Here is a 144179-nt window from a genome sequence, read left to right on the forward strand (position 1 = left end):
AGACAAAACTCAATTGCAAAAGACGCTTTCATTAAGCTATTCACATATGCAAGAAAAAGTTTTCGTGAACTTTAGTAAATAACAACCCTTAGATTTACTGAAACTCCCTTTGAGAGAGAAGATATTCGGCCATCCAAATTGTGCAAAGACCCTTCAGGATTTTCAAATTTCGTCATTGGAGGTGGATGCCTCAAAGGCGTCTTTGTGTTCGGGAAAGGGGTTTGTACTTATGTTCGGTCCTTGTTCTGCACTTCTTCTAATCAATATTTCCCCCGCCTCGATCATTTCTTGGACTTTCTGTTTAAGTGCTCTACAATCAGTAGTTGGGTGGCCAGGTGCTCCCGAATGATAGACACAAGTGTACTGTGGATTATATCCACCAGAGATACCATGAGGGTAAGCTGGAGGGGGAATTTTGCCGATTTTACCGGCGATTTTTAATTGTTCATATAATCGGTCCAAAGGTTGGCCGAAATTGGTGAATGTTCGAGAACGATTTTGATCGTGGGTTCCAGTATGTTGGGGGTAGTTGTAGATGGGTCTGTTTGGTCGGGGAAATTGTTGATTGTAGAGAGGTCGGGGTCGAACTTGTTGGAAGTTAGGTTGGGATATTTGAAAAGGGGCCATAGGCGAGTTGTTGTAGTTAGGGCGAGGTCGAGGATGAGTGGTATTGGTATGGTAAACAGGATGAGAGCTTGAATAGTAAGGATAAGGGTTTGAGTAGGTAGGGTATTGTCGAGGTTTGGGTCTTGGAACAGGGTTTCGATTCCAGACAAAAGCAGTTTCCCCCTCTTGCTTTTTGAATTGTTGCTTCTTCCCATTACTACCTTGGTTTTGCAAGGCATCCAACTGGGATTTGAGGGCAGAGACATTAACAATCTTCCCAACTTTCACGAAGTCATCAAACTCTTCAAGTTTATTGACAATAGCGGCAAACGAGCATCCAGTCATGCGGAAAATTTCTTCAAAGTACGGCGGATCATGTGCTTTAATGAAAGTGCGTATGATTTCGTCCTCGGTCATTGGTGGCTCGACTTTTGCAGCTATTTTTCTCCACCTTTTGGCATAAGTCTTGTGATCCTCGGAGGATTTTCTCTTTATCCCTTCCAACGTGGTTCGTGTCGGAGCCAGCTTGCAATTATACTCGTATTGCCTTACAAACGCATTGGACAAGTCCAGCCAGGTCTTTGCCTCTTCGGGTTTCAGCTTGGAATACCAGTCAAGTGCATCCCCTTCCAGACTTTCTGGGAATAGCCTCAAAGGCAGATTTTCATCATCTGTTGGCCTACCCAACTTGTTGGCGAACAATCGGAGGTGTGTCTTGGGATTTCCCGTCCCATCATACTTGTTGAATTTCGGGGTTTTGAACCCCTCAGGCAACTGCACATTTGGGAAAAGGCAAAGCTCATCGTAATCCAGGACTCCTTGTTTGTTCAACCCCTGACTTTTCCTTATGAATTCGTCAAAACGGTCAAGGCGTTTGAGAAGCTTTATATCAATAGGAGCAGAAGATTCTCCTATCTCTGGCTTGTTTTGAATGGTATGGTTTGGCAAGAAAGGCTCAGCAGCAGCGTGATAAAAGGCTTGTGGATTCAGAGGCATGTTTGGATCACTTTGAGGCTGAAATCCTTGCCCATAGGGAGGATAGAACGGAGGATTTTGAGCATAGGCATACTGCGGGTTGTAAACTCCCTCAAAAGTGGTTTGAATTGGAGGAATGACAAATGGCTCGGATTCCGGTTGTTTGATGGGCGCAAGCTCGGGCTGCACTCCGCTACTAACGAGCTCGTCAATCAACTTCTTTTGTGTGGCCATTTCAGATGCCATTTCCTCAAATTTGGTGAGTAATTCAGTCAACTGAACCCCAGGACTTGTAGCTTCTGGCTGGGTGGTTGCAGCGGTCTTATCAGACGATTCTGGCCGAGTACTCATGTCTACACGATTCCTTTGGGCTTTACTACGGGATCGCGTTGTGATGGGGCTTCGACGAGAAGTTATGTTTAAATATTACCTGAGAATTTTTGAAAGATTGCCTTTAGATTTAACCCTCGCTTAGTTATTCCAATAAAATAAAGAAAAGGAAAAGAAAAAGACAAGAGTTAGTAAATATCGAAAAAATTCGGATGCATGTCCTATGGGGGAGCCCTTTTTGTGCCAAGGGTAGGCCTAGCATGAAAATGCAATCCTCTGAGGTAGGCACTATACCATACCTGATGGATCTGATCAACTCATTGAGTGAAAAATAATTTTGAAAAATTTGGTCAACTGGAGTGACGAGAGACACTTGTCAAAATGAGGTCAACGTCCGAATGGATTGATCACTTTTGATCGATACCAGAATTTGCAAAAACGCACGGGTTTGACCTTGACGAACTTCCTATCGAAGAGATTGGAATTCGTTGACAAATTTTCTCAGTGAAACACGGGTCAAAACCCCAACTGATCAAATGTCTGGATGCAATGGATGTTTTTCTCAAATAGCGACTAGGTTTCCCAATTTGAAATTCGACATTGAAACCCTGATTGGTCAAATGGGTTGAATGAAATTGACCATTTATTTAAAATCGACCGGATTACCACAAAAAGGAAAACGGGTCAAATGAATTGAGTGAAATTTAAAAAACTTACTCAAAATTGACCGAATCATCCTAAAAAAGGAACTTGATCAAATGAAATTGAGAATTTTATTCAAAATGGACTGGATCATCCTAAAAATGAAATTGGTCAAATGAATTGAATGAAATCGAGAATTTATTCAAAATTGATCAGATCGCCCTAAAAGGGTAAACTGGTCAAATGAATTAGACGGAATTGATGATTTATCGAAAATCGACAAAATTGCCCTAACTAATCAAATGACATTGGTGATTTATTCAAAAATCGACTAGATTGCCCTAAAAATGAACAAATTGATAAAATGGACCGGATGAAATTGATGAATGAAATGGTCCAATGGATTGAATGGAATTGGGAGCTTATTTAAAAATCAAGCTATCCACTGATAGTTTCAAAAATTTATTGCGATGCATTAGTTTATGAGCCTTCTAAAATCAAATTTTGGCCTTAATTCATTTATCATCTCAATAGGAGGAATTATTTGTGAATTTCTTCAAATTAATGTCCTTTGCGCAAGGGAATTTTACCAATTTTGATAAAATGGCCAAAAAGTGATTATTAGACGCTCATATTTCAAAAATCGCTCTTATGAAGACGATCGGATCCTACCTTACCTTGTGCACTACCCCTTTGGATGGTACGAAATGTAAACATGCAAGTCTCTTTGGATTAAGTATCCGAGACACAAGGTGGTTTATTCCTAACACGGGATCCCCTAAATGGCATTCCCTTCTAGGGTTTATGCATGATGCCAGTTTATTAAAACAATGTAAATATGTGACAAATATGGCCTAAAGGACATAAATAATGCATCAGGGGGAAAAGGTCTAAAAATGAAATGTACTTATTAAAAATTAAGTGCAAAGACTGAAATTTAAACATGTGAGTTATCTAGTGGGTAGGTCACTAAAAGAATGCCGAAGAGGCCTCTTATTGCTAAGGCACATGAATGCAAGCCAAGAAAACAAAAAAAAAATGGTTAGTGCAATTGATAGTACACATAACATATTGGGAGCAAATAAGAAAAGAAATACAATAAAAGCAAGTAAAAGGGGTGGAACCCCTTCCCTCGTGCCTAATGTGCTTAAAAGAGGGTGAGGCTGACTCTAACCTAGGAAAATTCTGACATGGATGCATGAGGCTGGGGTTCACTAATGCAACTAGACTCGATAAGGTTTAAAAGGTCCCCAAGCCTTCAGACCCAAAGGCCAAGGGTCATCACTCCCAAGGCCTTCGATCGGTGGCTCGAGTGATCCCTTAGGTAGCGCTATGGGCGCAGCGCACACCATCCGCCTACCCAAGGCGATCGATCCTAATCCTACAAGGTGGTGTGGGAAACGCCCACGAAAATAAAATGAAATGGAATAACAATAAATAAACGTGCACGTATGAAGTGTTCCCTATTTTGAGGGAAGGGGTCGAGAACCACGCGAGACTCTAAATGTGACACACCCCCCCAAATGCAATGCGAGCGCAAGATAAACAAGTAAACATACATCCAAACAATCAATCATACATACATGAGCGAAGGGGTAGTTTAATGCGTACATGAGACAAAAAGGTCCTAAAAATGGAAGATGCAACCCTAATATCCACATGCCATGCATAACAAGGGTAAAAAAGGGAAATGAATGGCTAAGTCAAATGCTTGGACACACTTAGGAAGTCCCCAGTGGAGTCGCCAAGTTGTCGCGCCCCACTTTTGAAATGTGTGTGTGGAAGTAGTGTGTGTAGTGTGTGTGAACGTGTGTAGAAGTGAAAGCAAAGACCGTGGGATTGTAAAATGCGACGGTTTTGGTCAAATAAAGTTCAAAAGGGTTTTATGTATGAAAAATGGAGTCGCCACTTGGTATAGAGTTAGGGTGTACCAAGTCACCCAAAAATGAATTTTGTTTTTGAATGAAAAAGTAAACAAACCCTTTTTGAAAACTTTTAGGTCTGCGTAACCAAAGAAAGGGATCGGGGGTCACGTTTGGTAAGGGAGAAGGCAAAGGCGGAGCCTAAGGCACTCCCTTACCCTAGCCAAAGCTAGTTGCATGACTTAGCCCTACTTTTCCTAATTATTCTACCCAAAGAATGTATCGCGTGTTGGATATGACTATATGAATGCAAAAACCTAGACCTAGGGGAACTTGGGGGAAATTTCTCTTCAAAGGTTGAGTGGTGCCAATCACATTAATTGTGAAGCCCAATAATGATCCTTTGGAGAGGTCACGTACAATCCTAAATGACGTAAAAATGAGTGGAATGAATGCATGCCATGTGAAAATGTGAGTTTGTGTGTAATGAAAAAGTAATAAAAATAATAGTGGGGAAGTAGAAATGTGCAAATGGATTTACAAAGTAAGGTGAGTAAAAATGACATTGTGAAAATAACATAAAGTGCATGTGTGCGAGTGATATTATAAAGTGTAAGTAGTTGAGTGAAAACGTGCAAAATTAAAGTAGTGTGAAGTGAGAATGTGGAAAAAGGGTTAGAATATAAAGTAGAAGTGTATGTGATAGCTAATGAGTAAAATGCATGAATCCTATAGGAATGCATCAAGACGGGAACGGGGAGTCCTAACTTTGTGATTTTAATTTTCCCTTTGATTAGAAAGGAGAACTAGCGTGCTAAGGCTATTTTGTAGCCACACTCGCTCGTTTCCCTTATCGAAAGGGGACTCTTCAAGCAAATGTATCCTATAACTAGCATGAGAATGCAAAAAGCCTAGAATGAGGGGAAAAGGATTGGAAGAGCATGCCAAATGATAAAAACTAAGAAAAATGCATGAAATGTTGTGAACATGCAAATATGCACTAACAAAAGGGGGACGGCCTATTGGGTCTAGCGTTGGACAAGCCCATTCTATGAATTCCTACTAGCGTTGGACTAGTGGAAACGTACATTCATCCATCACATTCATTCATGGCTATGGAAAGCGAGTAGACATGCCAAACACTCGTAAACACGTAGTACATAACACTTAGCATGTTCGACTAGATGCAAGAACCTAATAAAGCAAATTAACACATAGCAACAAAAACAAGCAATCAAGCTAATGGACCTATTACATTTGCTAGCTAGGCACACGTCTTCAATAGGTCTTCATCAAATGCTCCTCCAAGCCCTATCTATTACAAGCCAAGAGGTGTACACATACCCCATAAAAGAATAACTTAATTAAAAGCAAAAGTAAATAAAATAAATGAAAGAGATTAAGGAAAAGCAAGGAAAACAAAGTAGACATGCAATTCTCACTTAGCACATTGGATCACATAGGGGAGAGACAAAAAAGATAAAAGAAGTTATACCTCCCTTGGAATGGTGTCTCAATGAAAGAAAAATGGCTTATTTATCCTCCAAAATAAAAGAAATGGTCAAGGTACTAATTTATTTGGGAAAATTAAAGAAAATATGTAAACACGGGCTCACATGGTCATAAAACTCTTAAATTCATGCATGAAGTGCAATTTAAACAAAGCATGGTAGTTAATTGAAACAAACAAGCAATTGAGTTGAATAATGGAAGTTGCCAAGGACCAAATTTAGGACATTATTCAATTGGTTGGGTCATAGTAGCATTAGTTAGAAGCCAAGGGGTTGAAATGCAATTCTTCCTTTATTTTCATGCATGCAATCTACGTAGAAGAAGTGTTCTTTTCCTGCAATATTTCTGCCGTGAATTCCTTTCCATTTTATCATGCAAATATGTTCATCAAATGCCAGGATTTCTACTATCAATCATTGACTAAACATGCAACTTCATTGCAGGATTAAAACAAAAATTGAAGCTGACCATCAAGGGTAAAAATTAAACAGCAAAAGAAGGAAAAAGAAAAAGATGCAGCAGGGCTCTCTGCAATTCAAAGAGCCCAGCCGCAATCTTCATTTCTTAGTTGCAGGCTTTAGCCTCAAGTGCAAAATTCAGCTCCATCATCCAGCTTTCCAACTTAATATTAAAACAGCACACAATCCAAACACAACTATCACACAATCTGCCCACTTTGCATCATGAAACTTGTAAATTTAGATATCAATAGTCGGACAACATGCATGCAAAAACTGAACAGTCCAAGTGATGTTTATCAATGCAGCAAAACGAAAATGAAAGCAAGACCTTCAACTCATGTTATGAACCTCCCTCAACCACAAACATCTATTCTTAAAAGAACTAAACATAGCAGCTAGATGTAAAGTGTAGCAAAGTTCTTTGCAACTTTCATGTAATCTCGGCAAAACACAGCTTTGAAACAATTCCAAACAAAACATGGCTGAGCACCTTAAGATAATGCAATTGTTGGAAAAATTTCATACAATCTTTCATTCAAAGCTACAAACAAGCTTCTGCAACTAAGACTTTTGACATCTGATTTAAAAATTATATCACAAAGCTAGCTGCCAACTTTCATTTTCAAATGTAGATTTCGGCCTCCCATACAACTTTGAGCAGATATTTTCAAAAACCAACCCTACAACTTTAAGCTAAGCGAACTATATGACCCCCCCCCACCATCGAATCAAGCAAAAGAACTTAGAAAGGGATCATGCCAAAAATCTGGAAAAATATACAAGAATGGTTCGGCAACTTGGTTACTTATTTTTCCAGCAAGTATTTGAACCTGATTTCAATATTTCAGACTTTAAACATACAAACTCAACTCCAAACCTCCTATTTCCTTTCCCTCAAAACAGGTTAAACATGCAATTTAGGTGGAAAAACTTGTGCAGTCACAGAATAGAAAAACAAAACAGAGAATGCAACTTCTTTTTGTTTTTGCTAAGAAATTTTGCAGCTACAAAGCTCGTGTAGGTTAAAATGTCAAAACATCTCATTAAACCCACCATTTATTCACCAAATGCACACACATTTTCCAGATATCTATTTTAGCAATGAAGAAACCAAAAAATGCAGCAAGGAAAACACCAAACATTTCATTCTCGGACCATGAAGCAACCATTTCATTCTCTCGGACCTTCAAACCAAACTAGAAAACTAGTCATCCAAATCCATTAAACTCCCAAACACAACACAAAAAATGCAGGAGACAAACCATTGAAGTTCATGCGGAAAACAGAAATGATACCCTCACTTGCTCCACTTGGATAGCTCTCTCGACCTCCTCATCATTCATGCCTTATATTCACACTATGAGGCATTGCATGATTTGTACTTGAACCATGAAAGAAAGTTGAGTTTTTTTGTTAGTAATTCACTTACATGTAACCTGTTGATTGGTTTGGGCTTAGGTTACATGTGATTTCTTGAGTGCACTTTGATGGTAGTGTAAAAGCTGAAATTTTGACAAAATCATGTGTAAAATAAGAGGAAAAGTGATGGTTTCTTCTAGTATGCTTTTTAGTTGTATTTGTTTCACTTTAACCTCGAGGTTGGTTGTCTTTTTAGCTATTTGTTGCTGAAAATTACAGCCATAAATTGGAATAAGGAATTCTTTGGTTACTCATGTCCCTTGGCAAATTTACACCTTTGCACTAGTAGTTATTTGGATTTTCTTTGGTTCACCTAAGTTTTGAATGGTTGAACCATAATACTCTATCTTGGTTGTTCTTAGGGTTTGTTGGTGATCAAGGGTATAACCCGAGGGCAAACATTTGACGTTATTTTGTTTAAACTAGTGAGTATCAAGTACATGTTTCTTGATATCTTGATATGAATGATACCTCGTGTTATGTGTTGAATATTGAACTTGATAAGGCGAGAGTGTATTTTATCACACTTGTTCTCCCCTTCTTGAATGATCTTGTACTTGCTTGAACTTAATTGACATGTATGTAAACACCAAATTTTTGGTATAATTTCATTTACTTTTTATTTTCAGTTTTTTATTTTAGTTTTATTCACTTTTTAGTTTTTAGTTTTTTTTAGTTTAGTTTTTATTCTTAGCGTAGAATTTCTAGAAAAAAAAGAAAAAAAAAGGAAAAATATTCAAAAAATATGTTGAGTTGTTTTAACACAATGTTTTCTTAAAGAAAAAGAAAAAAAAAGTGAAAAATGAAAAAAATAAAAAATAATAAAAAATAATAAAAAGGAAAAATGGAAAGTTGCATTTTGTTGTTTCTAGTTTATTTATTTTTATCCAATGTTAATTAAGTTGTTTTTGTTATTATTATTATTGTTATTATTATCAATTTTGTTTAATTAATTAGTTGAAAAAAAAAAAGACGCGGCATGAAGCTGCGTATTGGCCGCAGCTTGCAAGGACAGCCACGGAGGGCTGGATGTGAAGGCAAGGGAGGTTTTGCATCCTCACCATTGGGGTGAGGGTTTAGGAACCTTGGGTTCCATATAAAAGGTAAGACAAACAGCAGCCGCAGGGAGTTTTTTTGGGTACGGGGATAGGAAGTTTAGAGAGGGGACGGTTAAAACCAGAGAAAGCGGAGAGAGTTTCTTGAGGGAGAGAAGGGTGAAGGCAGGAAAATTCTGGAAAAGAAAAGAAAGATAGAAGGGACGGTTAAAAGAGGGTTGAGAGGAGAAAGGGACGGTGATGATAGCTAAGTGAAGCAAGGTGAAAAGGGAAAAGGAAGTGGAAAGTGACGAAGAAGAAGGAGCGACTGGTTTCTGATTGAGAGAAAAAGACAGAAGGGAGGCGCGGCCGTGAGGATTGGAAAAACAGAAAGTGAAAACGAAAAGGGGGGTCGGCTAGATAGAAAAGGAAGGCAAGAATAGAAAAAAACAGAGAGTAGATTGAGAGATAGCAAGCCAGAGAGAGCAAAGGAAAACAAGGAGTGGGTGTGCTGTTGAAGAAACCAGAGGAAGAGCGTTCGGTAGCGGGAAAGATAAAACTTTTGGGCTGAGCAAGGACACCCTATTCATCATCCCAGACCCTGATTTTCCCCTTGAAAGGGATAAAGGTAACGCCTTTCATTTGTTTTGCTGTCCATAGATTATAAAAATCATGTTAGAAAGGTTGAAACTTTGCTGTGATGCTTGCATCTGTTTGCCCTCCACCCTGGATGTTTTGCTTGTGAATTTGTCGATGGGGGAAAGGAACTAGAACTATGGTTTTTATATTGTGAATTTTCCAAGTAAAAATCTGCAAGTGAGCTTAATTTGGAGTTGTTTTTTCAATCATGCGAATGTTTCATTCATTCTTCATGTCACGGGTCGGGCACCAGGAAAATTGCAGGTTTTGTATTCTAATATGTTTGTAAGTTTAGATGATAAAATCCTGCGGGTTTGTGGTTTATATCAAAGTTTTGATTGTTTGGTTGAATTTGTTTCCGTTTGAGATGGTGTTTTGAGGGTAAAATCCATGCTTGAAAAGTGAAGGTTAGCAGCTAGTTTGTTGCAGATTTTTTTTCTTTAGCAGTGGCCGAGAGTTACTGCAGAGATTTCCATCGTAACTTTGCATGAATGAATTGTAGAAATTTGTAGCAGGCATCTTCATGGATTGTGTGATGATTGTCTTGAAAACCCTTGTACAAATGTCTAATACTTTGGTTGCTTTGTGATTCAGTTTGTTAGCATGTTTTCATTGAATGTTCTGGTTTGAAGGTTTGAACAAAGGTTGAGAACCTCGGCTGTTTTGTCCTGGTTTTTTTTTTTTTTTTTTGAAGACTCTCTGTTGGGATCACTAATGATAAATAGTTATTGCTTAAAGTTGACGATTTGGAATTCATGTGAGTTGAGTTGGCTATCAATGAACTTTGTGTATTCTCTGGGTTGCTATAAGCTACGGAAGTGGCAGCAGAAAATTGCAGAAGTAAAGAAGCCTTTGGCATTCGTTTGCATGCATGCAAAATGTTATAAAAATTGCACTTTAACCCCTCTAATTCCCCTTTGTTGCACTAAGGCCCAATTATGGGCTGATTCCTTGCAATTGAGTCTTTGGCAGCATTAACGTTTCAATTCATTTGGCTTGTGTGTCTTCATTGGTTACCATGTTTTGCTAAGGTGATATTTAATGCATGGATTTGTGAACCTTGTGTCTAAATGAGCTTGTGTTCGCCTATTTTCTTGAATTTTCTGAAATAAATTGGCTTTTGGCCTTTTTCTTGCTTTCGGACTTTCAAAGTTTTCTAAAATTTTTCAATTGGCTTTGAATGGTTGATTTATACTTGCAATTGGGTCCTTGGCGGATCCCTTTATTGGAAACTATGTAGTATTTGATTTCATTTAAATTGCAATTAGGAGAGATTTGGTGACTTTGTTATACTTTACTATTTGAGGTACCGTGACCTTTTTATTGTTTTGAAGCCAATTTTCTTTCATTTGGACTCCATTCAAAAGGGGGCGGTATAATTTCTTTTATCCCTTTTTGTGTCTCTCCTATGTGATCTAATGTGCTAAGTGAAATTTGCATGTTTAATTTGCTTTCCTTGCCTCTCTTTAGTTCCTTTACTTTATTTACTCTTGCTTTTAGTAAGTTATTTTTTTAATGGGGTATGTGTACACCTCTTGGCTTGTAATAGTTTGGGATTTAATTATTTTATTCCTTTTCCCCTTTTAGATTCTAGTAGGCCTTCCCCCCTAAAAATGTAATAGTTAGGGCCTTAATTGCTTTGTGTGACTTGCATGCTTAAGTGCTACGTGTTAACTTGCTTTATTAGCCTCTTGCATCTAGTCAAGCATGCTAAGTGTTATGTGTTATGTGTTTATGAGTGTTTGGCATGTCTATTTGCTTTCTATAACCATGAATGAATGTGATGGATGAATGTACATTTCCACTAGTCCAACGCTAGCAGGGATTCATAGAATGGGCTAGTCCAACGTTAGACTCTTAGGGATTTCTCTCGTGAGTCCATGCTTGCATGTTTCACTTCATTTCATGCATTTTTCTTAGTTTTTATCATTTGGCATGCTCCTCGAACCCCTTTTCCCCTCATTTTAGGATTTTTGCATCTCATGCTAGTTATAGGGTACATTTGCCTGAGTGTCCCCTTTCGATAAGGGAAACGAGCGAGTATGGCTACAAAATAGCCTTAGCACGCTAGTTATCCTTTCTAATCAAAGGGAAAATTAAAGTCACAAAGTTAAGACTCCCCGTTCCCGTCTTGATGCATTCCTATAGGATTCATGCATTTTACTCATTCGCTATCACATACACTTCTACTTTATATTCTAACCCTTTTTCCACATTCTCACTTCACACTACCTTTGCACGTTTTCACTCAACTACTTACATTTTATACCATATCACTCGCACACATGCACTTTACATTATTTTCACATCATCATTCTTTACTCACCTTATCTTGTACATCCATTTGCACACTTCCACTTACACACTCTTGTTTTTATCACTTTTTCATTTCACACAAACTCACATTTTCACATGGCATGCATTCATTTCACTCATTTTTTACGTCATTTAGGATTATGTGTGACCTCTCCAAAGGGTCATTATTTGGCTTCACAATTAATGTGATTGGCACCACTCAACCTTTGAAGAGAAATTTTCCCCATGTCCCCTAGGTCTAGGATTTGCATTCATGTAGTACATCCAAATGTAATAAATTCTTTGGTTAAAACAAGAAAATCTTTGATTAAATCACGCAACTAGCCTTGGCTAGGTCGAAGGGGTGCCTTGAATTTTTATCCTTACCTTCCCCTTCGTCAAATGTGACTCCCGAACCTTTTTCGTTGGTTTACGTGGACTAGGAGTCGTTTAAAAGGGGTTTCTTACTACTTTTTCCTATTATTCTAAAAATTCATTTTTAGGTGACTTGGTACACCTTAACTCATTACCAAGTGGCGACTCCGATTTTTTTATTTCAAAAAACCCTTTTTAAACTATAATTTTGGGTCAAATCGTCGCATTCTCAAACCCCCATTTAGACCCATTTTTCTTTTAAATCACAATTCATTTTCCAATCACAAATTGAATCAAAAAATACATTTTTTAAACCATTTATTTATTTATTTATCAAAAAATGGGGCGCGACAGTTGGCGACTCCACTGGGGACATTTGAGAGTCCGAGCAAATTTGATTTAATCAACCTTTTTCTTCTTTTAACCTTTTCATATATCACATTTGGGTGTTTTAGGGTTGCATTTTTCCATTTTAGGATTTTGCATTTCGCGCGTATTAATTACTCCCTCACTCATGCATGTATGATTGGTTGATTGGATGTATGTTTACTTGTTTATCTCGCGCTTGCATTGCATTTGGGGGGGTGTGTGTCACCTTTAGAGCCTCGCATGGTTCTCAACCCTTTCTCTCAAAATAGGTAACACTTCATACGTGCACGTTTATTTATTGTTATCCCATTTTATTTTATTTTCGTGGGCGTTTCCCACACCGCCTTGTAGGATTAGGATCGATCGCCTTGGATAGGCGGATGGTGTGCGCTGCGCTCATAGCGCTACCTAAGGGATCACTCGAGCCACCGATCGAAGGCCTTGGGAATGATGACCCTTTGCCTTTAGGTCTGAAGGCTTGGGGACCTTTTAAACCTTATCGAGTTTAGTTGCATTAGTGAGCCCCAGCCTCATGCATCCATGTTAGAATTTTCCTAGGTTAGAGTCAACCTCACCCTCTTTTAAGCACAATTAGGCACGAGGGAAGGGGTTCCACCCCTTTTATTGGCTTTTATTGTATTTCTTTTCTTAATTGCTCCCAATATGTTATGTGTACTATCAATTGCACTAACCATTCTTTTGTTTTCTTGGATTGCATTCATGTGCCTTAGCAATAAGAGGTCTTTTTGGCACTCTTTTAGTGACTTACCCACTAGATGACTCACATGTTTAAATTTCAGTTATTACACTTGATTTTTAATAAATACATTTCATTTTTAGACCTTTTCCCCCCGATGTATCATTTATGTCCTTTAGGCCATATTGGTCACATATTTACATCGTTTTAATAAATGGCATCACGCATAAACCATAGAAAGGGAATGCCACATAGGGAATCCCGTGTTTAGGAATAAGTCACCTTGTGTCTCGGATACTTAATCCAGTGAGACTTGCACGTTTACATTTTATACCATCCAAAGGGGTAGTGCACAAGGTAAGGTAGGATCCGATCATTTTCATAGAGTGATCTTTGGAATATGAGCATCTAATAATCACTTTTTGGCCATTTTATCAAAAATTGGTAAAAATCCCTTGCGTGAAGGATATTAATTTGAAGAAATTCACAAATGATTCCTCCTATTGAGACGATAAATAAATTGAGGCCAAAATTTGATTTTTAGAAAGTCATAGACTAATGCACCTCAATAATTTTGAAATAACCAATGGCCGGACAATTCAACCAATCCATTTTTGCCTATTCATTCAATAAATCGTCAATTCATTTGACCAATTTACCCTTTTTAGGGTCATTTGACCAATTTACCCTTTTTAGGGTCATTTGACCAATTTACCTTTTTTAGGGGTCATCCGGTAAATTTTGAATAAATCGTCAATTCATTTGACCAATTTACTTTTTTTTTAGGGTCATTCGGCCGATTTTTGAATAAATCACTAATTCAATTTCATTGATTTGGCCAATTTACCCATTTTTAGGGCAACCAAGCCGATTTTGAATAAATCAAGTTTCGTTCAATCTATTTGATCAATTTACCCTTTTTAGGGTGATCTGATTAATTTTGGATAAATTAAATTTCATTCAATTCATTTGACCCGTTTCCCTTTTTAGGGTAATCTGGTCGATTTTAAATAAATTGTCAATGTCATTCAATCCATTTGACCAATTAGGGTTTCAATGACGAATTTCAATTTGGAAACCTAGTCGATTTTGAGAAAACCTTTCATTGCATCCAGACATTTGATCAGTTGGAGTTTTGACCCGTGCTTCACTGAGAAAATTTTATCAAGGAATTCCAATTTCTTCGATAGGAAGTTTGTCAAGGTCAAACCCGTGTGTTTTTGCAAATTCTTGTATCAATCAAAAGTGATCAATCCATTCGGACGTTGACCTCCTTTTGACAAGTGTCTTTCGTCTCTCCAATTGGCCAAATTTTCAAAATTATTTTTCACTCAATGAGTTGATCAGATCCATCAGATATGGTATAGTGCCTACCTCAGAGGATTGCATTTTCATGCTAAGCCTACCTTTGGCATAAAAGGGCTCCCCCGTAGGACATGCATCCGAATTTTCTGGATATCTACTAACTCTTGCCTTTTTCTTTTCTTTTTTCTTTATTGGAATAACTAAGCAAGGTTTAAATCTAAAGGCAATCTTTTCAAAAATTCTCAGGTAATATTTAAACATAGCTTCTCGTCGAAACCCCATCATAACACGATCCCGTACTCAAGCTCAGAGGAGTCGTGTAAATATGAGTTCACAACCGGAACCATCGGATAGGTCTGCTACTACCGCCCAGCCTGAGACTACGAGTTTGGGGGTTCAGCTAACCGAAATGCTTACTAAGTTTGGTGAAATGGCATCTGAGATGGCGGCCCAAAGGAAATTGATTGACGAGCTAATCAGCAGTGGAGTTCAACCCGAACCTACACCCGTCAAGCAGGCTGAGCCAGAACCGTTTGTCATCCCTTCAACTCAAGTCACCGTTACTCCATTTTTTCCTATTCCACCCGAAGGAATTTTCACATATCCCACCATACATTTGCCATACACTTACCCTCCTGATCCTTCATTTTTCCCTACTTACATGCAAGGCCCACAACCTCACATCACCTCAAATATACCCCCTGAGTTACACACTTTTTATCACGCTACTGCTGAGCCTTTCTTGCCAGACCATACCATTCAAAACAAGCCAGAGATAGGAGAATGTTCTGCTCCTGTTGATATGAAGTTGCTCAAGCGCCTTGACCGTTTTGATGAATTTATGAGGAAAAGTCAGGGTTTAAACGAGCAAGGAGTATTGGACTATGATGAGCTTTGTCTCTTTCCAAATGTGCAATTGCCTGAGGGGTTCAAAACTCCGAAGTTTAACAAGTATGATGGGACAGGCAATCCCAAGACACACCTCCGATTGTTCGCCAACAAGTTGGGTAGGCCAACAGATGATGAAAATCTGCCTTTAAGGCTATTCCCAGAAAGTCTGGAGGGGGATGCACTCGACTGGTATTCCAAGCTGAAACCTGAAGAGGCAAAGACCTGGCTGGACTTGTCCAATGCGTTTGTAAGGCAATACGAGTATAATTGCGAGCTGGCTCCGACACGAACCGCGTTGGAAGGGATAAAGAGAAAATCCTCCGAGGATCACAAGACTTATGCCAAAAGGTGGAGAAAAATAGCTGCAAAAGTCGAGCCACCAATGACCGAGGACGAAATCATACGCACTTTCATTAAAGCACATGATCCGCCGTACTTTGAAGAAATTTTCCGCATGACTGGATGCTCGTTTGCCGCTATTGTCAATAAACTTGAAGAGTTTGATGACTTCGTGAAAGTTGGGAAGATTGTTAATGTCTCTGCCCTCAAATCCCAGTTGGATGCCTTGCAAAACCAAGGTAGTAATGGGAAGAAGCAACAATTCAAAAAGCAAGAGGGGGAAACTGCTTTTGTCTGGAATCGAAACCCTGTTCCAAGACCCAAACCTCGACAATACCCTACCTACTCAAACCCTTATCCTTACTATTCAAGCTCTCATCCTGTTTACCATACCAATACCACTCATCCTCGACCTCGCCCTAACTACAACAACTCGCCTATGGCCCCTTTTCAAATATCCCAACCTAACTTCCAACAAGTTCGACCCCGACCTCTCTACAATCAACAATTTCCCCGACCAAACAGACCCATCTACAACTACCCCCAACATACTGGAACCCACGATCAAAATCGTTCTCGAACATTCACCAATTTCGGCCAACCTTTGGACCGATTATATGAACAATTAAAAATCGCCGGTAAAATCGGCAAAATTCCCCCTCCAGCTTACCCTCATGGTATCTCTGGTGGATATAATCCACAGTACACTTGTGTCTATCATTCGGGAGCACCTGGCCACCCAACTACTGATTGTAGAGCACTTAAACAGAAAGTCCAAGAAATGATCGAGGCGGGGGAAATATTGATTAGAAGAAGTGCAGAACAAGGACCGAACATAAGTACAAACCCCTTTCCCGAACACAAAGACGCCTTTGAGGCATCCACCTCCAATGACGAAATTTGAAAATCCTGAAGGGTCTTTGCACAATTTGGATGGCCGAATATCTTCTCTCTCAAAGGGAGTTTCAGTAAATCTAAGGGTTGTTATTTACTAAAGTTCACGAAAACTTTTTCTTGCATATGTGAATAGCTTAATGAAAGCGTCTTTTGCAATTGAGTTTTGTCTTTAGTTTGGAGTTTCATGAAATGCATAATTTGTTTTATTTGTTTATTTGATTATTGTCCTGAATTTTTTTTAATTCTTTAAGATGGCCAAAGATGAAATTACTTGACCCTTTGAATATCATTGTTCTGGAATCCGATGAAGCCATACATTGAAAAATCCCTTCATTGAGAAATCTCTTCTTCGAGAAAGCCTTCATTGAGAAAACCCTTCATTAAAAATTCCCTCGTTGAGAAATCCTTTCTTTGGGAAAGCCATACATTGAAAAATCCCTTCATTTGAGAAAATCCCTTTCCGGCCAGGCTGAAAGTTGATTGGTTAAAGCAGTGTCATCAACGATTGATTCAGATTGATGAAAAGCAGTTGAATGCTATGTACCATGACCAATTTTGTCAAAATTCATGGCCTGTGTTCATAATAAAAGGGACCGCCACCGATCTTCTGAAGAAGGGAACAAAGTGCTAAAGTAATGAAAGATGAAGTCGAAGGCAAGTTTGCTTCAAATTGGTAAAGCTCATTGGATGTTCAAAAGGTATTACCTGGCAGGGCATTCATGGATAGACAGACATATGTAAGAAATTCTTTATTTGATTATGCAAATTACTTCTAGGAAATCATGCAAGAGACGAGGCAAAAGTCAGGCCATCTTTCTTTCCAATCAAAACATTTCATCCCTAGTTGTCCCTTTTGAGCTATCAGAACAATAATTTTTTCGTTTGGCAGCCCCTGAGAATTGCAAACCCCACACTGGGGCAAATTCATTTTGAAAAAGATGATCAGAAAAAAAAAATCCTATACTGGGGCAAATTTATTTTGAAAGAGAAATGAAAAGGAAAAGAGAACCCCACACTGGGGCAAATTTAATTTTTGAAAGAAAAATGTAAAAAGTGAGAAGAATGCAATGAAGAAAATGCAAAGAAAGAAATATCCAATCAAACTGGGGCAAATTTCCTCGGTATCGTTCAAAATTGGAGATAATTTCAAAATGATGCAATCTCAGGTTATTTCACACTTCTCATTAAAATTTGCTTTCAAGCCTCAACTTTTATTGAAAAACCCCCACCTGACCTCATTACAAAAGCACAAAGTCCTGGCTTTAATCACTTGTTGTATTTCTATTGGAAAGTTGCTAATCAACTGACAAGTGATGTTCATGGTGCCTTCGATTAAATCTATAAGGGAAGCGCATTTTACTGATGTCAGCATTTTTTCCAACTTACATTTCTGAGGCGATTATGGTTGAACTCTTCCATTGCTTCCTTAGGTAAAAACCCGAAAGGGCACCTCAAAAGAAAGAAAAAAAAAAGAAGAACAGAGAAAAAGAAAAGGAAAAACAAAACAAAAACAAAAAAAGGTGGGGGCAACCTTGGTGAAAACCCGAAAAGGAGCCAAGGTAAGGTTTTTGCAGTAAGCGAGCACGAGGAGGAACGGCTGGCGACCTGGTTCATGTGGATTTCTCCTCATTTTTGTCATACTTCTGCCAATACTGAATCCCAGAATAAGGATACCCAGAGATTCGAATATGACATCCGTTAGCCAAAGCTGTGTCATTTTGTAAAACATTCTTTTGCAAATACATTCTTAGGAAACTCATTTTTTTCCAAAATTACTTGCATTCATGGCATTTTTGTAGAATTTAATCACAAATGGTTATGAGTGCATTCTTGTGCATATTCATTTTTACATGACATGTGAATTTTTCTTGCATACCTCATTCTTTATCATTGAATTGTGGTAAATGACAATCCCCGTGGTTTATTTCAAAAGCATACTTGGATTCAGTCATCTTTTGGGAATAGTTGAAATTCAGCCAAGCCAGCTATACGGACTTCACAATATGGCAAAGCACATGCCTGGTCGGTTTGAAAATCGGAAAAGCCTCAGGGTGAGAAATCCAACTCAATCGGCTGCCGCAGCAAAAGTTGATAAAGGCATTGAAAGACTCATGTTTACACGATTCTCGAAGGAAAACGGATCAAATGATGGTGGCAATTTCTTTGTTTTTTCTCTCTTGCAGAAAATTACATGCACAAATGAAAGCAATCACACCCCGCACTGGAACCGGTGCCGGAAAGAGTTCTCCAGGGAATAAAGGCAGATCGAAAAATATTGCAAGCAAATTCGATCAAAAGGTACAACAACACGGCAAAGCAGAATCAACTATGGACTCAGGTTGCAAAAACTCAACCCACACAGGGGCAAATTATTTCGACAAGTCTCAAAAAAATCAAAAAAATCAAAAAATCAAAAATCAAAAAATCAAAAAAATCAAAAAGTCAAAAATCAAATCAAGTTCATCACGGCAGGCTCGGGTTTGATCCCACTGTCCGATTGTCTAAACAATTCATTTTTCACCGCTGCTGGAGTATGGGTTTGTCCCGCCAGTAAGCATTTCATTTTCTTTGCTATTGGAGCTGGATTTGTCCCGCCAGTAAGCATTTCATTTTCTTTGCTATTGGAGCGTGGGTTTGTCCCGCCAGTAAGCTCTCCGTTTATCACGTTGGAACTGGATTTTATCCCGCCAACCTCGGCAGAACTGGGTTCTATCCCGCTGACCGCTTACATCACGTTGGAACTGGGTTTTATCCCGCCAACCTCGGCAGAACTGGGTTCTATCCCGCTGACCGCTTACATCACGTTGGAACTGGGTTTTATCCCGCCAAGCTCGGCAGAACTGGGTTCTATCGCACTGACCAATTCATTACACTGGGGCAAATCTTTGGATAATTTTCCAAGCAAGTCTTATACAGCTTTTTCAAACATACCAACATTTCATTTACATCGCTACTGGAGCGTGGGTTTGTCCCGCCAGTAAGCATTTCATTTTTCATTACTACTGGAGTTGGGTTTGTCCCGCCAGTAAGCATTTTCATTACTACTGGAGCTGGGTTTGTCCCGCTGGTAAGTATTTCGTTTTTATCGCCACTAGCCGTGGGTTAGTCCCACTAGTGAGCATTTTCCTTTTTATTTTTATTTTGCCACTGAACATGGGTCAGTCCCACCAGTGAGCACTTCATTTACTTTCCCGTGGGTCTATCCCATTTTACATTTCTGTCTGGGTCAATCCCATTTACATTTCTGTCTGGGTCTATCCCATTTAAATTTCTGTTCGGGTCAGTCCCGTTTAATTTCCTGTTCGGGTCAGTCCTGTTTTAAATTCATATTCGGGTCAGTCCCGTTTTAGAATTCTTGTTCATTGGAATCACTTTGCAGCCGAATAATGCAGGTAAGTATTTGGTGTCTACTTCTTTGTCTCAAGTTTTTCCAAAACTCAGACAAAGAGGGGCAAACTGTAGACACCAAATTTTTGGTGTAATTTCATTTACTTTTTATTTTCAGTTTTTTATTTTAGTTTTATTCACTTTTTAGTTTTTAGTTTTTTTTAGTTTAGTTTTTATTCTTAGCGTAGAATTTCTAGAAAAAAGAAAAAAAAAGGAAAAATATTCAAAAAATATGTTGAGTTGTTTTAATACAATGTTTTCTTAAAGAAAAAGAAAAAAAAGTGAAAAATGAGAAAAATAAAAAAATAAAAAAAAGGAAAAATGGAAAGTTGCATTTTGTTGTTTCTAGTTTATTTATTTTTATCCAATGTTAATTAAGTTGTTTTTGTTATTATTATTATTGTTATTATTATCAATTTTGTTTAATTAATTAGTTGAAAAAAAAAAAAGACGCGGCATGAAGCTGCGTATTGGCCGCAGCTTGCAAGGACAGCCACGGAGGGCTGGATGTGAAGGCAAGGGAGGTTTTGCATCCTCACCATTGGGGTGAGGGTTTAGGAACCTTGGGTTCCATATAAAAGGTAAGACAAACAGCAGCCGCAGGGAGTTTTTTTGGGTACGGGGATAGGAAGTTTAGAGAGGGGACGGTTAAAACCAGAGAAAGCGGAGAGAGTTTCTTGAGGGAGAGAAGGGTGAAGGCAGGAAAATTCTGGAAAAGAAAAGAAAGATAGAAGGGATGGTTAAAAGAGGGTTGAGAGGAGAAAGGGACGGTGATGATAGCTAAGTGAAGCAAGGTGAAAAGGGAAAAGGAAGTGGAAAGTGACGGAGAAGAAGGAGCGACTGGTTTCTGATTGAGAGAAAAAGACAGAAGGGAGGCGCGGCCGTGAGGATTGGAAAAACAGAAAGTGAAAACGAAAAGGGGGGTCGGCTAGATAGAAAAGGAAGGCAAGAATAGAAAAAAACAGAGAGTAGATTGAGAGATAGCAAGCCAGAGAGAGCAAAGGAAAACAAGGAGTGGGTGTGCTGTTGAAGAAACCAGAGGAAGAGCGTTCGGTAGCGGGAAAGATAAAACTTTTGGGCTGAGCAAGGACACCCTATTCATCATCCCAGACCCTGATTTTCCCCTTGAAAGGGATAAAGGTAACGCCTTTCATTTGTTTTGCTGTCCATAGATTATAAAAATCATGTTAGAAAGGTTGAAACTTTGCTGTGATGCTTGCATCTGTTTGCCCTCCACCCTGGATGTTTTGCTTGTGAATTTGTCGATGGGGGAAAGGAACTAGAACTATGGTTTTTATATTGTGAATTTTCCAAGTAAAAATCTGCAAGTGAGCTTAATTTGGAGTTGTTTTTTCAATCATGCGAATGTTTCATTCATTCTTCATGTCACGGGTCGGGCACCAGGAAAATTGCAGGTTTTGTATTCTAATATGTTTGTAAGTTTAGATGATAAAATCCTGCGGGTTTGTGGTTTATATCAAAGTTTTGATTGTTTGGTTGAATTTGTTTCCGTTTAAGATGGTGTTTTGAGGGTAAAATCCATGCTTGAAAAGTGAAGGTTAGCAGCTAGTTTGTTGCAGATTTTTTTTCTTTAGCAGTGGCCGAGAGTTACTGCAGAGATTTCCATCGTAACTTTGCATGAATGAATTGTAGAAATTTGTAGCAGGCATCTTCATGGATTGTGTGATGATTGTCTTGAAAACCCTTGTACAAATGTCTAATACTTTGGTTGCTTTGTGATTCAGTTTGTTAGCATGTTTTCATTGAATGTTCTGGTTTGAAGGTTTGAACAAAGGTTGAGAACCTCGGCTGTTTTGTCCTGGTTTTTTTTTTTTTTTTTGAAGACTCTCTGTTGGGATCACTAATGATAAATAGTTATTGCTTAAAGTTGACGATTTGGAATTCATGTGAGTTGAGTTGGCTATCAATGAACTTTGTGTATTCTCTGGGTTGCTATAAGCTACGGAAGTGGCAGCAGAAAATTGCAGAAGTAAAGAAGCCTTTGGCATTCGTTTGCATGCATGCAAAATGTTATAAAAATTGCACTTTAACCCCTCTAATTCCCCTTTGTTGCACTAAGGCCCAATTATGGGCTGATTCCTTGCAATTGAGTCTTTGGCAGCATTAACGTTTCAATTCATTTGGCTTGTGTGTCTTCATTGGTTACCATGTTTTGCTAAGGTGATATTTAATGCATGGATTTGTGAACCTTGTGTCTAAATGAGCTTGTGTTCGCCTATTTTCTTGAATTTTCTGAAATAAATTGGCTTTTGGCCTTTTTCTTGCTTTCGGACTTTCAAAGTTTTCTAAAATTTTTCAATTGGCTTTGAATGGTTGATTTATACTTGCAATTGAGTCCTTGGCGGATCCCTTTATTGGAAACTATGTAGTATTTGATTTCATTTAAATTGCAATTAGGAGAGATTTGGTGACTTTGTTATACTTTACTATTTGAGATACCGTGACCTTTTTATTGTTTTGAAGCCAATTTTCTTTCATTTGGACTCCATTCAAAAGGGGGCGGTATAATTTCTTTTATCCCTTTTTGTGTCTCTCCTATGTGATCTAATGTGCTAAGTGAAATTTGCATGTTTAATTTGCTTTCCTTGCCTCTCTTTAGTTCCTTTACTTTATTTACTCTTGCTTTTAGTAAGTTATTTTTTTAATGGGGTATGTGTACACCTCTTGGCTTGTAATAGTTTGGGATTTAATTATTTTATTCCTTTTCCCCTTTTAGATTCTAGTAGGCCTTCCCCCCTAAAAATGTAATAGTTAGGGCCTTAATTGCTTTGTGTGACTTGCATGCTTAAGTGCTACGTGTTAACTTGCTTTATTAGCCTCTTGCATCTAGTCAAGCATGCTAAGTGTTATGTGTTATGTGTTTATGAGTGTTTGGCATGTCTATTTGCTTTCTATAACCATGAATGAATGTGATGGATGAATGTACGTTTCCACTAGTCCAACGCTAGCAGGAATTCATAGAATGGGCTAGTCCAACGCTAGACCCTTAGGGATTTCTCTCGTGAGTCCATGCTTGCATGCTTCACTTCATTTCATGCATTTTTCTTAGTTTTTATCATTTGACATGCTCCTCGAACCCCTTTTCCCCTCATTTTAGGATTTTTGCATCTCATGCTAGTTATAGGGTACATTTGCTTGAGTGTCCCCTTTCGATAAGGGAAACGAGCGAGTATGGCTACAAAATAGCCTTAGCACGCTAGTTATCCTTTCTAATCAAAGGGAAAATTAAAGTCACAAAGTTAGGATTCCCCGTTCCCGTCTTGATGCATTCCTATAGGATTCATGCATTTTACTCATTCGCTATCACATACACTTCTACTTTATATTCTAACCCTTTTTCCACATTCTCACTTCACACTACCTTTGCACGTTTTCACTCAACTACTTACATTTTATACCATATCACTCGCACACATGCACTTTACATTATTTTCACATCATCATTCTTTACCCACCTTATCTTGTACATCCATTTGCACACTTCCACTTACACACTCTTGTTTTTATCACTTTTTCATTTCACACAAACTCACATTTTCACATGACATGCATTCGTTTCACTCATTTTTTACGTCATTTAGGATTATGTGTGACCTCTCCAAAGGGTCATTATTGGGTTTCACAATTAATGTGATTGGCACCACTCAACCTTTGAAGAGAAATTTTCCCCATGTCCCCTAGGTCTAGGATTTGCATTCATGTAGTACATCCAAATGTAATAAATTCTTTGGTTAAAACAAGAAAATTTTTGATTAAATCACGCAACTAGCCTTGGTTAGGTCGAAGGGGTGCCTTGGATTTTTATCCTTGCCTTCCCCTTCGTCAAATGTGACTCCCGAACCTTTTTCGTTGGTTTACGTGGACTAGGAGTCGTTCAAAAGGGGTTTCTTACTACTTTTTCCTATTATTCTAAAAAATTCATTTTTAGGTGACTTGGTACACCTTAACTCATTACCAAGTGGCGACTCCGATTTTTTTATTTCAAAAAACCCTTTTTAAACTATAATTTTGGGTCAAATCGTCGCATTCTCAAACCCCTATTTAGACCCATTTTTCTTTTAAATCACAATTCATTTTCCAATCACAAATTGAATCAAAAAATACATTTTTTAAACCATTTATTTATTTATATTTCAAAAAATGGGGCGCGACAATGTACTTGTATTTATACTTGTGCTTGACTTGTAAGTGTTGAGCGGCAGCATGTACCACACTCAATTCGAGTGGGAGGTGTCTCTCATTCCCGTCTCAATACTTTATCTTAATTAAATCGATTGAAGAGTTATCTCATCGATCCTAGTGTTGAGCAATAGCATGTATCACACTCAATTCGAGTAGGAGGTGCCTCTCATTCCCGTCTCAGTAGCTCTATCTTGATTAAGTCGATTGGAGAGTTATCTCATCGACCATATTTGTTCTTGCTTGGATATACTCAAGTATTCCCGCCATTGTTTCTGTTTGGTGTTCGGCTCCAGTGAGGGGTTTGTTTGGTGGACGAAAAACTGGTGTAAAATGGAAATCTACAAACATTGTTTTCTCTCTTTAAACGTTGACGGAGTGTCAACGGGTTTGGAACAAGTTAATGAAACGGGGAAATTGACTCTTAAGAACCATCTGTATCCTTTTACTTGAATGCTTTGTATGAGTTGTGGTGTTTACTTATTTCATTATTTGATACTTATATTTGATCGATTAAAAATTTAATTATGTGATTTGTGACTGTGTGACCTTTTGGCACCTCATTGTGAGAAAGCTTACCCTGTTACCCTTTGTTTTCCTTACAAGGGACAAAATTTTGAAAACGTGATTTTGGAAAAAGAGTTGAGTTAGTTTTAGTTTTATTTTGTTTAACCTCCTCTGTATTTGTATACTTCACATATGTTTGTATAAGTTTAGATACTTTGGCTTATATTTTAAGTTGAATCTTTAGCGACTCCATTGTATATAGTTTTGGTTGATGAATGGAAGTTAAATTGCGCGTTTTAGTACTTTATGTGAATTTTGATTTAGTAATTCTAGCGAGAGCTGGACAGGCAGTTCGCTAACCTTTGAGGTGATACGCCCTAAGAGAAGGTGGGATTGTTACATCAAATACGTTAGTTTTGACGATTTTCGTAATACTTTTCAATTTAGTTCAAACCACTAGGGATCGGATTATAAATTTTGAAATTACGCAAGATTTTTCTGCATGCTCGTTTAATTACAAGTAGTTGTTTTGTTTTTTACCCATGATAATATGGGTCATATTAAAAGTCTTAAAATAACCTCTAAAAGATACACTTAATAACTAAATAAATTTTAGTAATTCCCATCCTAATTTCTTTTGCCACTAAGTCCCTCATAAAACTTTTCATAAAAATTTCCCTCTACCTATTAGAAGGTAGATAAAACTAAAAAAAAAAAAAAAAAAATCACAGGCTTACAACTCTTGAAAGCCCTTGTTTGGATAGAGTATTATTTGAAATAATTATAGTAATACTTTTTGTGATATGATGTATGTAAAATAAAAAAAATGGATTGAAAGATATATTTACGATGCAACAAAATATTTTGATATCCAAACACAATCACCACAAATTAAAAAACCTTCCCAGCTCAAAAGCCACGAATCAAATTCCCTCCTAAGCCCTCGCTAATCCCCCACCAGAACCCAAATACAACAAAGAAGTTATCACTTTTGAGATTCTTCGATTGCCTCCCTTCATCTGTAATATTCAATCTATGCAATCTCTGTACAAAAGTTACTTCAATTTTTCAATTTTGTACACATCTTTCTTTTCAATTATGTATTCATATAGTTTTCGCTTAATTCAGGTGAATTTTGTCTGCTGAAAATCATGCCTGATGTGCATGCTCTCGTGAACGACTTTCTAATCAAGCTCAAAAAACGGTAATCCATATGAGATTATTCCCTCGAATTTTTCCAGAATATGAATTCTGTTTATTTATTTGTTTGTTCATTTTCTGGGTTCCATTTTGTTTGTGATTAAACTAGTAAAATTGAAGGCTCAAAGGCCACGGCGAAGGTAACCGCGGAAGTGCTGAGGTCATTCATTTCGCAGCAGAGGCTTCCCAATACAAACCAGGCCGGAGCACTAATTGACGCTGTTAAAGCTGTTGGAGAGCAGCTAATAGCTGCTAATCCTGTTGGTATGTAAAATGAAACATTATTTGTTTTCTGTTTTTCTTTCTTTTTTTTGTAATTTTTAATATAATAATTGTAGTTTGCGGCTTTTCAATTCTATGTTAGTTTAAAAACTGGTTAGGTATTTTATTTATCACTGATAAAACTGTTTAGGGTATTTTATTTATCAATGATGCAAGGATAAAGAGTAATTATTTCTGGCTGAGCTTAAACGGAAAAGGAAAAAAAGATGGTGCAAAACAGAAAAGAATTAACTGAAATGAAATGTATATGTATAAAAATCCGTTGTGCTGTGATTGTACGTTTTCATCTCGAAAATAATTGAATAGGGTGGAGAAAAGTGATACATAATTTTATACATAATTGGGGCACTTATACCATAATTTGCTTACAGTAATTTGTTGCTTGCTTTTTCACGATATTGGATATAACTGGTTGCAGAGCTTGCTGTTGGTAATGTTGTAAGGCGTGTTTTACATATCATTAGAGAGGAGGATCTCTCTCTCACTGCAGCTGCAATTGGCGGGCTGAGTCTGTCTGCTGGAAGTGACGATGAAGATGATGTTGGGCATGATGAACATCCCGCTTTATCAGCAGCAGCTGTTGCTGCTGCTGCCAGAAGCACTTTGAGGCCTCCCTCCTTGCAAACGCTTCTTGAGGATGTACCACATACAGCAGCTGTTCCTCATACATCTTCTTCAGGAGGCGATTCTGAGGGAAAAAGCAAATGTAAGTATACCATTTTCTCCATTTATATAAATAATCCCATTATTGGTTTCTAGGCGGTTGAATGTGAATTCTTGGTGATTATAGATCCAAGCACCTTGGTTTCTCTGCGGTAGCCATCATGGCTAGTGATTATTCAGTAGTTTACCTATGCTGGTCACCTTGTGTACTTACAAACCATAATTTAATATGTTGGTGTTGCTTTTAAGTGTCTCGGCATTTGACGTGTGCTGCTAATATTTGTTCTCAGCTGCTGATAAGAATTCAAGCACAAAAAGGCTAAAGCATAATGTCATTGAGGCAGTTAATGAACTGATTCAAGACATAGTCACTTGCCATGAACAGATTGCTGAGCAAGCTGTGGAGCATATACATCAAAAGTATCTTTCTTTAATGCTTTTGTGAAAGTTCTTTTATACTTCTAAATACCACTTAAGTTTGTTTTACGTCATCAATCATAGTGGGAACAGGAAATATGTGCTCATGTTATTTATCATATTCTCAAATGAATGAGTATGATCAATTAAAGTTACCTTTGTCATACTAGCATGTTTGTTTGGTTGGCTGGCTGTGGAACTAAGTTCAATACATGCTATTGCAGAAGTCCAGTTACAAGATTCTGTGGGATATGGCTGAAATATTGCCTTCATGTTGGCTACCCACACTAGCTAAAAATGCATTGTGGGAATTGGATTATATATTCTCTAGATAATTTGTTTTCCTTTTATTGGTTTGATAGAACTTCATTGAACTGAAGTTGCCTTTGCTTTTCTGAAGACAATAGGAAATTGTCACTTACATCTTTGATTAAATCCATTTTCTTTGGGAGTACTAGATTGATCTTTGCAATTTTCCTCAAGACTGCTAACTTCATTAAGTTACTATTGACAAATCTAGCTTTGAGTTCTATCTTAATTTTTGTAAAATTGGGTAAAGTATGTCACTGTAAGTTTGTCATAACTTAATGACATTTTGCTGTGAAGGAGGATAATAACAACTCAGCTTTATGAAAAAGTAGGTTGTAGTGTGCTTTTTCTCAAGAGAGTTGATGAATGTCTTACCATGTAATGTTTATAGTCATTGAACTGAGGGCTTTGTTTTTTCATTATCTTGTGTTTCTTGATTGTTTTTCATTGTGTTCATTTATTTCTTTTCCCAAAAGTTTTGTTTGGTAGTGCTTGCTTGGAATTATGGGAGCAATTGATCTTAGTTGAGTTTTAAGTGAATAAGCTTTTCTGAAGCTGAATTCAAATGATTGGACTTGATTGCCAGGGGGTTTTCACATCCTCTGTCAAGCTGGATTTGGTTAGAAAACCTTTAGAATTGATTATTTAGATGCAATATATGTAAGCTTATGTTCCTTTGGAGTTCTTTTCAGCCTTGCTAGGTCTGTTAAAATTGATTAATATGCATGAACAATTAGCCTCCATATGATTGGAAAGATATGGGAAACATTAAGGTATTGTCCCGAAAGAAGAGAATAATCAATATTAGGAATTTTCCCATGTTGTCAGAGTTGAATTTATTATCATTGAAAATGCCTACAATAAAAGGTCAACAAAGGTATTGGCGATCCCAGTGAACTCGTACAGACTTTGGACTAACTAATCTTGGCTTACCTGCTTGTTTAAGGAAAGTGTGGCAACATCCTAATTATAAAACTCAAGCGGGTAATGGTGGTGTCTTTTTAGCTGAGCTTATTATAATGATTAGTATTTTCGAACTACCAGCTCAAGGAGAAATTTACATTAGCCAGGTTATATAAATTGATGCAGCACAAAGAATCTTTAAGGTTAGAAGATAGTTTCAGCATTTTAAGCTCTCAAAATCCGAGAATAAGAGTGTAGAAGTTGGAGTTCAGGAGGAAGCAAGAGAGTGAGAGAAGGAGAAGTAAGAAGCTCTAGGAGTTCCACCTAGACTTCCTTTTGTATTAAGCATATGAGCGTAGGTTGCCTTCATCTCTGTAAGAAAGCAAAGTTGTTGTCAAAATGCTCAATAAAAGACAATTTCTTTCCATTTCAACCTTCGTAAGCTATTACAACTGACATATATAGAGAAAGAGCTAGCCTTCTGTGCAGAGACGTTTTAAGCACCAAGGGAGCATTGAAGCTAAGAAAATTTAACAACTAAGAAAGCACTCAGTGAAAAGATGTACATCCCCAATTAGATTTGCCACCCGTAGGGGGCGACCACCAAATTTGAGTTCTTATGTCCAACGCTTAGACTTCTAGAAACTCTTAATTTCAGATAATACGTATGCTACCTCTAGTTGATTAAAATAAAGGAAAGCACATGGAATCAATTAAAAAAAAGCAAGGAGCTCCAGGCTGTTGCTTTCTGGAATTGTCCAAACAGTAATAGTTTTTTTCTTCGCATTCTGCACATCAGCAGTAGAGCCTTCTTCAGCTATGACTTTATAGAAATCTCAGTGATAGCTTGTGTGCTCATAGACATGGTATGGATCTTGCTCTCAGTTAAAGGGAAAGCTAATGGCTCAGCAAATGGCCTATCAGTATGATCTTGCACTCTTGCCAAATATGGTATATTAGCTATTTCTGTATTACTGAATTGGGTGATCTAAGATCCCATATGTTTATTGCAACATGTGGTTCAACTGTATGACGGCTTGGTTAGTATCCTATGCCTAGCACACTACATTTTGAGCAAGCAGTGATTTCGGCTGCTTACCTTTCTATGGGTAACTGTTAGGTAACATTGGCCAGCTTGCCTTCATTGCTTCTCAGTATCTTCTTCACTCTTGTCTCTGTTTTTTCTTCAAGCTTACCTTGCATGTCCATTTCAATCCCTATAAATACCGAAAATTCAAACCTCCATAGAGATAATCATCTCTTACCATTGCATAAAAGTATGGTTCAGACCATTTGCTAGAGTGTATGGATATGTGATTGAAACTAGAATGAAATAGAACCAAATATGAATATAGGCAAAGGAGTGTGTTGGTTCACGTTTTTGCAGCCTGAGATCTAATTGGAAAATGTTTGTAGTAGCTTGAGCTTAAGTCTAGCTCAATAAAAGCTAGTCAAGAATTGATTCAATTGAGGTCCAGTATTTACATTTTGTTTGTCTTTCAATATGTCGAAGTTTATGTGGTGCTACCCCTTTGAACCTTTTAAGTAGTATGTTAGTGTATTTGATATGATACTAGTTGATTTTAATCTGATTATCTGTTGGTTCTTATGTATCTTTTGTTTCAGTGAGGTAATATTGACTTTGGGCAGTTCAAGGACGGTAGTGGAATTTCTGTGCGCTGCAAAAGAGAAAAAGAGATCATTTCGTGTATTTGTTGCAGAGGGTGCTCCAAGGTGAGACAAGAGGCTAATTACTTTGTCAGATACCAAAATACAGCTTCTAGTATGTTTCGGTTCCCAGTATTTCCCACTCTTTTAATTGATTCATCTTCCGCTAAAATCAGATATCAGGGACATACCCTCGCAAAAGAGCTGGTTACAAGGGGGCTTCAAACCACAGTAATTACCGATTCTGCTGTCTTTGCAATGATTTCCCGTGTGAATATGGTATGCAGTGATTGTGGCTTATTGATTATTTTCTTTTTTAAATTCCATCATGCTTTTCACTTGATTATTTTTTTTTCCTTTTTTAAGGTTATTGTTGGAGCTCATGCTGTGATGGCTAATGGTGGGGTTATAGCACCTGTTGGATTGAATATGGTGGCATTAGCAGCTCAAAGGCATGCAGTCCCTTTCGTTGTACTTGCAGGAATTCATAAGGTCTGTTGGTGTCAAAACTCAGTTCAAGCAATAAATTACAAGATCAACTTGATTAATTTGCAGAGAATGGATGTAGTTACTACAGCTTGTAGTTCGTTTCAGAGCGAATGAACTTGAAGTTTTGGATATTACTTTTGATACATGAAAAGTAATAAGGAAGAGCTTGTAGATTTTTCTTGTGACAGAATACTAATATTGAGGTCATGGAATTTAAATGAAAAAGAAGATTTGAGCTGTGATGAAGTAAGCATGTTAAGTAAATGGCTAAAAAGCTAAATTCGAAGACATGTAACGAGAGTAGTAAAAATTCAACAGGTGCTTCTTCGGGATGCCGAGAAGTCTAATTGTTTATTTACCCCAGTGGATGGAAAAGGATGAAAGAACAAATAACCTTGGACAATTATTTAGAAATGATTGTAGGTTATATGGAGTTTCCAACAACCACATCTGAAGCTCTGGAAATCCCTTCATTGGCGATTGTTCAAATGCATCTCCAGGTTGCTATAATTGAAATCTGATTGCTGCTAGTGCTTATAATCAAATTGACTCTTTGGGAATTTTAAAGGCTCTTAGTTGACATGATTTATTGATTAGATTGATAATAAGTGCTCCATCATGGAACTCGTAGAAAATCTTTTTCTGAAATATTTTAGGCGATTAATGATAGAATTCTGTTGCATGTTTGATTTTATCCAAAGTTATCATTCTCAAGCAGTTTAATATTTAGAATATGTTCTCTCACCTGAATAACAGTGTCTCTATTATGATTAATGATGTGATCCTATATATGTGTGCGTCTGTGTGTAGGTTCATCTGCAGTTAGCATTCCTATGCAGTGTAATTTACTGAATATTGTTTTTTTCCCCCCTGACCTCATCATGAAACAATTCTATTCTTGTGATTCCTGAAAGAATTCAAGCGGAAAATATGTTTACATTTAAGTGCAGTTAGCATTCTAAACTAGTGTGGCCTCACTTGTTTTGTGGATGGGATAAAGGAGTCATACCAGGATTAGTTATCCTGAGGTGACTCATTTTTCATTTGTTCATCTATGTAAAATGGTTGTTTGGAGTTTGGATAGTGTTATATTGTTCATGCATTTTTGGACGTCCAATATTATGGCTGGTAAGTATGGAAATGATTTAATATAACATGGTTGTCTGAAAATAACTTTGAAAAGTCATTTTATCACATAAAGCTGTCTTCCTACGATAAATAGTACTACCTTCCCTCTGGGATTATTAATTTAGAATAAATGGGATTGGTAAAATCATCCAAACAAAGGATGACATGAGATTAGTAATCCTATCCTTTTTTTTCCAATGAACCAAATGGACCCTGTTTTAGAGCTACAAATAAAGTAGTGAGTCAATTCAGTTAGTTTCTATGTAATGAAGAATGTTTTGCCTTTTCATCTTAAAAATACCAGCAATGAATATTTGGAATGTGCCAATGAGAATTGTTCTGATTTACTTCTTTGGATTGAAGATGTAAAATGTTAAAATGAAGTTAAAAATGTGAATGTCGAATCTGTTAGTGTGTGTTTATGATCAATGAGCTCTAATGTGCAGACTGAAGGCACTTATGAATGATATGTTTTCCTTGTCTATTAAGGATAAACCATCTCAACCATGTTTTCTTGTTTTGTGAAAAGAAGGTTGACAAAAAAATGGGTGATCCACAAAGCATATGTCAATGAGCTGAAGCTATGTCCTGAAGTATCAAACCGAATTTCGTTATCTATTGTCACATTGTCACCTATTTAAGTACTTCAGAGAACCAATTGATGGTGGAATTGTTGAAAAAGACCTTCTAGCTTCCTTTCATGTCTTGACTAATCTAAACAACCTCATAGTTGAGCTGGCATCAATTTCCTAATGGCAGAGGAGTTTAAGTGTACTAGGTAGAGTGATTTTATAGTTAAAAACTGCACCTCATGTTTCTTTCTTTGCTTCCTCATGTGTGCTTATTTGATAGAGTTCTACACTTCATGCTTAAAAATGTCTTCCAGCCCTATTATTCTAGTAATAAAGGTAGGAGGGGGTACCTATTCCCCTCTGAAGATTCTTGGCAATAACAAGATGACTTGTATGTATGTGATAAAATTGAAGTTTCTCTGGTATGCTGGTTCACTTTCTGTTATCTAGAGTTTAATGAAATAGTTATTAAGATGTCTATGATGTAGAAAGTTTCATGTTGCAAAAAATTCTTCAAGGGAAACCACATTAATTTGATTGAGTTTTGCTGCAGGGCAGAATTTTATTTTTTTTGTTTGAGTAAATGGAGTGTGTGCTAAGATGCAGTTCTATGTTTCATATATGTCCTTTATTTTTGCTGGGGAATAGCATTTACAAGACAACCTCAGAATTGTGACCTGGCTTTAGAATCAGGCAAGAGATAATTTAAAACATCTTAGTTTAATTGGATTTTTTCCTAAAATGGTTGGGCTGTCTCTAGTACAGCATCTGCAGAAGTGTTGGTTAGCACATTCAGAAAGCCAACAACCAAGTTAAATGACTTGTTTTATGAATTTGTACTTGGTGGATGAGGTCCACTTATCAGAATATAATCATTTTTCTGGTTGTTGGAATTATTCTGAATCTTTTGAAAGGAAAAATGCTATTTGTTGCCTACTGAGTGGCACCATTCTTGGATAGCTACCACACTCAACAGAAAGTTTATCTAGTGTGGGTATGACATTTTGCTTCTTAAAGTTATGCATAGCCTAAAGAAATTATTTTAAGTAAACGAAGGCAAGATGCAACTTTGGATATAAGTTAAAAGTAATGAAGGGGAGTTTTCTTTATGTGAGGTCAGTCCAAAATGCTTGACACATCAAAACTGGGGGAGATCTCTGATCCAAGTTGTCCTTGCCTACAGAACCACCTATTAATCATGAGTATTTTCTCCTTCATATAAGGGGTAATACATAACTGACCATTCTGTGAGATATAAAAAATTGAACAAATGATAAAAGCTTTTGAACGTAATGGATAATAAAAATCATATTTGGGTTGTTATGGATAGTAGAGTTTGTGTTTCATATCAAAATCTGTCTGCAGAAGGAAATCATGGCGAGACTCTGGAAACTGATCATAAAAGAGCATGGTACCAAAATTCAGCAGGTGATGTATCGAAGACTAACTCTTGGTTGAAGAGTAAACAAACGATTTTGTGTTAGTAAAGAAAAATAAAGTTGAGGTGAACTGTGAAATGCAGAATCAATTGCAAAAATAAATGAGAAGATTACCTTGCTCTTTTTTGTTTTTGGCCCAGTAATATCTTTTCATGTTATATACGATCATGAAATAGTTATGGGTTTTGCGTCTTATATGAGATGGTTAGCGCACATGGCTTTGATGGGTTTTAGAGAAAGCTTTTCTTGCATTTCTTTTGTACAGAGAGTCAGTAGGAAATTTCATTGATAATATCTAGTATATGCAATGTCTTGTTTTAACTGAATGCTTGCAGTGTACATAATCCTTTAGAACCAATGCTGATAAAATTGTTGCTCTGCTATTTCATAGAACAAGATTAAATTCTTTTTGGGTCTTTGATATAAATTGATTTACCTTCCACAAGGTCATTTCCAATTATGTGGAGTATCCCCGATCTTTCTTTTTCGGTTTAAAATATATTGTTCTGAACTTTGTTGTCTGATTACAGAAAGCGGCTTCTTACACTTTCAATTATTTAACAAATAATGACAACCTTGGCTCCATTTTTCTTGAAACAGTTAATTATAGTAGTATTTTGAAATCGGTTTCTTTTTTATTCTGATTTATTCTATGCAATTATCTCTAAAATGTTTTTGGAGTTAAATCTTTCGTGGGTCTAAATAACATGTTATTGAGTGGCTTCACGGGTTCGTCAATTCTTTTGCCTAGAATAGAGTGTTTGCTGTGTAAAGAGTGCAATGGGCATTTTCAGAAGGGTTTAGTTGGTGGTGTGGATTGTTATAGTCTGTAGTAGTGAACTAGCGATGAGCTCTAGGAAAGATGTTTGTCAGATAGCTTTATCCACTTTTGTTGTGCAATTGATTTGTGTATAGAAAAGTATGTAGCTGTTTGTTTAGCTGTTTATAATGAAATATAGCTGTCCATCTAACTTTTTAACTTCGGTCTTGAAACTGCTTCACTGTTGACCAAAAATTCTCCGTATATGCTGTTTATATTCTGTTTATGTTCTTGTGCAGTGCACTGGAGTTTTCATCCACCTGTAAACTGGCTAATTTGACAGTCCGGGCAGAGCTTGGTTGCTGCCTGCTTCATAGGAGTGGAAGGCTAATAATCGATAGCTGTATTCTTCAGTGTGAGTCAAATCCATTGGACCATCTCTCATATGCAATAGTGAGCACAGCCAGTGCCACTGAGTACGAGGTAGTGCCATCTGCTGTAAAGAGCTGCAGTGACAGTGTGTCTGTTTCCCAAACTAGAATTGAGGGAGGTGCTAAGGCTGTTTTAGCCAGTGGGGCTCTTTCATTGCAGCAAGTTCGTGTAATTTATGCACGGGCTTCTGTCTTTTTCTGGTTTGACATGGAGCATCAACAACAATAATCACTAACCATGTTGTAATTGGAGGAGTTAGATCGTGTATTTAGTCTGAAGTTGATGCTACTGGAGGCCGATTATGTTGCTCATCATTTTATTTTAATTCTCGTTGGAATTTATTATTCCAATTGCTTGGTTGCTGTTGCATTTAAGACGTACAACTCATTTTCTTACTGTAATATATATTATTTTGCTCTTCAAAGAAAATTTATGAAACGATCCAGCATAATAATGCAATTGAACAGCTTCATACTGATTTTTTGTTGAGAATATCACAGTGGTACATCGACTATTTTCTCCTTGGGTTGCTCTAGTAATCAAAAAGGTACAAAAATCTTTTTGTGCAATGAATTAGCAATTTGAGGTATGCGGATTAAAATTACGTTAATCATGCGGATTTGGATGTACAACAAACTGCCTCCAATTCCGATCGAAGCATAACCGAAAATAAAGCAAGCCTTTTTGGACCATACAAATCAGGTAGCCATCCAGCAGGCATGGTCTCGGCCCTCGCACAAGTCGTTCGCTGGTAAGAAAACATAGATTGCCACCAAAAAACTATACATCCTTCTATGCTAGCCATACATGCTTAAATGTAAGGTGTGATACAATTTAGATTTTCTTGTTCACACAGCGTCCTTTGCTTAACAAGAGTGTTAACTCACTTTAGCATGCATCTGAATTGACCTATTTTTGCTCTGAATCCATTCCTCATATCATATTCGAGACATGGCAGCAATAGTGCGAAAATCCAGAGATATATAAAAACGGCTGGACCCAATCGAATTGGTTTGGATTCTAGATGAAGTACTTGAAATAAAGTAGTTGCACCGCTAAACAGCAGGATTACTTCTGATCGTTGCCCTGCTAAACATTTTTCCTCATATTCCAAAGAGCAGCAACAATCTTTTGCTAGTGAGATGCAAACCCCTTTGCAGATGTTGATTCGGCGATCAGTCGGAATCATAGGAAGTCAATGCAACGTCACAACAGATTAAACCAAATTGCAAACAGTTACTGAAAGATTTCTTTTAACAAGTAGCTTTAAATCTTTGAAGTCTGCTGCACCACCCCAAATGATCTTTTCTTGGCTTAAATAAAAGCATGCAATTCCAAAATTTCACAGCAATTGTCCTTGAACAAAGTTCAATTTTGCAGACAAACTTCTAGTAAAATACAACATAAAAATTTCTTAGAAGTCCAATGGCATACCGCATACAACTCCCAGACCGGTCAAAACTGCACCCCCTTATAGTTGTCACAAAAAGAATGCATCATTTCATCAAAGTCACGCGCATTCTTTTACCTTCATTTTGTCTGTCCGCAGAAAATTTGCCCCTCGGAACTCATTAGAACTCCGCACCTACCCTTGTTGCATACCTGCATTTTTTGTTTCATTCATTTTTGTGGCATCCTACTGCTGTGTATTCACGTCAATTGAACACAACTTCATCATATGATGGAACTACCTAAAACCCAAGAAACTGTAAAAATCAAACAAAATAAAAAGGGTTAAAGAAGTTAATAAAATGGAACAAACAATCTATGTTGATTTATATTCTGAAGCATTTACTTCTAAGTTGTATCCTCTGATACGGTAAAAATCCCAGTTTATATTGAAAGTCGTAAACAAAGACAGCACATGGTGACATACTGCCATGACAGAGACTTCAATGGACCTAATTATAACCTAGTTCGCAATTGAGGAGACATGAAAAAGTATTATTGTTGGATATAACAAGGCTGATGCAATGCATCAGTGTCAAATACTGAAACAGATCCAAATATAAGCCCCAGTAAAATCCTTTAGTTGAATTACATGAATTCAATATCCTGTAAAGTACTACTTCAATCATAACAGGAATGTAGTTATTTTGAACTTCATATTTGTGCCTGCGTGATCTTAATACATGGGGCAACATTACTTTTAGCCTACAAAAAACTGAGCAATGTGTACATAGCCAACAAAAGCTGGATATCATATATGCAAAGGTTCAGCTAAAAAGTCAATGGAACTAGAATCTTTATTTGTCTATATATAATTTCAAATCTTAAGCTAGCAAGAAATAACTTCCAATCGAGGTGTGTGAGATTTTAGAGAAAATCTAAAGACAGAGAGTAAATCGCGTAGAACAAGAGAGACTACCTCTCTCTCTCTCTCTCCCTCTCTGTCATCTTCCTCTAGGCAATCTCCTAGTTGCAAAACTAGTGATCTCCTTCAAACCACCTTTCGTTCTGGGAAACACACCCAATATATCAATATGGCTAACCTATTATCCTCATTCCCACACAACAAATTGGTTTTCGACGTCAAATGTTCTACTTGTCCTGTTAAAATGGGTGATTTGAGCAGGTTTGAACAGGTCACAAATGGGTAACGTATATAATTGGATCAACCCATTTATACCCATATGGGTATACGGAATTACCCACTAATGACCCGCTTGAAATTTTACCTTTTTTTTTTTCCTTTCAAATGTTGTTTGACAAGAAATAACAACATTTATTGGCATTGGGTTGATAAGAAATTCAAATTTATTCGCTTATATTCACCAATAATTGAGTTTAAATGTGCAATTATTTTTAAATGGGTATAAATGGTTAATGCAGATCAACCAATTACCCACCAATTAAATGGGTTTAATTGAATCACCCATCTAAACCCATTCAAAGTTCATTCATACACAAATCCACTTATGAATGGGCGCGTTTGGGCGGATCAACATAATTAGGTTATGATTGACACCTGTAGCCGAGACATAATAGGATACCTGGATCTAGCAAAATTGCTTCTAGAAAGATTATAGCTCGCATTAGAAAGAGAAGCACATTAGAGGGTGCCTAGTTTGAATGTAAAATATAGAAAACCTAGGACAAGTGGTTACACCATTCTGTCACACTTATTTACTTAATAAGTGTTAACTAGGGGTGCAAACGAGCCGAGCTCGAGTCGAGCTTTGGCTAATCGAGCCGAGCTCAAGTTAATTTTGTGAAGCTCGAACTCGAGCTCGAGCTCGAGGTCGAGTCAAATTCGAGTCGAGCTCGAGCTTAAAAAATAAAAAAATAATTATTATTATTTTATTTTTAAAAAATAAAAAATAATTATTTATTTTTAAAAATGAATAAAATAATAATTTTTTTAATAAATAATAAAATATTAGGGATATATATGTAATTTTACTATTAAAATAAAAAAATATATATAATTGAGCTCGCGAGCCAACGAGCTTAATGTTTTTTATCTCGAGTTCGAGTTCGAGATCGACTTAATTAGCTCAAGCTCGACTCGAACTCGATATTGATGAGCTCGAGTCGAGCTCGTATGCGAGCCGCTCGCGATCGGCTCGTGAGCGGCTCGATTCGCGAAACACCCCTAGTGTTAACCTAAATTTAGGCTACAGTATCTGAAATCACACCATTGTGTCATGCTTATTTACTTAATATATGTCTCCACTAACTGCTATGTTGTGTGGTTCAAACCCAAGTCCTCACAATTAATGGTCTCCAAGAAGTCCTTGCATTAAACTAATCCATACTTAGATGACGCATTGCTACCAAATGCATGGGTCGAACACTGGACAAAATTTAGAATCATATATCAGTTTTCTTTCATTAGCGACTAGAGAACTGCAACTGACTTATGTGAATTCATGCAGGCAAGTCGGGCAATTCATAATATTTGCAAGAAAGCTGCTGTTATTATAGCGTTGATTACATGTAGTGAAAGGGCAAAGTAAGATGTATAATTATCAATGGAATATGTTAAATTCACCATGTAACAATGAGAAAGCTCACCTAATAATGTGTAGAAACAGAGGTGGCCAATATAATATCAAGAAGCTGATCTCCGTTGTAAAACCAAATCATTAGCAGAGTAATAATCAGCAATAAGTCGGTACATATATGAAGGATTATGTCCCCCGCTGTCAAAAAATAAATAATGAATCGGAAAAATTCCAGGAATGAAGAAATCTAAAATAAGTTTATAGCTATTTAATCCATGAAGTTCTTAGATAAAATATTTTAGTTTAACTACTAAAAAAACACTAAAGGTAATAGGTACTGCCTAGAACTATGAAAGACATCTTATAAAGCATTAATTAAACTTACGTATCAGTAATAAATAGGCTAACAAGATTTGGAGGCACATAATCAAATGCAGGATTCACAACATGCAGGATAGGAGAACCAGAGCCACTTCCAAAATCTAGGCAATCAGAAAATTCCCCAAAGTCCAAGAGCTCGGATGGGGACCTCAATTCATTCAGTAAGACCTCTGGATTGTGAGGATAGAGAGGGCACAGCTGCAACATGAGCAGAAGGGTAGTTAGCTAACATAAACTTCCATAAGTAAGAAGTGGTGAGATACACTGACCAGCGAGCTGGAGTCTTGCACATATAGAGATAGGGGGAGTGTGTCAAATTAGACACTCAAACATAATCAAGAAGTTAGCACATACAATGTAGTCCAACTTTAGATATAATAATAGCTAACACAGTGCCTTAAAGGATGGGATAGAAAAGGCCCGTGAGGTAGTGGAGCTAATTTATATATTGCACGATCAACAGATCAGTTGGAATTCAATTCAAACTGCTGAAGATTGCTTGTCAGGCATATCACTAGATCAGTGACAAGAAACTGATGCCCTTGCAGCACAGACTCATTCTTTGATTCAAGAAACCACAGAAGAACAAAACCAATTTCTGGTTTATAACTTCCAATACAGTTAACAGAACAGACAAATAGTGTCAGCAAAAAGTATTCCACAACAGTAAAGTGGGGCCAAATGAATCAATCATGCAGTTGTTTTAAGCTAAGTAACACTTAGCAATAGCTCACAAACCTGCTGAAATGCATGAAAGCACAATACTAAAAGGGTTGAGATTTTTTTAATATAACTGCTACCACTGCTTTGGTTCCATAAGCCAAAATCAATAAGCAAGATGTAAAAGTGTGAAATTTTAACTGAGAGATGCAAGCCCTAAATTTGGGGCCAGTGTCTCGTCAACTATACATTTGGCAAAAGCTGATTATTCAGAAGTGACTCTAGAAGATTAGATTTCCCACAATCTCACAGATGTTCCTATTTGTTGTGAAAAAATAAATTAAAAACTAAACATGGATGTTCTTAAAAAAAAAAAAGACTAATATAAACATGTTCAAACATGGATGTTCAAAGGTTGTAAAAACTTATTATTGATGAAAATGACCGAAATGCCATCAGATGCTGAATATAAGAAATTTCATGTTGAATAAGTAACTTTCTTGTATCACATATTTTATAATAAAAATTAAACCACCTAAAAGTATTTGATAGTTATACATTATAAAAACATTCTAAAAAGTTGAACATCAAACTTAAATTGTATTTCATTCTTGGTATTTTTGTAGTTTAAACAAGTTTGGAAGATAATTATTGTCCACAGAAAGTTCAGCTGTTAATCAGATTAGCTAAAGCTACACTTGCGTAGGTTGCAATTTTTAGCTTTTTCTGGTTATTAAAAATCTAAATTCTAGATGCTAAAGCAAATACAAAAAATCAGAAAAAGAAAATTTGAATTTTCACAATCAAAATGCATAATCAGCTAACATAATGAAACAAGAAATGCCCCTTCATGTAATCTGTCAAAGCAGATAACATCTAAAGATATGTTTAAGTGTGACTACAGCTTCTATTCTACTCAACACCAGATAACCTGTGCCCCAGAAGGACCAATAGGCAGCTGCATGCTGGACATTGAGCTTTTTTTATATATAACTTGCTCTCTAAGCTCTAGCGTTAAAAAATATTAGACAGGCTTGAGGCCAAAGGTAATAATGTCCTCTAAATTGTTCACGAAACAAAGAATTAGAACGTGACAAGTCAATTTAATATTGTTTTCTACTGTTCAACAATTGATTGATACGTTGACAGAAAAGCCCCCGTTGAAAGAAATGTCCTCTGAATTGTTCAAGAAACAAAGAATTAGAACGTGACAAGTCAATTTAATATTTTTTCTACTGTTCAACAGTTGATTGATACGTTGACAGAAAAGCCCCCATTCCCAAATTGAACAAACACGTGACTTCAGATATTTCTCACGAGGTGCTGAAACAGAAGTCTCTGTCTCTTGAATAAGAAACCCTTTATGCTTCAATGGCGGAAATCAGTGGTGTCCAATCAAATTGCCTTAATGCGAATATAAAGGATTTCACAATGACCGTGGACCTTGCTTAAGACCACAGTATATGAACTCACTCACCATGTAGTTGTATACCTATTAAAATTTGCTATATGGTCTTTGTACAATAGCTTAAATGTATATTCACTCTCAATATCTTGTTTGAGTATGCAAACATGTCCATGAAATCTGACTTTTTCAGGCTTTTGACATGGGATCTTGATGAACATTGTCTTCTGATCAATAGCCCAAAAAAAAAAAAAAATTGCATATTCAGAAATGTCCAACAGTATCCTAGATTTCTACTTGACTAAGTAACGTTTTCAAATTAGAAGCAATTTTGAGTAACATACACCAAACATTCTTGAAAATCAAATTAGGGGAAGAAGATCTCAGAAAAGTTTGGGTTCATTAGCACTATATCAAAAACAGATTTTGCTATTTAAGAAGTCTGAATGCCACGTTGATCATGGTAGCCAAACAGATAAAACTAGCACTTGGACCCCAAAGACTCAAAACACTATATGTGCTCCCCCATTTGTTCCTCATTGTTTCCACTGCCAACTTTACAATGAATCTGCTTTCAGAGTTTCCAACACATAAAGGTATCCAATTGACCAAGACAATTCAGAGGAATGTAACACAATATCAACTTTCTGCAGAGGGATATAACAGCCAACTTACCTTCTGCAGACAGATTTTGATATGAAACACAAACTCTACTATCCATAACAACCCAAATATGATTTTTATTATCCATTACGTTCAAAAGCTTTTATCATTTGTTCAATTTTTTATATCTCACAGAATGGTCAGTTATGTATTACCCCTTATATGAAGGAGAAAATACTCATGATTAATAGGTGGTTCTGTAGGCAAGGACAACTTGGATCAGAGATCTCCCCCAGTTTTGATGTGTCAAGCATTTTGGACTGACCTCACATAAAGAAAACTCCCCTTCATTACTTTTAACTTATATCCAAAGTTGCATCTTGCCTTCGTTTACTTAAAATAATTTCTTTAGGCTATGCATAACTTTAAGAAGCAAAATGTCATACCCACACTAGATAAACTTTCTGTTGAGTGTGGTAGCTATCCAAGAATGGTGCCACTCAGTAGGCAACAAATAGCATTTTTCCTTTCAAAAGATTCAGAATAATTCCAACAACCAGAAAAATGATTATATTCTGATAAGTGGACCTCATCCACCAAGTACAAATTCATAAAACAAGTCATTTAACTTGGTTGTTGGCTTTCTGAATGTGCTAACCAACACTTCTGCAGATGCTGTACTAGAGACAGCCCAACCATTTTAGGAAAAAATCCAATTAAACTAAGATGTTTTAAATTATCTCTTGCCTGATTCTAAAGCCAGGTCACAATTCTGAGGTTGTCTTGTAAATGCTATTCCCCAGCAAAAATAAAGGACATATATGAAACATAGAACTGCATCTTAGCACACACTCCATTTACTCAAACAAAAAAAATAAAATTCTGCCCTGCAGCAAAACTCAATCAAATTAATGTGGTTTCCCTTGAAGAATTTTTTGCAACATGAAACTTTCTACATCATAGACATCTTAATAACTATTTCATTAAACTCTAGATAACAGAAAGTGAACCAGCATACCAGAGAAACTTCAATTTTATCACATACATACAAGTCATCTTGTTATTGCCAAGAATCTTCAGAGGGGAATAGGTACCCCCTCCTACCTTTATTACTAGAATAATAGGGCTGGAAGACATTTTTAAGCATGAAGTGTAGAACTCTATCAAATAAGCACACATGAGGAAGCAAAGAAAGAAACATGAGGTGCAGTTTTTAACTATAAAATCACTCTACCTAGTACACTTAAACTCCTCTGCCATTAGGAAATTGATGCCAGCTCAACTATGAGGTTGTTTAGATTAGTCAAGACATGAAAGGAAGCTAGAAGGTCTTTTTCAACAATTCCACCATCAATTGGTTCTCTGAAGTACTTAAATAGGTGACAATGTGACAATAGATAACGAAATTCGGTTTGATACTTCAGGACATAGCTTCAGCTCATTGACATATGCTTTGTGGATCACCCATTTTTTTGTCAACCTTCTTTTCACAAAACAAGAAAACATGGTTGAGATGGTTTATCCTTAATAGACAAGGAAAACATATCATTCATAAGTGCCTTCAGTCTGCACATTAGAGCTCATTGATCATAAACACACACTAACAGATTCGACATTCACATTTTTAACTTCATTTTAACATTTTACATCTTCAATCCAAAGAAGTAAATCAGAACAATTCTCATTGGCACATTCCAAATATTCATTGCTGGTATTTTTAAGATGAAAAGGCAAAACATTCTTCATTACATAGAAACTAACTGAATTGACTCACTACTTTATTTGTAGCTCTAAAACAGGGTCCATTTGGTTCATTGGAAAAAAAAGGATAGGATTACTAATCTCATGTCATCCTTTGTTTGGATGATTTTACCAATCCCATTTATTCTAAATTAATAATCCCAGAGGGAAGGTAGTACTATTTATCGTAGGAAGACAGCTTTATGTGATAAAATGACTTTTCAAAGTTATTTTCAGACAACCATGTTATATTAAATCATTTCCATACTTACCAGCCATAATATTGGACGTCCAAAAATGCATGAACAATATAACACTATCCAAACTCCAAACAACCATTTTACATAGATGAACAAATGAAAAATGAGTCACCTCAGGATAACTAATCCTGGTATGACTCCTTTATCCCATCCACAAAACAAGTGAGGCCACACTAGTTTAGAATGCTAACTGCACTTAAATGTAAACATATTTTCCGCTTGAATTCTTTCAGGAATCACAAGAATAGAATTGTTTCATGATGAGGTCAGGGGGGAAAAAAACAATATTCAGTAAATTACACTGCATAGGAATGCTAACTGCAGATGAACCTACACACAGACGCACACATATATAGGATCACATCATTAATCATAATAGAGACACTGTTATTCAGGTGAGAGAACATATTCTAAATATTAAACTGCTTGAGAATGATAACTTTGGATAAAATCAAACATGCAACAGAATTCTATCATTAATCGCCTAAAATATTTCAGAAAAAGATTTTCTACGAGTTCCATGATGGAGCACTTATTATCAATCTAATCAATAAATCATGTCAACTAAGAGCCTTTAAAATTCCCAAAGAGTCAATTTGATTATAAGCACTAGCAGCAATCAGATTTCAATTATAGCAACCTGGAGATGCATTTGAACAATCGCCAATGAAGGGATTTCCAGAGCTTCAGATGTGGTTGTTGGAAACTCCATATAACCTACAATCATTTCTAAATAATTGTCCAAGGTTATTTGTTCTTTCATCCTTTTCCATCCACTGGGGTAAATAAACAATTAGACTTCTCGGCATCCCGAAGAAGCACCTGTTGAATTTTTACTACTCTCGTTACATGTCTTCGAATTTAGCTTTTTAGCCATTTACTTAACATGCTTACTTCATCACAGCTCAAATCTTCTTTTTCATTTAAATTCCATGACCTCAATATTAGTATTCTGTCACAAGAAAAATCTACAAGCTCTTCCTTATTACTTTTCATGTATCAAAAGTAATATCCAAAACTTCAAGTTCATTCGCTCTGAAACGAACTACAAGCTGTAGTAACTACATCCATTCTCTGCAAATTAATCAAGTTGATCTTGTAATTTATTGCTTGAACTGAGTTTTGACACCAACAGACCTTATGAATTCCTGCAAGTACAACGAAAGGGACTGCATGCCTTTGAGCTGCTAATGCCACCATATTCAATCCAACAGGTGCTATAACCCCACCATTAGCCATCACAGCATGAGCTCCAACAATAACCTTAAAAAAGGAAAAAAAAATAATCAAGTGAAAAGCATGATGGAATTTAAAAAAGAAAATAATCAATAAGCCACAATCACTGCATACCATATTCACACGGGAAATCATTGCAAAGACAGCAGAATCGGTAATTACTGTGGTTTGAAGCCCCCTTGTAACCAGCTCTTTTGCGAGGGTATGTCCCTGATATCTGATTTTAGCGGAAGATGAATCAATTAAAAGAGTGGGAAATACTGGGAACCGAAACATACTAGAAGCTGTATTTTGGTATCTGACAAAGTAATTAGCCTCTTGTCTCACCTTGGAGCACCCTCTGCAACAAATACACGAAATGATCTCTTTTTCTCTTTTGCAGCGCACAGAAATTCCACTACCGTCCTTGAACTGCCCAAAGTCAATATTACCTCACTGAAACAAAAGATACATAAGAACCAACAGATAATCAGATTAAAATCAACTAGTATCATATCAAATACACTAACATACTACTTAAAAGGTTCAAAGGGGTAGCACCACATAAACTTCGACATATTGAAAGACAAACAAAATGTAAATACTGGACCTCAATTGAATCAATTCTTGACTAGCTTTTATTGAGCTAGACTTAAGCTCAAGCTACTACAAACATTTTCCAATTAGATCTCAGGCTGCAAAAACGTGAACCAACACACTCCTTTGCCTATATTCATATTTGGTTCTATTTCATTCTAGTTTCAATCACATATCCATACACTCTAGCAAATGGTCTGAACCATACTTTTATGCAATGGTAAGAGATGATTATCTCTATGGAGGTTTGAATTTTCGGTATTTATAGGGATTGAAATGGACATGCAAGGTAAGCTTGAAGAAAAAACAGAGACAAGAGTGAAGAAGATACTGAGAAGCAATGAAGGCAAGCTGGCCAATGTTACCTAACAGTTACCCATAGAAAGGTAAGCAGCCGAAATCACTGCTTGCTCAAAATGTAGTGTGCTAGGCATAGGATACTAACCAAGCCGTCATACAGTTGAACCACATGTTGCAATAAACATATGGGATCTTAGATCACCCAATTCAGTAATACAGAAATAGCTAATATACCATATTTGGCAAGAGTGCAAGATCATACTGATAGGCCATTTGCTGAGCCATTAGCTTTCCCTTTAACTGAGAGCAAGATCCATACCATGTCTATGAGCACACAAGCTATCACTGAGATTTCTATAAAGTCATAGCTGAAGAAGGCTCTACTGCTGATGTGCAGAATGCGAAGAAAAAAACTATTACTGTTTGGACAATTCCAGAAAGCAACAGCCTGGAGCTCCTTGCTTTTTTTTAATTGATTCCATGTGCTTTCCTTTATTTTAATCAACTAGAGGTAGCATACGTATTATCTGAAATTAAGAGTTTCTAGAAGTCTAAGCGTTGGACATAAGAACTCAAATTTGGTGGTCGCCCCCTACGGGTGGCAAATCTAATTGGGGATGTACATCTTTTCACTGAGTGCTTTCTTAGTTGTTAAATTTTCTTAGCTTCAATGCTCCCTTGGTGCTTAAAACGTCTCTGCACAGAAGGCTAGCTCTTTCTCTATATATGTCAGTTGTAATAGCTTACGAAGGTTGAAATGGAAAGAAATTGTCTTTTATTGAGCATTTTGACAACAACTTTGCTTTCTTACAGAGATGAAGGCAACCTACGCTCATATGCTTAATACAAAAGGAAGTCTAGGTGGAACTCCTAGAGCTTCTTACTTCTCCTTCTCTCACTCTCTTGCTTCCTCCTGAACTCCAACTTCTACACTCTTATTCTCGGATTTTGAGAGCTTAAAATGCTGAAACTATCTTCTAACCTTAAAGATTCTTTGTGCTGCATCAATTTATATAACCTGGCTAATGTAAATTTCTCCTTGAGCTGGTAGTTCGAAAATACTAATCATTATAATAAGCTCAGCTAAAAAGACACCACCATTACCCGCTTGAGTTTTATAATTAGGATGTTGCCACACTTTCCTTAAACAAGCAGGTAAGCCAAGATTAGTTAGTCCAAAGTCTGTACGAGTTCACTGGGATCGCCAATACCTTTGTTGACCTTTTATTGTAGGCATTTTCAATGATAATAAATTCAACTCTGACAACATGGGAAAATTCCTAATATTGATTATTCTCTTCTTTCGGGACAATACCTTAATGTTTCCCATATCTTTCCAATCATATGGAGGCTAATTGTTCATGCATATTAATCAATTTTAACAGACCTAGCAAGGCTGAAAAGAACTCCAAAGGAACATAAGCTTACATATATTGCATCTAAATAATCAATTCTAAAGGTTTTCTAACCAAATCCAGCTTGACAGAGGATGTGAAAACCCCCTGGCAATCAAGTCCAATCATTTGAATTCAGCTTCAGAAAAGCTTATTCACTTAAAACTCAACTAAGATCAATTGCTCCCATAATTCCAAGCAAGCACTACCAAACAAAACTTTTGGGAAAAGAAATAAATGAACACAATGAAAAACAATCAAGAAACACAAGATAATGAAAAAACAAAGCCCTCAGTTCAATGACTATAAACATTACATGGTAAGACATTCATCAACTCTCTTGAGAAAAAGCACACTACAACCTACTTTTTCATAAAGCTGAGTTGTTATTATCCTCCTTCACAGCAAAATGTCATTAAGTTATGACAAACTTACAGTGACATACTTTACCCAATTTTACAAAAATTAAGATAGAACTCAAAGCTAGATTTGTCAATAGTAACTTAATGAAGTTAGCAGTCTTGAGGAAAATTGCAAAGATCAATCTAGTACTCCCAAAGAAAATGGATTTAATCAAAGATGTAAGTGACAATTTCCTATTGTCTTCAGAAAAGCAAAGGCAACTTCAGTTCAATGAAGTTCTATCAAACCAATAAAAGGAAAACAAATTATCTAGAGAATATATAATCCAATTCCCACAATGCATTTTTAGCTAGTGTGGGTAGCCAACATGAAGGCAATATTTCAGCCATATCCCACAGAATCTTGTAACTGGACTTCTGCAATAGCATGTATTGAACTTAGTTCCACAGCCAGCCAACCAAACAAACATGCTAGTATGACAAAGGTAACTTTAATTGATCATACTCATTCATTTGAGAATATGATAAATAACATGAGCACATATTTCCTGTTCCCACTATGATTGATGACGTAAAACAAACTTAAGTGGTATTTAGAAGTATAAAAGAACTTTCACAAAAGCATTAAAGAAAGATACTTTTGATGTATATGCTCCACAGCTTGCTCAGCAATCTGTTCATGGCAAGTGACTATGTCTTGAATCAGTTCATTAACTGCCTCAATGACATTATGCTTTAGCCTTTTTGTGCTTGAATTCTTATCAGCAGCTGAGAACAAATATTAGCAGCACACGTCAAATGCCGAGACACTTAAAAGCAACACCAACATATTAAATTATGGTTTGTAAGTACACAAGGTGACCAGCATAGGTAAACTACTGAATAATCACTAGCCATGATGGCTACCGCAGAGAAACCAAGGTGCTTGGATCTATAATCACCAAGAATTCACATTCAACCGCCTAGAAACCAATAATGGGATTATTTATATAAATGGAGAAAATGGTATACTTACATTTGCTTTTTCCCTCAGAATCGCCTCCTGAAGAAGATGTATGAGGAACAGCTGCTGTATGTGGTACATCCTCAAGAAGCGTTTGCAAGGAGGGAGGCCTCAAAGTGCTTCTGGCAGCAGCAGCAACAGCTGCTGCTGATAAAGCGGGATGTTCATCATGCCCAACATCATCTTCATCGTCACTTCCAGCAGACAGACTCAGCCCGCCAATTGCAGCTGCAGTGAGAGAGAGATCCTCCTCTCTAATGATATGTAAAACACGCCTTACAACATTACCAACAGCAAGCTCTGCAACCAGTTATATCCAATATCGTGAAAAAGCAAGCAACAAATTACTGTAAGCAAATTATGGTATAAGTGCCCCAATTATGTATAAAATTATGTATCACTTTTCTCCACCCTATTCAATTATTTTCGAGATGAAAACGTACAATCACAGCACAACGGATTTTTATACATATACATTTCATTTCAGTTAATTCTTTTCTGTTTTGCACCATCTTTTTTTCCTTTTCCGTTTAAGCTCAGCCAGAAATAATTACTCTTTATCCTTGCATCATTGATAAATAAAATACCCTAAACAGTTTTATCAGTGATAAATAAAATACCTAACCAGTTTTTAAACTAACATAGAATTGAAAAGCCGCAAACTACAATTATTATATTAAAAATTACAAAAAAAAGAAAGAAAAACAGAAAACAAATAATGTTTCATTTTACATACCAACAGGATTAGCAGCTATTAGCTGCTCTCCAACAGCTTTAACAGCGTCAATTAGTGCTCCGGCCTGGTTTGTATTGGGAAGCCTCTGCTGCGAAATGAATGACCTCAGCACTTCCGCGGTTACCTTCGCCGTGGCCTTTGAGCCTTCAATTTTACTAGTTTAATCACAAACAAAATGGAACCCAGAAAATGAACAAACAAATAAATAAACAGAATTCATATTCTGGAAAAATTCGAGGGAATAATCTCATATGGATTACCGTTTTTTGAGCTTGATTAGAAAGTCGTTCACGAGAGCATGCACATCAGGCATGATTTTCAGCAGACAAAATTCACCTGAATTAAGCGAAAACTATATGAATACATAATTGAAAAGAAAGATGTGTACAAAATTGAAAAATTGAAGTAACTTTTGTACAGAGATTGCATAGATTGAATATTACAGATGAAGGGAGGCAATCGAAGAATCTCAAAAGTGATAACTTCTTTGTTGTATTTGGGTTCTGGTGGGGGATTAGCGAGGGCTTAGGAGGGAATTTGATTCGTGGCTTTTGAGCTGGGAAGGTTTTTTAATTTGTGGTGATTGTGTTTGGATATCAAAATATTTTGTTGCATCGTAAATATATCTTTCAATCCATTTTTTTTATTTTACATACATCATATCACAAAAAGTATTACTATAATTATTTCAAATAATACTCTATCCAAACAAGGGCTTTCAAGAGTTGTAAGCCTGTGATTTTTTTTTTTTTTTTTTTAGTTTTATCTACCTTCTAATAGGTAGAGGGAAATTTTTATGAAAAGTTTTATGAGGGACTTAGTGGCAAAAGAAATTAGGATGGGAATTACTAAAATTTATTTAGTTATTAAGTGTATCTTTTAGAGGTTATTTTAAGACTTTTAATATGACCCATATTATCATGGGTAAAAAACAAAACAACTACTTGTAATTAAACGAGCATGCAGAAAAATCTTGCGTAATTTCAAAATTTATAATCCGATCCCTAGTGGTTTGAACTAAATTGAAAAGTATTACGAAAATCGTCAAAACTAACGTATTTGATGTAACAATCCCACCTTCTCTTAGGGCGTATCACCTCAAAGGTTAGCGAACTGCCTGTCCAGCTCTCGCTAGAATTACTAAATCAAAATTCACATAAAGTACTAAAACGCGCAATTTAACTTCCATTCATCAACCAAAACTATATACAATGGAGTCGCTAAAGATTCAACTTAAAATATAAGCCAAAGTATCTAAACTTATACAAACATATGTGAAGTATACAAATACAGAGGAGGTTAAACAAAATAAAACTAAAACTAACTCAACTCTTTTTACAAATCACATAATTAAATTTTTAATCGATCAAATATAAGTATCAAATAATGAAATAAGTAAACACCACAACTCATACAAAGCATTCAAGTAAAAGGATACAGATGGTTCTTAAGAGTCAATTTCCCCGTTTCATTAACTTGTTCCAAACCCGTTGACACTCCGTCAACGTTTAAAGAGAGAAAACAATGTTTGTAGATTTCCATTTTACACCAGTTTTTCGTCCACCAAACAAACCCCTCACTGGAGCCGAACACCAAACAGAAACAATGGCGGGAATACTTGAGTATATCCAAGCAAGAACAAATATGGTCGATGAGATAACTCTCCAATCGACTTAATCAAGATAGAGCTACTGAGACGGGAATGAGAGGCACCTCCTACTCGAATTGAGTGTGATACATGCTATTGCTCAACACTAGGATCGATGAGATAACTCTTCAATCGATTTAATTAAGATAAAGTATTGAGACGGGAATGAGAGACACCTCCCACTCGAATTGAGTGTGGTACATGCTGCCGCTCAACACTTACAAGTCAAGCACAAGTATAAATACAAGTACATTGTCGCGCCCCATTTTTTGAAATATAAATAAATAAATGGTTTAAAAAATGTATTTTTTGATTCAATTTGTGATTGGAAAATGAATTGTGATTTAAAAGAAAAATGGGTCTAAATAGGGGTTTGAGAATGCGACGATTTGACCCAAAATTATAGTTTAAAAAGGGTTTTTTGAAATAAAAAAATCGGAGTCGCCACTTGGTAATGAGTTAAGGTGTACCAAGTCACCTAAAAATGAATTTTTTAGAATAATAGGAAAAAGTAGTAAGAAACCCCTTTTGAACGACTCCTAGTCCACGTAAACCAACGAAAAAGGTTCGGGAGTCACATTTGACGAAGGGGAAGGCAAGGATAAAAATCCAAGGCACCCCTTCGACCTAACCAAGGCTAGTTGCGTGATTTAATCAAAAATTTTCTTGTTTTAACCAAAGAATTTATTACATTTGGATGTACTACATGAATGCAAATCCTAGACCTAGGGGACATGGGGAAAATTTCTCTTCAAAGGTTGAGTGGTGCCAATCACATTAATTGTGAAACCCAATAATGACCCTTTGGAGAGGTCACACATAATCCTAAATGACGTAAAAAATGAGTGAAACGAATGCATGTCATGTGAAAATGTGAGTTTGTGTGAAATGAAAAAGTGATAAAAACAAGAGTGTGTAAGTGGAAGTGTGCAAATGGATGTACAAGATAAGGTGGGTAAAGAATGATGATGTGAAAATAATGTAAAGTGCATGTGTGCGAGTGATATGGTATAAAATGTAAGTAGTTGAGTGAAAACGTGCAAAGGTAGTGTGAAGTGAGAATGTGGAAAAAGGGTTAGAATATAAAGTAGAAGTGTATGTGATAGCGAATGAGTAAAATGCATGAATCCTATAGGAATGCATCAAGACGGGAACGGGGAATCCTAACTTTGTGACTTTAATTTTCCCTTTGATTAGAAAGGATAACTAGCGTGCTAAGGCTATTTTGTAGCCATACTCGCTCGTTTCCCTTATCGAAAGGGGACACTCAAGCAAATGTACCCTATAACTAGCATGAGATGCAAAAATCCTAAAATGAGGGGAAAAGGGGTTCGAGGAGCATGTCAAATGATAAAAACTAAGAAAAATGCATGAAATGAAGTGAAGCATGCAAGCATGGACTCACGAGAGAAATCCCTAAGGGTCTAGCGTTGGACTAGCCCATTCTATGAATTCCTGCTAGCGTTGGACTAGTGGAAACGTACATTCATCCATCACATTCATTCATGGTTATAGAAAGCAAATAGACATGCCAAACACTCATAAACACATAACACATAACACTTAGCATGCTTGACTAGATGCAAGAGGCTAATAAAGCAAGTTAACACGTAGCACTTAAGCATGCAAGTCACACAAAGCAATTAAGGCCCTAACTATTACATTTTTAGGGGGGAAGGCCTACTAGAATCTAAAAGGGGAAAAGGAATAAAATAATTAAATCCCAAACTATTACAAGCCAAGAGGTGTACACATACCCCATTAAAAAAATAACTTACTAAAAGCAAGAGTAAATAAAGTAAAGGAACTAAAGAGAGGCAAGGAAAGCAAATTAAACATGCAAATTTCACTTAGCACATTAGATCACATAGGAGAGACACAAAAAGGGATAAAAGAAATTATACCGCCCCCTTTTGAATGGAGTCCAAATGAAAGAAAATTGGCTTCAAAACAATAAAAAGGTCACGGTATCTCAAATAGTAAAGTATAACAAAGTCACCAAATCTCTCCTAATTGCAATTTAAATGAAATCAAATACTACATAGTTTCCAATAAAGGGATCCGCCAAGGACTCAATTGCAAGTATAAATCAACCATTCAAAGCCAATTGAAAAATTTTAGAAAACTTTGAAAGTCCGAAAGCAAGAAAAAGGCCAAAAGCCAATTTATTTCAGAAAATTCAAGAAAATAGGCGAACACAAGCTCATTTAGACACAAGGTTCACAAATCCATGCATTAAATATCACCTTAGCAAAACATGGTAACCAATGAAGACACACAAGCCAAATGAATTGAAACGTTAATGCTGCCAAAGACTCAATTGCAAGGAATCAGCCCATAATTGGGCCTTAGTGCAACAAAGGGGAATTAGAGGGGTTAAAGTGCAATTTTTATAACATTTTGCATGCATGCAAACGAATTTCATGCAAAACGATCCAGCTACCTATTGTCTATGTGGCCAGCAAGCATTCAATTCCAACTCAAGTATGTTTAGACCCAAACACCCAAAACCAATCTAAGCATCATAACAACCATTTCAACATTCAAACAAACCAAAACATAGAAGAAAAATCATGCAAAGGCTGGAAAATTCTAGGCAAAGGATTCGGCAATTCTGACTTTCATTTTCAGCAAACATTCGACCATAGCTCAAGTGTTTTTGGGCCCAACCATGCAAAACTCAACACTAAACTAAACACTGCCTCTTTTCACACCAAAACCTTCAAATTAAGGTGACCAAAGCTTGTGAGTGTTTGCGGAAAAGAAAAGAAAACAAAACAGGTTGCAGCAATCTTTGCTTTGCTGTAAATTCTGCAGCTAACAGTTTCATGTCTTCCTTACCCAATTCATGGGTATACATGCAAAGTAACACAAGTCTGGACACTCCCTAAACTGAACAAACATAGCCCTGGTAGTTCAAAACAAACAACGGCAAAAAAGAAGGACAATGCAGTCTAGCCGAATTGATAAAATGTAGCAGAATTTCTGCTGTGAACTACGCAGCTCTTGTCGTGTGATTGGGTCTGTATAAAACTCTAACAACTTGCTATTTCATCAGCCCAAACCCACATAATCCTCATTCATTGATCAAACTAGGGAGAAACCAGGCCAAACCAACGAGAACCACTACTAAAATGCAGCAAGAAACTTCATTTCATTTTTTTGAAAAAACATTAAGTTACAACATCTAAGAAAGCAACTCATCATGCATCATATATTTCTACTCCAAACTAACGCTTCAACTACACAAGACAGAGGACAGGGGCAATGACAAAAGAAGCATCAAAAGTAAACATGATAAAGCTATGGAACAAGCCCAACAAATCGGCGGCAAAAGAGATGTCGGTTCATGCATCTTCCTAGCAGAATTTCTAGTTGTCTAGACTACAATTTCTGGGTTTCATGCCAAAAGTCCGAACAAGTACCAAGTGTCCAACCCAAGGCAACAATCAAGATTGAATCTTGTATTTTGGAATCCCAAGAATTCTCAAACCAAACCCACGCACACAGAGGAGGACCAAAGGTGCAACCTTTAGTTCAATGGATTACCTGATAAAGATTTTTGACAAGGCTGAAGCCAAAAGAAATGAGCCGGCGTCAATCTTCTATGGAACTTCTGGAAAACAAGCCTCCTAGTTTCTTCCTTTCGTCGGTCTTCCTCCTATAACTTCTCTTTTCCAGATGCAGCCGCAACTCCAGCTCCTCCTTTCAGTTTTCTCTCACTCTTTCTATTGTAGCCGTCACTCCCTCCTATAAAACTCCCTCTAGATTTTTAGCCGTGCCCCTCTGTTTTGTTTAGCCTGAACCCTATCGAAACTCTCTCTTCCTTTCCAAGCATAAACACTCTCTCCCTTTCTCCCTTTCTCAGCCGTCACCTCCGCCTTTCCTTTTCTTTTGCTGTGTTTCCATCTTTTTCCCCCTTTTCGGCTGCTGTTTTCCTATTCTATTTATATGAGGCACTCAACCCTAAAACCCCCAGCCATTTCCTCTAAATTGCAGCTAAAGGAGCTGCCCAGGTCCTCTCTTGCAAGCTGCGACAATACGCAGCTGCAAATAGCGTATATATATATTTTTTTTTTTGAAATTAATTAAAACAAAATTGATAATGAAAACTAAGTAATAAAAAAAAACAACAATTTTACATCAAAATAAACAAACTAAAACAACAAAATTGCCATTTTCAATCTTTTTCTTTCATTTTTCATTTTTCATCATTTTTCACTTTTTTCTTTTTTTTTTCACTTTCAAGAAAGCATTGAATTTAAATTACAAATGACTAAATCATATTTTTTTGAATGCTTTTTCTTTTTCTCTTTCCCTTTTTCCAAGAAATTCTATGATAAAACTTAAAAATAAAAATAAAACTAGAAACTAAAACTAAAAAACGAACACGACAAATAAAAAACTAAAATGAAATTACACCAAAAATTTGGTGTCTACAACATTCCACCAAGAATGGACCGCTCCCTCCAGTTGGAAGACAACAAATGTCACTTGTCTTTCCTCCGCATAGTGCAACGCCGCAAAAATATCAATCATCTTCTCTAGCCACGGCTCGACCACATCAGGGTCTGGTCCTCCAAGGAATTTCGGTGGGGAGAACTTCTGAAATCGTTCAAGGGCCCTATCTTCCCCTCTATATGGTTACCAGGGTTTCCAGGTTGAGGAGTAGGGTTTTGGCCCTGATGCTCGACTAGGTGAGCTAAAAGATCAGTCATGGGCTGGACAGCCGCAGCTACTTGAACGTTAGGATCCACTCCAGGTTCGGGGTTGGGTTCAGGCATTGGTTCCGGATTTCCCCCTTCATTCGAGGGTTGCCTACATCCATGGCCCCGGCCTCATCCACTATGAGTTCCTTCCATTGGATTAACTAATCTAGGCTCGAGGCGCGAATACAAGATACAAACTAGCGAGGTCAGTTAGTCAGACATACATATAATACGTCCACATCAATTCAAAAGCAAATATACATATAACACGACTATATCAAACAAATCACACAGTAACAGTCAGTCAGATACAAGCAAAGGAAATCCTATGAAAGTAAGGGGTCACTCAATAGTACATACTACGAACTAGACCAAGAGTACAAAAGCAACTAACGAAAAGCTCCCTCCCCTAGGGTTCCATCCGTAATCTACAAGAAATCACAATTTCTCTCTTAGGCAGGGTTAATCATCCGCACATCATATAAAGTTCCGTAGAATTAGACGTCTAATTCGCCCAAGTCATTTCTAACCTAGGCTTTCATCCCTTTTCGTATTCGGGTACAAGAATCCAAATAAGATAATTCACCACTCGAGCTGGCCAGTCCCAAGAGTAAATCATCTACATTTGTAATTCCTACCTGACATATGTATCTATATTCTCCAAGTACCAGAATAATGTTTTGAAACCTAGAATACATCGTGATTCATAGGAGATTGTGGTTTACGACTCTTGGATCACATGCTTGAAAGTCATCAATCTGAGTTTGAGTCAAGCTTGATTGTTAAAGCATGCTTAATGGTTGACTTGTTTATTTTTTGAACTAATCTTGAACTGGCATTTCCTAGCTGAGATATGCTTGGGATACAGTGCCCAAACAACTCCAGGTATATGAATTTAGATTGTAGCTCAAAACTGCACCTTGTAATCATGGTAAACCCTGAAAAGTTGCTACGGCAGTTGTGTGTGTCCAGCAGAGATCAGGTACAGAAACTAAGGTAGTTGGTTTTTGCCAATTTTACTTAGATTTCCTTGAGTAGATGGCATTATTAAACAAGCGCTGAGTATCAGGTTTGGTTGCTGAGCAGTTGGGGCACCCATTATTAGTTGATAGAGAATGCATAAGTGCTCTTTCTAGGAGGAATTCTCATAAAAGAAAGATACATATGCTAGTAGATTTCCACATTTGATTGTATATCGGGGAAGGTCCAGTTGAAAATTGGATTTGCAGCAAGACATCCACATTTAGGGCTAAAAAACCACAGAGCTAAATCACTGAACACAGTAGCCTCAAATTTGTCAGAATCCCATATCCATCTTCAAGCAATTTGAATGAGTTTGACCTTTCTTAACCATCCTATTCTTGTGAGAAAACACAGATTCAACCAAAGTCTAATTGCCTGTACTACAGAGGATAAAGAGATAAAAGGAAAACCTTAAAAAGTTCGCACCCATTTACAACATAAAATTGCTAGAAAACCTCAGAAGTACGTCTTAATATAAACAAATAGCACATAGCACCTATATCCAATTTTAATATGCATCAAGGTACCAATAACTACAAAGTTATGGACTCTTAGCTAATATGCACCTTGTGCAAAAGAAGGAAAAGGACAGGCATTTTCCTTGATGTTTTCCTTTTGTGTGGGTAATGCTAATGTAGCAACACAGAAACTGTTGCAGATTAATTTTGGACGAGATTGAAAACAAATGATTTGGAAATGGATGTTTATACAAGTATTTGGACTAATGTGTTGCACATCTATTATTTTAGATAATACTTCCATCTCTAGATAGATTAGAAGAGTTTGAAATTTCCTTTTTTTTTTTGTTTGGCTGGTGGACTAAAAGCTGGATAGGCTTTCCTGTATCTTAATCTATTTCTTTATGTCCATAGCTATTGAAAGCCATATTGTGCTTAGGTAGTCTTATAAATGTAAACTTCATGGAGCTCAAAAAATACTTATTGTTGTGCAGTCTATAGGACCTTGGAAAGATGACTTCATTTGTATTATGTTTTCTGTCCCATGGTTTCTTTGTCTTCTTCCTACTGCTTGAAATTTTCTTCTTATCTCATCTACAAATTGATGCAAAGTTTCTTCTTTGTGCATATAATGAGGACACAATTGTGGCAGACAGCCACAGATTTCTGCTAAATTTGTTTCCTTAATTTCTGGAAAATAGCAGAATAGTTAAATAGTGGTTTGCTAAAGAGGATCTGTAATGTAATGAATTATGTAGTCCTTTTCGCTCCTGCATGTGTTAGTTATGATGGGAATGCGTGTCATAACTGTTTGATTCATACATGCACCCTTGTCTTAAGGCATTTTGGTTTCTCAATTGAGCTGAATCAGGAGTTCCTGTAAAGCACTTAGTCTAGTTGGGAGACTCCAAAGCCGGGAGCAAAACTTGATCAACGTCGTTTTTACTCCTTGGTTACCTAATGTTCTTTGGTGTCAGATCTTGGATATGTTTGAATTGCTATGTGTTGAAAGGAAGCCTTAAGTGGAAATTTCTATTGTCTTTGCACTTTCTTTGGGCCATACATGCAGAGGAAGCATGAGGGTGGGGGGTGGGCAGCATCCCAAGAATTTAGAGTTTCAATAATTTTGCCTTCAAAGTATTAGTATTTCGTACATATCATTAACAAAATTAGACTTCACTGCCTTCAAAATTTACATAAGGTATGGAAGTTTTTTCACATATATTGCCATATAACGTTTGCCTCTCCATGTCCCACTTACCGTTTCCATTCCAACTTTAGAGTTTATCGCAATCTTGTATGAGCTGGTCTTACTGGCAAACAATTTGCTTAGGAGTTGAGATGGGTTTGCCGTGGTTCCCCATGGAAGTTGAGGGATCGAAAGTCGTAAGGAGATTATAGATGCCAACATTTAATAGCCTCGAGAATTAGCCTATTTATGATCATGAGCAAGACCTGTTTTCAATCTATTGCATGGACTAATATGGGCACAAACTGTGTTGTGCTGCTACATGATGAATGCAGGTTTCTGATTTTTAGAGCAACTGTTTGGATATGCTCTCTAAGGATAACCTAACCGATATCCTGAAGCCTAGACTCCATTTGTAAGACCGCTTCTAGATTCTGAATCACCTAAATTTGTAGAGCAGTAAAGCTGCAGTTGTTCATCCTTGGATATACCTCATATAAGGGCTCTAGATGCTTAGCATACCTACTCCACTACATTGGTTGACCTCATGCATCCAAGAGCCTGGCGATGAGTGATGCACTTCATGATTAAGAGCAAATTGCTTAGAAGCATAGCTGGATCACTAAAATTTCTCTGTATATGAAGCATGGACAGTACCCTTGAAGGAATGATTTATGTTGGCACTTGAGCAAGACATCATACATTATCCAGTAATGCTCAAATTTGCCAAACAAAGAGATGTTGCAGAATGAAGACACATGCATATTATGTGATGAACCTGGGAGGAAGAAGTTAGACGCCAAACTTAACAAGTGAAGGTTTCTTCCCATTATAGTTGTAATATGTGTCTCAAATTTCTGCTCATCATACTATAGCATGCAAGCAGTAGTTTGTCTTGGCAGAAGGTCCCTAATTCTTCAGGAATGGACTTCTTTTGGGGTAGGGGATTCATGAGGATGATCATATTACTCAAGAAGTTAATTTCATTTCATTGATGAAGTTATTTGTCTGAAACAAAAGTTGCTGCATATCAGGATAGAAAGCAGTTGAACAAGGCATGACTACAAGGAAACCTAAGATTTAAGATCACTGGACTGAATACAAATTTTATATGGAAGATAAATGGCCTGGGTGATTAATTAACTCTTTAATGATTGCAAGCAAAAAGAGTTTGATTATTAATATTGTCATGTGTTAGCAATTTTTAGGTGTTAAGGTTTCTCTAATAAGTTGACTATTGGAAAGAAGAATCTTTGAACCAGGTCAATTTAGGCTAAATTCTAGGGGTGTGGATGTGGGTTTTTCTGTGTGTGTCTACCTATCAATCTATATCTCTATCTTTCTATCTATATATCTATATCATTGAGCAATTATGCATATCTTTGTTGCCGTGAATTAGTATATGCACTTTAATGGTTTACAATGTAGTGAAGATATGCTGTTTCTATTTATTCTACTCATTCTGCTCTTAAGTCATGAGATTCCACATATTTTCTGTTGCATTTCAGCTGTCAAATATTATATGGGGTGAGGCTGGGGAAGGTGAGGATCATATTGTTCCATATCCAGATGCAAATGAAGAAAAATCTCTAGGTTCATATGGAGATTGTATTAAGAAAGAAAAGAATCAGGAAGCTGTAGATGTAAAAACTGCTGAACAGAAGAAACCTGCTACACAAAGTGATCTACATGGAGTAAAACTACAATGCAGTTCCCAATATGACACAAATGAAGATCTTTCTGCAATGGAATTTGGTGTGGACTCATGGCCTGATCTCTCGTTACCAGGTGCTGCAAAGGCTAATGAAGATACTATGGGTACTGAAACATCCAATAATGTAACAGATATTTGCAAACATGATTTAAGATGCAGTGCATAATCTATTCATGGAGATAATTTCCCTTTGTATGTTGTTATTATAAAGTTTCACTTTTTGACTGTCAAAATTTCCCCAGAAGACAAGGCTGCTCCTCTCGATAATGCTTCTAAAATTTTCCAGAGCCCTCTTGATGATAGTGAGCAAGGCGATTTTGTTGATTATGGTTGGGCTAGTGTTGGGAGCTTTGAGGACCTTGAGAGGATCTTTAGGTAATGCAAAATTCTCTCTCATTCTTAGTTTTGTTCATACAATTAAGGATTAATCTTTCCTACACTCATAGTATATATACTGTCAGCGTTGGATGAATGATAATTATACAAAATTTGAATTTGAAATTCAATATTTGCACACATGTCATGAATCCAATGGTGATAGTGTATACATTGTCAGTGTATATAAGATTTACTCATACATTATACTTTTGCTGTAATGTTAAATTCAAAATTCATGTCATCTATTGTTCTAGACCACTTGACAATAAATAAAGAAAGACTTGATCTAACCCTTGAGGTTAAGCCGGTCAATCACTTTGCATAAGCATTTTCAATAAATTATAAAGATGAACTCTATCGATAAAAAGTGGACAAAGTACATGCGATTGGGTTTCAAGTCTTCTTTTCTTGCCAAAGGTGGAACTACATCCCATGTACATCTAAAACCATAGGTGAACATCTTGAGGCTGGAACTCCTCACACCTAGAAATGGAAACTGAAAACTTTAAAGCAGAGTACGGAGGAATAATTTTGTTCAGGACATGATCATCCAACTCTTTGTAGTTTCAGAATTAGATGCTACAGCTTGCCAAGAAACTGCTAGAAGATGTGATTTTCATGTACAATTCTGACTCATTTGGCTATCAACATGGGCCCCTGAAGTCAAAATAGCAAAATTATGGTGGAACCTTAAGAAGCCAATGCAAACCTCGAATAATCTTATCGGAGTTTTGCCATCCTCTTTATACTGAGTCAAATGTACCATGAGAAACAATGGTTTTAGTTTTCTGTTCTGTTGATTTCCCTGCAAGTATGCTGCAACAAATTAATGACCACATGAAGTTCTAATACCTATTTTTCTCACTTCGTTTCCCCATTTTGTTCTGATGATGTTTTCAATGAGATTAAATTCACAGTCAATTATAACAAGGTCAGTCATGGGTTTGAAGAGCGTCTGAGGACAACTAATTTGGTTGAGCTATTGCAGTGGTACAGGTTTTTTTTTTTTTTTTTTTTTTTAATAATTGAAACTAAAATAGAAAACTATTATAATTACGTTGCATCTTCTTCAGACTCTAAAGTACATGATCGAAAGACCAAGAAGGTCATGAAGAGAAAAAAGAATGACTCTGGGAGCATAAAATTAATGAATTGATGTGTCAGCAAAAAATTATGTAATCCCAGCTTTTGTGTATCGTTCCCTGAACTAGGGCTTGAAATCATACTTCCCTGCTTACAACATCAAACTTTATGTGTAAATACTTATTCTCTGATTAACTCCAATGACCAGCCAAGCTAGTACTAGCTTGATTACTTATTCTCTTTTGTAAGCAGTACTAAAGTAATTACACCATAATGCTCTCTCTCCCTCTTCCTGTCACATTTTCCATGAACACCATCACAGTGGATTTAGGTCAATCTAGATTGAAGTTTTAGATCGCAATTGCATCCTTTTAGACAGAACAGTACTTGAGCAAATTCCGACTGCAGTAGTTGCAGAATTTTTCTGGGTAATTTCTTACATGTGATGTGAAGATAATTACAATCTATGAGCACTGACTCTAATTTTACACACTTATAAATGCCATAAAATTCTTAAATACAATTCAAAGTGGTAGCAACACATGACAATTCAAGCTCAAAGTCTTCTTGCAAGTTCATATTTGTGTCATAAACTGGGAAGGTGAATCTGCCCAGGGTATTTTGCATGTATCTTTCATCAAACATGGCAATTTCTTCTTTTAGTTGGTGATAAACAAGGTAAAGATTTAAAAGAAATTAGACTTGATCACTCTAGGCATAAGAAGAGAGCAATCTAATATAGCCACACCACTCTCTCGTGATATATCTAAATCAACTAATGTACAAGGACTTGAATACTCTTCATGCTCTGAAATCCCTGTATAAACTATAATGCTGGAATATTCACATCGTGTGGCACTGCTGTTTCTGGAAACTCCTCATAAATCTGTCAAATGTTTTGCTAGGAGGACACATTCATATTAGTGTCATCCTAAAAAGAGTAGATTACCTACTAGATTGATTATTTCACCAAATGGATTAGTACACAAGTCTTGAGAAGATTAGTACTAGCTTGATTACTTTACGAGAAGGGTTTTACACAAAGTGTTTGATGATGAGAGCAAGTCAAGAAACTCAGCTTCATCATGTTCAGACACATATGCCATAACTTATTGGCTTCCTCTCTCACTTGTTTAGATATTGAGAAGCTTTTCCTATTTAAGCATCTCCTGATATGCACAAATCTTCTTCTTGCCAGATTTGTGTGTATGGTGTGGGACACCTTTCTGTCTAAAGCTGTAAAAATCGCATTGTTTTGCATATATAAGTGTGAGCATAAGTACCATCTACAACTTCTGGTGAGTAAGGTGAATGCTGGATTCAAATGTGCCAGGGTGCAGCAATTTATCAGAACAATGGCCTTCATTTGTTTGTCTTATAATGTAGTAGTGCAGAGAAACTCAATATTATCCTAGCATGAGGTATGACTTTCAAGCATGCAAGGATAGAATAATCCTTGTCAGGTATTATTGTGGACTCTTACTCCATAAATACTCCTTCATCCAACATAATGGTTTTGGGATGTCTGAGTGTGATTCTGAGTCATGTACAACCAAAAATTTCTATTTGGTAAATGAGGACAAAAGCAGGAACCTAAGTACAGTAGCTCTCATAGAACTACTAGGCATGCTATTTTCAGGCATGGCGTAACATACTGAGTGTCTTGATTAAATAGGTTGGTGGTGTTGATTGAATGGCTTATTACACGTTTATTCTGTCTTCTGACAACTAAAGCAATCACTTAGGCTGGTAGTTTGTACTCAAAAGAGTTGGTGGACTAACATGCAAGCAAATTAATATAAGTTGTTAAAATTGGTTTACTGGCCAAAAGTTAGGGAACTAAGTTTTGGGTGAGACCAAGCTACCTGGTCTGGTCTTGGAATTTGGATTAGTTGTACTAGGCAGCTCTTTCTGATAGAAGTGTAGTAAAAGATGCCACAGAAATCCATGTTATTAAATGTGTGCTGTGAATGGATTAAATGACATGATGTCATTACTGATGTAATAACTGGCATGATGAATTTGGATCATTGGCATGATTAATGACAGTCATCTTTACAACCTGGGCATCATGTAATGTAAGTTAGGCTTGCCAAAATTCTCTAGTAAGCTAAAACTGGATATAATTAAAGAGGATATGGCTTCTTATTCTCTGATTCTGCCCTTATTTTGTTTTTCCATGAAGATTTCTATAACTACTTAGTAATATGAAATTGCGTATGTAAGTGAAGCCGAAATTTGCTTTGGACTATGTTTTCTTGGAGATTGGAGAACAAAACCTGGATGTAAAAGAAAGAGGATGAACACTAGTGAGAAGTAATGTTAGAGAGAAGCGGTGTAGAGAAGAGAAACTTAGTGAGGGCTATTTAAATCATGGGCCAGAGGGCCTAGGAACGGTGAAGTCTAGGTGGCAGAAGTCAGAGATTCTTAGTTGAGATATTTGGCAAGCCTAGCTCACTACAGAAATTGGCAAGTCTAGCTTACACATCCTTGTTCCTGTAACAGAAACATGACTAATTAATGCATCACTCTTGACATCCCGTCTCATTTATTTTATGACACATTCAATAGATAGTAAGCAACATTAAATAGTGTAGTAAAGATGCTAGGCCAGTGACAGTAAGTTGCAGTTGCAGTCCATGCTTCCCCTTTAACGTAGCTGGTTAGACTTTGGCCCGTGATAAGAAAAGACTCTCTGCTTCCCACTAATATTAGAAATTGTTACTTTCAACTCTTTTGGCCAAGCTAGCAAACTTTATTTAGTATTTCAAGTTGGCATACCTCAATTTTGTTAGAAATTGCAAAACTGTTTAACGATTGTTTCTCTGAACTGAAGAAACAGTGGTGTCAAAAGGTGGTCCAGTTTGACACAGGTCATAGGGCCAGTAGGACGGACAAAATATATTTCATTAATAATTTTAGGTAATAAGTAATGAATGGGTTACAATAATGGGGATGATTCTTGACTCTTCCCCATTTTACATTTTGGTCAAAGATAATTTTACATCTGCTTCAGTTTTAGTATCATTAGCATATGAATTTTGTCTTACAATTAAATGTCAGTTCCAGTTCCATCTAGTACTTTATTTTGTGAAAGAGAAGAAATAAAATTTAATTGTCATTTTATTCAGGGGAAGTAGCTAAAAAGTGATAGGAACATTTCATGTGAAGTTTGTGGATCACTCAGCTGACATATAAAGTCTTAGGGCTGACTGTAATATTTTCTGTGTCAAATTAGGAGCCTATCATACACATGCTTCAACTTGCGGTTGAGTGTTAGGAGAAGACAAGGGTACTTATTGTGGATCATGCATGATTAATGAGATAGGTTATGAATGATTCACCTACTTTTGGAAAAGACTTGTTTTTGCCAAATTTTGACGATTTGTAACTCATAACTTATCTGAAGCACTTGTGCTAGTGTCTTGGGTTTCAAAGTTTGTTGGTTTGGTTGCCTATTTTTACCTTTTCTAGCCCTCTTGTATTTCCACACTTTGAATGTCCATTTCCCTTCCCCCCCCCCCCCTTGTTCTTTTCTTGAATTAATATCAAGTGCTTCTCCTGATTTAGACCCAATGAATCAAAAGAGGCTACTTTCTATGCTATTGCATCTTAGAAACTTGGTAATTAGCCCCTTTTGTCATCTGTTGATTAGTTTCTCCTTGGTTAGATGTGAATCCGCATGAGTGGGCTTTCGTGAATTGCTCAAGCAGAAAAGCCAGTACAAGCTTTAGGCTTGACTTACCAGTCTGTTATCATATTAAGATTTTTCTCGTCATTGTTTTGGACTCTGTAGGTATTTGTTAAATTCTTTTTCTGATTGTCTTACACACTGAAAGATAGATTTATATAGGGTGGATGAATTGTTTATGCTGAACATATTAGTGAAACATGAAAACAGAAAATTGAATTCTAGTTTTATGAGAAAGTTATTCTAAATCTTCCCAAGTCAGAAATCCTACTTGGGTGGAAATTGTGGCTATTGTACATTTTGAGGGTGAGTATTGGGAATATTAACAACATCAGAATTTTTGCATGTTGGGGATGTCAGAGATGAAGTGTGACTAAGGTGCTTTTTATAGTGATATAAAGACAATCTCTCTCTCTCTCTCTCTCACCCATACCCCATCATGTGATTCTTTATTATTCTTATTCTTCTAGTTGTTAATGCTATTACTTCTGTGCCTTTGATCTTAATTCATCAGTGCATGATATGAGGTCTTTTACTCCCCAGGACTTCTGGAACTCAATGTCTTTGTTTACTCATCATACCTCAAGACTTAACTCCTGCCTCATGAGACTTCTTGGACTTCATTCACTCCTACGTTAATAAGGGTCTAATATCTTGTTCTGAGAGTTGCATTTAATTCCAATCGCTTTTTGCTTGGCAAATTATTGATTGGCTTTCATGAATCCTGAGTCACATGTTAAATATAGGAAAATAAAAGTAGTCCTACATTGAGCTTCCCAAGGCTTTTGATGAGTAAGCTTACAAAGATCTTGGGCTGGTCTGCTCCTTGCAAATGCATCTTGGTGCTGAGGTTCTTTAATAATTTCAACTCAGAAGCACCAATATAGAGCATAAAGTTTAAACATCACAGGATACTTTATGAAGCAATTCACAGAAAAAAAGGGCATCATACTCTTGATATGCTTATATTCGACTTGGGGTAGTATTCCTCAAGTGCTCTTACCAAAAGTTGTGTTTTCCGGTCCAGAATTTGCAATATATGTCCCTCCATCATTAAAAGATCAAAGTGAACAAAGTAGTATTGGTGTTACAGTTTTCTTTCAACAATGTAGCAGCTTCTTTGCCCCTCCTATCTGCCGACTTTAAGTAAAATTGAGAGGAGAAGGGGCTCTTTTAAACTAGTGTTGAACTCTATCCAAGTCAAGACTTGGCACAGGAGCACAATGAATTTCCTGTTGCAGCACAGTCCGACATTTTATCTTTTTTGTGCTAATAATATGGTCAGCAATGTTGAATTTACCTAGGCCTGACTATAACACTGCATAATTAGTTTTGTGTGACAGTAACCATCTGACCTGATATCCTCACAAGTGACATTTTGCAGCAATGAAGATCCGATATTTGGACGTGGAAGCCTCGTTAATGCAGATGAGCTATGGTCATCTTCCAAAGATGTCACCAGCAGCCCTGAGAAGTCAATTCCCATGTCAGGTGACTCTCCACGTCTGGGGCTAGGCTCACTAAGGAGCACGTCAGAGCAATTTGATGTTCAAGGAGAGTACCTGTCAGATCAAAACCAGTGCTTTACTCCAGGACATGAGAAAATAAACTTCCTGACATCCAATGTCCCGCAGAATGTGAAGTCTTGTGCAGGAAATATAGGATACACCGGAAGTAGCAATAATATCTCAATGAAGGAGAAGGTACTACAGCTATGCCAGATGTAGATGAATTTTCTTCTCTCTCATTACTCTGACTTTTGTCCACTCTCTTCTGCATCATTGTAATTTCTGTTACATGGCCGTTGGGAACAAATTGATTTATTTGTCTTGGAATGCAGACAGCTTTTGAGATGAGTGGAAGTAAGCCAGTATATAACTTGCAGCTTGATTCAGGAAATTTTGCAGTCGCTAACGAGTGTATGGTCAAGGTATATTTTTTCCTACTCCTGGTGAAATTTAATTCCTATTTTGTATGAGGTTCCCATCCTTAGGAAGGTACCCCTTTCTTTCTATTTACTCCACCTTTGTTCCTTTCCTTTCCACATTTTAATGAGAAAAAAAAAACATTTTTTGAATGATCATTTTTTTTGGCACACAAAAGGAACATCGACATGAAGTGATTATCTGAACTTTAGCTGGCTTCTATTCCCCATTAGTGAAGCTTTGTGCATTCTTGTTAACAGCAGCACCATAAATGCTGTCAACCAAGAATTACTTCTGTGGTGTACCTGGAAATGGAATTGCTTATCATTTCATTTCTTAAATCTCCGGAAATGAGTTGCCTATCGGATTTGCTTAAAATAGATATAGATTAGAATTATGTCCAAAAAGAAAACAGAGATTCTTATAGATAATGCTTCAGAAAGAAACACAATTGGAATGTACAATCAGTCTTCATGTCATTAGTCTACCTATTGGTGCAAGAAATATTCAGTAGAAAAGAAAACATGATTAGCGTAACAGTTTCTTTGAACTTTTTCATTTATGCTCTCTTAAATTTGAGTAACGTGGCCATATTAACAGTATTTGCTAGTTACATGGGATGGTTTTCGTTTTAGGTCAGATTGTTTTACTGCTACAGATGTTCATCCCCTTTTTTTGATTGTATTCTTGAGGCAAAAATGGCTAGTGGGTCTATTGTTTCAGAGATAGCAATTTTCGTATATTTTACAGACAGGACCTAGTAAAATATTTTATCCTTGATTGCTTGACTCCAGTGATTAGAATTGAAGACACAGCTGTCAAATTTTTAACCAAACCCTTTTTCTCGTTATCATCACTTAAAGATTCAATATTCCCCCACAACTATAACCTGGCTTTCTTTGAAAAGTAAGCCACAAATTTTCTGTTGTGTGAAATTGAAAAATTTTCACTGAAGATAAGTAGACCTGTTATTTGGTGTCTGTTTCCTGTGACATGTTAGATCTATAATTCCGTGGAACCGATGTCAACCTTAAGGCTACTGCATAACCATAATCTAGAACTTATTTCCATTATCTAGAATAGTCTTTTTCAAATTATTTTAGCCACATGATAAGTTGCCTTTTTAAATTTGCAGTTTTCTTCAATTATGAATTTCTTTTAAAGTAAATTCTCTTTTTCTTAGATGTTCATATATCACATGTCAAATTACTACTTGGATTTAACAAAATGACTGAAATTACTACCTTAAAGTAAATAGAGTGATCTACCCAACAGGACGAATAGGTCATATGGAGACCAAAAATGGTATTCTGAAAGTCATATAGGTTCATCAAATAAGACTAGGGGAACCTGAACAAACAAAAATCATCTCATACTAATCTGAAGATATAAAAGCTGTTCTGTTGTTTCAGTATCACGCCTTTTTGGTACATTATTCATGTGCTCTTAATGGTTTCTTTACTTTAGAACATCAGAGTGTTGCTCTAGTTGTTTTCTTGTATGCAGGGGAATAAGCAAAAGAAGTTGAGAGGCTGGAAAAAATCAGCAGAAAAAAGTGAAGGCAGGCATTTGCAGAATTTACAAGGATGGACTCAAACTGGAAACCAGTTTCTTCAATTTGATGCCCCATATGCACCAAATATGGGTCAATCTAGCTCATCTTTGGTGTTCAGTCAGCAGACACAATTTCAAGGATCAGAGTCTTCACATTACAAGCATCTCTCTAGTCCACTTTTGACTTCTTTCATTCATGGTACTATGGCAAAGCAGTATACCGCTATGCCAGTTTTGTCGCAATTTCATTCTGGAGAAGTTAGCCAGCAGCCTGCCATTTCCAGCTATGTGGTTCCTGGGCACTTGAATCCTTCTACTGAACCTTCTGTTAAGTCTTTGACAATGACTCCTCAGGAGAAGATTGAGAAATTAAGGAGGCGACAGCAAATGAGAGCAATGCTTGCAATTCAGAAACAACAGCAGCAGTTTGGCAATCAAATGTCATCTACTGAATATTCAGCTATGGAAGGAGAAAATATTGAAGCAGAGGAAAACCTTTCAACAGTTGCGTCTCTTGAGCCAAATTCACCCATAGAACAAGATGATTCCAATACCGCATGTGTGCCGCATGATGATTGCTCAGTCCAGGATTCAATACTATATCAACTTCAGGATATTGTAGCAAAGGTTAGAGCAACTGCAGTTTCGTTTCTTTCCTGGTGGATGTATTTACTTGCTAAATAATGCGCATAGTCTGTGCTTAATTTCCTTGCAGTTGGACATGAGGATAAGACTTTGCATTAGGGATAGTCTGTTTCGACTAGCTCAGAGTGCTAGTCAAAGGCAGAATGCCAGTGATACAAGCAGTAACAATAAGAGCAACAGAGATGAAGTTCTCAGCAAAGAAGAAATTAACACTCATAACAGGTTAGAGAATCTACTGCCATTCATGCTAAATATTGATGAATGATATGTATTGCTGAAATGATATCATAATTTCATCCTAAAAGTTGTTGAACCATACAGTTTTAGTTATTAACTCACAGGCATCAATTATATTGCTTTACTGGATACTGGATAACTTGGAAATAAGTTGCAAAGCGGCTTTCCAGATAACTATATAACAATCGATGTACTGCATACATGCTTCTAAGTGCTGTATTTCTAAGCTCAATTAGAAATCATGAAGTCTCCAAAACTTCTCAACTCCTTTCAAGCACCAAAACTGTGTATTAGTAGCACCCAAATAGAAGGTTTCACTTTGTAACTTTACATTATTTGTTGCATTCGTGTAATTTGACATAGACAAGTTAAAACGAGAGAGAGAGAGAGAGAGAGAGAGAGAGAGAAGCCTAGATGTTCTCAGTATCACACATGAGAGCCATTGACATCTTTACCTTGAGTGCTTGGTAGATAGCATATATACCAAATTACTGAAAGAGTTCTTTCATAGTTGGGAACAATTTCACATTTCTCACTTTTCTCCTGCATTGATAGCATGGAACTCAACTAGCAGAGTATGCTCTGATTTTTCTCATGCTTAATTGCGTATTTTGATTTTTTCAACTATATTTATCTCTGACAATTTTCTTCATCCTGTTATTAATTGGAACATGAGTGAAAAATTGAATGAACAACCAATGCAGATTTTTTCAGATTATTACCTTAGCCGCGTTAGTGCATTGAATAGATTATCATTAAGATTGAAATCTCCAGTTTGTTATGTACGCAATGGTATCCTGCATTGAAATTATCAGTTGGCAGTACATGTACCCAAGAGTGTCCTGATTGTACTGTTGTTTACTGTGTCATTGCATTTGGATAAGATGTTTATTCTTGCTTAGAGAAAGAAATCGTGATGTTTATTCAGGAACATACTTGAAGCAAATCTAGATTTTCATGGTGGAGTTGAGCATTGTTAAACCTTCATCCTCCAATTCTATTTTGTCACAGGTTTCTGAAGGCATCTGAAGCAGAGACAGAAACCAACCCAATCGACCGCACTGTGGCTCATCTGCTGTTCCATAGGCCTTTAGAGCTCACAGGAAAGATTGTTGGGACACCTGAACCAAACTTATCAGCTAAGATCCTCCACTATGACAGGCAAGCATCTAGCTCAATGAGCTTGCAAACTAACAATTTGCCTCAAAGATTAGAGAACAAGCAAATTCTATCCCATGAGGAATCAGAGGTTCCTTGCCTATTTCGTAAAGAGAATCAGTTGGAAACATCTGAAAATACATTAACCGCCAGAGCTGCAGAAACTGGAATAATGAAAGTCGAGCCCTCCCAGTGAGAACTGAAGTAACAAAATCTTTAGAAGGGTAATTCCTTCCTTTATCTCTTCCAAACAGTATTAATTTGCATTTTATGTGTATATTATGGATTAACTAGTAATGAGCCACTCTTTCATTGTCAGCCCACTGGTACCTGTCTGTCATGGTTTTGGAAGGTCCAATGCCATAGCCATGACCATGGAAGAAGTCGCTCACTGGAAGTTCATAAAATCTATATTCCCTTCAAAAGGGAGTATATCATATGTCCGAAGTTCCTATTCTGGTTGACTAGAATATTGATGTCGTCACACGTCCTGTTGCGAGATCTGAAAGTAGATTGAAGCTACCAAACTTCTACATATATGGCCGCTTCGCATATTGCTCATTTGACTAGATTAACTTGTTTGTGTCAACTTATTTATACCTGCGTGATCTGTTTGCTAGACGTGTCAGTTACATCTTCATTTATCCATCTTGGTAGATTCTTGCTGGTCATAATTGTATCTGTAACATAATTCAACTATCTCCTCATCGATCTTGGACTTTAATTGAGCAAGACGTGAAAAAAACTTGCACATTTTTATGGACAGCGGAAGTATGTTTAAGGTAGATTTTCCGTTTCCGATTGAAGTGTTTTCGTTAGTCTATTAGTGGCGATAAAATATTCTTATTATTTATTGCAGATAATATTTTTATAACTCTTTCAAAACCTTGAGTGAATTTGTCACGTCCCAAGCCCATCTCGATCCAGGATGCAACAGACCACAGAAGATTATTTGAAAAAATACTGTAGTTTTGTTGTTATGTGTGAATGTGTGACGCCCCTGCTTCTCTCAAGGGCGAATCCTAGGGTATCGGTGGGACGCCTGCCTAACTCGCGTTAGGACTCGAAACACAAAACTAATAAAACTATATTAAATCAAAAGAGAACTGTTTATAATATATACAACCACCAAAAGTTCTATTTACATTTTCAAAAGTATCAAGTCAAACCACTATAATATACTATAACCACAACCAGCAGAAGATAGACCCTAAGGAGGGTCCTTATACAAACCACCAAAACAAAAACAAACATACTATATGTCTAACTATTACAATCAAACCTAACTATATTAGTGTACGTGCCAAAAGTCCCCGCATCGGCCCCTGCTAAGGAAAATAAAAAGAAAGGGGTAAGTTATATGCTTAGTAAGTAAACATGGGCGAAAGCGTAAATTTCACGTAACAACAGTTACACAGTAAGAGTAAAGCAAAAGCAGAAAAGTAACATCACATAATAAGGATACAAGTGGCTCCAAAGCCAATTCATGTGCTAGGTATGATCTCCTGCCGACACTCCGTCGACCACAACTAATGGTCCGTAGAACTTCACTTGTACTCCCACCGTACACCTTATCACCCTCTCTGGCTAGACACCTCACAAACTTGCTCGAGCGAACGAAATTAAGTTTGGTTCACAAGCTCGGGTCACAAACTTGGTCCACATAATCGGTGAACCGGATTCACAAACTTGGTGACCTCAACCAGGTTGGACTGACTTCGACCAAACCCTAACCGGCTCGAATAGTCCATCTAGGTCATGAGATCGGGCCCCAAACTCACAAACTTCACAAAATTTATTCAAAAGTCACCCCGAGCCACAAGCTCAAGGGGTTTAGTTCCAAAATGATTCATATACATATGTCATGTACAAATATGTGCGCAAACTAGGGTTTAGGTCGAGTGCGATAAAGTACACCCTCGCCTAGGTACCCTTTTTATACATATCGAAACACATAAACAACTAACACGTAAGAGCGGCCTGAATACTTACTCAACGAACAAGGATAACAAAAGAACAAAATTCGCGTCGCGAAGAGTAGCTAGTAGGCCCCACCGGCTCCACCTAGCTCACCACCATCTGACATAGAAGATTGCATCACATAATATCATAAACGGCTACTAACATACTTAAAACAAGCAAAACGGCAAAATCGGCACATACGAGTGCGGAAACGGCATACGGAAATCGGAAATGGTAACCTAATCGCTTTGCTGTCAAAACTGTTTTGAGTCTAATTGAGGCTACGAGTGTCGGATCAAGGTACATAGGTACCATTGCGAAGCTAAGAGGAAGGGTTACAATTTTCATAAAGACACCTCAATCCGGATCTAGACGGAAATAGGTCGAAAGTATAGAAAACCGTTTCAGGAATTCGCACTCTAGAGTAACGGACAGGGTATGTTTCCTGGACCGTAACTCCCAGGTCACAAATCCAAATAAGGAAATTCCAAAGGCATTAGAAATATGAGACATAAGGCTAAAACTTTGATGTTTTGGCCAAGACCTGAATCCACTCAGAACAGAACGAAATTTGAGTGTCAAAGTACCCGTCAGAACTGTCCAGATACAAGGCAGTTCTGACGATCGATCTTGTTTTGGTTATAACGGGAGCTACGGAACTCGGATTTTGACGCACTTTATACTTTTTGAAGCTAAAACCAAGATCTACATTTCTTATGAAGGAGTCAACACCCAGATCGTACGGTATCAAAACCGAAAAAGTCACGGGCAGAAGCTAAACTAAAAACGCACAGAATCTGATGTTCAAAACAGGCTTGAGTATTTTGTCTATAACTCAGAATACCCTAATCCGTTTGACCTGAAATTTTACAGGAATATCCAGGACTTAAATGGATACAATGTTGAAGAAGGAAACTTTGTCCAGTTTTGAGTGTAACAAGGTCAAAAATGCAAGATACTATACCAAAACCGGAAAAACAGATTCACAAAACGTATTCTGCTGGAAACAGCATAACTCAACCTACTTAAGTTCAAATCTAGAAATTCCAAAGCCATCCGAAAGCTTAGAAACAGGGCTACAAATCATCAGAAGACCTTAACAACTAATTCCGAAGCAATACCAGCCAAAACAACCAATTACAGGCGAAATGCTTACATTCGGGTAAAACCAGGACAGCAAGGGTAATTTCAACTTTTCTCATTCTACGCTACTCCGATTGACCTGAAATTTTGTAGGCACCTCTAAAATATTATTCCCTACAACTTTCATGTTTTAAACCAAGGCCAATTCGGCCTCTAACTAGGACTTGTAAAACCGGGCAGAATGTTAACTTCACAAAAACCCTAACTTGTGTACTTTTCTTCCAAACAGAAATTGGTTGTAATTAATCACTTTTTCCACCTCCTAGAGTCATTACATACCATTTCCAATCATCATAGATAGCCACACAATCATGTTCATATTAAAACAGAAAAATCACCAATAAATAGAAAATTTCACTACTTCAACCACAAATCAAGATGTAATCCATAATATTGCACCTTATACTACCACTAATCACAAATTAAGTATCATTAGAGGAAGGAAAGTGGTTCTTCACAACTCACCTTAGAAACAAGAGAGAGGGAGCAATAGGTCCTCTTAACTTTCTAAATAACTCCACACAACACTTCACTATCACTCCCTTAAGTGGTTTTATGGAGCACAAACAAGATTGGAAGGTTGAGTGAGTTGATTGAAGCAAGATTGAAGCAAACTTGGAGAGTTTTCTTTCTTCCTTTCTTGAGAGAGAGGGCCGGCCAAGTCTTAGAGAAAAATGGGGAATTTTTGGTGATTTTTATGATTTATTTGGTCAATGGTAAGACAATGAATAGTGGTCTTAAAGTTCCTCCAACCATTTGGTGACACTTGTCACCATATTTAATGCTTGCCTAACTTTTTTTTTTGTCTCTCTTACACCTATCCACTTGGTACCTTTAAATATCTCATAACACCCGGTAAATTAAATCCAATATCCAAAACTTAACCTAACTGGCCGAATTTTTCCGAACTTACCGCACTAGTGGGTCCCACGTCCGATATACGTTCTTAATTTCTCAAAAACTAACCGATACTAGAAAAATCATCTAAAACCTATATTTACTCATAAAAATTATCTGGGAAATTTTTCTAATAAAGAAAATGTGGAAAAAGACGGGCGATAAATAAAACTCCACTTAACCTTTCTAATATTGTAACACTAGAGATTTGCTAATCTAGAGTTTACTAACCATTTTCAAACTTGTTAAACCTCTGTAAACTATAACGAATCCTATTTTTTTCTTGTGCCAAAACACACACTAGAATACCGCATAAACTAGGGTTTTATCATAAGCAAAGTTAGGGTTTTCAATTTTAGCCAAGCTTAGGGTTTCTCCTTAGCCCTAAAACCTTAATTTCACCACACCGAATAATAAATGACCCTAATATCAACTTACGAACTGACTGGGGCCTCACAGAATGTGAGATGAAAAAATAATTGAAAATATAAAATGGTAATTGAAAAATGTATTTGTGATGTGAGCAAATATTTTTTTTTACAAATAAAATCTATATCTAAACAGGATCTTTGTTTCCATGATTTATCTTTTGATAACTCAACTATGAATAATTGTGTGCGCACAAATATCATTTCCATTCATTTGTAGTGTTAGCATTCCATTTAATTGCAATTTTGTAAGAGGTTAGAACTTGTGACAACACATCATGCTAAAGCCAATTGCAAATCCCAAGTATCTTATTTCTAGAGGGCTCTTATTTTTTTTTCTCTTTAATTAGTTAAGTTAAAGCTTCTTTACAATGATAAGAGTGGACTCCAAAAAAAATCTCATAACCGGTGAGAAGTCATGAGCAGGGCTAACGAAATTCAAGTTCTGCGAATAATCTATTAAATCTATAGCTTATGATTCTGAAAGGGTTAAATGCAAACTATAACATTCAACAACTGTCTTTGATTTGTACTAGGAGCCGAGTTATGTGGCTCCAAGTGGGTCAAATGACCCAACTTAACTTTTAAAATTCTATATATGTTATATAGATTGGCTAATCACTCACAATATTGCTGGAAAAAAGAAAAATTGGACATCTAGTGATTTGACAAGGGCCAATTCTACAACTATTGCTGTCAGCCCGACAGCAAAATCCAAAAAAAAAATTAAAAAAAAACCACTGGTTGCCGGCAGCAGTGAAATTTTTTTTTAAAAAAAATAGACTGACTGCCGGGCTATGTTGTGTCAGTGCTGCTGGGATGTCAGCCCGACAGTAGCTACAAAAGTCGACAAACAAAGGTGGCCTCCTGGCCTGATTAGACGTGTGAGGTAAGATTCAATTGACCGGAATGTTTTCTTCAACATCCGCTCAACTCTTGGGCACTGAAGAAAACAATTAATTATTTGGATAGTGTATTATTTGAAATATTATTTGGAATAATTACTGTAGCACTTTTTATGATGTGATGTATGTGAGATAAAAAGGTAGTTGGGAATATAAAAAGGTGAGTTGAAAAATGTGTTTATGATGCAAGCGAAATATTATTTGGGATAAATTTTGTATCCAAACACTAATATCACGAGAAAGTTAGTATCAGAAGCATTTGTTAAGGGTGCGAAGCAACTCCAAAGTGATCTTTTTACTCTTCTCAGGTCATTGGACATTCAAGACCATAAATTCATGGTCAGGGAGGCGGACGCTACTTTTGATGCTTTGGACCAGTTACAAATTGAACATAAGAAATAAGGTAAATCACAATTAATTCCTTTAAAATATATCTCATTTTTTACTTTATCTCCTAACAATTTTTTTGTCTCACTTTATCCTCCATTGGACAAAAATATACCTCTATTATTCTAAACTCTTACTTTTTCTTTTTTATTTTTTCATTTGCCTCTTTACTGTTTCTTTAATTCTTCCTCTTTCCCATGAAAATCTTCATCTTAATTATTGAAATTAAAATAGAGGAATTGTAGAGATATATCTTTTCCTTAAACGATTAAAAAATATTCAAATTACTTTTCTAAAATACAATTATTTAGCCTTTCAATTCTTTTAACTTTGATTTTTCCTCTTTCCTTTCTAGTTTTTCATTTTATTCTCAAGAAAATATCAATAAGATGAAATTGTGATCTGATTAATAATTATCAATTGAAATTTGTGACACGTGCAATCATACAAAAGATCAAAATTAATTTTTGATGCCTTTTATACCTTCACCCACAAATGCAATTACAAACTCAAAATAATATTTCCATTAAGATGGAGTTTTTCTATTGGGAAGGATGAAAGAGAGAAGAAAGAGAAAAAGAAATAAAAAGAGGAAAAAGGGGTAAATGAAAAATCAAAAGATGGAAAGGGTAATTTCGTTGTATAGGGGATTAAGTGAGCAAAATTAAACGTTATGGGGGTAAAGTGAGAAATGAGATATACCTTAAGGGGATTAATTGTAATTAACCCTAAGAAATATAGTGAGCAAGTCAAGGAATATATTCGGTGTGCATCATTGTTGGCCAAAATCAACCTATCTATAATAAGCGATCATTCTTGTAGGATGCTAGCTGACCATTATAGTTATGAGAAGTTGAAATTAGATGAAATCAAAAATGCTTATGCAAGGTCTGTAGCTGCCTTATCCGGAATTCTAGATTTTGTATTCATTTTCGTGTTGGTACGTATATTGAATTTCTGCATTTTTCCAATGGCACATAATGGATACTCATAGAACATCTATTTAAGTCCTGAATTGTTGTCTTAGTTTTTATTGTCGGGATAATTTCATAAATCTCTCTTGAGGTTTCTGACAACTTCACCGAACTCCCCTAAGGTTTGAAAAATTTTTTTAATTAAAAACTTATGCTGCCTGACGTACTAAACCCGACAGTCTTTTTAGTTAATTAATTTACATTTCAAAGTTGAAACGTAAGAAAAAGATGAAAACAGATTTGTTAAATCAATAATTATCCTTATCTTATGTTCAACTAGAAAAGGTTTTTTAAACAAAAAATCTCATTCAATTTGCAATAAGATGTAGTTCTCAAATCGTTGAAAAATAATCGTTAAAATTATTATGTATAAGATTTGATATTAATTTTTTGCTATAAAATGTATAGAAAATTGATATTTATCCAAATAAAATATACCAATAAATTATTAAAGGGCAGTGACTGAGTATAAGAATAGAGGTAGAAGTAAATATGATAGTAGGTTGTTAAACAAAAAAAGTAATTTTTAATGTACACTATAATTTTATAAATGTAAATTTAATATGCAATATAAAAACAGAAAGGCAAAAAAATGAAAAGAAGAAAAACTTTTTTAATTACAAACTTATGCTACCTGACGTACTAAACCCGACAGTCTTTTTAGTTAATTAATTTACGTTTCAAAGTTGAAACGTAAGAAAAAGATGAAAACAAATTTGTTAAATCAATAATTATTCTTATCTTATGTTAAACTAAAACAAGGTTTTTTAAACAAAAAATCTCATTCAATTTACAATAAGATGCAATTCTCAAATTGTTGAAAAATAATTTGTTAAAATTATTATGTAATTTTTAATGTACACTATAATTTTATAAATATAAATTTATCAATATAAAAACAAAAAAGGCAAAAAAAAAAAAAGAAAAGAAGAAAAAATTGATAACGTGACATGGTGAAATTTAAAAATAACGATAAACATTCAAATAGTAATAGGTTAAAATAACGCTAAATCCCTCTATATTCAAATATTTGAAATTTAAAAACTTGTACAGGAAATGATCATATCAACGCTCGATGCGCCTTTTACCCTTGCTTTTATCACCTGATGTTGTGAACGGACAGCAAAATTTTTTGGGCTGTCCTCTGCAATGTTCACGAAGAACTATTGGCTCCTGCGGTGCATCGATTGGAGGTGCAAAATCTATGGAAGCACATCAAGTCCTATGTCCTCCTCCTCAACCGACTCTGTAGTCGTACTGCTATCATAATCGTTTTGAGAACGATATGTGACAAAATCTCCCGACTGACCATATCCAGTAGTAGATACAAGCTGGATTGACGTAGGTACTGTCATAAGCTACCTAAGACTGTAATAATTGGGAAGGTCTAAAATAGGAGACGTACCACTCATTCCGCTAAGAGAAGTGAATATTGGATGTAGTTCAGAAGCAGAAGATGAGGCCACTGTAGTGGCAGCGTATCCAAATGGAGGCTCATGTGATGAGGATGGAAATTGTCCACCAAATATAGGAAAACAAGGAGAGGGCGTGGGATGTGTACCAAAAGGTGGAAACTGTGATAAAGATGTGGCATCTAGACCAATATGCGGTGAGTGTAGGAATGATGTGACCTGAGGGTTAAAGGCCGATATATTCTATCTAGGTGGCATAGCATGGGTATCTGCCATCGTCAAAGGCACAGATGTGATAAATTGATTACTAGTCGGGTTGTGTCAAGACTGAGTGCCCGCCTCGGTGTTTTGAATGTTCGTCTCGCCGATGACTTGGTCTTGCAAGCCATGCTTGTGCCATCAACTTCTAGTAGATGATGGTCCACCTTGTGTAGGTCACACGGGATTTTGGATAGAAATTCCTTGTGACATGGGAGGATTATGATCGAAAGAATCAAAATCACCAACTACCATGCGATCAAAGCACTAGAGGTATTGCATTGATTCATATGCCCCATCAACAATGGTCAGTAGACATGGATGAAATCGACCTTCAGTGTCATTAAGTTCAAATGCATCATGCGATTGGCGGCCAATGCGCTGCATAGTACCCACTGACATTGTAAAAAATGGAGAAACTATTACCAATCATTATCCAATAGTAAATAAATTAAATTTTGAGATAGTAGTAATTTACTAAATACTCAAACTGGTCAGAAACTCCATACAACATTTGTCGAAACTGTGCATGCTGCGGGATAGGAAACGTAATGTACAGAATGGTGTGATTGTGATACCACTCGAGATACTTATTCGAAAGCCTGAATGTGGTTGTAGGCACACCAGGTACTTCTGCATTTGCACGCACATTCCAGTATCCTATCCAACCCCTATGAAAATGAGCTCAATTTCTTCCAAGATAACCGAAAAGATTTAATTGGTGTAAGCCACCCCGACTAGTATCAACTGGTTCCGGAATTTTTTGCCTCATGCCAAATTGACGCATGACACGATCAGGACAATATAGCTCGATGATGTGCCAGAATATAAGAGGGGCTCTTGCCCGCCATATGCGCTCCCCCCGTTTGTAGTAATTAAGTAGACTAGCCAGTATACCATTGCTATACGGCATCCAGATAAACTGATACCATAACAATTTTTTAGGTGTGGACCAAAATTGCGAGATTACTATAAAAAAACTTTAATTGAGATATAAGAGAAAATACCTGATCCATCTGTAATAAAGCCAGCTGCTCATGATAATGTGTGCTAGATTGGCTAGAAGGGTCAATCCCTGTTCGTTCGGCGGTCCATCTCCCTCCTCTAGGAAAATCCCTAATTTCAGAACATAAGAGCACATCAGGACAAATCACGAGAATCACCTCTCACGCCCAAAACTGTAGTAACAAGTACGGACCTCTAGTTGTGATCGTAGCAGCAAGCGATGCGTGGCACATTTGTGAGTACAAACAAGCCAACATTGTGGACCCCCAGCTATATTGGCTCATGGCATCCAAATCACGAACATAGTCTAGCCAATTTAAATTGACGAGATTTTAACACGAATTTGCAAATAGCAATCCACCTAATAAAATCAGGATGTATATACAGGCATACTAGCGAACCATCTCATCAAAAGCATCTGCAGGCAGTGATGTACTCAACCGTCAGGATATAGATGATAGCTTTAGACGACCGTGGTAGAGCATATTTTCTTCTAGCCAATATCCTAAAATGTCATAAACCAACTGTTTGCGCTGTAATAAATTACGTCTACTGTGTACTAATATAACTGGTAGACCATCAATGCGAAAACCCCATAAAACCTCCACATCCTACAGAGTTACTATCGCCACTCCTATAATTGGAAGGTGAAAAGTGTGTGTCTCTTGCCTCCAACGCTCCACAAGCATATTTATAAGGCCATGATCAACTGTGAAATAACTGACTCTGCGAATGCCATAAAAGCTAGCAGCATCGATGTATTGAGCAACCCGTGCATCTAAATCTATCAGAGGTTGAAAAAACCTCTTATCACAGCGCCAAATATTTAAATCCACACCTGTCCCTTGAAAAACGATAGCGGAGCTATATTCGAATTGTAGATATAAAACACTCCCATCCAAGGGTCCAGGATGAGGGGTGCTGTGATTGTGTTCCATCGCTCCATTTTAAATCCTGTTTTAAAAAAAATTACATAAATATTGATATGCTTTACAATTAATAATTCATCGTATTAGACAATATAGAAAATTCAACATTTATTACTACAAAATAGCAATTCACATCAAATAGGAGGGAATATGGTCTTAGTTACTAGCCCAAACTTCTACCATAACTCAGACAAAATGTTATTTATGAAAGTAACCGGCATATGGACAATTAGGGGCAGTGTGACCCGGCTGTAAACAGCTACTGCACCGACGTGGTGCATCAGGATATCTTTTATCCATCTGATTTCTAATCCTAATAGTTTTCAATGGTTCTGGCATCTTTTGTTTCAACAGATCTCCTATAATATTCAGCTTTAATTCCGCTATGGGCCAATATTTTGAATCCCTTAACGATTGAAAAGGATCGCGGAATGTAGCCTGATAAGCGAAAAATGTATGTTCAGGAGTGACAAGCGTCATTGGACTAATGCCACACCTAAAACACGCAACCATGGCATGTGAATATAAGAAGCGCAATTCTCTCCATTTTTCACATGTACATGTGCGATTTTCAATGTCAACAGTCTGGACATTACCTCCTTGATGGCTTTGTCGATAAGCAGTCGTGATGCTGTAAATACCCCTTTTGTGATCGAACACTTGAACTGCATGTGCCCTCCTTTTTTTTTTTTTCATTTTTGACATACTTATCCCAAGATTTCTATGGGAGGGTGTATACCTGATCCCATGAAGCCTTGTGATTTTTGATAAACAGATCAACTGTTTGGTTAAATGTGAATCGTATACATGAAGTAATTGGCAGCAATCGAGCGTCCCTCAGTAAATTATTGAAACATTCAACCATATTTGTCGATATGTGCCCCCACCGATATCCCTCAGCTTTGCACAGAGCCCATTGCTTGGGTTCGACTGATCCATTAGTTAGGCATGCATATGCCTCCATATTTAGGGAGAAAATCACATTTATGAATTCCTCATACTTGCATGGCTGATTTGCCACACCAGCGGCGAATATCAGGCTTTTAAACCTACCCGGCATCGTAAAATATTATCAGAATGGGATTGATACCAAAACAATGACCAATGAAACATGAAAACATGTTTAATATGTAAGGGTCCAAAGACAATTTACCTTTTATTCTTGAATTTTTGTGTGAAATTGCTCCGAATATGAATCAAACAGAATTGGTGCACCCCTAATGGCTCTTGATACTCTTCGAGTGTACGCATTGTGTTAATGATACCGTGGTGACGATAAGAAATAATGCATATATTTTGCACATCACAATACACGTGAATGCGTAATAGCCTCACGAACCAAGACCAACTCCGATTATTCTCCTCATCAACTAAGGCAAATGCCAAGGGAAACATTGAGTTGTTAGCATCAAAACCTATGGCGATAAGAAGTTTTCCCCGATAAGGTCCTTTCAAAAAAGATACCATCCACGCATATGACCGGTTTCAGATGGCGGAAGGCTTGGATTGCAGGAGCAAGTGCCCAAAATATATAATCAAAAATTATTGTGGAAGGGGTACTCAATGGATGATGGTTCCACACAACTATTGTACCCGGATTGGACCGTTGTAACTCCTGAATATATGTCGGTAGTTGTGATATAGATGTCGGCCAATCCCCATTTAATATATCAATGGCACGGCGTCTAGCATACCAAGCTTCTTATATGACACATCGCAATGAAATACCTGTTTCACCGATGTCTGAATTTCCTTGATTTTGTACACTGGACCATTCATAATATGGGGAATACTGTGCTTGGTAATTATGTCACTACTCAATCTACGGTGGTCGTTACTACAACAAACACGGACGCAGGTATGCGCATCGGCAAGTGTGACAATCATCCATATATTGTGCGAGCTACGCAAGGTTGCATGAAACTACCAATTATACGAAGGCATGAAGTTAAAAGCCCGATAACGGACATACTGTGAGGACCCAAAATTTTCTTTTACTGGCTTATCTAGTTATTTATTTATTCATTTACTCCAATTAATTTATTTCATTCATTTTAATTGCATTTGCATGGTTCATTGTCTCATTTTATATTTTTAACATATTTGCCCTTAATCTTAATTTTTCTGTAGCCCAATTAGTAAAAATTTGAGAAAACACATTTTTCGAGGCAATATTTGGTTTGAGAGTGCAGCGGTCTTGGAGAGTTAAGAATGATCAATTGTAGACTAAAAAAAGTTAATTGAGGGATTAGAGATGAGTGATTTGAGTTAAACTCAATTAGGAGCATTAATGAACCACTATTCACAGGTTGACTTTTGCACCATAAAAAGTGGCTTTATGTCACTTCTTTCTTTCCCCATTTCACATCACAAAAAACACACAAAACTCACAAAACTCACTCTTTCTTCCTCTCCCTCTTGGCCGAAACCCTCCCCTCTCCTTTAGCCGAGAAAATTTCACCTTCTTCCTCTAAATCTTACTCCCTTATTACTTTTCATGTATCAAAAGTAATATCCAAAACTTCAAGTTCATTCGCTCTGAAACGAACTACAAGCTGTAGTAACTACATCCATTCTCTGCAAATTAATCAAGTTGATCTTGTAATTTATTGCTTGAACTGAGTTTTGACACCAACAGACCTTATGAATTCCTGCAAGTACAACGAAAGGGACTGCATGCCTTTGAGCTGCTAATGCCACCATATTCAATCCAACAGGTGCTATAACCCCACCATTAGCCATCACAGCATGAGCTCCAACAATAACCTTAAAAAAGGAAAAAAAAATAATCAAGTGAAAAGCATGATGGAATTTAAAAAAGAAAATAATCAATAAGCCACAATCACTGCATACCATATTCACACGGGAAATCATTGCAAAGACAGCAGAATCGGTAATTACTGTGGTTTGAAGCCCCCTTGTAACCAGCTCTTTTGCGAGGGTATGTCCCTGATATCTGATTTTAGCGGAAGATGAATCAATTAAAAGAGTGGGAAATACTGGGAACCGAAACATACTAGAAGCTGTATTTTGGTATCTGACAAAGTAATTAGCCTCTTGTCTCACCTTGGAGCACCCTCTGCAACAAATACACGAAATGATCTCTTTTTCTCTTTTGCAGCGCACAGAAATTCCACTACCGTCCTTGAACTGCCCAAAGTCAATATTACCTCACTGAAACAAAAGATACATAAGAACCAACAGATAATCAGATTAAAATCAACTAGTATCATATCAAATACACTAACATACTACTTAAAAGGTTCAAAGGGGTAGCACCACATAAACTTCGACATATTGAAAGACAAACAAAATGTAAATACTGGACCTCAATTGAATCAATTCTTGACTAGCTTTTATTGAGCTAGACTTAAGCTCAAGCTACTACAAACATTTTCCAATTAGATCTCAGGCTGCAAAAACGTGAACCAACACACTCCTTTGCCTATATTCATATTTGGTTCTATTTCATTCTAGTTTCAATCACATATCCATACACTCTAGCAAATGGTCTGAACCATACTTTTATGCAATGGTAAGAGATGATTATCTCTATGGAGGTTTGAATTTTCGGTATTTATAGGGATTGAAATGGACATGCAAGGTAAGCTTGAAGAAAAAACAGAGACAAGAGTGAAGAAGATACTGAGAAGCAATGAAGGCAAGCTGGCCAATGTTACCTAACAGTTACCCATAGAAAGGTAAGCAGCCGAAATCACTGCTTGCTCAAAATGTAGTGTGCTAGGCATAGGATACTAACCAAGCCGTCATACAGTTGAACCACATGTTGCAATAAACATATGGGATCTTAGATCACCCAATTCAGTAATACAGAAATAGCTAATATACCATATTTGGCAAGAGTGCAAGATCATACTGATAGGCCATTTGCTGAGCCATTAGCTTTCCCTTTAACTGAGAGCAAGATCCATACCATGTCTATGAGCACACAAGCTATCACTGAGATTTCTATAAAGTCATAGCTGAAGAAGGCTCTACTGCTGATGTGCAGAATGCGAAGAAAAAAACTATTACTGTTTGGACAATTCCAGAAAGCAACAGCCTGGAGCTCCTTGCTTTTTTTTAATTGATTCCATGTGCTTTCCTTTATTTTAATCAACTAGAGGTAGCATACGTATTATCTGAAATTAAGAGTTTCTAGAAGTCTAAGCGTTGGACATAAGAACTCAAATTTGGTGGTCGCCCCCTACGGGTGGCAAATCTAATTGGGGATGTACATCTTTTCACTGAGTGCTTTCTTAGTTGTTAAATTTTCTTAGCTTCAATGCTCCCTTGGTGCTTAAAACGTCTCTGCACAGAAGGCTAGCTCTTTCTCTATATATGTCAGTTGTAATAGCTTACGAAGGTTGAAATGGAAAGAAATTGTCTTTTATTGAGCATTTTGACAACAACTTTGCTTTCTTACAGAGATGAAGGCAACCTACGCTCATATGCTTAATACAAAAGGAAGTCTAGGTGGAACTCCTAGAGCTTCTTACTTCTCCTTCTCTCACTCTCTTGCTTCCTCCTGAACTCCAACTTCTACACTCTTATTCTCGGATTTTGAGAGCTTAAAATGCTGAAACTATCTTCTAACCTTAAAGATTCTTTGTGCTGCATCAATTTATATAACCTGGCTAATGTAAATTTCTCCTTGAGCTGGTAGTTCGAAAATACTAATCATTATAATAAGCTCAGCTAAAAAGACACCACCATTACCCGCTTGAGTTTTATAATTAGGATGTTGCCACACTTTCCTTAAACAAGCAGGTAAGCCAAGATTAGTTAGTCCAAAGTCTGTACGAGTTCACTGGGATCGCCAATACCTTTGTTGACCTTTTATTGTAGGCATTTTCAATGATAATAAATTCAACTCTGACAACATGGGAAAATTCCTAATATTGATTATTCTCTTCTTTCGGGACAATACCTTAATGTTTCCCATATCTTTCCAATCATATGGAGGCTAATTGTTCATGCATATTAATCAATTTTAACAGACCTAGCAAGGCTGAAAAGAACTCCAAAGGAACATAAGCTTACATATATTGCATCTAAATAATCAATTCTAAAGGTTTTCTAACCAAATCCAGCTTGACAGAGGATGTGAAAACCCCCTGGCAATCAAGTCCAATCATTTGAATTCAGCTTCAGAAAAGCTTATTCACTTAAAACTCAACTAAGATCAATTGCTCCCATAATTCCAAGCAAGCACTACCAAACAAAACTTTTGGGAAAAGAAATAAATGAACACAATGAAAAACAATCAAGAAACACAAGATAATGAAAAAACAAAGCCCTCAGTTCAATGACTATAAACATTACATGGTAAGACATTCATCAACTCTCTTGAGAAAAAGCACACTACAACCTACTTTTTCATAAAGCTGAGTTGTTATTATCCTCCTTCACAGCAAAATGTCATTAAGTTATGACAAACTTACAGTGACATACTTTACCCAATTTTACAAAAATTAAGATAGAACTCAAAGCTAGATTTGTCAATAGTAACTTAATGAAGTTAGCAGTCTTGAGGAAAATTGCAAAGATCAATCTAGTACTCCCAAAGAAAATGGATTTAATCAAAGATGTAAGTGACAATTTCCTATTGTCTTCAGAAAAGCAAAGGCAACTTCAGTTCAATGAAGTTCTATCAAACCAATAAAAGGAAAACAAATTATCTAGAGAATATATAATCCAATTCCCACAATGCATTTTTAGCTAGTGTGGGTAGCCAACATGAAGGCAATATTTCAGCCATATCCCACAGAATCTTGTAACTGGACTTCTGCAATAGCATGTATTGAACTTAGTTCCACAGCCAGCCAACCAAACAAACATGCTAGTATGACAAAGGTAACTTTAATTGATCATACTCATTCATTTGAGAATATGATAAATAACATGAGCACATATTTCCTGTTCCCACTATGATTGATGACGTAAAACAAACTTAAGTGGTATTTAGAAGTATAAAAGAACTTTCACAAAAGCATTAAAGAAAGATACTTTTGATGTATATGCTCCACAGCTTGCTCAGCAATCTGTTCATGGCAAGTGACTATGTCTTGAATCAGTTCATTAACTGCCTCAATGACATTATGCTTTAGCCTTTTTGTGCTTGAATTCTTATCAGCAGCTGAGAACAAATATTAGCAGCACACGTCAAATGCCGAGACACTTAAAAGCAACACCAACATATTAAATTATGGTTTGTAAGTACACAAGGTGACCAGCATAGGTAAACTACTGAATAATCACTAGCCATGATGGCTACCGCAGAGAAACCAAGGTGCTTGGATCTATAATCACCAAGAATTCACATTCAACCGCCTAGAAACCAATAATGGGATTATTTATATAAATGGAGAAAATGGTATACTTACATTTGCTTTTTCCCTCAGAATCGCCTCCTGAAGAAGATGTATGAGGAACAGCTGCTGTATGTGGTACATCCTCAAGAAGCGTTTGCAAGGAGGGAGGCCTCAAAGTGCTTCTGGCAGCAGCAGCAACAGCTGCTGCTGATAAAGCGGGATGTTCATCATGCCCAACATCATCTTCATCGTCACTTCCAGCAGACAGACTCAGCCCGCCAATTGCAGCTGCAGTGAGAGAGAGATCCTCCTCTCTAATGATATGTAAAACACGCCTTACAACATTACCAACAGCAAGCTCTGCAACCAGTTATATCCAATATCGTGAAAAAGCAAGCAACAAATTACTGTAAGCAAATTATGGTATAAGTGCCCCAATTATGTATAAAATTATGTATCACTTTTCTCCACCCTATTCAATTATTTTCGAGATGAAAACGTACAATCACAGCACAACGGATTTTTATACATATACATTTCATTTCAGTTAATTCTTTTCTGTTTTGCACCATCTTTTTTTCCTTTTCCGTTTAAGCTCAGCCAGAAATAATTACTCTTTATCCTTGCATCATTGATAAATAAAATACCCTAAACAGTTTTATCAGTGATAAATAAAATACCTAACCAGTTTTTAAACTAACATAGAATTGAAAAGCCGCAAACTACAATTATTATATTAAAAATTACAAAAAAAAGAAAGAAAAACAGAAAACAAATAATGTTTCATTTTACATACCAACAGGATTAGCAGCTATTAGCTGCTCTCCAACAGCTTTAACAGCGTCAATTAGTGCTCCGGCCTGGTTTGTATTGGGAAGCCTCTGCTGCGAAATGAATGACCTCAGCACTTCCGCGGTTACCTTCGCCGTGGCCTTTGAGCCTTCAATTTTACTAGTTTAATCACAAACAAAATGGAACCCAGAAAATGAACAAACAAATAAATAAACAGAATTCATATTCTGGAAAAATTCGAGGGAATAATCTCATATGGATTACCGTTTTTTGAGCTTGATTAGAAAGTCGTTCACGAGAGCATGCACATCAGGCATGATTTTCAGCAGACAAAATTCACCTGAATTAAGCGAAAACTATATGAATACATAATTGAAAAGAAAGATGTGTACAAAATTGAAAAATTGAAGTAACTTTTGTACAGAGATTGCATAGATTGAATATTACAGATGAAGGGAGGCAATCGAAGAATCTCAAAAGTGATAACTTCTTTGTTGTATTTGGGTTCTGGTGGGGGATTAGCGAGGGCTTAGGAGGGAATTTGATTCGTGGCTTTTGAGCTGGGAAGGTTTTTTAATTTGTGGTGATTGTGTTTGGATATCAAAATATTTTGTTGCATCGTAAATATATCTTTCAATCCATTTTTTTTATTTTACATACATCATATCACAAAAAGTATTACTATAATTATTTCAAATAATACTCTATCCAAACAAGGGCTTTCAAGAGTTGTAAGCCTGTGATTTTTTTTTTTTTTTTTTTAGTTTTATCTACCTTCTAATAGGTAGAGGGAAATTTTTATGAAAAGTTTTATGAGGGACTTAGTGGCAAAAGAAATTAGGATGGGAATTACTAAAATTTATTTAGTTATTAAGTGTATCTTTTAGAGGTTATTTTAAGACTTTTAATATGACCCATATTATCATGGGTAAAAAACAAAACAACTACTTGTAATTAAACGAGCATGCAGAAAAATCTTGCGTAATTTCAAAATTTATAATCCGATCCCTAGTGGTTTGAACTAAATTGAAAAGTATTACGAAAATCGTCAAAACTAACGTATTTGATGTAACAATCCCACCTTCTCTTAGGGCGTATCACCTCAAAGGTTAGCGAACTGCCTGTCCAGCTCTCGCTAGAATTACTAAATCAAAATTCACATAAAGTACTAAAACGCGCAATTTAACTTCCATTCATCAACCAAAACTATATACAATGGAGTCGCTAAAGATTCAACTTAAAATATAAGCCAAAGTATCTAAACTTATACAAACATATGTGAAGTATACAAATACAGAGGAGGTTAAACAAAATAAAACTAAAACTAACTCAACTCTTTTTCCAAAATCACGTTTTCAAAATTTTGTCCCTTGTAAGGAAAACAAAGGGTAACAGGGTAAGCTTTCTCACAATGAGGTGCCAAAAGGTCACACAGTCACAAATCACATAATTAAATTTTTAATCGATCAAATATAAGTATCAAATAATGAAATAAGTAAACACCACAACTCATACAAAGCATTCAAGTAAAAGGATACAGATGGTTCTTAAGAGTCAATTTCCCCGTTTCATTAACTTGTTCCAAACCCGTTGACACTCCGTCAACGTTTAAAGAGAGAAAACAATGTTTGTAGATTTCCATTTTACACCAGTTTTTCGTCCACCAAACAAACCCCTCACTGGAGCCGAACACCAAACAGAAACAATGGCGGGAATACTTGAGTATATCCAAGCAAGAACAAATATGGTCGATGAGATAACTCTCCAATCGACTTAATCAAGATAGAGCTACTGAGACGGGAATGAGAGGCACCTCCTACTCGAATTGAGTGTGATACATGCTATTGCTCAACACTAGGATCGATGAGATAACTCTTCAATCGATTTAATTAAGATAAAGTATTGAGACGGGAATGAGAGACACCTCCCACTCGAATTGAGTGTGGTACATGCTGCCGCTCAACACTTACAAGTCAAGCACAAGTATAAATACAAGTACATTGTCGCGCCCCATTTTTTGAAATATAAATAAATAAATGGTTTAAAAAATGTATTTTTTGATTCAATTTGTGATTGGAAAATGAATTGTGATTTAAAAGAAAAATGGGTCTAAATAGGGGTTTGAGAATGCGACGATTTGACCCAAAATTATAGTTTAAAAAGGGTTTTTTGAAATAAAAAAATCGGAGTCGCCACTTGGTAATGAGTTAAGGTGTACCAAGTCACCTAAAAATGAATTTTTTAGAATAATAGGAAAAAGTAGTAAGAAACCCCTTTTGAACGACTCCTAGTCCACGTAAACCAACGAAAAAGGTTCGGGAGTCACATTTGACGAAGGGGAAGGCAAGGATAAAAATCCAAGGCACCCCTTCGACCTAACCAAGGCTAGTTGCGTGATTTAATCAAAAATTTTCTTGTTTTAACCAAAGAATTTATTACATTTGGATGTACTACATGAATGCAAATCCTAGACCTAGGGGACATGGGGAAAATTTCTCTTCAAAGGTTGAGTGGTGCCAATCACATTAATTGTGAAACCCAATAATGACCCTTTGGAGAGGTCACACATAATCCTAAATGACGTAAAAAATGAGTGAAACGAATGCATGTCATGTGAAAATGTGAGTTTGTGTGAAATGAAAAAGTGATAAAAACAAGAGTGTGTAAGTGGAAGTGTGCAAATGGATGTACAAGATAAGGTGGGTAAAGAATGATGATGTGAAAATAATGTAAAGTGCATGTGTGCGAGTGATATGGTATAAAATGTAAGTAGTTGAGTGAAAACGTGCAAAGGTAGTGTGAAGTGAGAATGTGGAAAAAGGGTTAGAATATAAAGTAGAAGTGTATGTGATAGCGAATGAGTAAAATGCATGAATCCTATAGGAATGCATCAAGACGGGAACGGGGAATCCTAACTTTGTGACTTTAATTTTCCCTTTGATTAGAAAGGATAACTAGCGTGCTAAGGCTATTTTGTAGCCATACTCGCTCGTTTCCCTTATCGAAAGGGGACACTCAAGCAAATGTACCCTATAACTAGCATGAGATGCAAAAATCCTAAAATGAGGGGAAAAGGGGTTCGAGGAGCATGTCAAATGATAAAAACTAAGAAAAATGCATGAAATGAAGTGAAGCATGCAAGCATGGACTCACGAGAGAAATCCCTAAGGGTCTAGCGTTGGACTAGCCCATTCTATGAATTCCTGCTAGCGTTGGACTAGTGGAAACGTACATTCATCCATCACATTCATTCATGGTTATAGAAAGCAAATAGACATGCCAAACACTCATAAACACATAACACATAACACTTAGCATGCTTGACTAGATGCAAGAGGCTAATAAAGCAAGTTAACACGTAGCACTTAAGCATGCAAGTCACACAAAGCAATTAAGGCCCTAACTATTACATTTTTAGGGGGGAAGGCCTACTAGAATCTAAAAGGGGAAAAGGAATAAAATAATTAAATCCCAAACTATTACAAGCCAAGAGGTGTACACATACCCCATTAAAAAAATAACTTACTAAAAGCAAGAGTAAATAAAGTAAAGGAACTAAAGAGAGGCAAGGAAAGCAAATTAAACATGCAAATTTCACTTAGCACATTAGATCACATAGGAGAGACACAAAAAGGGATAAAAGAAATTATACCGCCCCCTTTTGAATGGAGTCCAAATGAAAGAAAATTGGCTTCAAAACAATAAAAAGGTCACGGTATCTCAAATAGTAAAGTATAACAAAGTCACCAAATCTCTCCTAATTGCAATTTAAATGAAATCAAATACTACATAGTTTCCAATAAAGGGATCCGCCAAGGACTCAATTGCAAGTATAAATCAACCATTCAAAGCCAATTGAAAAATTTTAGAAAACTTTGAAAGTCCGAAAGCAAGAAAAAGGCCAAAAGCCAATTTATTTCAGAAAATTCAAGAAAATAGGCGAACACAAGCTCATTTAGACACAAGGTTCACAAATCCATGCATTAAATATCACCTTAGCAAAACATGGTAACCAATGAAGACACACAAGCCAAATGAATTGAAACGTTAATGCTGCCAAAGACTCAATTGCAAGGAATCAGCCCATAATTGGGCCTTAGTGCAACAAAGGGGAATTAGAGGGGTTAAAGTGCAATTTTTATAACATTTTGCATGCATGCAAACGAATGCCAAAGGCTTCTTTACTTCTGCAATTTTCTGCTGCCACTTCCGTAGCTTATAGCAACCCAGAGAATACACAAAGTTCATTGATAGCCAACTCAACTCACATGAATTCCAAATCGTCAACTTTAAGCAATAACTATTTATCATTAGTGATCCCAACAGAGAGTCTTCAAAAAAAAAAAAAAAAACCAGGACAAAACAGCCGAGGTTCTCAACCTTTGTTCAAACCTTCAAACCAGAACATTCAATGAAAACATGCTAACAAACTGAATCACAAAGCAACCAAAGTATTAGACATTTGTACAAGGGTTTTCAAGACAATCATCACACAATCCATGAAGATGCCTGCTACAAATTTCTACAATTCATTCATGCAAAGTTACGATGGAAATCTCTGCAGTAACTCTCGGCCACTGCTAAAGAAAAAAAATCTGCAACAAACTAGCTGCTAACCTTCACTTTTCAAGCATGGATTTTACCCTCAAAACACCATCTTAAACGGAAACAAATTCAACCAAACAATCAAAACTTTGATATAAACCACAAACCCGCAGGATTTTATCATCTAAACTTACAAACATATTAGAATACAAAACCTGCAATTTTCCTGGTGCCCGACCCGTGACATGAAGAATGAATGAAACATTCGCATGATTGAAAAAACAACTCCAAATTAAGCTCACTTGCAGATTTTTACTTGGAAAATTCACAATATAAAAACCATAGTTCTAGTTCCTTTCCCCCATCGACAAATTCACAAGCAAAACATCCAGGGTGGAGGGCAAACAGATGCAAGCATCACAGCAAAGTTTCAACCTTTCTAACATGATTTTTATAATCTATGGACAGCAAAACAAATGAAAGGCGTTACCTTTATCCCTTTCAAGGGGAAAATCAGGGTCTGGGATGATGAATAGGGTGTCCTTGCTCAGCCCAAAAGTTTTATCTTTCCCGCTACCGAACGCTCTTCCTCTGGTTTCTTCAACAGCACACCCACTCCTTGTTTTCCTTTGCTCTCTCTGGCTTGCTATCTCTCAATCTACTCTCTGTTTTTTTCTATTCTTGCCTTCCTTTTCTATCTAGCCGACCCCCCTTTTCGTTTTCACTTTCTGTTTTTCCAATCCTCACGGCCGCGCCTCCCTTCTGTCTTTTTCTCTCAATCAGAAACCAGTCGCTCCTTCTTCTCCGTCACTTTCCACTTCCTTTTCCCTTTTCACCTTGCTTCACTTAGCTATCATCACCGTCCCTTTCTCCTCTCAACCCTCTTTTAACCATCCCTTCTATCTTTCTTTTCTTTTCCAGAATTTTCCTGCCTTCACCCTTCTCTCCCTCAAGAAACTCTCTCCGCTTTCTCTGGTTTTAACCGTCCCCTCTCTAAACTTCCTATCCCCGTACCCAAAAAAACTCCCTGCGGCTGCTGTTTGTCTTACCTTTTATATGGAACCCAAGGTTCCTAAACCCTCACCCCAATGGTGAGGATGCAAAACCTCCCTTGCCTTCACATCCAGCCCTCCGTGGCTGTCCTTGCAAGCTGCGGCCAATACGCAGCTTCATGCCGCGTCTTTTTTTTTTTTCAACTAATTAATTAAACAAAATTGATAATAATAACAATAATAATAATAACAAAAACAACTTAATTAACATTGGATAAAAATAAATAAACTAGAAACAACAAAATGCAACTTTCCATTTTTCCTTTTTTTTATTTTTTTATTTTTCTCATTTTTCACTTTTTTTTCTTTTTCTTTAAGAAAACATTGTATTAAAACAACTCAACATATTTTTTGAATATTTTTCCTTTTTTTTTCTTTTTTCTAGAAATTCTACGCTAAGAATAAAAACTAAACTAAAAAAAACTAAAAACTAAAAAGTGAATAAAACTAAAATAAAAAACTGAAAATAAAAAGTAAATGAAATTACACCAAAAATTTGGTGTCTACAGTTTGCCCCTCTTTGTCTGAGTTTTGGAAAAACTTGAGACAAAGAAGTAGACACCAAATACTTACCTGCATTATTCGGCTGCAAAGTGATTCCAATGAACAAGAATTCTAAAACGGGACTGACCCGAATATGAATTTAAAACAGGACTGACCCGAACAGGAAATTAAACGGGACTGACCCGAACAGAAATTTAAATGGGATAGACCCAGACAGAAATGTAAATGGGATTGACCCAGACAGAAATGTAAAATGGGATAGACCCACGGGAAAGTAAATGAAGTGCTCACTGGTGGGACTGACCCATGTTCAGTGGCAAAATAAAAATAAAAAGGAAAATGCTCACTAGTGGGACTAACCCACGGCTAGTGGCGATAAAAACGAAATACTTACCAGCGGGACAAACCCAGCTCCAGTAGTAATGAAAATGCTTACTGGCGGGACAAACCCAACTCCAGTAGTAATGAAAAATGAAATGCTTACTGGCGGGACAAACCCACGCTCCAGTAGCGATGTAAATGAAATGTTGGTATGTTTGAAAAAGCTGTATAAGACTTGCTTGGAAAATTATCCAAAGATTTGCCCCAGTGTAATGAATTGGTCAGTGCGATAGAACCCAGTTCTGCCGAGCTTGGCGGGATAAAACCCAGTTCCAACGTGATGTAAGCGGTCAGCGGGATAGAACCCAGTTCTGCCGAGGTTGGCGGGATAAAACCCAGTTCCAACGTGATGTAAGCGGTCAGCGGGATAGAACCCAGTTCTGCCGAGGTTGGCGGGATAAAATCCAGTTCCAACGTGATAAACGGAGAGCTTACTGGCGGGACAAACCCACGCTCCAATAGCAAAGAAAATGAAATGCTTACTGGCGGGACAAATCCAGCTCCAATAGCAAAGAAAATGAAATGCTTACTGGCGGGACAAACCCATACTCCAGCAGCGGTGAAAAATGAATTGTTTAGACAATCGGACAGTGGGATCAAACCCGAGCCTGCCGTGATGAACTTGATTTGATTTTTGACTTTTTGATTTTTTTGATTTTTTGATTTTTGATTTTTTGATTTTTTTGATTTTTTTGAGACTTGTCGAAATAATTTGCCCCTGTGTGGGTTGAGTTTTTGCAACCTGAGTCCATAGTTGATTCTGCTTTGCCGTGTTGTTGTACCTTTTGATCGAATTTGCTTGCAATATTTTTCGATCTGCCTTTATTCCCTGGAGAACTCTTTCCGGCACCGGTTCCAGTGCGGGGTGTGATTGCTTTCATTTGTGCATGTAATTTTCTGCAAGAGAGAAAAAACAAAGAAATTGCCACCATCATTTGATCCGTTTTCCTTCGAGAATCGTGTAAACATGAGTCTTTCAATGCCTTTATCAACTTTTGCTGCGGCAGCCGATTGAGTTGGATTTCTCACCCTGAGGCTTTTCCGATTTTCAAACCGACCAGGCATGTGCTTTGCCATATTGTGAAGTCCGTATAGCTGGCTTGGCTGAATTTCAACTATTCCCAAAAGATGACTGAATCCAAGTATGCTTTTGAAATAAACCACGGGGATTGTCATTTACCACAATTCAATGATAAAGAATGAGGTATGCAAGAAAAATTCACATGTCATGTAAAAATGAATATGCACAAGAATGCACTCATAACCATTTGTGATTAAATTCTACAAAAATGCCATGAATGCAAGTAATTTTGGAAAAAAATGAGTTTCCTAAGAATGTATTTGCAAAAGAATGTTTTACAAAATGACACAGCTTTGGCTAACGGATGTCATATTCGAATCTCTGGGTATCCTTATTCTGGGATTCAGTATTGGCAGAAGTATGACAAAAATGAGGAGAAATCCACATGAACCAGGTCGCCAGCCGTTCCTCCTCGTGCTCGCTTACTGCAAAAACCTTACCTTGGCTCCTTTTCGGGTTTTCACCAAGGTTGCCCCCACCTTTTTTTGTTTTTGTTTTGTTTTTCCTTTTCTTTTTCTCTGTTCTTCTTTTTTTTTTCTTTCTTTTGAGGTGCCCTTTCGGGTTTTTACCTAAGGAAGCAATGGAAGAGTTCAACCATAATCGCCTCAGAAATGTAAGTTGGAAAAAATGCTGACATCAGTAAAATGCGCTTCCCTTATAGATTTAATCGAAGGCACCATGAACATCACTTGTCAGTTGATTAGCAACTTTCCAATAGAAATACAACAAGTGATTAAAGCCAGGACTTTGTGCTTTTGTAATGAGGTCAGGTGGGGGTTTTTCAATAAAAGTTGAGGCTTGAAAGCAAATTTTAATGAGAAGTGTGAAATAACCTGAGATTGCATCATTTTGAAATTATCTCCAATTTTGAACGATACCGAGGAAATTTGCCCCAGTTTGATTGGATATTTCTTTCTTTGCATTTTCTTCATTGCATTCTTCTCACTTTTTACATTTTTCTTTCAAAAATTAAATTTGCCCCAGTGTGGGGTTCTCTTTTCCTTTTCATTTCTCTTTCAAAATAAATTTGCCCCAGTATAGGATTTTTTTTTTCTGATCATCTTTTTCAAAATGAATTTGCCCCAGTGTGGGGTTTGCAATTCTCAGGGGCTGCCAAACGAAAAAATTATTGTTCTGATAGCTCAAAAGGGACAACTAGGGATGAAATGTTTTGATTGGAAAGAAAGATGGCCTGACTTTTGCCTCGTCTCTTGCATGATTTCCTAGAAGTAATTTGCATAATCAAATAAAGAATTTCTTACATATGTCTGTCTATCCATGAATGCCCTGCCAGGTAATACCTTTTGAACATCCAATGAGCTTTACCAATTTGAAGCAAACTTGCCTTCGACTTCATCTTTCATTACTTTAGCACTTTGTTCCCTTCTTCAGAAGATCGGTGGCGGTCCCTTTTATTATGAACACAGGCCATGAATTTTGACAAAATTGGTCATGGTACATAGCATTCAACTGCTTTTCATCAATCTGAATCAATCGTTGATGACACTGCTTTAACCAATCAACTTTCAGCCTGGCCGGAAAGGGATTTTCTCAAATGAAGGGATTTTTCAATGTATGGCTTTCCCAAAGAAAGGATTTCTCAACGAGGGAATTTTTAATGAAGGGTTTTCTCAATGAAGGCTTTCTCGAAGAAGAGATTTCTCAATGAAGGGATTTTTCAATGTATGGCTTCATCGGATTCCAGAACAATGATATTCAAAGGGTCAAGTAATTTCATCTTTGGCCATCTTAAAGAATTAAAAAAAATTCAGGACAATAATCAAATAAACAAATAAAACAAATTATGCATTTCATGAAACTCCAAACTAAAGACAAAACTCAATTGCAAAAGACGCTTTCATTAAGCTATTCACATATGCAAGAAAAAGTTTTCGTGAACTTTAGTAAATAACAACCCTTAGATTTACTGAAACTCCCTTTGAGAGAGAAGATATTCGGCCATCCAAATTGTGCAAAGACCCTTCAGGATTTTCAAATTTCGTCATTGGAGGTGGATGCCTCAAAGGCGTCTTTGTGTTCGGGAAAGGGGTTTGTACTTATGTTCGGTCCTTGTTCTGCACTTCTTCTAATCAATATTTCCCCCGCCTCGATCATTTCTTGGACTTTCTGTTTAAGTGCTCTACAATCAGTAGTTGGGTGGCCAGGTGCTCCCGAATGATAGACACAAGTGTACTGTGGATTATATCCACCAGAGATACCATGAGGGTAAGCTGGAGGGGGAATTTTGCCGATTTTACCGGCGATTTTTAATTGTTCATATAATCGGTCCAAAGGTTGGCCGAAATTGGTGAATGTTCGAGAACGATTTTGATCGTGGGTTCCAGTATGTTGGGGGTAGTTGTAGATGGGTCTGTTTGGTCGGGGAAATTGTTGATTGTAGAGAGGTCGGGGTCGAACTTGTTGGAAGTTAGGTTGGGATATTTGAAAAGGGGCCATAGGCGAGTTGTTGTAGTTAGGGCGAGGTCGAGGATGAGTGGTATTGGTATGGTAAACAGGATGAGAGCTTGAATAGTAAGGATAAGGGTTTGAGTAGGTAGGGTATTGTCGAGGTTTGGGTCTTGGAACAGGGTTTCGATTCCAGACAAAAGCAGTTTCCCCCTCTTGCTTTTTGAATTGTTGCTTCTTCCCATTACTACCTTGGTTTTGCAAGGCATCCAACTGGGATTTGAGGGCAGAGACATTAACAATCTTCCCAACTTTCACGAAGTCATCAAACTCTTCAAGTTTATTGACAATAGCGGCAAACGAGCATCCAGTCATGCGGAAAATTTCTTCAAAGTACGGCGGATCATGTGCTTTAATGAAAGTGCGTATGATTTCGTCCTCGGTCATTGGTGGCTCGACTTTTGCAGCTATTTTTCTCCACCTTTTGGCATAAGTCTTGTGATCCTCGGAGGATTTTCTCTTTATCCCTTCCAACGCGGTTCGTGTCGGAGCCAGCTCGCAATTATACTCGTATTGCCTTACAAACGCATTGGACAAGTCCAGCCAGGTCTTTGCCTCTTCAGGTTTCAGCTTGGAATACCAGTCGAGTGCATCCCCCTCCAGACTTTCTGGGAATAGCCTTAAAGGCAGATTTTCATCATCTGTTGGCCTACCCAACTTGTTGGCGAACAATCGGAGGTGTGTCTTGGGATTGCCTGTCCCATCATACTTGTTAAACTTCGGAGTTTTGAACCCCTCAGGCAATTGCACATTTGGAAAGAGACAAAGCTCATCATAGTCCAATACTCCTTGCTCGTTTAAACCCTGACTTTTCCTCATAAATTCATCAAAACGGTCAAGGCGCTTGAGCAACTTCATATCAACAGGAGCAGAACATTCTCCTATCTCTGGCTTGTTTTGAATGGTATGGTCTGGCAAGAAAGGCTCAGCAGTAGCGTGATAAAAAGTGTGTAACTCAGGGGGTATATTTGAGGTGATGTGAGGTTGTGGGCCTTGCATGTAAGTAGGGAAAAATGAAGGATCAGGAGGGTAAGTGTATGGCAAATGTATGGTGGGATATGTGAAAATTCCTTCGGGTGGAATAGGAAAAAATGGAGTAACGGTGACTTGAGTTGAAGGGATGACAAACGGTTCTGGCTCAGCCTGCTTGACGGGTGTAGGTTCGGGTTGAACTCCACTGCTGATTAGCTCGTCAATCAATTTCCTTTGGGCCGCCATCTCAGATGCCATTTCACCAAACTTAGTAAGCATTTCGGTTAGCTGAACCCCCAAACTCGTAGTCTCAGGCTGGGCGGTAGTAGCAGACCTATCCGATGGTTCCGGTTGTGAACTCATATTTACACGACTCCTCTGAGCTTGAGTACGGGATCGTGTTATGATGGGGTTTCGACGAGAAGCTATGTTTAAATATTACCTGAGAATTTTTGAAAAGATTGCCTTTAGATTTAAACCTTGCTTAGTTATTCCAATAAAGAAAAAAGAAAAGAAAAAGGCAAGAGTTAGTAGATATCCAGAAAATTCGGATGCATGTCCTACGGGGGAGCCCTTTTATGCCAAAGGTAGGCTTAGCATGAAAATGCAATCCTCTGAGGTAGGCACTATACCATATCTGATGGATCTGATCAACTCATTGAGTGAAAAATAATTTTGAAAATTTGGCCAATTGGAGAGACGAAAGACACTTGTCAAAAGGAGGTCAACGTCCGAATGGATTGATCACTTTTGATTGATACAAGAATTTGCAAAAACACACGGGTTTGACCTTGACAAACTTCCTATCGAAGAAATTGGAATTCCTTGATAAAATTTTCTCAGTGAAGCACGGGTCAAAACTCCAACTGATCAAATGTCTGGATGCAATGAAAGGTTTTCTCAAAATCGACTAGGTTTCCAAATTGAAATTCGTCATTGAAACCCTAATTGGTCAAATGGATTGAATGACATTGACAATTTATTTAAAATCGACCAGATTACCCTAAAAAGGGAAACGGGTCAAATGAATTGAATGAAATTTAATTTATCCAAAATTAATCAGATCACCCTAAAAAGGGTAAATTGATCAAATAGATTGAACGAAACTTGATTTATTCAAAATCGGCTTGGTTGCCCTAAAAATGGGTAAATTGGCCAAATCAATGAAATTGAATTAGTGATTTATTCAAAAATCGGCCGAATGACCCTAAAAAAAAAGTAAATTGGTCAAATGAATTGACGATTTATTCAAAATTTACCGGATGACCCCTAAAAAAGGTAAATTGGTCAAATGACCCTAAAAAGGGTAAATTGGTCAAATGACCCTAAAAAGGGTAAATTGGTCAAATGAATTGACGATTTATTGAATGAATAGGCAAAAATGGATTGGTTGAATTGTCCGGCCATTGGTTATTTCAAAATTATTGAGGTGCATTAGTCTATGACTTTCTAAAAATCAAATTTTGGCCTCAATTTATTTATCGTCTCAATAGGAGGAATCATTTGTGAATTTCTTCAAATTAATATCCTTCACGCAAGGGATTTTTACCAATTTTTGATAAAATGGCCAAAAAGTGATTATTAGATGCTCATATTCCAAAGATCACTCTATGAAAATGATCGGATCCTACCTTACCTTGTGCACTACCCCTTTGGATGGTATAAAATGTAAACGTGCAAGTCTCACTGGATTAAGTATCCGAGACACAAGGTGACTTATTCCTAAACACGGGATTCCCTATGTGGCATTCCCTTTCTATGGTTTATGCGTGATGCCATTTATTAAAACGATGTAAATATGTGACCAATATGGCCTAAAGGACATAAATGATACATCGGGGGGAAAAGGTCTAAAAATGAAATGTATTTATTAAAAATCAAGTGTAATAACTGAAATTTAAACATGTGAGTCATCTAGTGGGTAAGTCACTAAAAGAGTGCCAAAAAGACCTCTTATTGCTAAGGCACATGAATGCAATCCAAGAAAACAAAAGAATGGTTAGTGCAATTGATAGTACACATAACATATTGGGAGCAATTAAGAAAAGAAATACAATAAAAGCCAATAAAAGGGGTGGAACCCCTTCCCTCGTGCCTAATTGTGCTTAAAAGAGGGTGAGGTTGACTCTAACCTAGGAAAATTCTAACATGGATGCATGAGGCTGGGGCTCACTAATGCAACTAAACTCGATAAGGTTTAAAAGGTCCCCAAGCCTTCAGACCTAAAGGCAAAGGGTCATCATTCCCAAGGCCTTCGATCGGTGGCTCGAGTGATCCCTTAGGTAGCGCTATGAGCGCAGCGCACACCATCCGCCTATCCAAGGCGATCGATCCTAATCCTACAAGGCGGTGTGGGAAACGCCCACGAAAATAAAATAAAATGGGATAACAATAAATAAACGTGCACGTATGAAGTGTTACCTATTTTGAGAGAAAGGGTTGAGAACCATGCGAGGCTCTAAAGGTGACACACACCCCCCCAAATGCAATGCAAGCGCGAGATAAACAAGTAAACATACATCCAATCAACCAATCATACATGCATGAGTGAGGGAGTAATTAATACGCGCGAAATGCAAAATCCTAAAATGGAAAAATGCAACCCTAAAACACCCAAATGTGATATATGAAAAGGTTAAAAGAAGAAAAAGGTTGATTAAATCAAATTTGCTCGGACTCTCAAATGTCCCCAGTGGAGTCGCCAACTGTCGCGCCCCATTTTTTGATAAATAAATAAATAAATGGTTTAAAAAATGTATTTTTTGATTCAATTTGTGATTGGAAAATGAATTGTGATTTAAAAGAAAAATGGGTCTAAATGGGGGTTTGAGAATGCGACGATTTGACCCAAAATTATAGTTTAAAAAGGGTTTTTTGAAATAAAAAAATCGGAGTCGCCACTTGGTAATGAGTTAAGGTGTACCAAGTCACCTAAAAATGAATTTTTAGAATAATAGGAAAAAGTAGTAAGAAACCCCTTTTAAACGACTCCTAGTCCACGTAAACCAACGAAAAAGGTTCGGGAGTCACATTTGACGAAGGGGAAGGTAAGGATAAAAATTCAAGGCACCCCTTCGACCTAGCCAAGGCTAGTTGCGTGATTTAATCAAAGATTTTCTTGTTTTAACCAAAGAATTTATTACATTTGGATGTACTACATGAATGCAAATCCTAGACCTAGGGGACATGGGGAAAATTTCTCTTCAAAGGTTGAGTGGTGCCAATCACATTAATTGTGAAGCCAAATAATGACCCTTTGGAGAGGTCACACATAATCCTAAATGACGTAAAAAATGAGTGAAATGAATGCATGCCATGTGAAAATGTGAGTTTGTGTGAAATGAAAAAGTGATAAAAACAAGAGTGTGTAAGTGGAAGTGTGCAAATGGATGTACAAGATAAGGTGAGTAAAGAATGATGATGTGAAAATAATGTAAAGTGCATGTGTGCGAGTGATATGGTATAAAATGTAAGTAGTTGAGTGAAAACGTGCAAAGGTAGTGTGAAGTGAGAATGTGGAAAAAGGGTTAGAATATAAAGTAGAAGTGTATGTGATAGCGAATGAGTAAAATGCATGAATCCTATAGGAATGCATCAAGACGGGAACGGGGAGTCTTAACTTTGTGACTTTAATTTTCCCTTTGATTAGAAAGGATAACTAGCGTGCTAAGGCTATTTTGTAGCCATACTCGCTCGTTTCCCTTATCGAAAGGGGACACTCAGGCAAATGTACCCTATAACTAGCATGAGATGCAAAAATCCTAAAATGAGGGGAAAAGGGGTTCGAGGAGCATGCCAAATGATAAAAACTAAGAAAAATGCATGAAATGAAGTGAAACATGCAAGCATGGACTCACGAGAGAAATCCCTAAGAGTCTAACGTTGGACTAGCCCATTCTATGAATCCCTGCTAGCGTTGGACTAGTGGAAATGTACATTCATCCATCACATTCATTCATGGTTATAGAAAGCAAATAGACATGCCAAACACTCATAAACACATAACACATAACACTTAGCATGCTTGACTAGATGCAAGAGGCTAATAAAGCAAGTTAACACGTAGCACTTAAGCATGCAAGTCACACAAAGCAATTAAGGCCCTAACTATTACATTTTTAGGGGGGAAGGCCTACTAGAATCTAAAAGGGGAAAAGGAATAAAATAATTAAATCCCAAACTATTACAAGCCAAGAGGTGTACACATACCCCATTAAAAAAATAACTTACTAAAAGCAAGAGTAAATAAAGTAAAGGAACTAAAGAGAGGCAAGGAAAGCAAATTAAACATGCAAATTTCACTTAGCACATTAGATCACATAGGAGAGACACAAAAAGGGATAAAAGAAATTATACCGCCCCCTTTTGAATGGAGTCCAAATGAAAGAAAATTGGCTTCAAAACAATAAAAAGGTCACGGTACCTCAAATAGTAAAGTATAACAAAGTCACCAAATCTCTCCTAATTGCAATTTAAATGAAATCAAATACTACATAGTTTCCAATAAAGGGATCCGCCAAGGACCCAATTGCAAGTATAAATCAACCATTCAAAGCCAATTGAAAAATTTTAGAAAACTTTGAAAGTCCGAAAGCAAGAAAAAGGCCAAAAGCCAATTTATTTCAGAAAATTCAAGAAAATAGGCGAACACAAGCTCATTTAGACACAAGGTTCACAAATCCATGCATTAAATATCACCTTAGCAAAACATGGTAACCAATGAAGACACACAAGCCAAATGAATTGAAACGTTAATGCTGCCAAAGACTCAATTGCAAGGAATCAGCCCATAATTGGGCCTTAGTGCAACAAAGGGGAATTAGAGGGGTTAAAGTGCAATTTTTATAACATTTTGCATGCATGCAAACGAATGCCAAAGGCTTCTTTACTTCTGCAATTTTCTGCTGCCACTTCCGTAGCTTATAGCAACCCAGAGAATACACAAAGTTCATTGATAGCCAACTCAACTCACATGAATTCCAAATCGTCAACTTTAAGCAATAACTATTTATCATTAGTGATCCCAACAGAGAGTCTTCAAAAAAAAAAAAAAAAAACCAGGACAAAACAGCCGAGGTTCTCAACCTTTGTTCAAACCTTCAAACCAGAACATTCAATGAAAACATGCTAACAAACTGAATCACAAAGCAACCAAAGTATTAGACATTTGTACAAGGGTTTTCAAGACAATCATCACACAATCCATGAAGATGCCTGCTACAAATTTCTACAATTCATTCATGCAAAGTTACGATGGAAATCTCTGCAGTAACTCTCGGCCACTGCTAAAGAAAAAAAATCTGCAACAAACTAGCTGCTAACCTTCACTTTTCAAGCATGGATTTTACCCTCAAAACACCATCTCAAACGGAAACAAATTCAACCAAACAATCAAAACTTTGATATAAACCACAAACCCGCAGGATTTTATCATCTAAACTTACAAACATATTAGAATACAAAACCTGCAATTTTCCTGGTGCCCGACCCGTGACATGAAGAATGAATGAAACATTCGCATGATTGAAAAAACAACTCCAAATTAAGCTCACTTGCAGATTTTTACTTGGAAAATTCACAATATAAAAACCATAGTTCTAGTTCCTTTCCCCCATCGACAAATTCACAAGCAAAACATCCAGGGTGGAGGGCAAACAGATGCAAGCATCACAGCAAAGTTTCAACCTTTCTAACATGATTTTTATAATCTATGGACAGCAAAACAAATGAAAGGCGTTACCTTTATCCCTTTCAAGGGGAAAATCAGGGTCTGGGATGATGAATAGGGTGTCCTTGCTCAGCCCAAAAGTTTTATCTTTCCCGCTACCGAACGCTCTTCCTCTGGTTTCTTCAACAGCACACCCACTCCTTGTTTTCCTTTGCTCTCTCTGGCTTGCTATCTCTCAATCTACTCTCTGTTTTTTTCTATTCTTGCCTTCCTTTTCTATCTAGCCGACCCCCCTTTTCGTTTTCACTTTCTGTTTTTCCAATCCTCACGGCCGCGCCTCCCTTCTGTCTTTTTCTCTCAATCAGAAACCAGTCGCTCCTTCTTCTTCGTCACTTTCCACTTCCTTTTCCCTTTTCACCTTGCTTCACTTAGCTATCATCACCGTCCCTTTCTCCTCTCAACCCTCTTTTAACCGTCCCTTCTATCTTTCTTTTCTTTTCCAGAATTTTCCTGCCTTCACCCTTCTCTCCCTCAAGAAACTCTCTCCGCTTTCTCTGGTTTTAACCGTCCCCTCTCTAAACTTCCTATCCCCGTACCCAAAAAAACTCCCTGCGGCTGCTGTTTGTCTTACCTTTTATATGGAACCCAAGGTTCCTAAACCCTCACCCCAATGGTGAGGATGCAAAACCTCCCTTGCCTTCACATCCAGCCCTCCGTGGCTGTCCTTGCAAGCTGCGGCCAATACGCAGCTTCATGCCGCGTCTTTTTTTTTTTCAACTAATTAATTAAACAAAATTGATAATAATAACAATAATAATAATAACAAAAACAACTTAATTAACATTGGATAAAAATAAATAAACTAGAAACAACAAAATGCAACTTTCCATTTTTCCTTTTTATTATTTTTTATTATTTTTTATTTTTTTCATTTTTCACTTTTTTTTTCTTTTTCTTTAAGAAAACATTGTGTTAAAACAACTCAACATATTTTTTGAATATTTTTCCTTTTTTTTTCTTTTTTTTCTAGAAATTCTACGCTAAGAATAAAAACTAAACTAAAAAAAACTAAAAACTAAAAAGTGAATAAAACTAAAATAAAAAACTGAAAATAAAAAGTAAATGAAATTATACCAAAAATTTGGTGTTTACATACATGTCAATTAAGTTCAAGCAAGTACAAGATCATTCAAGAAGGGGAGAACAAGTGTGATAAAATACACTCTCGCCTTATCAAGTTCAATATTCAACACATAACACGAGGTATCATTCATATCAAGATATCAAGAAACATGTACTTGATACTCACTAGTTTAAACAAAATAACGTCAAATGTTTGCCCTCGGGTTATACCCTTGATCACCAACAAACCCTAAGAACAACCAAGATAGAGTATTATGGTTCAACCATTCAAAACTTAGGTGAACCAAAGAAAATCCAAATAACTACTAGTGCAAAGGTGTAAATTTGCCAAGGGACATGAGTAACCAAAGAATTCCTTATTCCAATTTATGGCTGTAATTTTCAGCAACAAATAGCTAAAAAGACAACCAACCTCGAGGTTAAAGTGAAACAAATACAACTAAAAAGCATACTAGAAGAAACCATCACTTTTCCTCTTATTTTACACATGATTTTGTCAAAATTTCAGCTTTTACACTACCATCAAAGTGCACTCAAGAAATCACATGTAACCTAAGCCCAAACCAATCAACAGGTTACATGTAAGTGAATTACTAACAAAAAAACTCAACTTTCTTTCATGGTTCAAGTACAAATCATGCAATGCCTCATAGTGTGAATATAAGGCATGAATGATGAGGAGGTCGAGAGAGCTATCCAAGTGGAGCAAGTGAGGGTACCATTGGGGCTTATGACACGAGCTCGCGCGAAGAGATTGAATGAGACACTGCAAACATTGGTTCATGCGGCCCGAGAGTCAAGTGGAAAGTCAAAGGCCATTGAGAGCCTCAACGAAACTAGGCTCGTTGTCCTAGTCTCGGCCATCACTGAAAATTAGAAACCCATGATTCGGCTAAGGGGGTCCATGGCCCATTACTAATTTAGTAGAGTGTAATAAAGAGGTCTAAGCCATGTGGGCCGTAGGCCCAATAGCACTTTTAGTTAGTTAACGAGTTAGTCCCTACGCTGAGTTGGTTCGGGAGTCTCGTTGCCCGGTTAGCGAGTCGAGGGTCCAGGGGGCAACGCGCCCCGGTGGGAGCTTGGGGGCAACGCCCCCCGAGCTTACGGTACGTATGTTGTGTCGCTAGTGTCGACCCAAAGAGAAGCCCAAGAGTTGGCCGAATTTCCTTCATGTTTTCCAAGCTTTGTCAGGCCTTAGTCACGGCTACAAATAGTCTTAAGTCATTGTTTACATTCATTTTTTGATGATTAAGAAAATTACATTGAGAGTTCTCTCAAATCTTCATTGAAGCACCTTGAATATCTTAGATTTTTATTTTAGGTATTCAATTGACTTATCAATCTAGGACCGCGCTAGATTGTGGCGTCTTTTACAAATACCGAGATTCGTTGACCACGTGATCAACGGGTTTAGTTGATCCGTTGCGTTCGTCATCTTCAATGTGAGTCTCTACCTTCTAGATCCAAACCTTTCTGTACGGGTTGCATCACAAGATTGGTGCCGTTCGTATCAGCTGGCATCAGAGTTAGTTGAAGGTATCACGTATATCTCTTGTTTTCTTGTTCCTTGTGTCGTTGTTTTTTTCTCTCGTTTGTGTCATTTTCCTTCTCTTGTTTTGTGCTAAATTCTGTCCGTGTTGTCTTCAATCTGCCCACATAAGTTCGAATATGTTTTGTCGTGTTTTTGAGTAAAAAAAAAATCTGTCCAAAGCATATACAATCTGTCCAAGTCAGTCCGCAATTGTTTTCTCTTGTCTTGCGTTGAAAAATCCTGTTTTATGGTTGGTTGTCGCGTCTTTGTCTTATTTGTCGAGTTGTTGGGGCTGCCACACCTTGTGGTGAGTCCGTGAGTCTTTAGGGTTTAGGGTTCTTGCGTCAAAAAAAAAGGGGAAAGAAAAGAGAAAAGAGTGGCTGCCATACCTTGTTTACCCTTGACTGTTCGACTTTAGGGTTTTGTTGTCACGGGTGGATAACCATTGTGGGCTGTCCGAATTGTCTACTTGCAAACCGTGAACCTTGTGGACTGTTTTGGGGGGTTGAGCACCGTGACTTGGGAGTTGTACTACAAACATTGTGAATCTTGAAGTCTTGATTGATACTTACATCAAATCTGGAAATTCTTGAAACACTAGATTTGGGTCTTGAAATTTTTGGAAACAACCCAAGTGTATTGGGCGTAATTGGGCAAGTGCATCGAATCTGGTTTGGTTTCCTTCTTGGCCGCACACAAATTCCTTGTGGCCAGCCAAGTCCAAAACCCTAGCCGTCCATTATTCTTTTGCTTTGTCATTAAAAAAAAAAAGCAAGCAAAATAATTATTTCGGCCAAGCCAAATTCCAGAATTTTATTGCCAACCAGTCGAAGTGTTACATAGTGGACCGAACTACAAGCTAAAAAAACAAATCAAAAGTTTTGGTCTACTACTTCTTGGAATTCTTGAACACTTTGGGTCTTGGGAATTTGTCTCACTCGTCTTTTGAAAAGTTTCTTGTACTCCCGAGCCGTGGTGAAGGGTTTCCTTGGTTTTGGAGTAAACTTTGTGGGAACATCTTGGGGGGGGGAGCCTGAGAAGGGTTAGTCAAATCACCTTGATTTTCCATCACTAGTTGTTTTTGTTTGAGGGAGCCGAATTGTCAAGTGCTTGAGATCAGTTTTTGCAGCACTTGATTGTTATCTTGTGAGGGATAAAAGTCATGGCCTTGAGGTATTAATAACTTAGGGTAACTATGACCTTTGATTGGCTTTCCAAAACCAAATTGGTTTCCTAACCTTGAGGTTTCCTAATTGTGAAAGTTTCCAAAAATCAATTACCTAAATTTTCTCCTAAATTTTCTTCCCTCTTCCTACCTTGTAGCCGCCCCTCTCACCTAGTTTTTAGGGTTTCTTTAGCCATCCTTCTTACACTCCCAAACCACCACTTTTACCCCAATTTTTAGGGAAGTTTTTCCTACATTTTAGCCTCTACTTACTCCTACACTTTAGGAGTTTCTTTAGCCTTTTTATTTTCTTTTTTCTTTTCGGCCCTATCCCTACATTCTAGGAAGCTGACCACCACTTTTCCAACCTTCTAGAAAAATCATTCGGATCTACCAACAAGCAAAGGCAGCTTGCGTTTTCAAAAAAAAAAAAGGAGTATTTTTCTCTTTTGCGTCGTGTCTTCTGTTCTTCATTTCTATCAGTGTCTTAGTCCTCTTTGTTTCCTTTAATTTGAGCCTGACCATTTCATTTTCCCTCGAGTCAATTATTGCATTATTCGCTATTCCATTGAGGATTGCCACCCTCTCGTGCTCCGACATTGGAAGTTGATTGTTGCCTGGGAGGAGTTCTAATTTCTTCAAAGTAAGCTATCAAAAGGGTTTTGAGAGTATTGGTGAGATTATTAGAGTGCTCTTTGAGTGACATACACGAGAGTTGAGTGTAAACACGCGAGGGAGTGTGTGAGGAATATATACTTGTTTCTTTTCTACTAATTTTTGCAGGAGACCTACATCATGTCGGAGGAGAGCGACGCATCCAAATTTGACTCCAAGTTGCACAATCAAGCGATGATACAGGAGTTCCAATGCATGCTTAGGGAGTCCATGGCATCCCTACACCAGTGGATGGACCACTTAGAGCTTTCTCAAGCTCGGTCCAACGCTGCCCATCGAGATGCACCATCTGGCGAGGAGTTAGCTTCTAATAGCGAGGAAGATGACTTCATCCGTCGGCCCAAGTAGGACTACCAGAGAACCGATGACGGATTAAAGGGGGTCAAGATCAAGATTCTCTCATTCCAAAGCAAGTCTAGTCCAGAGGCTTACCTAGAATGGGAACAGCGAATCGAGATAGTATTCGAGTGCCAGGACTACACCGATGAACAAAAAGTCAAATTGGTAACCCTCGAATTCACTGATTACAATATTGTCTGGTGGGAGCAGGAGCGCACTAGTAGGCGCCACAATAGAGAGCGGGCCATTAGTACATAGGAGAAGTTACGAACCACTATGAGAAAACGGTTCGTACCCAACCATTACTACCGCGATCTATATCAGAGGCTACAGACATTAGTTCAAGGAAGCCGCAGTGTGGAGGACTACTACAAGGAGATGGAGATCACCATGCTCCGAGTAGACATTGTGGAGGATAGAGAGGCTACCATGGCGAGATTTCTTAATGGCCTGAGACCTGAGATCGCCGAGGTGGTGGAGTTGAAAAACTATGTGGACATGCCTGAGTTAATTGATAAGACATCCAAGATCGAGAAGAGGTTTAAGAGGAGGGGTAACCCTCGAAACCCTAGCTTCTCAGCCACGCCTCTTTGGAGGGGCAATTCGACCTTTGAGCGGGAACGGCCTAGTACAGGGGTGTTTAAATTCACTCCTAAGTCCGAGCCACCAAAGCAGGCACCCAAGGCAACCACCAAGTCTCTATTCGACTCCTCCAAGCCATGAAGCCGTGACAAGTTCTTCAAATGCCAAGAATTTGGACACATTGCTTCTCAGTGTTCCAATAGGCGTACTATGATTGTCCTACCGAGCGGAGATGTCGTATCTGACGACGAGGACGAGTTCGCTAAGATGCTTTCATTGATTGATGAAGGTGATGATTCCGAGGTGGAGGTTGAGGCCACTACTGAGCATGTGGGTGTTGCTCTAGTAGCCCGTCGAGTTTTTCCGACCCAGGTTAAGAGAGTGGATGAGACCCACCGTGATAATATTTTCTACACACGGTGTCACGTCAAAGGAAGAGTATGTAGCCTCATCATCGATACGGGTAGTTGTACCAACGTGACAAGCACTCTCATGGTAGATCATCTTTTCTTGCCCACGTTGAGGCACCCTAGTCCATACTGCTTACAATGACTTAATGAGAGTGGGAATATCAAAGTCATCAAACAAGTGGTGGTGCATTTCCGAATTGGGAAGTATGAGGACGAGATCCTTTGCGACGTCATTCCCATGCAAGCTTCTCACATTTTGTTGGGACGACCATGGCAATATGACAAGAAGACTACTCATGATGGCTTTACCAACAAGTACTCCTTCTTGCACCACAACAAGAAGATGATACTTGTTCCTCTCACCCCTCAGCAGATGCATGAAGATCAACTGCGATTGCAACAGGAGCATGAACGAGAGTTGGCGAAGAAATCAACCGATTCTAAAGCAATCATTAAGGCACCAGTCAAGAGGACATCTACCCCTGGATCATCTAGTCGAATGGAGAAACGGTCCAACTTGTTTGCCAAGAACAGGGAAATTCGTAACTTACTTTTGTCTAAACAAGTTGTCTATGTTTTATATTGCAAAGAGGTGATTTTACTTTCTCATGAAACACTCCATGATTTACCTCTTGATATCTCCTCTTTATTACAGGAATTTGAGAACGTTTTTCCAGATGAGATCTCCAATGGTCTACCACCACTTAGAGGGATCGAGCACCAGATCGACTTCATTCTTGGAACATCCTTGCCTAACAGACCGGCCTACAAAATGGATCCTGAGGAGACTAATGAGATCCAACGGCAAGTAGATGAGCTATTAGAGAGAGGTTGGGCTCGAGAGAGCATGAGTCCATGTGCAGTTCTAGTCATTCTCATCCCCAAGAAGGAAGGCACTTGAAGGATGTGTGTAGATTGCCGTGCTGTCAATGCCATCATAATTAAGTATCGTCACCCTATACCTCGTTTAGATGATATGCTTGATGAATTGTATGGTGCAGTCATATTTACCAAGATAGATTTTAAGAGTGGCTACTGTGAAGACCCGTAATTTTCTTATTTTCTAGGTTTTATCCTATTTAATTACATGCTTTTCTGCATTTTCTTTATTAGGAAAAATTTTCTAGATAAGTTTTATAAGTAAATATAGTTTTAAAATAATTTTTCTAGTATCGGTTAGTTTTTGAGAAATTAAGAACGTATACCGGACGTGGGACCCGCTAGTACGAAAAGTTCAGCAAAATTCGGCCAGTTAGGTTAAGTTCTGGATACCGGGTTTACTTTAGCAGGTGTTAAGAGATAACTAGAGATTACTAAAGGGATTAGTGTGAGAGGGAACAAAAGGATAGTTATGCATTAAATAGGGTGACAAGTGTCACATTGTGACTAATTCTTACCTTTTGACCACACTATTCATTACTTTACCAATTATATCATAAAATTGCCAAAAATAATCCAAAAATTTAAGCTTCTTGGCCGGCCACCATTCAAGAAAAAAGGGAAGAAAACTCTCCATTTTCTTAGCTCCAATCTTCAATTCTAACCGTTTAAACTTAGATTTCCTCCATAAAAACCTTTAGTTTAGTGTTTGTGTGGCTATTGTTGGAAGTGGTTTGGAAGGAATTGGTGCATAGTTGCTTGTTCTCTTGAGTTGCAAGGTGACTGACTTAAGAACCTTTCTTGTGTTCTTGATAGTGTTAAATTTGTGGCTTGTATGAGTTAAATAGATGGATTTAGGTGTTATTTCATGAGTTTAGTTGAGATTGATGACATTTTTCTATTTAATCATGATTTTTCTGCTCTCATATGTTTAATATTGTGTGGCCATGGATGATGACTTGGTATAGCCTAAAATGAAGCTATTGTGTATAAATTGTAGTTATTTGCGGAAATTTCCGTTTTGTACCAAAATTTCCAGATTAGGGTTTCTTTTTTCCCCAATTCTGCCCGGTACTGTTACACCTAGCTAGAGGCCGAATTAGCCTTAGGTTAAAACATGAAAGTTGTAGAGAATGATGTTTATAGTTAGCTGTAAAATTTCAGCCCAATCTGAGCTCGGTAGCTTGTGAAAAGTCGGAAATACCCAGACTGGCCTAGGTAGGAGTTCAGCGAGCAGGGTTGTTATTTCACCCAATCTGACCGTGACTTTTCACCCTGATCCTTACCGAATTAGATTTTTGCCAAAACATGAAAGTTGTAGCCAATAGTATAAACTAGTTGCCTGCAAAATTTCAGCCGATCCTAGTACTGTATCTTGTGAAATGACCGAAATACCCTTGACTATCCATGAACCCTGTTTCGTGTCCAGATTTTTATTTTCGTAGAGTTTTCCATTTTTGACCATGAAAATGCATGATTTGGCCTTGGAGGTCTTCATAAGAAATGTAGGTATATGTCTTATCTTTCCAACGCCCCTGGAATCACCTCGTTTTGACTTCGGTAGCCTGAGTTATTGTCATTTACGCATAAAGCGGTTAACCCCCCCGAATGTGAGATTCTGGTTCTGTGAATGGCAATTTTGACTTAGATACACTACAAATTGGACTGAGTGTTCTTCATCAAAGTTTTAGCTCTTTGTCATAGCTTCGAAACGGTATAACTTACACCCCAATCCGATAAGTGTAGCTCTATTTGTGACCTTTCCGCTAAATAACATCAAAACTGTCTTTTGTTTTGAACGTAAACTTCATTTCCGCACATGTCCCTTGCTTGGCTATACACTTATACGTTCTTTCGGGCCTTATTTTGGTGGTGTGTGTGTGATTTTGGGATTGATTGAGGAAAACAATGAAGCCATAAATGGCTGGAAAATAGGTAAATACAGAGGACATGCTGCCCAAAATTTTAGGGCTACGCAATTCTTTCAAATTGAGTTAGTCTTGGTAAAAATGATGGATTTTGAGAGTTGTTTGTTACCCTAGAACCAACTGTTATCATTTTTTCTCAAAAGTCATATTTTATTCTTTTGTACTAGTACTTAACCTAGAAAGGCGTACGACTTGTAGTCGAGCCTCACTTGTGCATTTCGTTTACTCGATTTTGGATGTGAAACCTTTAATTGTTTTACTTTAATAATTTTAGGGTTTCTTGGCGATTAAAGCCAGAGTGAAGTGAAAACTTTTTTGAAGTATCTGTACTTGAACCGGTGAGTGTACTGCTCCCCTTATTTGTTGCTTAACTTGGTTTCCGTACATGCACTCTGTGATTTTATTGACTGTATTATCTGTTTATTCCGTTTGAGACAAGGGTGTATTTTATCACACTCGTTTTCTTGTCTGTCCGTATGCCTAGTTATTGTGTATACTTGAATCTGATATCTGTACCTGAGTCTGTTTGGACGTCGTTTGGATTATTGTATCCAACGATCTTTCTGTGACATTTGAGCTCATAACCCGTGGCTAGTTACTCAAGTCGAGCCGGCAAGGGCCTGGTCGATTAGATAACGAACCACGGTAGTCTGATTTTGGGAATCTTTGGGTATTGAGACTCTTGATTCCGGTATACTCGAGTATTACAATTTCTGTTTCCGTTGAGGTGTTTGGGCCCAGTAAGAGGTGTTTGGTGGACGAAATTTGGTGTAAAGTGGGGTCTACAGACGCGTTGGTTCTATATATGTTGACGGAGAGTCAACCGGCTTGGATCAAGTACTGCACTGGAAAACTGGCTCCTGAGAGCCACCTGTACCCTTCCTATTTGAGTCCTTGTTTAATTGTTTTACTTTATTGCGGGCATGTGTATCTGATTTGTATAATGTGAAATGCCATGATTTTACTGCTACATGTTTGGTACCTCATTGAGCGTAAGCTCACCCCCTCCTCGTTATCTTTGTTTTCCTTACAGGAACACTGTGACGCCCCACATCTCCCTAAAGCGGACCAAAGGGTATCCGCGGACGCCTGCCCAGCTCACGCCAGGACTCAAGCAATTCCATTCAATTTAAAATCGAACTAAACACTTCGATGAGATCAACACGAATACAATAATGCGGAAGCGTTCAAGCTTAACAAGTCACTTAATGTATCACCAGTACATCGGGTAGTCATGAAACGACTTAAATTCAAAGTACACATCAGGGTCCAAACTTTTCAAGTTTACAATTTCCACAAGTACAACCCAAACCAGGGCCTAGTCAAAATATATAACAGGAGTCTTAACAAAATTACAACGGATGGTTTCTCCATATCTCTCCAAGAGTCGGTCCTGTTAAGGAAAACAAAACTATAGGGTGAGCTAAACGCTCGTGAGGCCAAGAACACACATGCAAGCACTTAGTCAAATAACAATCCCAGATTTAATAAATAAAGCCATGTCTTTTCAATAATCAATCAATCAAACAGGAAAAGTAATCAGAAACAATTCAAGGATATAGTAGCTCTCAGGAGCTAAGTTCCACTTGATCTGCCGTTGTCATTCGTATACCTTCCCGCATTGACCCTCCTGTCAACCGGGTCGGTATTTCCATTTCCGTAGATCACCACTTACTTCCCTCCGTCCACCGTACACCCCAAGGGCCCACAATGGCCAATATTGGGCGATACTCAACGAGTATGCCAAGCAAGACCTCTTATTAGGTCGAGCTTATTTGTATCTCATGGCTCGTCCAAATCCCCGACCAAGCCCATTGCTGGCTCGAGTCTAAGGACGGCCTATGAGTTTGGGCGTCCCCCATTCATTTGAAAGTCGAGGAGGTTCACTCCAACGACATAAGCATTCATGACATAACATTGCATTTCATTCATTCATTCAATACATTTCATTCATTCATTTGAAATCAGAACGAGTGCGATAAAGTACGCACCCGCTCTTATTTTTAAAACTTTCCACAAATCCCACAATAAGCAAGTATCAAAATTCACACACTTGACACTCACCGAGCAATTCAATAAGAATTATTTCCGGAAGTTCAAGTGTCCGCGGTGAGATCCTCTTGAAGGTCTCCTTGCGCGCCTGGCAATTTAATAGTGGATAATCACACAATTAACCCACTTAACAAGAAAGATTGTACACTAGTACAATCTAAGAATTATTTTGCAAAAAGGAACCTCAATTACACGTAAATCGAGGTTCAACTTGCCTTTTATTAGGTACAATATTATTTGAGTTTTTATCTTGAAAATCGTAAGCAAAACGTTTAAGAATATCAAAAGAATAAAGAGTTCTTGAAAAACTCTATTTCTTTGAAGTTGGAAAATTTTTCAGTTTTACGATAAATCTTTGAAAAATCATAACTCGCTCGGCATAAGTCGAGAATTGAAAAACTTTATACCGTTGGAAACCTCTTAGAGAGTACTATAAGTTCCTAGAAGACACTTTTCCATGAATCAAAGTGAAAAGTGGTCAAAATTGAGCTTGAAGATGCTGGGTTGGTTCACAAGGCAGAATGAAGTTGGATTTTGGCCAACTTTGAAAATTCGGCACGATTCGCACGTTGCAAACCGGCCTCTGAAATTTTCAACTCAATTAGTGTTGCAAGTGAAGTGTAGGACAAAACAAGCGGATCAAAAATCGGAGTTTCGAGCACCGAGATACGGTAGCCCGAAGTTGAGCAAATTCAAGACTGGATGAGGATTTTCCAGATTTGAACCTCTAACTTTAGTAATTCAATTGGGTATCGAAACGAACTTGAATCGGCACCAAAATTGGCGGTATTTCAATACTATATGGAAAGTATCTCTCTATTGAATTTCGGGGAAAAATACCTTCGGCAAGGTAGTTAATGAGCCAACCGAAGTTCAAGAAAATTCCTAAGGCATTCTGCCTTTGACTTTCATTTTCCAAATTTCCAATCGTTTAACCAAGAAGGTTATCCAACCATGGTTCATTTGTAAAATAAGGGTCTAAGATACACCCATAATAACTTTGGTAAGTGTTTAATATCAAAAACATCAACTAACAAGTTCACTCCAAGATTTGGTTCCAAACCAGTCCAACATTAGGGTTTTTCCAAAACAGAGCAGTCCACATGTTTCAGTCACAACTCAGTCATTATAGCTCGAAATCGAGCATGGCTTACGCCGTTGGAAAATACATTCATAGGACTAAAATATCACAGAAGAAATCATTTCCAAATTCGGCGCCCATCTGGTTCAAATTTGGGCATCAAGTTGCTGCCTGAACACTTCATCCCAGATGAACAGAGCAACAGGACAGCGAACTTAAAACATTTGGTTCGGCTTGCTCACAAAGAGTCAGAACGTACATTATATACCAATTTAAAGCTAGGAATGTCTAGTTTCAAACGCCACCGACGGCACATGATTTCGACATCCGAGGACAGAGTTATAGCCAAAATACTACTGCTGGTCAGAGACATACGCGAATCAGTTTCCAGATTTGCTGGTTTCGAAAAAAAAAAATTCATTTGCTACATCAAACCTCAATATTTTCCAATGAAATTTTTCACACATCTAATACATCCTATAAACATCCAATTCAAGCCATTTAACCATTAAAATTTGGCCTGGAAATGGCCGAACATAGCAGGGGCAAAATCGGAAGTTTTAGCCTCTTACACCCAAAGAAGTTTCCACTAATTACCCATCACTAATGCATCATTATAATCACTAAACCAACAATATAATCACCATTAATCATCACATCAGCAACAACAACCCAAGTGTGGGAATTCCAAGAGCCCACAATCACATTTTTACACCATAAACAAGTAACTAAGTGCATGCATGAACTTAATCTTGTCATATAATCTCCAAAAGATAAGAATCCATGGGTTGATCATTACCTACTCCTTTGGTTTGCAAGGTCAGAATTTTCGGCCCTCTTGAAGCTCCAAAGAAACCGTGAAAGCTCCCTTCCTCCTTAGCTAGATGTAGTCTCCAAGTGGTTTGCTAAGAGATCTCCAAGTTTGGTGTGATTTGGGTGGATTTTGGTGCATGGATTGAAGATGAAAAATGAAGACAATGGAGAGCTCTTCTCCTTCTTGTTGTTCGGCCAAGTGAGGTGAAGAGAGAGAGAGTGCTGATGCAATTGGCTTCCAAAGGAAGATTCTTTGTGTGGTGCAAAATGCACCTCAAAGTCAACTTAAAATAGTGTAATTAGGATGCGTTTGGACTCGATTTTTCTCGCGCGTTTGGTTCACTAGTGCACTAACCCTCCAATGCATATATATTCATGTAAATATTATTCACTCTTAGTTGTCCCGAAATAAGGGTCTAAAGTCCCTCAAATGAAGTCGCGCGTGTGAAAACGCGAACCGTCAGTTTTACCGCTATAACGCGAAACTTTCGAAAAATTCTTATAACGATTGCACTACTAACTATCACTTGAATATTTATTCATAAAATTACCTATTTTAGGACCCTAGCACAAGTCTCCAATATTCCAAGCTTATTGTGCTACTACGCGGATAAAAATCTCCAAGTACTATTCACTATTTTTACTAAACGCGCTCTAGGAAATTAATTTTCGAAACGAATCATTTTAAAAATATAACGAAGATATACTACCACTTATATAGGTCTAACAAGACTAGAAAATATTCCTTGGAAATAAAACCCAATTAAATAATTTATTAAGCCATAAATTAGGCATAAAATAATAGTTTTTTGCGAGTCCTCACAAACCCCTTTTGGAAATCATGATTTTGAGACTTGAGTTGAGCTAGTTAGATATTATTTTGTTCCTTTGTATAGCTCCTCGAGAGTTGGCAAACTCTAAATGTATTTCATTTCAAGGGTTCCATTTGATTTGTAAACCTATCAACATGTATATATGAAAGTGTTTCCCTCATGTGATTTTTGGTAAGTTACTTCTAAGCTTGGCGGTCTTCAATCGTTAAATTTTTTTTTTGAGTCCTATCGCGCGTAATATAGGATTTGTGTGATTCGACTCCGTAGTCCTGGCTAGAGTTGGGCAGGCGGTCCGCTAAACCCTTTGGTTCGCCTTAGGGAGAGGTGGGGCTGTCACAGGTGGTATCAGAGCCCGCTTCCCGTGGTCTCTGCGCGGAGTGAGCTTGGGGCCAAGTGGTGTTATGATCCTGATTCTGTGAATGTGTTTAAAGGATTAAGTGCTCTTCTAGAGTATAAGTTATGAACTGGTAAGTGTAAACATTTTTATCCTGGAATTTGAGGAAAATAGATATGTAGGTTGGGTAGGAATCTTTAATATGGATGGTTTACTCTTGGGACCGGCCGGCTCGAGTTGTGAAGTATCTTATTTGAGATTCTTGTACCCGGCTACTAAATAAATGAGAGCCTAGGTTAGGAGTGACTTGGGCGGCCTAGAAATGTGATTCTATGGAACTTTGTGTAGTTTGTTCAGGTGTAAGTAAGCATGGCTAACCGTGATTAAGATATAAATTGTGTTATTCCTGTAGGTTATGGATGGAGCCCTAAAGAGGATAGCGTATCGCGCGTTATTGTTGTACTTTTGGCCTTGTTTATCTATAGTACCTTTTGGATGACCCCGCTACCTTCCTGGCTTTCCTTATTGGTAGTTTACTGACTGCTACCGTGTGATTTGTTTGATAACGTTGTGTGATGTATCTATGCTTTTGATCTGTGTGTACCTCTAGTTACTTGTTTATTTAATGTTATATTCACGATTCGACCCTAAATTGGATAGACCAATGGAGGGTTCTCGTAGTGGACGAGGTCGTGGGCGCGGGCGTGAGCAACCCACGAATAAAGGGGGTAATCGGGAACCAATACCTGAACCTAGGGCCGACCCAAATGCCCAAGTAGCCGCTGCTATTCAGCGCATGACCGATCTGCTAGCCCACATAGTGGAACACCAGGGCCAATACCCCAATCCTCAACCTGGAAACCCTGGTAATCATATAGAGGGCGAGGATAGAGCCCTTGAGAGATTTCAAAAGTTCTCTCCACCCAAATTTCTCGGAGGCCCCGATCCTGACGTGGCTGAGAGGTGGCTGGAGAAGATGATCGATATTTTTGCTGCATTACACTACACTGAGGAGAGACTGGTGACATTTGCTGTCTTTCAACTAGAGGGAGTCGCCCGAGTACGTGGGCGAACTTTATGAGAGAATTTAATGCCAAGTTTTTCCCTCCTCTAATCCAAGAAAAGAAGGAAGATGAATTTATTCGACTTCGCCAAGGAACTCAGACCGTAGCCGAGTATGAAAGTCAATTCACTCGGTTGTCTAAGTTTGCGCCCGAACTGATTGTAACTGTAGACACCAAATTTTTGATTTTTTAACTTTATTTGTTTAATTTAATCTTAGCTTTATTTGTTTCAATTTTTAGGATTTTCATTTCTTATTTCTTATTATTTTTCATTATTATTATTTTATTATTTTATTATTATTTTGGCCTCACATTAAATTTCAGGAAAAACAAAAGAAAAAGAGAAAAGGAAAAGAAAAAGTGAAAATGACAAGTGGGAATGCATGCACTTGGACAAGTGTCTTTTCTATGTTTTAGACAATTAAGCACCTAAAAGGTGAGGTGTTAGGGACATTTGGGAAGTTAAGGAATTTTTGGGGGTCAAGGTAGAATTTTGTGAGGGCTAAAAAAATAAAAACAAAAGGAAACGGAAGGAAAAGAAGGACGGCAAGGGTTTTAGAAAAAGAGGAGACGGCTAAGAAAAGGGAGAGCTTTGAGGTTTCAGGGGCGGACAGGAAAATTAGTACAGAGAGAGAGCCAAGAGAAGGGGTCTTCGGCAAGGGCAAGCACTTCAACTATTTCTGCCAAGCCTAACGCCAAAAGAATGGGGGGCAGTGGAAAAGGCTTCGGCAAAAGCAACAAAAACAGAGTAAAGAAAGAGCCTAGGCTTAGGGGATAAGGAAAAAAAACAGAGGAAAGGAAGGCAAGAGAAAAGGGAGCAGATGGAAAGCAGGGGGCTTGGACGAAAGAGAAAAGAAAAGGAAATTGGCGGCGGAGGAACGCAGAGAACAGCGAGGGATTTGGGAGGCAAAAGCGAAAATGGAAAAGAAAGAAAAGAGGATGGCGGCCATGATTTTTTGGGAAGGAAGAAAACAGGGGAGATTTGCGACTAAGAAAGGCAGAGCAAAAGAGTAAAACGGCAAAGGAAATCTGGAAACTTGGGCAGGCTTGGGCGAGAACAACAAAGAGAAGAAAACTGGCAGCGGACAACAAAAGAAAGCGCGGACGCGAGGGGAAAGAGTCGGAATCGTCACTACGCCGGGCTCCGTCACTACCACCAGAATCTGCCGTCACCGCCACTTGAGCCAGAGCACTGTAAGTTGACCTTTTTTTTCCCTTCTTTGAATTCCAGTTCGTCCCCAAGCTTTAAGCATGTCTGCCGTGGCTGTGATCTTGCAATTGTCCCGCTGATTGTTCAAAATTTTTAGTATACGTATGTTTTATGTATCAATCGGACTGTGTTTTGTGTATCTGATAAAATTTTGATCTCTGATGTAAATTATTTGAGTAAGGAATTGCTGATATCTGTCATGCCCATGTATTGTTTGATGAAATGCCTGAACGAAGATTTTGAACCCAAAAGAGGAAATTTTTGTCCTTTCTCTGTATTCGTTCAAGAAGAAATCTGGCCAGCTTAAGGCTGGCCAGAATCTGCAGCAATTGTTAGTTGCGAAGAGGAAAAGAAATCCGACTAAATTTTAGAATCCTTTTTTTTCCGTTTCTGCTGTTTGTGTGTTGGATAATGGTGAGGTGATTTGGCCTAGTAAATTTGTTTGATCTTTGTAGCGTCAAAGTTGCAGAAATTTTACCCTCTCATTTGCATTAAGAAGAATGTTTCTGCGAAGCATGGAGCACAATTTCTAAAAAAAAAAATTTTCAATTCAACCCCAGAGTTTTAGAGTTTCATAATTCGATCTCCAAAGCTGCCATAAGTCTCTCAATCAGGTCCTAAAGTGGGTTGTGTCTGAATCTCTAAGTTTTCCCTTATTCTGCTGTGGCCCAAAACTTGGGAAAATTGAACTAATTTCGCCCTCTTGAGCTTAATCCTCTGTTTGCATGTTTCTTGATAGATTAATCTTGGGGATTTAATGCTTAATCAAAGCTTATTAATTTTAGTGGGGTTTTATCTTGTTGGACTTGGCTACTTATTTGGGTTACTTGGATTTGGGTTAAGTTGTTTTTATGTGGGCTTGGCCTGAGCTGAGGGGCTGAGACCCATCAGGTTGTTGGAATATTCTTTGGGCCAATAAATGGCCTATTTCCCTTTGTTTTGGATTCCTGTTGGGCTTGGAAGGTTTTGGCCCAAGCAAATAAATAAAATGGCCCAATGGCCTGTTCTCTAAGATTCTGGTAACTGAATTGGCAAATCAGTCCCTGGATTTCTCCTTAACTATACTGTGGCCCTGGACATTTTCAATTTCTTTCAATTGGGTCCCTAATGTAATTGCACATAGGTCCCTGAAATTTATTTTTCTTTAATGTTGACCTCCAAACTTTGTTAATTATTGCAATCAAGTCCTTCATTGTTTTAATTTCTTGCATGTAGATTGTTTATATGATTTAATTCATTTAATTTCATGATTCATTTTTATCTTTTGTGATTATTTTCTTGATTAAAGTGATGCCTTGATGCTTTTATTATTTTGGAGGGTAAATAAGTTGATTTCACTCCATTAGAGCTTCATTTCAAGGGAGGTATAATTTCTTTTATCCCTTTTGTCTCTCCTATGTGATCCAATGTGCTAAGTGTGAATCGCATGCCTAATTTGCTCTCATTACCATTCTTTAGTTCCATTATTTCATTCATTCTTGCTTTTATTAAATTATTCTTTTAAATGGGGTATGTGTACACCTCTTGGCTTGTAATAGATAGGGCTGTGGCGAGCAATTTGGTCCATTTTCCCCTTCCCCTTTTTGTTTTAGTTAGTGAATGTAATAGGTTCATTAGTTGGTTGCATGCCTACGTGTTAAGTGTTTAATCGCTTTATTAGGTCCTTGCATCTAGTCGAGCATGCTAAATGTTACGTGCTACGTGTTTATGAGTATTTAGTATGTCTACTTGCTTTCCATAGTGTGGATGAATGGAATGGATGAATGTACGTCACCACACTAGTCCAACGCTAGTTGTGGCTTTTATTATCGTTTCCACTAGTCCAACGCTAGTCGGAATTCATAGAATGGGCTAGTCCAACGCTAGACCCTTAGGGATTTTCCCTCGTTAGTACATCATTTGCTTGTTCACCACATATCACGCATTTTCCTTAGTTTTATCATTTGGCATGATCCTCAAACCCCCATACTAGCTATAGGGTTCATTTTGCTTGAGTGTCCCCTTCTGATAAGGGAAACGAGCGAGTGTGGCTACTCGATAGCTTTAGCACGCTAGTTTTGCTTTCTAATCAAAGGGAAAATCGAAGTCGAAAAAGTTAGGAGTCATTCCCATACCCGACCTGATGCATTCCTTTGGGTTCATTCATTCTCATTTATCACTTACTCATTTTTTTTTCCAATTCACTTTTCCTCATCACTTTTCCTTTCCTTATTGTTCAATTTGATTTCTACTTCACAAAATTGCACCTAATTACACCTATATGCACTTATCACTATATTTCATACACTTGCACACAAACACTTGGATTTTTTCATACAATTTCACACATGCACATTTTCATACACTTGCACACAAACACTTGGATTTTTCATACAATTTCACACGTTCACCTTTTTATACACTTGCACACTTGCACTTTAGCCATCATTTGCATTAATCGACCTCTATAAGGTTTTCCTTTATTGGCCGCCACAATTCATGTGGTTGGGACCAAAAACCTTACAAGAGACATTTTAGAATTTAGGTTTGCATTTTTCCTTCATTGTACATTCATGTAGTGCATCCAAATGTAATAAATTCTTTGGTTAAAACAAGAAAATCTTTGATTAAATCATGCAACTAGCCTTAGCTAGGTCAAAGGAGTGCCTTGAATTTTATCCTTGCCTTCCCCTTTGTCAAATGTGACTCCCGAACCTTTTTCTTTGGTTTACGTAGACTAGGAGTCGTTTAAAAAGGGTTTCTCACGCTTTTTCCTATTTTTCTTAAAAAATACATTTTTTAGGCGACTTGGTACACCTTAACTCATTACCAAGTGGCGACTCCGTATTTAGTTTTAAAAACCCTTTTTAAACTATAATTTTGGGTCAAATCGTCGCATTCTCAAAACCCCATTTAGACCCATTTTTCTTTTAAATCACGATTCATTTTCCAATCACAAAATACATTTTTTTAAAACCATTTTATTTATTTATCAAAAAATGGGGCGCGACAGTAACCGAACAAAGACGGATAAGGCGATTCATCCAAGGATTAAATGTTGAAATTTAGAAGGATCTGGTGGTAGCCCAACTTAATGCCTTTAGTGATGCGGTGGAGAAGGCCCAGCGAGTTGAAACTGCGAGGTTACAAGTTAGGAACTTCCAAGCCAAATAAAGGGGCTTTCCTGGGAGCAGCTCGGAACAGGAAGATAAGAGCACACCCCCTAAGAGTGGAAAAGGAAACGAGGGAGTACGACAACCGGGGGTGGCCAGTGGTGTCTCACCGGGAGGATCGGTCTCTGCTACTCGAGGTCCCTGTGGATATTCCGGAGGGCCAAATCACACGGAGGTAAATTGTTAGAAGAATGAAGGAAAATACCTACGTTGTGGTAGCGCCGAACATCGAATTGCTAACTGTCCAGCTCGACTGCGCGAAGGGAGAGGGACTCCGCCACTAACCAAGACCAACTGTAAGCAACCTGCCAAGAGCAACCCTGGACAGTCGAAAGGAGAAGGGACTGGAGTGAAGGTACCGGCTCGAGTATATTCCTTAGAGCATCACCAGGTCCCTGACTCATCTGAGGACATAGAAGGTATAATCCATTGGTTACCTTGGATTTTGATAGATCCTAATGATAAGAAAATTTCAAGGATGAAATTTCTTTAAGGGGGAGAGAGTGTGAGAACCCGTAATTTTTTTATTTTCTAGGTTTTATTCTATTTAATTGCATGCTTTTCTGCATTTTCTTTATTAGAAAAAATTTTCTTAATAAGTTTTATGAGTAAATATAGTTTTAAAATAATTTTTCTAGTATCGGTTAGTTTTTGAGAAATTAAGAACGTATACCGGATGTGGGACCCGCTAGTGCGGAAAGTTCGGTAAAATTTGGCCAGTTAGGTTAAGTTCTGGATACCGGGTTTACTTTAGCAGGTGTTAAGAGATAAGTAGAGGTTACTAAAGGGATTAGTGTGAGAGGGAACAAAACGATAGTTATGCATTAAATAGGGTGACAAGTGTCACCTTGTGACTAATTCTTACCTTTTGACCACACTATTCAATACTCTACCAATTATATCATAAAATTGTCAAAAATCATCCAAAAATTTAAGCTTCTTGGCCGGCCACCATTCAAGAAAAAAGGAAAGAAAACTCTCCACTTTCTTAGCTCCAATCTTGCTCAATCTTCAATTCCAACCGTTTAAACTTAGATTTCCTCCATAAAAACCTTTAGTTTAGTGTTTGTGTGGCTATTGTTGGAAGTGGTTTGGAAGGAATTGGTGCATAGTTGCTTGTTCTCTTGAGTTGCAAGGTGAGTGACTTAGGAACCTTTCTTGTGTTCTTGATAGTGTTAAATTTGTGGCTTGTATGAGTTAAAGAGATGGATTTAGGTGTTATTTCATGAGTTTAGTTGAGATTGATGACATTTTTCTATTTAATCATGATTTTTCTACTCTCATATGTTTAATATTGTGTGGCCATGGAAGATGACTTGGTATAGCCTAGAATGAAGCTATTGTGTGTAAATTGTAGTTATTTGCGGAAATTTCCGCTTTGTACCAAAATTTTCAGATTAGGGTTTCTTTTTTCCCCAATTCTGCCCGGTACTATTACACCTAGTTAGAGGCCGAATTAACCATAGATTAAAACATGAAAGTTGTAGAGAATGATGCTTTATAGTTGCCTGTAAAATTTCAGCCCAATCTGAGCTTGGTAGCTTATTAAAAGTCGGAAATACCCAGACTGGCCTAGGTAGGAGTTCAGCGAGCAGGGTTGTTATTTCACCCAATCTGACCGTGACTTTTCACCCTGATCCTTGCCGAATTAGATTTTTACCAAAACATGAAAGTTGTAGCCAATAGTATAAACTAGTAGCCTACAAAATTTCAGCCCGATCCTAGGATTGTATCTTATGAAATGACCGAAATACCCTTGACTGTCCATGAACCCTGTTTCGCGCCCAGATTTTTATTTTCGTAGAGTTTTCCATTTTTGACCATGAAAATGCATGATTTGGCCTTGGAGGTCTTCATAAGAAATGTAGATATATGTCTTATCTTTCCAACACCCTTAGAATCACTGCGTTTCGACTTCGGTAGCCTGAGTTATTGTCGTTTACGCATAAAGCGGTTAACCCGCCCGAATGTGAGATTCTGGTTCTGTGAATGGTAATTTTGACTTAGATACACTACAAATTGGACTGAGTGTTCTTCATCAAAGTTTTAGCTCTTTGTCTTAGCTTCGAAACGATATAAGTTGTACCCCAATCCGATAAGTGTAGCTCTAGTTGCGACCTTTCCGCTAAATAACATCAAAATTGTCTTTTGTTTTGAACGTAAACTTCATTTCCGCACATGTCCCTCGCTTGGCTATACACTTATACGTTCTATCGGGCCTTATTTTGGTGGTGTGTGTGTGATTTTGGGATTGATTGAGGAAAACAATGAAGCCATAAATGGCTGGAAAATAGGTAAATACAGAGGGCATGCTGCCCAAAATTTTAGGGCTACGCGATTCTTTCAAATTGAGTTGGTCTTGGTAAAAATGATGGATTTTGGGAGTTGTTTGTAATCCTAGAACCAATTGTTATCTTTTTTGCTCAAAAGTCTTATTTTATTTTTTTGTACTAGTACTTAACTTGGAAAGGCGTACGACCTGTAGTCGAGCCTCACTTGTGCATTCCGTTTACTCGATTTTGGATGTGAAACCTTTAATTGTTTTACTTTAATGATTTAAGAGTTTCTTGGCGATTAAAGCCAGAGTGAAGTGAAAATTTTTTTGAAGTATCTGTACTTGAACCGGTGAGTGTACCGCTCCCCTTATTTGTTGCTTAACTTGGTTTCCGTACATGCACTCTGTGATTTGATTGACTGTATTATCTGTTTATTCGTTTGAGACGAGGATGTATTTTATCACACTCGTTCTCTTGTCTGTCCGTATGCCTAGTTATTGTGTATACTTGAATCTGATATCTGTACCTGAGTCTGTTTGGACGTCGTTTGGAGGATTGTATCCAACGACCTTTCTGTGATCTTTGAGCTCATAACCCGTGGCTAGTTATTCGAGTCGAGTCGGCAAGGGCCTGGTCGATTAGATAATGAACCACGGTAGTCTGATTCTGGGAATCTTTGGGTATTGAGACTCTTGATTCCGGTATACTCGAGTATTACCATTTCTGTTTCCGTTGAGGTGTTCGGGCCCAGTAAGAGGTGTTTGGTGGACGAAATTTGGTGTAAAGTGGGGTCTACGGACGCGTTGGTTCTATATATGTTGACGGAGAGTCAACCGGTTTGGATCAAGTACTGCACTGGAAAACTGGCTCCTGAGAGCCACCTGTATCCTTCCTATTTGAGTGCTTGTGTTTAATTGTTTTACTTTATAGCGGGCATGTGTATCTGATTTGTATAATGTGAAATGCCATGATTTTACTGCTACATGTTTGGTACCTCATTGAGCGTAAGCTCACCCCCTCCTTGTTATTTTTGTTTTCCTTACAGGAACCCCTTTTGGAAATCATGATTTTGAGACGCGAGTTGAGCTAGTTAGATACTCTTTTGTTCTTTTGTATAGCTCCTCGAGAGTTGGCAAACTCTAAATGTATTTCATTTCAAGGGTTCCATTTGATTTGTAAACCTATCAACATGTATATATGAAAGTGTTTCCCTCATGTGATTTTTGGTAAGTTACTTCTAAGTTTGGCGGTTTTCAATCGTTAAATTTTTTTTTTGGGTCCTATCGCGCGTAATATAGGATTTGTGTGATTCGACTCCGTAGTCCTGGCGAGAGTTGGGCAGGCGGTACGCTAAATCCTTTGGTTCGCCTTAGGGAGAGGTGGGGCTGTCACAGGTGGTATCAGAGCCCGCTTCCCGTGGTCTCTGTGCGGTGTGAGCTTGGGGCCAAGTGATGTTATAGTCCTGATTCTGTGAATGTGTTTAAAGGATTAAGTGCTCTTCTAGAGCATAAGTTATGAACTGGTAAGTGTAAACATTTTTATCCTGGAATTTGAGGAAAATAGATATGTAGGTTGGGTAGGAATCTTTAATATGGATGGTTTACTCTTGGGACCAGCCGGCTCGAGTTGTGAAGTATCTTATTTGAGATTCTTGTACCCGGCTACTAAATAAATGAGAGCCTAGGTTAGGAGCGACTTGGGAGGCCTAGGAATGTGATTCTAAGGAACTTTGTGTAGTTTGTTCGGTTGTAAGTAAGCATGGCTAACCGTGATTAAGATATAAATTGTGTTATTCCTGTAGGTTATGGATGGAGCCCTAGAGAGGATAGCTTATCGCGCGTTATTGTTGTACTTTTGGCCTTGTTTATCTATAGTACCTTTTGGATGACCCCGCTACCTTCCTGGCTTTCCTTATTGGTAGTTTACTGACTGCTACCGTGTGATTTGTTTGATAACGTTGTGTGATGTATCTATGCTTTTGATCTGTATGTACCTCTAGTTACTTGTTTATTTAATGTTATATTCACGATTCGACCCTAAATTGGATAGACCAATGGAGGGTTCTCGTAGTGGACAAGATCGTGGGCGCGGGCATGAGCAACCCACGAATAAAGGGGATAATCGGGAACCAATACCTGAACCTAGGGCCGACCCAAATGCCCAAGTAGCCGCTGCTATTCAGCGCATGACCGATCTGCTAGCCCACATAGTGGAACACCAGGGCCAATACCCCAATCCTCAACCTGGAAACCCTGGTAATCATATAGAGGGCGAGGATAGAGCCCTTGAGAGATTTCAAAAGTTCTCCCCACCCAAATTTCTCGGAGGCACCGATCCTGACGTGGCTGAGAGGTGGCTGGAGAAGATGATCGATATTTTTGCTGCATTACACTACACTGAGGAGAGACAGGTGACATTTGCTGTCTTTCATCTAGAGGGAGCCGCCCGTTCCTAGTGGAATGTCATTTGAATGAAATGGGAAAGAGAACAAACCCCGAGAACGTGGGCGAACTTTATGAGAGAATTTAATGCCAAGTTTTTCCCTTCTCTAATCCAAGAAAAGAAGGAAGATGAATTTATTCGGTTTCGCCAAAGAACTCAGACCGTAGCCGAGTATGAAAGTCAATTCACTCGGTTGTCTAAGTTTGCGCCCGAACTGATTGTAACCGAACAAAGACGGATAAGGCGATTCATCCAAGGATTAAATGTTGAAATTCAGAGGGATCTGGCGGTAGCCCAACTTAATGTCTTTAGTGATGTGGTGGAGAAGGCCCAGCGAGTTGAAACTGCGAGGTTACAAGTTAGGAACTTCCAAACCAAAAAAAGGGGTTTTCCTGGGAGCAGCTCGAAACAGGAAGATAAGAGCATACCCCCTAAGAGTGGAAAAGGAAACGAGGGAGTACGACAACCGGGGGTGGCCAGTGGTGTCTCACCGGGAGGATCGGTCTCTGCTACTCAAGGTCTCTGTGGATATTGCGGAGGGCCAAATCACACGGAGGCAAATTATTGGAAGAAAGAAGGAAAATGCCTGCGCTGTGGTAGCGCCGAACATCGAATTACTAACTGTCCAACTCGACTGCGCGAAGGGAGAGGGACTCCGCCACTAACCAAGACCAACTCTAAGCAACCAGCCAAGAGCAACCCTGGACAGTCGAAAGGAGAAGGGACTGGAGCGAAGGTACCGATTCGAGTATATTCCCTAGAGTATCATCAGATCCCTGACTCATCTAGGGACGTAGAAGGTATGATCCATTGGTTACCTTGGATTTTGATAGATCCTATGATAAGAAAATTTCGAGTACAAAATTTCTTTAAGGGGGAGAGAGTGTGAGGACCCGTAATTTTCTTATTTTCTAGGTTTTATTCTATTTAATTGCATGCTTTTCTGCATTTTCTTTATTAGAAAAAATTTTCTAGATAAGTTTTAAGAGTAAATATAGTTTTTAAATGATTTTTCTAGTATCGGTTAGTTTTTGAGAAATTAAGAACGTATACCGGACGTGGGACCCGCTAGTGCGGAAAGTTCGGTAAAATTTGGCCAGTTAAGTTAAGTTCTGGATACCGGGTTTACTTTAGCAGGTGTTAAGAGATAATTAGAGGTTACTAAAGGGATTAGTGTGAGAGGGAACAAAAGGATAGTTATGCATTAAATAGGGTGACAAGTGTCACCTTGTGACTAATTCTTACCTTTTGACCACACTATTCATTACTTTACCAATTATATTATAAAATTGCCAAAAATCATCCCAAAATTTAAGCTTCTTGGCCGGCCACCATTCAAGAAAAAAGGAAAGAAAACTCTCCACTTTCTTAGCTCCAATCTTGCTCAATCTTCAATTCCAACCGTTTAAACTTAGATTTCCTCCATAAAAACCTTTAGTTTAGTGTTTGTGTGGCTATTGTTGGAAGTGGTTTGGAAGGAATTGGTGCATAGTTGCTTGTTCTCTTGAGTTGCAAGGTGAGTGACTTAGGAACCTTTCTTGTGTTCTTGATAGTGTTAAATTTGTGGCTTGTATGAGTTAAAGAGATGGATTTAGGTGTTATTTCATGAGTTTAGTTGAGATTGATGACATTTTTCTATTTAATCATGATTTTTCTGCTCTCATATGTTTAATATTGTGTGGCCATGGATGATGACTTGGTAAAGCCTAGAATGAAGCTATTGTGTGTAAATGTAGTTATTTGCGAAAATTTTCGCTTTGTACCAAAATTTCCAGATTAGGGTTTTTTTTTTCCCCAATTCTGCCCGGTACTGTTACACCTAGCTAGAGGCCAAATTAGCCTTAGGTTAAAACATGAAAGTTGTAGAGAATGATATTTTTTAGTTGGCTGTAAAATTTCAGCCCAATCTGAGCTCGGTAGCTTGTGAAAAGTTGGAAATACCCAGACTGGCCTAGGTAGGAGTTCAGCGAGCAGGGTTGTTATTTCACCCAATTTGACCGTGACTTTTCACCCTGATCCTTACCGAATTAGATTTTTACCAAAACATGAAAGTTGTAGCCAATAGTATAAACTAGTTGTTTGCAAAATTTCAACCCGATCCTAGTACTGTATCTTGTGAAATGACCGAAATACCCTTGACTGTCCATGAACCCTGTTTCGCGCCCAGTTTTTTATTTTTGTAGAGTTTTCCATTTTTGACCATGAAAATGCATGATTTGGCCTTGGAGGTCTTCATAAGAAATGTAGGTATATTTCTTATCTTTCCAATGCCCCTGGAATCACCTCGTTTCGACTTCGGTAGCCTGAGTTATTGTCATTTACGGATAAAGCGGTTAACCCGCCCGAATGTGAGATTTTGGTTCTGTGAATGGCAATTTTGACTTAGATACACTACAAATTGGACTGAGTGTTCTTCATCAAAGTTTTAGCTCTTTGTTTTAGCTTCGAAACTGTATAACTTGCACCCCAATCCGATAAGTGTAGCTCTAGTTACGACCTTTCCGCTAAATAACATCAAAACTGTCTTTTGTTTTGAACGTAAACTTCATTTCTGCACATGTCCCTCGCTTGGCTATGTCCCTCGCTTGGCTATACACTTTAGTTCCTTTAGGTCCTAGCTCCAGCTTCTCTCGCTTTCTTTGCAGTACTCTTTCTTGCTTTTGGTTAGCTAGTGATAAAGTTGGCCAAGCTTTCTCTCACACTCTCACACTCAGTTCTACACTCTCAGTTCTGTTCTAGAAAGGATGGAAGAAAGAAAGACAACTGTCTAGTTCATTGCTCTCTACTGCAGTCGGTGAATTGATATGGCCGACGAATTTTTCTTCTTATACTCATTTAGTTCTCTACTTAGAAGACTTAAGGATCAGAAGAAAGTTATGCTACTCGGTGGTCAATGTTTCTAGTCGGTGGTACGCTCTTCTAAGCTGCTCCTACTCGAACCAAACTCCAATGTTTCTTTCTCTCGATCTCTGCTCAAAAAAAATCTTGATGGCTTATTTTTGTTGGCTGCATGGTAGTTCAACCGAGCTCAAGGTTAGTTTGGTAAGGAGAGGAACCGAGGTTTGTTCTCAGCCACTGTCCAAATTTTTAGCAAATAGTTTTCTCCTTTTCCTCTCGGTCATCGTTTGGATTTAACAGACCATTGGCTGTGGATTTTTCTTTGTTTTCTCTCAATCACCATCCAAATTTTGTTTAGCATTTGGTTGCCTAAGTCCTCAATTGTCCAGGAACTAAAGTTCTCTTTTGGGGTTGCATGGTGAATTGTCTAACCTTTAGGATTAAATTGGTCCTTTGGTTTTAGCTTATTTGCCTTTTTAAGGGTCCGTAATTTTATTATCTCACTCATTGACTCCAAATTTTATTTGTTCTAATTTGTATACACCCTGAAAATTTTTATTCCACTCTAGGATATTTATAAATTCTTAATTTTTATAGGAATTCAATTAGGCATTTAATTTAACCATTTATTTGTTATATATATATTTCTGATATTAATGCAATTATAAGAAAATAATGCAAAGCATACACATAATTTTCTCGAGTTCTCACATGTACTCGTTCATTTGAGCATCTTTTAACATCTTGTAGCTCTTTGTAGTAATAAGTAGAGTAGAGGTAGAAGAAGTTTAATTCTAGTTTCATATTGAGAGTTTTTTTTCTTAGATTAAGAGCTTTAAGAGGAAGGTGAAAACACTCTTAACTGAGTTTATTTGAAAGATCAACTTGTGAAGAAATTCAAGGATTCAACCTTCAAGACATTGAATAAGAATTCTTCTTCCTGAACTTGTCTTTTGTTCTTATTTGTCATGCTTTGTTACAAGATTGTTTCATACTTAGATATTCTTCATATGATGTCTAGCTAAACTTTTTCATATCCCAAGGTGAAGATAAACTTGTTATAGTTTTGATTTGAAATAGTTAGAGAATGATTATGCTTTTTCATGAATCATTAATTTGAGAACTTATGGCTATGCTTTATAGTTGTTTGGCCATCAACTATGAATGATTTGATAATTGTTGAGCAATGAAAGTTGTCTTCAAATAGATCTAAATTCTTAAACATTTGCCTTATTCTCACGAAAGTAGTGAATAATGGTTGGTTGGATTCAGAAAATAAGTTCATTGAACTTATTAACTTATTTCTTACCTTTTCTCTATGATTATAGGTGAAGGATTATTCAATGAATTAAAGAAATTGGCGAAATTAATTTTTAGAGGAATTAGTCAAGATAGTTTCTCTTAAGAATGTCCATTGGTGAAAGTAAAGACGTACATTTGGAAGTTATTTCTTGACAATTCGTGGAAGCATAAGCATAATCACCTTAACTAATTTCTAATCATGACATAACAAGGGATTCTAATCCTTAGGATCCTCTTACTTAATCTTACAACAATTCTAATCTAATTTGTCATTACTTTTATTTAATTTCTTGCAACATACTGCCTATATGGTTGGTTTTACCACCTAACTAGTTTTATATTCATTGTTTATGTCATATGACTAGTTGTACCATCTAAACTAACATCTTCTATCAAGTTTGTACCACCTAAACTAACATACTACCAAAGGTTTTAAAATTTGTAGAGTAGTAAGAATATCCCTATCAAGTTTTTGACGCCATTGTTGGAGATTTAGGTGAGACACTAGAGTTTAATCAAGTTTTATTAATCTAGGGTTCTGGCTACTTGGCTAAAAAAGGAAAGCTAGGGTTCGGTTTGGCCGTCGCCCATCATGGCGGCACTTCAGCAGCCGGATGGGGCTGTGGGAAATGCGCCGCCCCCATCGAAGAGCTTCGCGGCTGTGGCACCAACCAGCAGTGGTGCTGAGGCTTTCAATCCAAGGACTATCTCTACATATAGAGGGGAACCCGCCCTCAGAATAGCAAAGAAGGAAATCTTGCAATTGGCACGTCCATTCCAGCACGCACTAGTAGGCAGATTCTCATACAGTAGACCTCCTATGGATACTGTAAGAAAGTTTTTCCTGTCGCTAGGGCTGAAGGGGGATTGTGCGGTGGCCTTGTTGGATGCGAACCATGTCCTCATCAGGCCAACAATGGAGAAGGATTATACTAGGTTATTCATATGCCGCACGTGGTTTATAAAGAGCTCGCTATGACAATCTCCAAATGGTCTTTCGATTTCAAAGCCAACAAAGAAGTATCGATCGCTCCTGTGTGGGTAAGTTTTCTAGGCCTGCCATTACCGTTTTTTGGAAGGAACCCACTCAATAAGCTGGCTTCTGTCTTGGGACGACTGCTGAAGATTGACGCAGTTACGCGAGATCTGAGGAGGCCGTTTGTCGCAAGGGTGTTGGTGGAGATCGATGTAGCCCGCACACCTGTGAAAAAGATCTAGATAGGTGATGAGAAGTATGGTTTCTGGCAGCACGTGGGATACGAGAGTTGGCCAGCGTTCTGCTCCTTCTATGAGAGGTTTGGCCATGTCCAACAGGAGTGTTATAGGAAGTATCCGGCTCTAAAACCTGCAAAAAATGCCCAGGCACATCTGCCGCAGGGCAAAGACCCCCTTCCCAAAGAAGATCAAGGAACGACCATGGCGAGAGGGGAGGATGTTGGAGAGAGGAGGGATATCCAGCAATCTTCTACTGGGACGGAGGCAGAGGTGGGAAGGTCACCCTTGGCTTTGGACCATGAGCAACTAGAGGCCCAGGATGATGAGGTAGTGCAGCAGCAGCAACTGGACTTGGTCGAGGGATTGGTGCAGACTGGGGACGAGGTTATGCAGTAGCAGTCTGCTGTCGGAGGCACCGCTGAGGGTGAAGGAACTACAAGTGTGCAGGCGCATGATGGACTAAGTACGGCAACAATGGTTGCGGCTGGAGTGGGGGAGGCAGATGCAAGGGGACTAGATGCATTGCTACTCGAGAATGCTGGGGATAAGGGGGCTGGGCAAGTGTCAATGGCATCACGGATACAACTCAGTAACCCATTTGGAGTCCTTGATAGGGTGGGAGATGGGGTAGTGGAGTTGAGAGGCAAAAATCTGAGAGGTGCTGTGTCGCTTAGCCCTGTGCGTAGAGAGGCACCTAAAGGGCTGAGGTATCAGGAACTTCGAGCCATACAAGTGCAGTTGACACATCGGTTGGAGCATACTGGCAGGCTGGAGCACAATGGGAGGAATTATCCTGCAATTGATTCGCTAGATGTGCAGCTCCTGAGGATTTAGACAATAAATGAGGGACGGAAAGAACGGGTAGGCTCCCAAAACCAAACGCGATGGGTGGGAAAACTTGAAAGAGGTATGCACTTCGTTCCAATGTTAGATCCAATTAATTTTCTGGTATGGAATATACGGGGTGCGTCAAAGATGGACTCGCTCCGATACTTAAAAAAGATGAAATTTGACTTTAATGTGAAAATTCTGGTTTTGTTGGAACCTATGTCTAATGAAGGGCATTTAGATTTTGTGAAACGGTTTGTAGGTTATAAGTCGGTAGCCTCCTTTGTGGATGGCAAGATCTGGGTCTTATGGGACCTTGCTCTCTCTATTTCATTTACCACATTCGCAGACCAGTTGGTTGATATGGAGTTTAGCTCCCCAACCGGTACACTCTTTCTCTCGGTAATCTATACTCGATGCACAGGGGCAGCTAGACGGCCTCTCTTGAGTGCCATGGAGAGTTTGGCGATTTCACGCCAAGGACCCTGGATGTTGGCTGGGGATTTTAACATTATCTTGGAGGCCTCCAAGTGACTAGGGAAACACCGCCAAATGCTCGAAGCATGGAGGAGTTCAATCAAACGATTTTTATTGTGGCCTTGTCTCGGTAGATTTTGAAGGGGCGCCGTTTACCTAGACGAATGGGACTAGGTGGCAGCGTTTGGATCGGGTGTTGGTTAATTGCGAATGGGCCGAGATATATGGTATATCAAGGGTGCTGTACCTTGCACGGGGACGATCTGATCATGCGCCCCTCTTGATTAAGTGTGGCTAGGAGAGCCAAGGGGCCTCTTCCTTCAGGTACCTCAATGTTTGGCCCCGCCATGGCTCTTTCCTTGAAGTTGTTCAGGAGGCATGGGGAGGGGCTTGCCCAGCACGTACAATGTCAGAGTTCTACTGTAAACTGTCAAGAATGAGAGGCAAGCTAAGAGCATGGAATAAGGAGGTGTTTGGGCATATTGGCACTAGGATGGCGGAGCTTGAGAAAGTTATGCATACTGCGGCGCTCCAGTATGACATGGAGAGGACTGTGATGTCTAAGATTGCTTACCATGAGGCAAGGGCGGCCTACATGAAACAATTGGCAATTGATTGTGAATTTTGATGCCAAAAATCGAGAGTAAAATGGATTCAGGAAGGGGATGCGAACACGGCCTTTTTCCATGCTGTGGTTCGACAACGGCAGGCTTCTAATTACATTGCCAGGATACGCAGCTCGACGAGGCAGTGGCTGACAAAGATTGAAGACATCAAGTGCTCAGCAGCATCGTTCTTTGAGACGCTATTCGAATCGGATAAGGATACCAACCGTCATCCAGTATTACCTTTCACTCTCCCACGAGTGTCTTTGGGGGATAATGAGAGACAGTTGGTTTTGCCATCCATGGAAGAGGTTCGTGAAGTAATGTTCTCCATCAGCCTAGATAGTGCCCCTGGCCCGGTTGGATTTGGGTCTGGTTTCTATCAGGCGTGTTGGGGGATAATTAAGGAGGAGTTGGTGGCTGTTGTTTAGGATTATTTTAAGGGCGGGTGGTTGTGAAAAGGGGTTACCAACACGTTAATTGTGTTAGTACCGAAAATAGAGGGGGCATCTCGCTGGCAAGAATTTCGGCAAATCAGTCTGTGTAACGTCAGCTCCAAGATTATCTTTAAGCTTGTGAAAAATAGGTTAAACAAGCTCCTGCCCTAGCTGATTTCTCCTTGGCAATCCGATTTTGTCCCGGGGCATCAAATAATTGATAATGTCCTACTGATGCAAGAGCATGCACAGGAACTCGATCGTCAGTTAGAGATTCAGAACCTTATGTTAAAGTTGGATATGGAAAAGGCGTATGATAGAGTAGAGTGGTCGTTTCTCCTCTTCATGCTTAGGGCATTTGGTTTTCAAGAAAATGCGGTTGATCTGATCTTCCGCCTGGTTACGAATAACTGGTTCTCGGTACTTGTAAATAGGGAGCTGACGGGATTTTTTACGTCGACGCGAGGGGTCAGACAGGGGGATCCTATCTCTCTAGCCCTATTCGTGTTAGTTGCTGAGTTGTTTGGAAGGTGAATGCCTTGTTCTAACAGTGACGCAGATTTTTTCAGGCTGGAGGACTTAAAGCCCCATACCTGGCATTCGCGGACAATGTCATTGTTTTCACGAGGCTGTCGAAGGAGACCTTAAAGGCGGTTGGAGACTTCTTCAAGCAATATCAACAATATTCAGGACAGAAGATTAACGCCACAAAAAGCTGCTTCGTGTGCCCTTCTGGGGTGACTGCGGTGCAAGTTGACCTTGTTTCTACCATTCTAGGGTTTCCATGACAGTTCTTTCCTCTAGTCTATCTTGGGGTTCCCATTTCTCGAGGTTGGTGCTCTTCAATTGTCTTTGATGGGATTCTTGTAAAGGTAAGGGCGCGTGTCTGTCACTGGAGTGCGAAGCTGCTGTCCACAGGAGGAAATTAATTCTCTTAAAGCACGTCTTGAATTCGATACCGATGTATCTTTTGCAGGTACTTAAACCCCCTAAGGCAGTCTTTGTTGCATTGGGAAGAATATTTCACGCTTTCTTAAGGGATAAAGCACATGACTCTAAACAAATTCATTAGGCGTCTTGGGAGAAGATGTGCTTCCCTACTGAGGAGGGTGGATTGGGGATTAGGTTGTTAGATGACATGGTCAAAGCCTTCTCCTATAAGTTATGGTGGCGACTACGCCAACGGGGATCCATCTGGTCGGACGTTATGTTCTCTAAGTACATCGAGGACCAACAGGCGGAAGTAGCACGATCGACGGGTACATGGGGTACGGGAGTTGGCAGAAGCTCACATCACATGGAGTCTAGGTTCGGATATGATAGATTTTTGGCTAGATACTTGGTGTGAGCTTGGACCCTTGAGTTCATTGCTGCCGGCAGATAGGGACAAACCTCATTCATTGGTGGCGGAGTTCTTGGGACGGGAATGGTGGAATAGGGACCGACTCCTGCAATGGCTTCCGAGCCACCTCGTGGATTCGATTGTGGATATCCCTTTCGACCTGGATGGGCAGGATCAGATTGTGTGGGCAGGGTCAGAGAAGGGGGGCTTTCCGTTAACTTCAGCATGGGAACTGTGTCGACAACGTCGCGGCGGCTTCTCGATGCATGGTATGGTTTGGAATAAGGGTGTTCTACTGAAAATGTCTATATTTGCTTGGAGGCTACTGAACAGCTTTGTCCCCTTGGATTCGGTTCTCCATCGAAGAGGGCTGCCCTTGGTGTCCAGATGCTCCTATTGTCTCAAGGCTGAGGAATCAGTGCCTCACCTGTTTGTCAGTGGTCCAGTGGCAAGGGAGGTTTGGGGGCACTTTGGTAATATGTTTGGCATACTTCGCTTGCCGCTTGATGATCTGCAGCTACTATGGATGAAGTGAGCCACATTGCTATCTCGCATCCCTAAACATCATATCAGATTTATCCTCCCGATATTGGTATCATGGTTCATCTGGCAGGGATGCAATAAGGCGAGGTTTGAAAGACAGGCTTTTTTTGCTTGGAGGGTCATCTGGGAGGTGGTTAATTTCATATGGGACATGGGATGAGCTAAGAAAATAGAGAAGGCACAGTTCTATGGCGATCTGGATAGTACGTGGGCAAGTTTGGCAATTTCGGTGACCCGTAAGCGGCAGGCAGTGGTGGTTACATGGACGAAACCTCCAGCCTAGCGATACAAATTAAACATGGATGCTAGTGTGGTCAATGGGAGGGCTAGTGGAGGCGGGATACTGCGCGACTCAAATGGTAGACTTGTCTTCGCTTTCTACAAGGAGTTTGGGGAGAAGGGGGTCCTGCAAGCGGAGGCAGTGGCAGTATTGGAAGAGTTGCAAGTGTGTCCAGCGAAGGCGATACGGGAGGTTTTGGTTGAGGTGGACTCTGCGGTTCTAGTGTCGCTAGTCAAATCGTCGGCTCTGGGAGGCTGGTCGTATTGTAATTTGCTAAGAAGGATTCATCAACAGCTAGATCAGGTGTCTGTTTCATTTAAACACATCTTCCATGAAGCAAATATGGTTGCAGATAGGTTAGCTGCCCTGCAGGGGTACCCTAGTATGGTCTTTGACTCTCTTTATCATCTACCAAGGGAGATTCGCGGCTGCCTGGCTATGGATGCTAGGGAATTCCCGTCCCTTAGGCTAGTGCCTTGTTAGGTGGTAGGGCTCATTTAGTTCATTCTCTATATCTATTGTAACTATCTCACTTTAACTTGGAATAAATAAAAGGATCCTTCTTTTAAAAAAAAAATTCTAGACTTTGTTACCTTCTCTTTATTTTGCTAATTTTATAATTTCTATCTTTTAGTTGTAATTTTGGTTATTTTTAGGAGCTAAGTTCTTCACCAAGAAGAAATTTACCTTCAAGAATTAAATACAACAAGAAGAGGAAGAAGACGCACCCAACAAGAACAAATTGAGGTAAAAAGTATAGGTGAAACTTTCGTCAAAATAGAGGAGCAAAAATCAAGACCTTTGAGGGATTATGCCTTGCCAAATGAATCGAGAGCGCAAACTAGCATTGCAAGGCTAATAATTAATGCATGCAACTTTACAATCAAGCCTTTGCTTTTCCAAATGGTTCAACAAATTCAATTTGGAAGAAATGCAATGGAAGATTCTAATACTCATTTAACTAATTTCGTGGATTTATATGGTACAATCAAAATAAATGGAGTAAGTAATGATGAAATTGAATTAAGGTTGTTTCTTTTTCACTTTGTGATAAAGCGAAAGTATGGACTAATTCTTATCCCCCTAATATGTTCACTTCTTGGGGTGAGTTGGCAAAAGCATTCTTGAATAAAAAATTTTCTCTCGAAAAAATGGCTAAACTTCATACGAATATCATAGGTTTTATTCCACATGAAGGCAAGTCATCATATGAAGTTTAGGAGGGATTCAAAGGTCTTCAAAGAAGATGCCCCCACCATGGTCTTCCTGATTGGTTGGTTGTTTAAACTTTCTATAATGGATTCAATTACCCAACCAAGATCAACATAGATACCGCAACCGATAGAGCTTTAATGAGAAAATCAACCAAGGGTGCACAAATTTTGATAGAGGAAATGGCCTCTAACAACTAGCAATGGACAAATGAAAAAGGTAATTCAAGAAGTGTGGATGGTATGTACGAAATTGACACTCTCAACTCTTTAAGTGCTAAATTAGAAAATATGTTCTTGAATGGATAACGTTGAGAGGTTGCTAAGTAAATAAGGAGAAGGTGGTTCAAATTCTTATGTAAGTGTTGCTTATTGTTCAATATATGGCGGTAATCATGATAGTGCTAATTGTTTTCATATGGAGCAAATTCATAATATTAACAACTATAATTGGTCACTTCAAAATAATCCTTTTTCAAACACTTACAACTCCGATTGGAAGAATCATCCCAATTTAGGATTGAGAGACCAATCAAATTCACAAAAACCTATCAATCCATCCAATTTTTTAACAAGGCCACTTGAGTCACGTATTTCCATTGGAGGTCAATTTTGAAAAGCATGTTCATGAAATAAAATAAAGATTTGATGATGTTAAAATAAGCATGACAATATGATGATCTTGATAAGGGATATGCAAGGCCAATTAGGTAATATTGCTAATTTCATTAATTTGAGACAACCGAGTGAATTTTCGAGTAAAATCGAGATGAATTCTAGAGAACATATGAATGCAATCACTCTTGGGAATAGCAAATAATTCGAGGATAATCATCTTGGTAAAAATGGAAAGAATGATGAAAATAGGGGAAATAATAAAAAAGAAGGTAAAAAGGATCACGCTCCAACTGAGTTTGATATACTTTCTTTTGATATTTTTCATAAGAATGCTACTAACTCCATTCATTTTCCCAATAGGTTGAAGCAAAGCAATATGGAGAAGAAATTTGAGAAATTTGCTCAAATGTTTGAGTAAATTAGAATTAATATTTCTTTTATTGATACTATCTTAAAAATTTCCTCTTCTGGTCGTTTCTTGAAGGATATTATTTCAAGAAAGAAAAAAATTGAAGATAATGAGACAATAGCATTAACGAAGGAATGCTCAGCATATATTCAATGCAAATTTTCAACAAAACTTAAAGATTCAGGGAGTTTCATTACTTCTTGCACCATTGGACTTTTGAATTTCATTAATGTTTTATGTGATTTAGGTGCAAGTGTATCATTAATGCCACTTTCCAATACAAGAAAGCTTGATTTGAGGGAGATGAAGGATACCAATGTTACTTTTCAATCAACGGATAGGTCCATAAAGTGTCCAGTTGGTATAATTGAAAATGTCATCATTAAGGTGAAATCGTTCTTTATACTGGCTGACTTTATTGTAATCGATATGAAAGAAGACATGCATTTACCTATTATTTTAGGTAAACTTTCTTAGCCATTGCCAAAGTTTTAATTTATGCTCAAAAAGGTAAGTTGATCTTAAGAGTAAATCGTGAAGAGCTAGCATTCAATCTTAATGAAAGTAAGCATATTGATTTATGGCATAGAAAAGTTTTTAATTCTAAGAAGGTTAATGTTATACAAAAGTTATATAAAGAAGGTTATCATATTGAAACTCTTGATTCTCATGTTTGTAACATGCCTAATATGAAGAATAAAGGAAAAGAGATCCTTAATTCTAAAGTTCAAGTGGATAAAGGCAAAATATCAAGTAAACTTTGGGATTGTTTCAAATGTTTTTCAAGAAATCCTCATACATATTATGATCATGCTAACTCTTCTTTATTTGATGATGAGAATGATTTGGAGATAGAGCAAGTTTAAAATATGGTGAATGGAAAGAGAAGGTTTAACCCTTGGGAAGGAACTAGTTCCTTTTTCCCTCCAAAGTGAACTTTAAAAAGAAACACTTTTGAGTCTAACCAACGACTATAAATAAAAGCGCTAATTGGGAGGCAACTCAATGTTTTAAATCATTTCTTTTGTTTTGGTGTATTTTTATGTGTATTAGATGAATTAAATTGTGTTTGTTAAGTTTATTTTGTAGGTTTTAGAAGTTGATAGAAAAGTGATTTTTTGGAGATTGGCGAGGACACGAAACATGAAGAACTCGACCCCTCAATTTTGCATTTTAGATTTTTTTTGATTCATTATAAAGGGTTAGATTATATGTTTAGATCATTTTAAACTTGCTTGAGACTTTACATTTTGTGAAAAAATGATCAGATTCATGTTTCTGTAGAAGTTGAAATTCTAGTGAACAGTGAAAAAGTGCAGAAATTTACTCAGCAATCTGCAAGGCTACCTCACGGATCTGCACCTCTTCTTTATAAAAAAAAGGGCTTTCCTTTTCATTTGTTCTTCTTAACCACATACTTCACAAATCACCAAACTTTTGGTTTTCGCATCATTTGAACCTTAACTAATTTGTTTGTCATTTTGCATTTTAGATTTCTATTACTAATAGTTATTATATGGAACTTTTGCACTCTTTGATTTTCATTTATGAAGGAAATGGTTGCAATACAAGAAAGACGAAGTCATCAAAAGTTGCAAGCAAGAGGTTAATTCACTATAGAGGGAGTATTTCTTTTACTCTTATTTTTTCTTTTCACACATTGAGGACAATGCGCATTTTATGTGTGAGGGGAGGTTTATTACCTTCTTAATTGTGGTGATTTGAAAGCAAAATGGTTCAAAATTTTCATAATTTTGTCAATTTTGAAAGAATTTCTATGACCATTAGTAGGTAAATTCCCCCTTTAAAGTACAATTGATGTGTCTTAAGAATTTCATTTCTTATTTGACTTGGAAATAGCTCTTATATTATTAGAATTTTTGCTATGAAGAAGGTATATCTTGTAAAGTATAAGTAATTATGCCTTGAATTTTGCATACTTGATAAGTTTCCTATTTTGATTGAATTTCAGAAATGAAGTGATGAATATGGTCAATATTTATATTACTTTTTTTTGTGATCATTCTATGTGAGGGAAATTCCTAGTAAAAGAAAAAAAAGGAAGAAAAAATGAGAAAAAGAAATAATAAATGAATAAATCATTTACTCGAATGATTCTTGAATCTTAGTAACCAAGGGTGTTCATCTACAAATGTCAACTTCTTGTAAAACAGCTCTTGAATTATAAGTATGCAAAACAACTCTAGTTAGTGATGAAGTCGAGTAATCGGAGGCCTTTATCTACCAATGTCGATTTTTGTGTCAAAAGATATCTCCACTACTGGAGGAAGCTATTTGATATGTATTAACTACGTCCCTCTTTTGAGTAAATAAAGATGATCATAAAAATTGTATGTCTTGACTTAACCATATGAGTTTGTTTAAAAGTGAAATTTAGTTGAGGGGTGAAAATGAGTTGGACAAGTCTTAATTCTTGATATAATTATCTCTCCTTTATTTGGTATAATGAGTATTTATGGTGAAATGAATGGTTGTACAATGGTAGTTTACTTTGTTATTGAGGAAATGAATACATGAGCACATATGGATATATTTGAACTATTGCGATAGTTTGTAATTTTTAAATTGCTTGAGGACAAACAATAGTTTAAGTATGGGGAAATTTGATTAGCATTTATTTTGCCTATTTCTAGTAGGCTTTAGGTTTAATTTTTTGGTGTGTTTTAAATTAAAATGGAAGAATTGAATTCTTTGATAAGTTATTTTTCATACAAGTAGTGTTTCTTAACCAAACATGCGAAAGTGTGGGTTAATCTATAAATTTGTGTTGTTTTTGTATATTTTGGTATCTTTTGAATTGATTCAAATCAAGAGGAGTTTGACAATTTTGGCATACCTGAGTATTTCAGCAATATATTGAGTTACAAATATCAGATTGAGATGATTCTTAATCTATTTAGAAAGTAAGACACAGCTCTACAATTCTTGTAAAGATATCAAAATCCATTTCATTGATTTCAAGGTCAAAAAGCCGAAATACCGTAGGGCAAAATTTCTGTTGAAAGTTCAAACAGAGCATCGACCAATCAAGGGTATTTTGGTTATTTCTC

General features: G+C 37.7%; 7 protein-coding genes across 19 annotated transcripts; 5 read left to right on the forward strand and 2 right to left on the reverse strand.

Moving 5' to 3' along the window:
* The first annotated feature begins 25604 nt into the window (after positions 1-25604).
* Positions 25605-32172, forward strand: LOC140035332 (uncharacterized). The gene is made up of 8 exons (XM_072075916.1): positions 25605-25763; positions 25871-25946; positions 26052-26206; positions 26643-26930; positions 27178-27307; positions 30143-30250; positions 30361-30463; positions 30551-32172. Exons 2-8 carry the CDS (start codon positions 25894-25896, stop codon positions 30785-30787), a joined length of 1074 nt encoding a protein of 357 aa, XP_071932017.1. The 5' UTR covers positions 25605-25763; positions 25871-25893; the 3' UTR covers positions 30788-32172.
* A 1493-nt stretch (positions 32173-33665) lies between these two features.
* LOC140035659 (F-box protein SKIP5-like) lies at positions 33666-35232 on the forward strand. Its single transcript, XM_072076971.1, has 2 exons — positions 33666-33784; positions 34872-35232. Exons 1-2 carry the CDS (start codon positions 33666-33668, stop codon positions 35230-35232), a joined length of 480 nt encoding a protein of 159 aa, XP_071933072.1.
* A 1057-nt stretch (positions 35233-36289) lies between these two features.
* On the reverse strand, positions 36290-50202 carry LOC113727308 (uncharacterized). Of its 2 annotated transcripts, none has more exons than XM_027251394.2 (11): positions 50051-50202; positions 49868-49943; positions 49608-49762; positions 48884-49171; positions 48507-48636; positions 45564-45671; positions 45351-45453; positions 45138-45263; positions 39337-39530; positions 39022-39149; positions 36290-36710 (listed from the first exon to the last, which is right to left on the reverse strand). In XM_027251394.2, exons 2-10 carry the CDS (start codon positions 49918-49920, stop codon positions 39059-39061), a joined length of 1248 nt encoding a protein of 415 aa, XP_027107195.2. In that variant the 5' UTR covers positions 49921-49943; positions 50051-50202; the 3' UTR covers positions 36290-36710; positions 39022-39058. The 2 variants fall into 2 exon arrangements, with proteins under 2 accessions (XP_027107195.2, XP_027107196.2); XM_027251395.2 differs by having other exon boundaries at positions 36538-36695.
* Positions 50203-58986: 8784 nt separating this feature from the next.
* LOC140004360 (protein LNK2-like) lies at positions 58987-71804 on the forward strand. Of its 12 annotated transcripts, none has more exons than XM_072075919.1 (9): positions 58987-59452; positions 60143-60452; positions 60594-60723; positions 66872-67203; positions 67341-67430; positions 68914-69606; positions 69695-69846; positions 70873-71243; positions 71339-71804. In XM_072075919.1, the coding sequence occupies exons 2-8, from the start codon at positions 60354-60356 to the stop codon at positions 71213-71215; spliced, it is 1839 nt and encodes a 612-aa protein (XP_071932020.1). In that variant the 5' UTR covers positions 58987-59452; positions 60143-60353; the 3' UTR covers positions 71216-71243; positions 71339-71804. The 12 variants fall into 12 exon arrangements, with proteins under 12 accessions (XP_071932020.1, XP_071932022.1, XP_071932023.1 ...); XM_072075921.1 differs by having other exon boundaries at positions 60143-60422; positions 60591-60723; XM_072075922.1 differs by having other exon boundaries at positions 60143-60422.
* Positions 71805-83828: 12024 nt separating this feature from the next.
* LOC140035333 (uncharacterized) lies at positions 83829-89029 on the reverse strand. The gene is made up of 8 exons (XM_072075930.1): positions 88873-89029; positions 88690-88765; positions 88430-88584; positions 87706-87993; positions 87329-87458; positions 84386-84493; positions 84173-84275; positions 83829-84085 (listed from the first exon to the last, which is right to left on the reverse strand). Exons 2-8 carry the CDS (start codon positions 88740-88742, stop codon positions 83849-83851), a joined length of 1074 nt encoding a protein of 357 aa, XP_071932031.1. The 5' UTR covers positions 88743-88765; positions 88873-89029; the 3' UTR covers positions 83829-83848.
* Positions 89030-110739: 21710 nt separating this feature from the next.
* Positions 110740-111840, forward strand: LOC113724352 (uncharacterized). The gene is made up of 2 exons (XM_027247263.1): positions 110740-110992; positions 111107-111840. Exons 1-2 carry the CDS (start codon positions 110740-110742, stop codon positions 111838-111840), a joined length of 987 nt encoding a protein of 328 aa, XP_027103064.1.
* Positions 111841-136069: 24229 nt separating this feature from the next.
* Positions 136070-136699, forward strand: LOC140035660 (uncharacterized). Its single transcript, XM_072076972.1, has 2 exons — positions 136070-136270; positions 136322-136699. Exons 1-2 carry the CDS (start codon positions 136070-136072, stop codon positions 136697-136699), a joined length of 579 nt encoding a protein of 192 aa, XP_071933073.1.
* Positions 136700-144179: the final 7480 nt, after the last annotated feature.

The sequence above is a fragment of the Coffea arabica genome, chromosome 2c (genome assembly GCF_036785885.1).
Source record: "Coffea arabica cultivar ET-39 chromosome 2c, Coffea Arabica ET-39 HiFi, whole genome shotgun sequence".
Classification (NCBI taxonomy): Eukaryota; Viridiplantae; Streptophyta; class Magnoliopsida; order Gentianales; family Rubiaceae; genus Coffea; species Coffea arabica.

What these genes read in the sequence shown, in the direction of transcription:
- LOC140035332 (XM_072075916.1), top strand. Translation starts at nt 25,894, where the DNA reads ATGCCTGATGTGCATGCTCTCGTGAACGACTTTCTAATCAAGCTCAAA. An exon ending in TTCTGAGGGAAAAAGCAAAT is followed by an intron (nt 26,931 to 27,177) that starts GTAAGTATACCA and finishes ATTTGTTCTCAG; the next exon opens with CTGCTGATAAGAATTCAAGC. An exon ending in GTTGCAGAGGGTGCTCCAAG is followed by an intron (nt 30,251 to 30,360) that starts GTGAGACAAGAG and finishes CGCTAAAATCAG; the next exon opens with ATATCAGGGACATACCCTCG.
- LOC140035659 (XM_072076971.1), top strand. Translation starts at nt 33,666, where the DNA reads ATGGATAATAAAAATCATATTTGGGTTGTTATGGATAGTAGAGTTTGT. An exon ending in ACTGATCATAAAAGAGCATG is followed by an intron (nt 33,785 to 34,871) that starts GTACCAAAATTC and finishes GTTCTTGTGCAG; the next exon opens with TGCACTGGAGTTTTCATCCA.
- LOC113727308 (XM_027251394.2), bottom strand. Translation starts at nt 49,920, where the DNA reads ATGCCTGATGTGCATGCTCTCGTGAACGACTTTCTAATCAAGCTCAAA. An exon ending in AATAGCTGCTAATCCTGTTG is followed by an intron (nt 49,172 to 49,607) that starts GTATGTAAAATG and finishes AACTGGTTGCAG; the next exon opens with AGCTTGCTGTTGGTAATGTT. An exon ending in AGCCTATTTATTACTGATAC is followed by an intron (nt 39,150 to 39,336) that starts GTAAGTTTAATT and finishes ATTTTTTGACAG; the next exon opens with CGGGGGACATAATCCTTCAT.
- LOC140004360 (XM_072075917.1), top strand. Translation starts at nt 60,354, where the DNA reads ATGACACAAATGAAGATCTTTCTGCAATGGAATTTGGTGTGGACTCAT. An exon ending in GACCTTGAGAGGATCTTTAG is followed by an intron (nt 60,724 to 66,871) that starts GTAATGCAAAAT and finishes TATCCTCACAAG; the next exon opens with TGACATTTTGCAGCAATGAA. An exon ending in TTCAGGATATTGTAGCAAAG is followed by an intron (nt 69,607 to 69,694) that starts GTTAGAGCAACT and finishes ATTTCCTTGCAG; the next exon opens with TTGGACATGAGGATAAGACT.
- LOC140035333 (XM_072075930.1), bottom strand. Translation starts at nt 88,742, where the DNA reads ATGCCTGATGTGCATGCTCTCGTGAACGACTTTCTAATCAAGCTCAAA. An exon ending in CTAATCAAGCTCAAAAAACG is followed by an intron (nt 88,585 to 88,689) that starts GTAATCCATATG and finishes TGATTAAACTAG; the next exon opens with TAAAATTGAAGGCTCAAAGG. An exon ending in TGATTTCCCGTGTGAATATG is followed by an intron (nt 84,086 to 84,172) that starts GTATGCAGTGAT and finishes TCCTTTTTTAAG; the next exon opens with GTTATTGTTGGAGCTCATGC.
- LOC113724352 (XM_027247263.1), top strand. Translation starts at nt 110,740, where the DNA reads ATGATTGTCCTACCGAGCGGAGATGTCGTATCTGACGACGAGGACGAG. An exon ending in TAGCCTCATCATCGATACGG is followed by an intron (nt 110,993 to 111,106) that starts GTAGTTGTACCA and finishes GGAATATCAAAG; the next exon opens with TCATCAAACAAGTGGTGGTG.
- LOC140035660 (XM_072076972.1), top strand. Translation starts at nt 136,070, where the DNA reads ATGTCAGAGTTCTACTGTAAACTGTCAAGAATGAGAGGCAAGCTAAGA. An exon ending in CGGCCTACATGAAACAATTG is followed by an intron (nt 136,271 to 136,321) that starts GCAATTGATTGT and finishes AAATGGATTCAG; the next exon opens with GAAGGGGATGCGAACACGGC.